Genomic DNA, 144,179 nt, shown 5'->3' with positions numbered 1-144,179 from the left:
ATTCAACTTTTCATCGTTATTATGTAGTCAGCCATGTTGATTCTCAAGCAAAGGATTATGGGTAAAGTATGACATAGAATCTGTTGTCAGAAATTGAGAAAATTATTTCATCTATAACATGAGAAATACTGATGCGAATTAGTTAAAATTTTCGTTGTGCATATTACTCATGTATATAATTATAGTAATGGAAATTGGATTTTTACAAATACACATAAAGTGAAGATATTGTTAAAAACGTTAAAAAAATAAAAATCAATATTTTAGTTGTGAAATATAGAATGTCACTTTTTTGTCCCCTTTTTGTGCTCAACATGTGATATATCACCTATGTAACCTACTCACGTTGGTAAATTGTATACAATATAAGGACATTTTAGCATTTGGTAGAAAAACATAAAAATAAATATTTTTAGTTCTGTTTCCATGACAACTATTTTATAAGCATGGATGGCACCAGTACATGTATGCTACCAATTTCTAAACTTTCAGCCAATTTAAAGTTCAACTTTTGAAGTTATAGATGAAATCATTTTCTCAATTTCTGACAACAGATTCTATGATGTCATACTTTACATAATCCTTTTCTTGAAAATCAAGATGGCTGACTACGTAATACTGATGAAAAGTGGAATATCTAGAGAATGAACAGTGATACAACAAAACTGTAAATTGCATTCTCCTACATTTGTGGAGCTTTTTCTTTAGGGGTCATTATGTTGTTTGGATTGAGGTTCCCTTTAACTTTAATGAAAAAACATATGTTCCAACACTATGTCATGTAAAATAACAAATTAATATCTTTATTACCATGGCAATGATGGCTAGATTAGGAAATGCTATGGTTATCCAGCTTGCTGTTAATGATGATGGTTTGTTCAAACCTCCCTTCTAAAATACTGTTGACTCCTTCTGTAATACATAGTTTATAAAAAAGTTGCACAAAAAAAGTTGCACAAAATATAAAAGTTGTTTATATTTGGAGAACATTACAATAATCACTATTTCTTCTTTCAGAAATCCTGTCAACTAGCAGTAACGTGATATCTGTATCTATGTTTGATATTAAACTTGCTGCTAGGCCAAAACAAAAAGTGTCAGTTGGAGAAAATCATGATAAGGTGAGATATACATACACAATAGTCTAGAGCGCCTTCTATTGTTCACAATTAAAAAAAATGCATCTTTTGGATATATTCCATTCTATTCTAACAGGACAATTTAACATTAACTATATTAACCTTTCAGTTCCGTGTTGAACACTATTTGCAACCACAATTTCCGTTGTTTTCTTTCTATTAGAACGCTGGTGTAACAAACACAATCAGTTCAGTATTGAACACTGTATCTGATGCTATTCTGAACCAAACTGAATCCGATGCTGATCCAATCGAGATTAAATCAGATGCATTTGCTGTCAAGTTACAACGATCTAACCCTTCCAATATGACATCACAGTTGAAAGCGGCAACCGGTGGTGGGAATTTCAAGCTACCCATGGGGGAACTCTTCGGTGATGCTGAGGAGCCTGTTGCAACACAAGTAATATTACAATGACATATATTATTTTTTTCACCAATAAGATGTGAATGTTATACGCATAAACATACAATATTATATTTACACTTTATAAATCTTAAAATTTTATTGTTCCATAGAAAGCCGTATCTACATTTGTTCTAAAACGTGTCCACAATTGTCCAAACGTTCATATTTTCTCTGGTATAGAGAACTACGTCATCGGCACTGAATGTATTTTAGATTATTGACACCACATTCGAACATTTTCTTTTGTTTTGATTGAACACAGAAGCACTATATCATGCGTTGGAAATAAAATTCAGTCACTAAACGCGAACATTCACACAGCAAAAATGTATTTATTGACATCTTTGGTTGTTATCTCTCAATGAAATATTACTACAAGAAATAATGTATATATGAATAATTTATATGTATAATAAGTATAAGGTTATCATAAAAAATACAAAAAAAGATTAACTCGGACAGAATGAGATCGCATCGACCCCATTGCAACTCCGTGTCATTCGATACTTATATACATACCATCTTTTTGCATACTTATACTGTGCTGCTCAATGAATTATGACTGCAGGCACTAGACGATTGGTTCCGTCTATCAGGCAGACATACCTCGACTATTTAATTAAATTTTACATCAATTTATTGCTCATAGTTGAACCTGGGTGAATGGTGGCCATTTTGGTGCTAAAAATGCACCAAAATTAAGCATTTCAACTTTTCTAGAGTATGATCTTGCATGTGTATGCATGTTTAACTTTATGGGACCTGTATGCACATGAATCTTGACCTAATTTAGAACGGCCAATTGATGGCCATTTTGTTTCCAAGTTGTTGTTCAGAGCCACCCCAGACTAATTAACTGCAAACTTAAATTCACACATATAAACACTGATGAAAGAACAGATATTCAATCCAGTTATAGATAATGAGTACAGGATACTGTTCCTCCGTAAATGATATATATGTTAATAACTTTACTTGACAGGAGAAGTTTACACCCGTTATAACCCTTCCATTGTGACTTATGTATAAGATTCTCCTAAATTAGTTATTTTACTATAATTATGTTTTGCCGCCACAGTTGACTTCATTCGAAGGTAATCCTTACAATTTTGATTCGAAGACCGCTTCATCAATAAGTGGACCTACGATAGCATTATCGCTGAAAAAGAATGACGGAGAAGAGATGCAAGGTAGATGATTTTTAGATCTGAAAGTTTTTGTATTTTTCGAGAAATTTCGAACTTTATAAGTGAAAAAATGTTCAGTGACTACACAATGTTGTTTGGCTATATTCTGTATCTTACTGGTATGTTCAATTCAATCATATATACTTTTCAATTTTGTTTGAACATATGTTTTGTGAGAATCTAAATTTAAGGGATACCGGGATCGATGTCCATGCTCTCCTCCATGTGCCATGTGTGGCAACCATAGACGTCGTGCGCGTGGGGAAACTTAAATCACTTGTAATGATACTGGATGAACCAACTTTCTCACAACTAGTTAAAGCGGGGGAGTCGTCACCTACGCATGCTTCAGGTGGCCACAGCGTGTCATTGTTTACAAACAGGCGTTTACCCATGAGCCATTGCGTTCTTAGCGTATGTTGTTATAATCGCTTGCGCGTGCGCAGGTGACGACCCTCCCGCTTTAACGGAATTACAAAGTATTTGAGTTCTGTGACATCGTGGTGCTGCAGAGTAAACATGTTATCTGCCAATAGTCACAGCCAGTATGACATAATCACGTGATTACTTGATTTCAAAATTCATGGGCAGGTCTTGCGATACATAATACAACTAATATATTTATAAACATAAAATATGTTTGTGTGGTATTTATAAAATATGTATTTACAATACGGCAAAATATACGCCTCAAACAATTGGGTTGTTGGCAATGAGTGACCTTATTACATTGTGTAAATACAACACGCGTGTATTGCTCCTCTCCAGATACATGATAACAGGACCCTGAAGTATGGCACATTGGTTGATAATCGTCTAGATCGCAAATACAGCCACTAAGCATTACTTAAAGCGGGAGGGTCGTCACCTATGCACGCGCAGGAATTGAGTCCCGAGCGACGATAACAGCGCACGCTAAAGCGCAAAGGCTCATGGGTAGACGCTTGTTTGTAAACAATGACACGCTATGGCCATCTGACGCATGCGCAGGTGACGACTCCCTGCTTTAATCTAATTAATTATTCATGACAATGTTTGATTCTGACGAACAAATAAGTGAATAAAACGTAAAAGAGTATTTATAATCGTTAATTTTATGACTTGGTACATTATTCATAGTCATTGACTGTTTCACAGAAACGTTCAACAACCAGTTATACTAGATAATCATGTTTTCACTTGTTTCATTTTCTCCCTCTTTAAGTTTCTGGTTTAAATGAAGGTATAGTAATCTCAATGCCAAGCTCATTAAGCGAAGTACCGGAACCTACCTTTGTTACAATCAATGAAGAAAACGCAACAGATATCTTTTATTTCAAAGTCAGAGTAAGTGTTCAAGCACTCAATCACACTGACATCAATTATAACCATGCTAACTGGGCATACAATACTGTTAAACTTCTTTAGTTTAACAAGAGATAAAGTGTAACTATGGTCCTCGACCTTTAATGCACCTTCCCAGTGACGAAGTGATTTTGTGGCGTCATAATGATGTAGATGAGTGTTAGCGATGACGTTCAAAGCTATGTAGTCATTCAAAATGTCAACATTAACTTGCTTTAAATGTTACGTCGTCATAGGACGCGACTTTACGAACGGTATATTACCTTATCTAGTCTACGAATTACGTTATTAGTCCATGTTCAAACGAAGTCGTCCATAGGTGACTGGATACATCGGACAGTATGGGAATTGATGCACGTCAATTTACTTTCCGATCGACCGTTTTGACCCCAGTCTTCATCCACGAACCGTTTGGCCCAAATTTTAAGATTATCGAGCAAAAAACGACTTCAACGTCAATCTGCTAACCACTCCAACCCACAATCCAGCCGAGTATCTCGAATTCGAATGGAACGAATGAGGTTCTCGAGCTAAATGTTTAAAATGGAACGCATTAATCATTGCTGCCGTCCCTGAACTTTGGTCGTGCATGGACAGAATTTGTTCGAACCTGGTTCATACATACATACACTATATAGGACATTGATGCATGTCATTTTAAACGGACTGAATTCAAAATGGCCGACTGGTGGGCGTTTTGTCTTGACTTAGAAAGTGAGCTTAATAATTAACGAAGATTACTTTATGCAATTACTAGTTTCATTTAATATGCACGTCATGGTAATTTGAACGACATCATTTTGCATATGTTTATGTATTATAAAATTTGAACCGACTAAGCCTACCTTTTGAAAACAATTTGCGGAAAAAATATGGAAAATTGTGTGAACAAAAATTACCGTTCAAGGAATTTAACCACCTATTAATTTTTAATTTGTTTTACTATGTTTCTTTAGGTCAATTACCCAAACACTGCTATTCGAATCGATGTGACTCTACTTCCAGAGGGTGACTCAAACTTCACCTACACTGTATTCAATGTATCGCTCTATTATGAAAATATAACCAATAATTTGACCTTTGACATCGAATATATTACCAACACTACTTTCTTTGTGCCTGATCAAGAGATTATTTTACCTGGGGAATATCTCATAGCAATCAATGAATGTGGACCAGGTAAGTAACATTACTACTGTCCTGGGGTTCTAATTGGTTAATACAGTTTAGAATTTATTAACTGTTTCTCTCATCGAATACTCGCCATTAATATATATCTGTCCCTACTTTTTTTTCTAATGACTATGTATCTAAACAAATCGCACCAGGAATAATGTTTCATTTTCACCATCCTGGTCTGCAATATATAAATCGGTTGAATGATGAAAACGTACAATAAGTTTATCACAACGATACCACACAATATGCATATTTTGTCAGATTTTTTTCTCGCAAAATTAGTTACGCTATTAGTTAATTTGATTGCTCAATATTGGCCGTAGTGTACCAGTCTGGACGTTAGGTCAATCGGTAGTACTATAGCATATTTTGGTCACCAATTCAAATCAAAATAGCGTAAATTTTCGAAACGAAAATGGCAGAAGATTCACGATTACACGATTCTATAATTTTTCAGTAACATCCATTCTTCATTCAATTTCTGTTTTCCACGACATGAATTTCTCTAACACCTATAAACATATTTGAAAATTCTGGATTTCTAAACAAATACTTAAAGTATTGAAAAATCCAGAAAAGTGGAACGCAGTTAATGACAGAAAAAATTATCTTTTCAGACTTTGCTAATTTTACGATTGATATCTTGACATTCACCTGTCGTTACTGGGACGAGGAAGAAATGAATTGGTCATCAGAGGGCTGCTCTGTAAGTCACAACTTATTTCTACTCACAGTCGACTTTATGTTTATTCACTGTTCAGAAGAAATCCGAAAAATTAAACTTGTAAATTCATCTTTGTGCATGCGTGTCGATCTTTACTTGTATCTCATGATCCAATTAAAGGTGGCTGTCTGGCGATCATTTCAGTCAAGTATATCTACCAATGTGGAAGGAACAATTTCTGAACACTGAGGGGTTGAAATTCCGTACAATTCATTACTATTTGTTTTATATAATTACATTTATAAATGGAAGACGCCGGCATAAAATATAAATGTAATTCCTATCCCTGCTGAAAGTTCAGAAAACACGTTTTCAGTATCACATATAACCATTCGACCACTCATAGGCGTTAAGTGTAAATTTGAAAATTATCGCGCTCTCTAATTGGTAGATGAATGTTTGTACACCTTGAATAATTATATCTTAGTAGGTGCTTTCATTCATACTTAGTGCGTGATTCAACGTTTATATTGTGTTACTGCATCCAAACGCAAATATCGATGTAACAACCCAGTGATCGTATAACTATATAATACTTCTCATATACTACGCTATTATCTACTAAGTTACAGGTTAACTATGTGATCCATTATGCCGCGACACATGTAAAAAAGCGTACGAATATCAACGCTGTTCTGATACGAACTAGAATATGGTACAATTCTAACCTTGTACTTTAATTGGCTTAGCCAATAACAACTCATTAACAGATAATTCTATCGTGATTTTAATATATCACATTCCGACATCCCGAAATGCCTGATAATTTGTTTTCGTTGTTATCTAAATTCAAACAACCCTTTTGACAGGTAATGTAGCATAGTGTTGGTCCTCGCTATCTAGCGTGCTGTGTCAACAACATTTTCAGCATTCTCACACATTGGCATAATAACCAACTAGAACCAGCACTAGCACAGATTCTTGCGCTATTTTGACATATGTCTTTGATAGATTGAAAAAAATAAAGTTGTATACGTTTTCATGCATTTGTGTGTTTGAATAAGATAAACATAAATCATTCACGGTGCAAATGTTCTATTCTAAACTATGAATACATATACAAGTAGCAGATAGAAAACTTTACTCTTATTAGATACAGTAAATGGTTGTTGTCAAATTTGACCAGCTGTATTTGGCTGCATGGATTTTGTAACCGTTCATAATGCGTGCAAAAAAATCAGCGACAAAATCTTTCCTTCGTATCTTCTGTCCAGTCTCTAACTGAAATTGTTACGTATTTAAGGTGTTGGATTCATCAGATTGGACCGGTGTTGTGTGTAGCTGTTCACATCTGAGTACGTTTGGTAGTGGGTTTAAGATGATACCACCCAACCCTATTGATTTTAGCACTGTGTTCAGCAAATTTAAAGATCTAAACGAGAATGCAAGTGTATTCTCCGCAGTGTTTGTCATATTTGGCATCTATTTGATTGTTATTATCTGGGCAAGAAGAGCTGACAAGAAAGATGATAACCAGGTACGTAGTTTCAGTAGTTACCATGTTATAATGGCCGACTAGTGGACATTATTGTTCCATGTTGTTTTCTCTCGAATGAGATTTTGAATAATTCTGTTGAAAGACGACACATATACTTTATCAACGCCTTGAACGGGCTTCTTTCACCATTTACAATACGAGGGCGCCCGAACCTCAAGTTCAATAAAGGTTGATCACGGATCAGTTATCATCATAGCGTTTAGTAAGTTTTAACTCTACATTAATCTGTATTCAACTTTATTTTATAAATCATGCAATGGGTGTCACGTTACATGCGCATATGTTTCAAATACAACTTTCCAATAACGCATTGGACACAGCGAAATTGGTTCATTTACACTGCTATTTAAACCAATATGTTGCGTCTTTTTGTTTGTACATGTGGTCTACATTTATTGTCGATTTATCAACAGGGAGTGATGCCATTGACTGACAATAATGAACACGATGAATTTTTATACAAAATAGAAGTGTTCACAGACGTCCGTAAAGAAGCCCATACAAAATCGAATGTGTTTATTACTGTAATTGGGGATAATAGTCGTACGTGTGAAAGGCAATTGAAATACGATGGAATGAGGGTAAGAAACGTGAATGCATAATCATCTGTTTAATGTAAAGGAATTCGGTATTAGCTGGATTTTATTTTCGCTTGTTTGGTATTTGAAACCGAAATTGTCATCTAAGCGTTAGGCCGTCGCTGGTTTGCTGCTGAGCTGGAATGCCAATTTTTAGTTTTAAATACCCCAGGAAAGTGTTCTAGGTTCTTCGTGTAATTAGGTGTTCGTGTGCAAGGGATTTTTCCACACAAAAACGACGAATTAGGTCGAATTTTGTTATCGGTTTGCTTAATATAACCCCAACGGACCGTATTTTTGTGCAGATTGGTATTTTTTTCCTGATTTGTAGGAATCTGAAAAACGCGTTTCACAACTTGTTTCTTATTTAGTTTTATGCGTCATTCATTATGGCGGCCCCATATAATAAATATCGGATTTATTTTATTATCTCGTGTGCGCCAGCTGACTGTGGCTTGGGACTCAATTCCCGCGCGTGCACAGGTAACGACCCTCTCGCTTTAAAACTCACTGGGTACGCGTAGCTAAAGCATGCAATACATGTAGTCTCTCCTAAACAAACCAGTGAATGTGGAAACTAAGTGAACTCAAATTTAATCGTCAATACTTATCAATACTAACAAGTCCTTTTGAAATGAAAGCCAATATACGACATTGACAGTTAATTTGTTTTCGCTATTGTTTGCAGGGTTTCAGAAGAGGTGGCATTGTGCGATTTGTGATGGCTGCATCTGAGTCTTTGGGCACTATTCAAGGAATTAAAATATGGCATGATAACACTGGTAAACAGAAGAGTGCATCCTGGTGTCTGGGAAAGATGAAAATCGAAGATGTACAAACAAATGATTTGTAAGTTTTATAATACATGTAACTGTAGCTATAATATTCCGGAAATACAATAGGTTATCATCAAGATTCAAAGCTATAAGCCATAATTCGCACTTAACGTTAATTGTAATTATCAATAGTTTATAGGTGTTCCTTATATGCCATAAACTAGATATATATTGCTGCAGCATAATTACCACTATTGGTGGCAACTGGGACACTAATGTTGGAAACACTTTTTTCAATATTATTTAACCAATATCGGTGAAGATTTTATATTCTGAATTCAAATTCTCACTGCTTTATTGTGAGAATATAAATTTTATCAGGTCCTGAGGGGGAACTAGCATGTAAATGAAATGCTAGGATTCTGGTTCTAACTACACATGTAATACTGAATAATATTTTCAATTTCTCTTTTTTGTACATGTAGGTACTTCTTCACCTGTAATAGATGGTTTGCTGTTGACAAAGATGACGGTAAAATAGAACGCTTTCTCAAGGCGTCTGATACTGAAACTCTTGGCAGTGCTAGAGGGGCTTTTGTCAGCAAAGCCAATCAAGATCTACTTGATGGCCATCTGTGGTTCTCTGTTATCGGGCGACCAGCTAGCAGTCATTTCACGCGAGTTCAGAGAGCGTCTTGTTGTCTCTCTCTGCTTTACACCTCCATGATTGCCAATGCTATGTTTTATAAAACAGAAGAAACCAATGAAAATGATTTTGTTATTCATTTGGGTGAGAATTTAACAGCCATTTCAAAACCATCATATTTCCTGCCTAATAGTTGGTGCACCAGTTTGCTATGGTTCATGTATTTAAAGAGTGGCGGTCGTCGCGCTGCGCCTGTGCGACATTTGTGTTGATAAACATTGATTTTCCCACAATCCGATGCGCTCTTCTAATGGAAATCACAAGTATGAGGTTCGACCTGGGCGCGACTTACACTAATTATCGCCGGTGACTTTTTCGATATCTCCCAATTACCGAAAAAATACCTAATTAAAGCTTGGGAACAGTTTTTACTCAGTGATATACGCAACAGTCATTGTTTATATGCGACCCATATATCTCGCGCATGCGTGGCACGACGACTACCGCCCTAATTATACATTTTAAATGAACACCATTTCCTATTAGCTACAGAACTTGATTAATTTGCTTGAAAAATATAGAAAAAACGTATGACATTTTATTTTGTGACTTTGAGAACTGGTAAAATAATTTGCCCACATTTGTCAATTTCAGATATCCTTATTCGGTAGTCACCATTACTGCATCTACTGTCTATTTATCTGAACAAAACAGTGACAATTTTATGAATAATTAATATGATGACGCCATTTTAACCAATGGTTTTGAATATTTGTCATCACTGCCATCGATACCTGTTGTCACCAAGCGTTTACATAGTTTAGTAGTAATTTTCATTCACCGATTTCCATCTATATGGATCAACATACTAAAAAATGTAGACCAAATTCATTAAAAATGGGGTCGAATTATGTCCATTTGTGATTAATTGTGAAATGTGAAATAATCGTAAAATTGTTAATTTAAGCTTTGACATCTTTGTTAAATAGGTCCTCTTTCCATCAGTTGGCATCAGCTGTATGTTGGTTTCATGAGTAGCATGGTTGTGTTTCCTGTAAACTTAGCCATTGTACAACTATTCAGAAAAAGCCGACCTACGAATGTAAAATTCGATTTCAAGCGGAAGAAGAAAAACAAGAAGAAGAGAAAAAATAAAAATAAAGTGACAAATATTACAACTAACAAGACGACTAAGTTAGATCATCTGAATCATAATGGAAGTGAACCTGAATGGGACCCTGGTGTGGCAAAAGATGAAGGGAACAATGGTAATTATCTGCAGTTGGCAGGTACCATCAACACGATCAACAACAAGGAACAACAGGACAGCCTTAGTAAAGCACTTGATCCATTGAAATGGGGGAAGACGGAGAACACAGATACACATATAATGGATGGAATACCAACTCAAGTAGATCATGGATCTGCTTCTTCTGCTGATGATTTACGAGCCCTGCTTGATGGCACACCAGATTCAGCCGTTGATGAGGAGGAGCATCAATTAGATGACAAGAAGGATAAAAAGAAAAATAAGGACGAAGAGGAATTCTGGTTACCACATTGGTGCTTATACATCGGATGGTTACTGGTGTTCCTGTCTTCATCTGGTTCCGCTTTCTTTACGATTCTGTACAGTTTAGAGTGGGGACACAAGAAAGCCTCATCGTGGTTGGTGTCGTTATTGGTCTCGTTTTTACAGGATGTTATTTTCATGCAACCAATTAAGGTAACTTTTACATATATCTTTTCAAAAGAATTTTCATGGTGGCGTCTCCTTTTTCAAAGCTGTAGTTTTTACTACATTTCAATATCTTATTGATATTAAACCAGATTAAGGATGTTTCTTAAATTCTTGCTTCTGCCCAGAAAAACGCTTTGAAGCATTTCTATATCTTGCAATATGCAAATCCGCAGACCAAATTAAATGTGTATTTTAGACAAAAGTGTATAACATTTCGATTGTCTGCAAGCTTAAACAATAACAATATTTTATGATGTGATTCCATCTGCTTTTACTCTGTTTACCCGGTGATTTTATGCCAGATTGAAAGCAATTCTTAATACAACACCGGTAAAAAGAAATGAAAATTACAATTTCAGATAATCTCTTTTCATTGTCAGGTTATCATTTTAGCTATTATTATCACAGTAATTATGAAAATGATCAGAAAAAGGAAAGGAGAAGATAACAACGCTGATGAGTATCTACAAGACACAGAGAATGAAGGTGGGAATTACAAATTGTTTTTGATTAATATTTCTTATTTTTTAATTTGTTATTATTATAATTTGTACGTAGATTTATATACCATGCCATATAATTTGACATTATTAGTAATATTATTTAACAATACTCTTTCCCTGTAGTCACGTATTTGAGTGCTGTGCATTAGCACAACAAATTTGTTCCAATGAATTGATACGTGACAGTAACTCATGGAATTAAATGTCTGAGTATTTAATAAGAAATGGTCTGCATACTCATTGTCTACTTTGCATATTTAGCTGAATTAAGTAATAAGAATAAGACTGCATAGTACTGCGCATAGTTATTTCGAAAAATAATAATCATGATGATCAAGACTACAACGAAATATTTTTGTGTTTAACATGTACTTTTGACTTGTGTTAATGAATGTGACATTTCCATTACAGATGGCTTTAATGTTAACGACAAGGATCTGATGAAAGCCAAGGAACTGAAGAAGCGTGAGGAGACGATGTGGTCATTCTTCAAAGAGATTTTTGTTTATTGCATATTTGTCATAACAGTGCTATTAATTGCATACGGACAGAGAGATCTCAGATCATTCTATATGCATAAGAGTGTCAAGGATATATTTATAGATAATGGTCAGTTTGCATCGGTGAGTTTAATAACAACATTGCTAATGACGTCACTAATCAATACACAATATGATCAACTATACATTGTGGTGTCTGATTTGCACAAGCACAAACACAAACACAAACACAAACACAAACACAAACAAACAGATATATGTATAGGTGTTGAGACATTGAATTAATTTTACTATGTCGTTGTTCAGGCAATAACTCTGAGATTAACATATATATAATTATACTAAAACGCCATAGAATAGTAATATGCACTTAGGGCTGGAAATATCGTCTGCAAACGTTGACTTTATATGATCCGTTTTAAGATGCTGTATACAAACGTTCTATTGTTATGTCAGTTATGTATTTATTGGGATTTCTTAATGAACAGTTATAATTGAATTCTTCTTTGCTTTTACATTTGATACCGGGGTTTTAGTATGGTATCTTCAAATCTCAAGTTTTCATAATTATGTTCGTATTTTTGAGCAAAGAGTCATCTTTTTTTTGGAAACAATTATTGTCGACTCAATAGTTGGATTAGTCATTTGTACTAAAACCACTTTGTCTGCGCGACTTCTTATTACAATTACATCATCATTTGCACCACATAATCACCTTTCCCCAATCACTTCATACCATATAGTCACTTCAACGCAAATTAATCACTTCGTATGACCCATACTGATCACTAATTACACGTGACCAAATTTCAACAAAATGGCGACTACTCGCACCATAGACAAAATATTTCGGTAAGATTTGGTCATTTGTATGTGGTAATATATCGCTGCAGAACATATAATCACCATTTTTTTAAACAAAATGGCCACACTTTTGAACCAAAAACAAACTTGGTTGAAAATGTTAAACAAAAAATTGGGGAGTTGTTACATCCAATGTACCAGAGTTAAATGAATTATATTGTTGTGAAAATAATTGTGGGTGGGATTTATTTATAGTCAGAATGTTCTCTCTGCAGCTGTCATCAGGAATTGCTGATTTCTACATCTGGGTTGACGAAGTCCTCCTGCCCGGACTTTATCCAACGGAAGCTTATAATGGTGAAAAAATTGTCAACATAAATAAGAATTTAAAGAAGTTTATTGATGATGGTGGTCTTTCCTACAGAATAGGACCTCCGAGGTTTAGACAACTCCGAGTTAAACCAGGTAAATATGTGTCATAGTTCATGAAATCCAAGTTCAAAAATAATAATGAGTTTTGATGTTTCATATCATTGTATAACGTTTTATGTAAACTGTTCAGTGTCTATATTGTAAGCCGTCTGATTTTGGCCCTTAGGAATCGTTGTTTTCGCGATACCAATGCTACGAGAAAGGCTTTGACAGAGTATTTATTACTATCACTATGGTCATTGTTGTCATCATTGACATGCGCTTTCACTCTTTCCATTGCGTGTACACTTCCACTAACAAATTATTTCTAATTCCGTGAATGTTATATTTATGGAAAAGGTAGCTGTCATTATTGATGTTATCATTCACATGATTTTCTCACTCTTTTAGATGCAGTCACTAACAGAAACATCATTCATTTGTGAATGTTCTATTTGAGAGGGTGATCAGTGTTATTATGACCATTAACATATTCGACTTTTCGGGTGTATGTATCCAATAACAGCAACATCATTCCTAATCCATTAACATGATCTTTCACTTTTTTCAGATGCATGTACTCCACCAAAAGAAACATCATTTCTATTCCATGAATGCAATGGGGGCTATATGATGACGGAGCAGGATGAAGCAGATTATGGATATAAGTGGTCAGAACATAATCCCAATGATACATCTAGAAGAAGATTTCGGGATCAAGTGTGGAAGTATAATACCATGACTGAATTGGAAGGCGTTCCATTATACGGAATTGAAAACCTTTACAGTGGTGGTGGATATGTTGCTGTCTTGGGTGAGAAAATCATGATATAGAGCTTTTGAAATGAGGTATTCACTACATAGGTCATGGAGTTATATTGATGGCACAAAGACCACTTGATAGATATAGATACATCTCTAATACATAATATAAACAACACATAATGTGAACAATTCAAGTTCAATAGACAAACCATCTAAGAACTGTTTACGTCTGAAACTTCTCAACAACTGAAATTCCAAATCGTAGATAATACCCATTTTAAAACATAGACAGCCATGTATAGTATTTTAATATTTTCAGATCACTTTTTAATATGGGCCGCCATTTTAATTAACAGTGTGTAACCAACACAGCCTAGGTGTAGTATTATCATTTGCTAATCCATGACTGTTTTCCGCCAAAATTGTCCAATCCAGTCCAGATGGTCACCAACAATCAATAAATGCTTCGTGTAGTCAATGACAATGAATGTTCACATGCATTAAATTAGCCATAGTGCTCTCTCAGCCCATGTTAAACATGATAAAAATGATGAATTTTGAATGACGCAGCCTGGTCACATAACGTATGTGTCAGATCAGTAACTCTCACATAGTTTGATATGTTATTGACTTTATAGACGTTGTCCAAAATTGAACTCATGTTTTTGATACTGTTCATCTATGCAAGGTTATTTCTCGGAGATAATAACAATTATGAAAATGTATTTTGCGAAAGGTGACTAAAAATAAATGTTCAGGTTGTTCTTTTTTGAAGGTAATACTTTATGGGATGCAACTAACAGAGTAAAGTATTTATTTGATAATAGATGGTTAGATGAACGTACTCGAGGATTGTTTGTAGAGTTTACACTCTACAACCCACATGTCAACCTTTTTAGGTAAGTGATAAATGCAATTAAATATGGTTTTGAAAAGCGTGCGCCATTTTAAATGAAATTCACTTTACTGATAAAAACATGTAGCTCTCGGAGTGATAAAACAAAATGATTACACACTCTGTATGTATTCGCTTACATGAAACGCATTTGTAAAAAGTTCACTAACTTAATATTACCAGTAGATCGACAGGAACACGCGGGATTCTTGACGAAATATAGAAATATTATTCAGCCAAATGCATATGGATATCATTGGTGATATATATTATATATAGGTGGATATTTCCTTTACACCCGAGAAAATGCCAATAGCAGCGCTCAGAAAACTACTAATTACATCTATGCAAACATCCAGATGACTGTAGTATATGTGCCTAGACGTCTCGGTGATATGTCATGAATTTGTTTTCGCGTATCTGTTGGTCGACTTAATTAGCTGATTATTAGCGAATTGCTGTGTTATGTCTGTCATCGTTTAGGCCTATTTGAAGTTTTGGACGGAATTTGGCTCAGTGATTTGGAACTAATTACCAGATAACCGTCGCGATTCTGACAGTTTATATTCATAGTTGTTAATGTAGTGAACGATTAATCAAAAGATATGACGTATTCAGTGCTTAGTGTGATTGGCTTTATGATTGAAGGTTACGCCCTAGTCTTTTTACTGCTTTGTAATTGGTTAGAGTTTTGAAAATGAATAAAGAGAGTTTGAGTTGGTCTTGGGGAGCAGAGCACGATAGACGCAGTCTGAGAGTCGAGGGCAGTCCTGGAGAGACTTGGGGCGAGTGTTGACGCAGTCTAGAGCAGTCCTGGAGAGCCTTGGAGGGAGCCTTGACTCAGTCTAAAAGAGTCTTGGGTCAGCCTTGCGATCGTCTTGAGGACTTTTCCCCAGGTCGCTGTGCCTTATAGAGTGCTCCACAGATCGACTAAGACGAGAGTTGAAACGTATTTCGTTGTGTGTGTCTTATTTGACTGTAAAGCTTAAGTGACTTTCCCGATCCTGTACCTCAAGGGGACGCGATAGAGAGACGAGACGAGATTCCCCCCTGACAAGTGTGGAGAACCCCGTGGAGAAGAATTTACCCCTGACAGATAGTTGAATAATGGGCCAGCAACCTGAGAATTGTCTGCATTTTATGTTCGTTCGTTCAAACATAATAATGTCATGCTGAAGCAAAACGTATTGATAAAGCCTCTTTTATAGTTTCAGACAGTTCATTGCCGTAAAACTAAGGATCCCTAATTATTAGTTCTTGACGAAGTCCGAAAAAAGGGGGCTAATATTTTGGGTTCCATCCGATTATCTGCATGTCCTGTCGTACATTCAATGTCCTAGATATGCCTGGATATTTATTGTTAGTAAACAGACAAGTCTGGCGGTCATGTTTGTTCAAATAATTGTTGACATCACACAAGTGGATTACTGATGACCATAACCTTGTGGCAGCGGATGTTATCGTTTTACTGGTATGGACATCAATCAATGATGGGTCACCAATGCATGTTGGTTGGTTTAAGATTTGATTTGATGATTTTATTTATTGCAATTTCTCTGATACTATTTGGTGATTTTGTTTTTAGATTCAATGAATTTTTAAATTTGTTTGACATACTTAAACATTTTTGTTTAAATTTGACACAAAAGCAGAGGTGAATGTGAACAATAACATTCCAGACTTTAGTGTGTGATTATTTTTCTCTCACCACCACCTAATGACTTAATTGCTAAAATTAAATTATTGAAGATTTTCCCAATTCATTTTCCAGTATGTTCACGCTTCTTTTGGAATACCCAACCACTGGAGGGGCTCTGATCTACGCAAAAATCGACGTACTCCGTCTCTATAACTACGTAGGCAGCATGACTGTAGTGGTGGCTGCATGTGAGGTACTATTCATCATTATGTTAATTTATTATATGGTTAAAGCTCTCATGGATATCAGAAAACAGAAGAAGAAGTATTTTATGAAATTCTGGAACTTGATTGAGGTAAGTCTCTGCTATTACCAAATCATGACGTAAATCATAAACCACTTAAGTAGAAATAGTCTAACCAACTGCTGCTGAAGGTTGTATAGTTGTATACAAGTCGGCTGACAACACTAAAAACAATCCACATAACAACTAAAAAGTACACCACATAACGCAGTTACGTTTAGATGTTATTCAGTGAGGGGAAAATATGAATCACTATATTTAAATCAAGCATTAACCATCATTACCTGCTTACCCAAAATGTGATAAATATACTTTTCAAATTGTATAACTATATTCTTGTCAAAAGTTTTAATTGAATTAGGTAACCTCATATACAAAATTTGAATTATAATGGGTTTTATGTGAATGTGAAATTGGTAATTACTATTTTCACTGGTTGCATGTATACGAATATACACTGATTGTGTTTTCTCTGAATTCATTTGACTGATATAATATGCATGTTGTTTTTATTTCAATTTTAATTTGAGATGAATATTCATAGTCGAACACTTTTTGAATGTTTTAATGTTTCTGTTAGAAGCCAGAAATGTCTTCCTACAAAGTTATTTTTTTTGAAAAATAAAAATACAATCTTGTATTCTTAACAAATATGTATAACCTGCGATAAAGTGTAAGATAAGTTGGAAAACAATTACCGTATTTGCTATATTGAGAGACATACACTTAATAAGAGTGATGTGTCGATAGTTAATATAAGCCATATTTTAATCTATTAGACGCTTATGCTGTTAGAATTTTATTTAAAAAATGGGGGTAGATCAATCAATCTGATTTATCTGAACTTGCATTTTAGGTATTCAAGATTAGTATGTGTATACTGGCTTTATCGATGAGAGGTTACAAAGCACTATTTTTTGATCTAGCATTGGAAGAACTGTCCGCTGATGATGGTAAGTACAGTATGTCTTAATATAATAAGTACTTACTAAAAGTCGACTGGCAGTTCTAGAAACCTACAGCCAGAACGTGTTCTACAAGGGCACAATTGGTTGTGTGCCAGTTAATTCCTACCAATTCAAGTGAGAGTTTGGTTTATGTGGGGTCTGACAAAACTTCTTAGCCCACTGGTCCATGTCATGACCCTCTACCCAGGTTTGATGGGTAGGGGTTAGACGATGGGTACTCCATTTTTGAGGTGGCTGGGAACATCCGATTCGCTGAGATAGTCTCGTCTCTGCAGAGTGATTGAAGAATCATTGTTTTCTCTAATACACTGTTGTGGTTAGGAGAGACTTCTTAATCAGTCTGATTCGACGGAGAGTACAGCCACAATATCACGAGCACTTGTAGTGATGTACTTCTTTTGGCCTTGAACAATTTCCATAACTACGACAGCTTCTCAGCATTCTGGATGTAGACGTATTAGACTCACTGCTGTGTCCAGCTTGATCCTTAAACACATCAAGGTCTGTATCCATGTGCTGAAACACCTAATCGTCGGAATACTAGTATTTTTGGGGTACAATGCTGCTAAATATTCTTGGGTCACCATTGTAATAACGGACTTTGGTTATGTATGGATTTAATTTCACAGGATTTCGGATCATTCAAAAACTGTCATTTGTCCTGTCTTTGTTAACACTGGCTAATCATGTATAGTCTAGAGTTCTTCCCGAAAAACTAGTATGTGTGGCACGGCCCTAGACTATGTTAGACTTACCTGGGTTGACATTAACCTAGTGCTTGTCGTCATCGTATGCGGTAAACTGAACCACAACTTTTTTCAACAACAATCATTTATTTCAATATTCAACTCGCTTTCTGTGATTGTCATTCATTTCATTGAACTTCATTGCACAAACATGTATGGTATCCATATTGCTATGTTACATAGGGAACTTGCTTAAAATGTCAATTAGTAAATAGCAACATGTATATGCGTTAATTCATTACAGTAATTATACATTGAACTACAAAAGCTTTTTGCAACATGGTCAATTTTATTTCATTTTAATTGTTTTAAGATATGCCTATGATTCTGTGAATAAAAAAATGTTCACTGTTCTTAAAGCGGGGGAGTCGTCACCTGCGCATGCGTCAGATGGCCATAGCGTGTCATTGTTTACAAACTAGCGTCTACCCAAGAAACTTTGCATTTTTAGCGTGTGTTGTTATCGTCACTCGGGACTCAATTCCCGCGCCCCCGCGCATGCGCAGGTGACGACACCTTCGCTTTAACTTTATTTGACTCAACTGCATGTAATATTATTATTATTATATTGTCTTCAAAAATACACCTAGATTAGAGATTTATGAGAGAATTAGACATGGTGGAAATTAGAAATACTGTCATCTATATGACAAAGTAAATAGCGACAATCAATATTTAGAAATTAAACATTACTCTTACAGGTGCTACAACTTTCATCAATTTACAACAAATGGCTGCATATGACGAAGCGTATGGTTACGTAATTGCTTCGATTGTCTTCTTTGGAACTCTTCAGTTTATCAATTTAATGAGGTTCAACGCACGTATGGCTCTACTATCAACAACATTGAAGGGTGCGGTCAAAGTGTTAGCCAATTACGCTATCATTTTTTATATCGTGTTTTTCGCCTACGGCCAGCTCCTCTTCCTGACAGTCGGGCGGGTTCTTGAATCTTATCATACGTTCTTCACGACTATCAAGACTCTCTACCTCATGTGGCTCGGTCATTTCGATTACGCCGCGTTGGAGTTTGCGAATCCAATACTTGCGCCATTGGTGTTCTTCACGTTAATGTTGTTCGTGTACGCAATCTTAACAACGTTGTTCGTCACAGTCATCGTATGGCAATACGAATGGGCCAAGGAACTGACTGATCAACAGAGCAATGACATTGTGGACTTTATGTACTGGAAGTTTATGACATTGGTTGGAATGAATAAACATGCCAAGAAGTATGATCCATGGATTGAGAAGGAAGAAGATAACGATGACGTAGAAGAAGAATGTGACGGCACAAAGGAGAAGGAAAATGGTACGTAATGTCTGAAAATAATGTGTACATACATTTCGGTCGGTAGAATGTACACCACGACCAGTTTAGTGTTATTTGTTTGTTACACGTGGCTGTGAGTGTTGCAATAACGCATGCTGTGTGACACTGGGTAATCAGAAATACACACCACGTTGATACCGGTACAGGCAAAATAAATATGTTATAGCTTTCTAAAGATGTATTCATTATTAGCTCCACTGTCGACTTTGTCGGGCGGAGCTTATCATATGAGTGATTGTCCGTCGTCGTCCGTCGTCGTCCGTGTCAATGTTTTACTTTTTCTGAAAACTACAAGTCTGAATGCTTTGATACTTGGTGTATATGTACCTTGGGTAGACCTCTCTTAGATTTGTTCATTTCATGATGATATCTTCAATTCTCTAATTTTGGTGAATATTTTTGTCATTTTTGGTAAAAAGTGATATTTTCGACTTCTTGCTAAAAACCGCAAGTCCAATTGCTTTGATATTACCTATATAGATACTACATGTAGACTTTTTTCAGATTTATTAATTTCGTCGTGATATCTTCAACTATCTGATTTTAATGATTATTTTTGTATTTTTTGGTGAAAAGTGATATTTTTGAATTCTTTTGAAGTCCGGTTGTTTTGATACTATACATATTGTTCTCATTTTCTAATGATATCTTCAGTTCTTAATTGAAATGTGCATTCCTAACAGCGGAGCTATCTCAGCCGACAGACTGCTTGTTTTTTGTATACAAATACTAAACAAACGATAAAATACTTATTGGAATTATATAAGAAACCATGTGCGTGCATTTTCTTTTTAGCTTTCATTTGCATACAAAATTCGTATAAAAATATGTTAAGGTTTGTATTAGATTTGCATGAGAATATGATAAGAACCTTGTAGGAGTTTTATTAATCTTATAAGACACTCATGTGATTTCGTAATTGTCGGCGAGCTGTGCTGATTTTTGCTGTATATATTGTCCCAGTATTTTCTACAATATCAAGTCTAGCTTAAACGCTTTTTATTTTTATCTCAGAAACCAAAGATGAAAAACCAAAGGAAACAACACAGTTGGCACCAAAGCCTAAAACTCGTCGCCGCAGACGTCTTTATAGACGCAAGGAGTTGCATGTTGCTTTCAAACTGCCGGCTGACACAGATCTAGACAATGGAGGTGTTAATAAGTATGGGTACGGAGAATTAGACGCCTTACAGGGGAGACTGGACTACATATTTGATAAGCTGCAAGGTGAGGACTCCGATGACGTCAAGAAAACCAATATGGGTCTACAAATCGCTATGATGCAGTTTGGTGACAAGCAACCCCGAAATCGGCGACCACCCCCAGCACGTAGTGGCAGACAAAGACAGTTCAACCCACGTGCTGAGAGCAAGATATAATTCAATAGCGCCCTCAAGTGACACCACATAGCCTTTATTCCGCCATTAGATTTACTTTTATTTCAATACTCAAGATATATGTACATTGCATTCATTATTTGTATTAGAGTCCCACAAGCCTGTATAAAAGACTCAATTACCGACAATACACTCAGATCTATATGTACGAGTGTAATTTAATTTTTGGGTTCAATCAATATTTCAAAATGTTTTTATATGACACTTACTTGTTGAACGCTCCCCAACGCATATTTATCTGTCATGAACGGAAAGTCATCTATAATCCTTCCATAGACACTACCACACCTGCGTAATTCTGAAGACTGAGCTTTTTGGTCCGAGAAAAAAAAACTAGCTCTTTCATTTGTGTTGTTTTTCACTGTCTGAAAACCTTCTGAATATTAATTACATATGTAAAGTTTTGTTATATCATTCGTATAATAGAAAATAATAGAAAAATTATTATCTTTAGATGGATAAAAATAATTTCAACATTTTTGACAAAACACAGTGTGTTGCTTTTAATTTTAATTCGTTTAATAAATAATCCAAACTCTCATTTAATTGTCTGTGATGGGATTTATGGCATTCCCAATTTCACTGTATATAGTGCACTGCGCTGCCATGGGCTCTTGTCAGAATTCTGACTGAAAACGCCTGAGATTTGAAGAACCAAATCAGGTAATTGGGCCATGGTGATGTGGATGATATTGCGTCAAAGACAGTACTACCCACACTGTCAATTTCGTCGCTTAAATAATGACCTCGACTACATCTCGCTTATTGTTGCGCACATCCTCGTCCATGCCCCGTTATCATGCAATAATGGGCGGCGTGTCGTCCTTCATTCTACAAATAAAGCCGAATTAAAGTGCATTCCTATACATACAAATACGCGCAGGTGCATGTTTGTACAAAGGGGACAACACTATTTGCTCCTGAAATCTAACAATACACAGTTGTATTTTCACTACCAAAAACCAACACAGTGAGTAAGCACGTGGGTTCGTGAGTGTGGACAACTAATACTCCTGCAAAAAGGACAACACTTCTTATTTGAAGTGTGTCGACCTAATCACAGAACAAAAAAACCCTTATTACGATTTACGTAGTATTTATTTGCCTCTAATCACGTTCATAAAAACATTGACACTTTACTATTTGTACACATTTTTTCTCGAAATTTGTTGGTTAATATCGGGTTTCATTATGTAATCTAATTTCTAATTATGTGATATCTTATAACGTTCATATATTGTATTGTATTTGTGACAGCGTTGATATCATACCTTATTCACAAAAGATTAAGAACGAGAGTGTCATGTTTCTTATCTCACCAAATAGTGTTCCATTTTCGACTGTTCGACATACAATGGTTATCATTGGTCAGTTGAACATTGAGCTCAGTTAGTCACGTGACTTGTGGAAATTTGAACACTATAGGGAGGGAATATGTACTCATGTGACTAATCATTATTAGTTGATTGTTTGTTTAAATGACCATTTCTGCCATATTTCATAAATCTTCGAGTCATCGACATGCTCTCTGATGTTGTAGTATTCTGCGGGTCTTGGATGAACTAGAACCTCGAATTTCAAATCACTGGAAATGGAAATGTACTGTTTTTCAACGAGTTTTTCAACGGTAGCACCGTAATAAACACGCTCTATTCTGAAACAAAAACACAAAAACAGGGATATAGTATAGTCATTGTAATCATGAAGTATAAATATCTCCAATATGTTTTCACAAAATAAACCATTTGTTACTGACATATTAGCATATTGACCATTTCGTTTCTTCTGCCGTGGCGTCATCTTGAATAAGTGCCCCCCCCCCCCCCGTATAGCGGCTGTACCCCTTCCAGCCGCAAGCCAGAAAGCATATGATGATACGGGGAGTCATGAGTCCAAGATTACTTCACACTCGCACAATATGATTTGTCAAAACTCGGACAAATTGAAATGAATACAAATGCCTCCTACATGTTGTATTGCCCACTAAGTGACAGTACACACTACTACACAGTGCCAACAACTTGCCGTATTTAACTTACCCTGCTAACAAGATGGCAGCAGTACACATGTTACATGGTTCACAACTGGTGTATATATCACATCCCGATAATATCGATGTTTTCAGGGAATCACATGTATTTCTGATAGCAACAACTTCGGCATGAGCAGTCGGATCACAGTCACAATATACTTTGTTGTATCCCTCACCTAAAATCAGAAAATTCTATTTACAGGACAAGCATGTTTAAAGCGGGAGGGTCGTCACCTGCGCACGCGCGAGAATTGAGTCCCAAGCGATGATAATAACACACGCTAAACACGCAAAGGCTCATGGGTAGACGCTTGTTTGTAAACAATGACACGCTATGGCCATCTGACGCATGCGCAAGCGACGACTCCCCCGCTTTAAATGCTCTTTGTTCTAGGGAGGAAATGACAAATTTGAAACTCAATAATGATTATGAATTTGTTTAAAAAAAGATTATTGCTGATAAATGAACAGATACAGCTATGGGTGATGACCAGATACCGAAATGATCGTACTCGCAGGAGGGCGCTAGATAATTTTGGACAAGAATAATTCATTGGATAAAAATTATATTATGAGATGAGATTAGTGCCAAACAAACGAATTTTATCAAAATGTTGTCATGTTCATATCATTATGACATTATCGTTGTTTATTTCATTAATATGTCATTCTTTGGTCATATTCATTATTTTATTTCATTAATATGATTTGATGATACATTTTCTAATTTTAACAGTGTTATTTCACCACGTTTACATTATTTACAGATTATAATGTCATTATTCGGATATTTTACTTTTTCAGCATGGTGCACGTTAATATTTGGTCATTTTACACTGCTTTTAAATGTTATTATTTGATAATTCTTACGTTGTTACAGCTTTATATGATCATTTTAACGCTGTTCTATCATTTATATGTTATTCTTTAATATGTTATTCTTTTATAGCATGTTTATGTCATTATTGCAACATGTCTTAAAGCGAGAGGGTCGTCACTTGCGCATGCGCGGAATTGAGTCCCAAGCGACGATAACAGCACACGATAAAAACGCAAAGGCTCATGGGTAGACGCTTGTTTGTAAACAATGACACGCTATGGCCATCTGACGCATGCGCAGGTGACGACTCCCCCGCTTTAAGTACTCTCCAGCACAACGCGTACTTTAGTAGATTACCACCCGGTTTCGAGAGATAATGTTATAAATGTGATTAAAATAAACATATTTATAATATAAGGTTATTATGAAGATACCTCAAAGTATGCACGAAGACAGTACAGCGGCAGTATCGACCGACGCGCAGCGGAGGTCGATGCGACAGCGTACTGTCTGAGTGCATACTTTGAGGTATCTTCGTAATAACCTTATTATTATACATCGTTTCCTACCAAGGATACATCATGGGAATGCCGAAATCCAAAATATTTAGAACAGAATCAGCGAACTTCTTTGTATGGAGTCCGGCAAAACCCTGGTGGCAGCCATGTTTGTTTACTCGGCTGAAGCTAGCAGACACTCCCAGCAGACAGTGGAAGCTAGCAGACACACTAGCAGCCACAGTCTATCAGGCATAATAATGCTTTGAATCAAAGTTTATCACATCTTTTTGCATCACGTAATCATAGTTTGACATCAATATATTAATGTAAATGGCTAATATTCATTTAAACAGAGAAATTCTAACAAATGTACTCACTCCCCCTGAAAGTGTATCTCTATGTGCTTGTATATAAACACTATTCCCAATATTTTTTGGGAAATATTGAGTGTGCACATTATCCACTTATATGGCATGAAACATACATGTATTGATTGCAATTTGTGATAGGTGATATTTAATAGTTAGCAGACATTTTTAAAATATAGAAATCATAATTATGGTAGAACTGCTCTTTTTGCTAACAGACACTAATTAAGTCACAAATTACAGTAAAAATATCGAGTGTGCACCTTAACCACTTATGTGGTATGAAACTTACATGTATTGACTACAATTTGTGATAGGTGACATTTAATAATTAGCAGACAATTTTAAAATATGGAAATCATAATTGTGGTAGAACTGCTCTATCAATTTGCTAGCAGACACTAATTAAGTCACTAATTACAGTAAAAAATATTGAGTGTGCACCTTAACCACCTATGTGGTATGAAACATACATGCATTGACTACAATTTGTGATAGGTGACATTTAATAATTAGCAGACAATTTTAAAATATGGAAATCATACACACATGCGATATAGAAGTTCATATGATGAAACAATAATGTAAACTATAGCGTGCTAATTACCAAAATAATGATAATATAATGTCGTAATAATGGAATGAAAAATATAAATATGATAAAAGTTCGAAATTAAAATAAAAATAAAAACTTAAACAAATATTGATTTGAGTTTTTGGCACTAATCTCACCCAATGTGATCTCGTCATCATTTAGTATGTACATTGTACCTGCCCGTTGTGACAAGGATGCTTTCAAATTTTACGTGTTCTGAAAATATAAACAACAGTTTTATGATTCATCCGATTTGACCTATTTTCCAAATCCTTCCTGCCACGAGACTGGCAAAAGCGAATCGTGTACATACTTCCCTTGTTGTTGGATGTTTAACCAAACACTGTCACTCACGTACCTATGATCTTGCCCGCTTTGACTATGATCGCTGCAAATGGCCATGTTGTGCCAGGTTTCTCCTCAAATGCTCCAATATAACTAAGGTCCACTGCTCTTCTCATAAAACGTCGTTTTTCGTCATCCGTAGGGAGTTGTCTGGCAGTAGTCATTAGTGTGCGTAATGTGTATGCGAATTAAAACAAAAATCGTGTCCAATGGAAAAGCATATAAGATACGGAAATGATTACCGGACCAACCACTCCATCTTCGTCACTCAACAACATGGGAAACGTAGGAATGCCAGCTGTGGATTGCAGTACCCGGGAAAGTCCGTTAATCTATATATTACTATAAAAACATCGGCTTATCGCGTTCTACTGTACTTTGTCACAGTATATATATATCATATTTGATGCATGTCAAAATATTAATATACTAGTGGTGTTATTACAATATCGTATACTGATAATTAAAATATTTGAAATCTACAGATCGTTCAGTATATACACTAAATACAACATAGAAACGGTATAACAGATGTATATAGCCACATTCCCTCCATACTGTGGTATAGCCTAGTATGTACGATATTTCTCCCACCCATATTTTCTACCCAGTTTAGTGTTGCATTTTCCCATTTTGATAACAGAAAACAAATAAAACAAAACTCACGCAAATTTCTAAAATATTTTACCGTTTGATTAACGATACATATGCTGCTGAATGTATCGGTGAAGGTGAAAACTGGATCCAAAAAAACTCGGCGTTGAGGGCGCTTTTGGCTAAAAAATGGCGTTTTCTCAAAAATGGCCATAAATTAGCTGAAATTAGTTAAAATCTAAATTAGGGGTCAAAAAGATCCGCCCGACTGTGAAAATGGGAGTCAAGACATGTGAAGCTCACTATCCAAGACAAACATAAACGATCGCCACCATCTTGCTTCATAATAACGGTTTTTTTACAACTGTGGCAACGGTGAATATAAGCCCCATTGAGCGGAACAATATCTCGTAAGGTTATACAACGTATGCAATTTGTGTGAAAATGTAGGCATACAATTACATGACGTTGTATTCATGCTACAATTAATACATCATTTTTTTAAATTCAATTTGTCTATGTGAACTTTTGATTTGACTATTTTTATTTTTAATTTTCTAATCCGCTTGTTCGAACCTGCAAATCCCCACTTGCTATGGAAATACGATTTGCAACAATACCAATACGAGATGAAATTAAACGAAATGTATTAACGTGAACAGGAAATGAAATTATGTGAATGTGAGATGAAATAATCCGAACGTGCAATGAAATAGTGCGGAAATGCAAGGCAAATCCGTGATGAAACATGTAATTGCGAACAAGCGAACGCGTATTTGTCGAACCAATCTCAACTCAGCTAGAGGGTACCATAGACGCTCCCACATTACTTCGCGCATGGACAATAAAGCAATTCTATTTCTGCACGGCATGTGTACCCAGTATGTACTGGACCTAAAACTTGGTAGAGGGAAGCCACTGAGCCTTCAAAAGTTTGAGCATTTTTATACACATGTATTGAATAAATCAATACTCATAATTACACCAATATACAATTTTGCAACCCACATTTATATTAAATAAAGACAAGCATTCTATGTACCTACAGTGGGTTAAATTTAATTTAGTTTAATTAATTTAATAGAAGCATATTTATTCAAAACAGCTACCCGGACAGATATTTATACTCCTAGAATCTTGAAAAACAAGACCCATTTCAGTGGTAAGTCCCCAATTTCTAATTAGTACCGCCGGGCGAATGCAATTTCTTGTGGCGAGTGAGGTTTCTCCGCGATATGTGTAATTCCTGTGGCAAGTGAGGTTTCTCCGCGATATGTGTAATTTCTGTGGCAAGTGAGGTTTCTCCGCGATGTGTGTAATTTCTGTGGCAAGTGAGGTTTCTCCGCAATGTGTGTAATTTCTGTGGCAAGTGAGGTTTCTCCGCGATGTGTGTAATTTCTGTGGCAAGTGAGGTTTCTCCGCAATGTGTGTAATTTCTGTGGCAAGTGAGGTTTCTCCGTGATGTGTGTAATTTCTGTGGCAAGTGAAGTTTCTCCGCGATGGGTGTAATTTCTGTGGCAAGTGAGGTTTCTCCGTGATGTGTGTAATTTCTGTGGCAAGTGAGGTTTCTCCGCAATGTATAATTTCTGTGGCAAGTGAGGTTTCTCCGTGATGTGTGTAATTTCTGTGGCGAGTGAGGTTTCTCTGCGATATGTGTAATTTCTGTGGCAAGTGAGGTTTCTCCACGATGTGTGTAATTTCTGTGGCAAGTGAGGTTTCTCCGCAATGTATAATTTCTGTGGCAAGTGAGGTTTCTCTGCAATGTGTGTAATTTCTGTGGCGAGTGAGGTTTCTCCATGATGTGTGTAATTTCTGTGGCGAGTGAGGTTTCTCCGTGATGTGTGTAATTTCCGTGGCGAGTGAGGTTTCTCCGCGATGTGTGTAATTTCTGTGGCGAGTGAGGTTTCTCTGTGATGTGTATAATTTCTGTGGCGAGTGAGGTCTCTCTGTGATGTGTATAATTTCTGTAGCAAGTGAGGTTTCTCCGTGATGTGTGTAATTTCTGTGGCGAGTGAGGTTTCTCCGTGATGTGTGTAATTTCTGTGGCGAGTGAGGTTTCTCCGTGATGTGTGTAATTTCCGTGGCGAGTGAGGTTTCTCCATGATGTGTGTAATTTCTGTGGCGAGTGAGGTTTCTCTGTGATGTGTGTAATTTCTGTAGCAAGTGAGGTTTCTCCGTGATGTGTGTAATTTCTGTGGCGAGTGAGGTTTCTCCGCGATATGTGTAATTTCTGTGGCGAGTGAGGTTTCTCCGTGATATGTGTAATTTCCGTGGCGAGTGAGGTTTCTCCGTGATGTGTGTAATTTCTGTGGCGAGTGAGGTTTCTCCGCGATGTGTGTAATTTCTGTGGCGAGTGAGGTTTCTCCGTGATGTGTGTAATTTCTGTGGCAAGTGAGGTTTCTCCGTGATGTGTGTAATTTCTGTGGCGAGTGAGGTTTCTCTGCGATGTGTGTAATTTCTGTGGCGAGTGAGGTTTCTCCGCGATGTGTGTAATTTCTGTGGCGAGTGAGGTTTCTCTGCGATGTGTGTAATTTCTGTGGCGAGTGAGGTTTCTCCGCGATGTGTGTAATTTCTGTGGCAAGTGAGGTTTCTCTGCTATGTGTGTAATTTCTGTGGCGAGTGAGGTTTCTCCGTGATGTGTGTAATGTCTGTGGCGAGTGAGGTTTCTCCGTGATGTGTGTAATTTCTGTGGCGAGTGAGGTTTCTCCGTGATGTGTGTAATTTCTGTGGCGAGTGAGGTTTCTCCGTGATGTGTGTAATTTCTGTGGCGAGTGAGGTTTCTCCATGATGTGTGTAATTTCTGTGGCGAGTGAGGTTTCTCCACGATGTGTGTAATTTCTGTGGCAAGTGAGGTTTCTCCGTGATGTGTGTAATTTCTGTGGCAAGTGAGGTTTCTCCGTGATGTGTGTAATTTCTGTGGCGAGTGAGGTTTCTCCGTGATGTGTGTAATTTCTGTGGAGAGTGAGGTTTCTCCGTGATGTGTGTAATTTCTGTGGCGAGTGTCCAGTGTTTTTAATTTTATCTGAGGCGATATAATATTTGGTATATTTACTAATAAATAATTTGTTATAAACGAATTTAATCTAAATTTAAATCAAAACTATAAAATTGTCATGGCTTGACCAATCTACACGTTACCATGTGCTCGTGATGTTTGCTATATACCAGTAGAGGGCGTAATTTCACGTTGGTGCCATCACGATGCAAATGTCATTACATGAATATTCTAGAAAACTCGCCGAAAAAAAACGAAAAACGATGCGTGAATCAAGGACTTGTCAATTTAATAACGTTTCAAAAATGGTACATAAAGTAATACACACTAATGACATACTAGTATTTTGTATTTTGTTTCTTGGTCAGAGGGAAACCAACCGCGTCATGCTCCCCTTTTGACCAGCCACCTGTTTTTTCATTTTTTTTTTTTTTAGTTTTAGGGCATATGGATATCATAATTTAATGTTTTTAAAATAATAATATAAAAATTGCGATTCCCCACACTGGCAAACCGACACCAATGTTCGAGGTCACATTATCAAACATATATTTCACAAATAAGATGGAATTTTACTAAACACATGATATATTTATGCTCTTCTAATTTCACGGTGAGTTTCATTTAAATTCATTTTTTTCGTGGGTTTATACTTGTTTTGTTTGAAATAGCATTTTTTTTTTCTTTTTACAGCATTTCTGAACGATTTAGAATGTATAACGCAATATTTCACTCGAAATAAGACTGAAAACAGTGTTAAAGCGGGGGGGGTCGTCACCTACGCACGCGCGGGAATTGAGTCCCAAGCGATGATAACAACATACGCTAAAAATGCAAAGGCTCATGGGTAGACGCTTGTTTGTAAACAATGACACGCTAGTACGCTCATTGACGCTGCAGGTCGGCGTCTTCTACACCGATCTGTGCTGGAACAGCGCTTCCTGTGACGACACAACGCGATGACACGCTATGGCTATCTGACGCATGCGCAGGTGACGACTCCCCCGCTTCAACAGAGAAACTTCGCCCACAAAATCGATCCGTCCACGTCCATCATCTGCAATGTTGTTCATAACAGGGCTAGTCAGGAGATGTAATTTGAATTTGGACGTCAATGCCTGATGATATTCAACCATATTTACAACCATAATATGAATTATCATCATTACGTGGGTGAAACGAAAAAAACAACAACACAGCTATGAAGTACTAGTATGTTCCGGAGGATATTGAAACACTCCAGGGGAAATTGATAGGGAGATAGTGGTTTTTCATGACCAGTTTATTTCGGTGCTAACTTTTATCCATGTGTGCATTTGTTTTCTTGTGATTGGAGTGGTAATTTAGCGTGAACGCTTACCACGGCCTAAGAAATGCTAAGCACGGGCTAACGAAGTGTGCGTTCCTTAGCTGCTGCTAACCACAGTTTTGTCCCGTGTGTAAACGCAATTGGGTCTATCCGACATGCTACTAACTTCAGCATGTATGAGTACTAATAAATGAGAAAACACGGGTGGGGCTACTTTCTAATTTAATCACAAATGTGAACGCAGAATCGGATAATTGCCCCTCCTCCCCTCTGGCTACAAAAGGGAAGAAAAACAAATACCCACTGTCGTTAATTTCCAACAATAATTCCGGCTCTGATTGATATAAGAGTTATATTTGCTGAACGAATATTGGATTGAAATGGAATTTCAAAAACACACTCGATCCAACTGATGGATGAAAAAATAAATTACCCACTTCCAAAATGTGCAGTCTAAAACGGGTCTAAAACTCAATTTGTACTTTCCATCTGCGTTAGGACTATCATCTGATGAACACATCGCGACAGGAACATGATCGATTGCACACCAATGTATAGTATAATATCGAGTATGCCTTCGAAGATGTGTTCAATGTGACAGGTGGACGCTTATTTTTGTTTATTTTTCGACTAAAATGATTTAATCAATACCGCAATGCGTTTGCGAAATGCCGAAGGCTGTAATGCATGTTTGTATTTCGTGTTCCCATTATTTCATTGCATGTTCGCATTTCGTGTTCCCATTATTTCATTGCATGTTCGTATTTCGTGTTCCCATTATTTCATTGCATGTTCGTATTTCATGTTCCCATTATTTCATTGCATGTTCGTATTACGTGTTCCCATTATTTCATTGCATGTTCGTATTCCGTGTTCCCATTATTTCATTGCATGTTCGTATTTCGTGTTCCCATTATTTCATTGCATGTTCGCATTTCGTGTTCCCATTATTTCATTGCATGTTCGTATTTCATGTTCCCATTATTTCATTGCATGTTCGTATTACGTGTTCCCATTATTTCATTGCATGTTCGTATTCCGTGTTCCCATTATTTCATTGCATGTTCGTATTTCGTGTTCCCATTATTTCATTGCATGTTCGCATTTCGTGTTCCCATTATTTCATTGCATGTTCGGAGTTCGTGTTCCCATTATTTCATTGCATGTTCGTATTTCGTGTTCCCATTATTTCATTGCATGTTCGTAGTTCGTGTTCCCATTATTTCATTGCATGTTCGTATTTCGTGTTCCCATTATTTCATTGCATGTTCGTAGTTCGTGTTCCCATTATTTCATTGCATGTTCGTATTTCGTGTTCCCATTATTTCACTGCATGTTCGTATTTCGTGTTCTCATTATTTCATTGCATGTTCGTATTTCGTGTTCCCATTATTTCATTGCATGTTCGCATTTCGTGTTCCCATTATTTCATTGCATGTTCGCATTTCGTGTTCCCATTATTTCATTGCATGTTCGTAGTTCGTGTTCCCATTATTTCATTGCATGTTCGTAGTTCGTGTTCCCATTATTTCATTGCATGTTCGTAGTTCGTGTTCCCATTATTTCATTGCATGTTCGTATTTCGTGTTCCCATTATTTCATTGCATGTTCGTAGTTCGTGTTCCCATTATTTCATTGCATGTTCGTATTTCGTGTTCGCATTATTTCATTGCATGTTCGTATTTCGTGTTCGCATTATTTCATTGCATGTTTTCATCAGGAAATTGACTTGAGAATTCGCACCGTTTCATTACACATTTGTATTTCATCTCGTATTATTTCATCTCATAGTTGCATTGTTGTATATCGTAATTTCATCGCAGTGCGGATTACAGGTACGAATACACAGATTGAAACCATTAATAGGAGATGGATTTGTAAACAAAATTATGATTTAGTGCTTTTACACGAGAATTGGACATTGGGCACTCATATTAAATCGAATCACAAAAATAATGTTGGTGCGCATGTATCCCTTGGTACACTATCTTTGTACAAAATTTAAAGAGAAACGTTCATTGCATTCAAGAGAAAGTAGCATGGGTACCATGAACAACAAGATGGCCGCTAGTCGGCCATATTTGTTCGAATCACGAAAAAAAAATCCAATATGTATGATCATCATACCAACTTTAATCTTATCGGCCCAGTCATCTTCGAGAAACTGCCGTGGTCACGTTTAGGTATCAGAAATAGCAAATTTTACATCACAAATGGCCGCCAGTCGGCCATTTTTATCCGATCATAAAGTAACTTGACGCGCATATGCAAGACATTATGTATTGTATCGTCTTCATGTAAAGTTTGAATGAAATCCGTCAATGGGTGTCCGAGATATAGCTCCGGACGTACATACGGACGGAACGAACCCAAATTAATAGTCCCCGTTTTCGGACTTCGTCCGAACGGGGACTAATAATCAGTGTACCAAGCCGTTGTCATACGGTACAGCACAGGCAAATAGAATTCGGACAAACTTAAACACTTCAACGAAGCTTTTTTGACAGGCGGAAGTATTTCGATTTGTAAATGCAAATTTTGATTAACCTTTTTTAAAGCCCAGAAGAACAATTAGACAGGTACGAACGTTTCATGAACTTGGTGGAAGAGTTACCTGTGCATAAAACTCCATTTTTAATCATTTAATATTATGCTTTTTCAATAATTATTGATTGATTGATTTCTTTAAACCAAGTATTTTTAATTTACCCAACATTTAGATTCCAAAGTTATGCAGAAAAGCTCTGCTTTTGATGTGATAGAATAGTTTTCTTTCAGCTTAGTTTTGTTTTTACTTCAATACTAACAATTCTAAAATATCTACTGCATCCTTAAAGTGTTTATATAGTCTTGCACATTTTTAAGTGTTCTTAGCAGAGGCACTAAACACATTTTGAAACAAGCAGCCTATCGGCTGAGATAGCTCAGCTGTTAGCAATGCACATTTCAATTAAAGAACTGAAGACATCATTAGAAAATGAACAATATGAATAGTATCAAAGCAATCGGATTTACAGTTTTTAACAAGGAGTCGAAAATATCACTTTTTACCAAAAATGACAAAAATATTCACCAAAATTAGAGAACTGAATATATCATCACAAAATGAACAAATCTGAGAAAGGTCTACATGTAGTATCTATATACGTAATATCAAAGCAATTGAACTATTGGTTTTTAACAAGAAGTCGAAAATATCACTTTTTACCAAAAATTACAAAAATATTCACCAAAATTAGAGAATTGAAGATATCATTACGAAATGAACAAATCTGAGAGAGGTCCACATGTAGTACCTATATACATGTATGTAGTATCAAAGCAATTGGACTTGCGGTTTTTAACAAGAAGTCGAAAATATCACTTTTTACCAAAAATATTCACCAAAATTAGAGAATTAAAGATATCATTACAAAATGAACAAATCTGAGAGAGGTCCACATGTAGTACCTATATATGTAATATCAAAGCATTTACACTTGCGGTTTTTAACAAGAAGTCGAAAATATCACTTTTTACCAAAAATGACAAAAATATTCACCAAAATTAGAGAATTGAAGATATCAACATGAAATGAACAAACCTAAGAGAGGTCTACCCAAGGTACATATACACCAAGTATATCAAAGCATTCAGGCTTGTAGTTTTCAAGAAGAAGTCGAAAAAGTAAAACATTGACACGGACGCCGGACGACGCCGGACAATCACTCATATGATAAGCTCCACTCGACAAAGTCGACAGCGGAGCTAAAAAGCTCTCCTCCAAGTCCTATGTTAAATGTAATCTTAAATTTAGAATTAATTTTAATCATTTTTTCTTCATATGGCTCCAATATTCTAAGCTTTCGTTGTTTATTAATTTGAGTAAATGACAGTTTGCTATACATATACTGTAAAATACTTTATTTACGCTTGAATTTTATATTCACTATTTTGGTTAAAGGATGATACAGTGAAAATAAAATCCAATGAATATATGAAAATAAATTCCATACATAACACGTAAAAACGTCAGCAAAAATTAATTTTAGCTAAAATAAAGTATTTGCATTAATATTTCAAAATTTAAGCTGCTAATGTACAATTGCTGCTTGTCTAATACACATTGGCCAATAAACTTGTGACCTTTTTCAAAATAATATTCAGGGATTTTTTGTCTCCCTAAATGTAGGCACATATATTGACACAAATAACACACATAATGATCAAAAAAGTTTATTTATTCACCCAAAAGGGATCTCAAATACAGAAATAATTAATGTAACCAAAAACATACAAAAATTTTACTCAAAAATATCAACGACATTAAAAGCTTTCTCTACAAATTAGTACATCTATCACGCTATCAGTCATTTCTACCGGTTATTTTCAGAAATCTACATACACAATTACATTGTTTATATTCCAGTTTGTGCGATATAGTAATTACACAAAATTTGTTTAAAAAACTGACAGTTGGCATTCACAATGGTGTTATTACAGCAATTCTCAGAACAAATTCCCTCTACAATTTAGAGTACTGTGCTCAGAAGTATTGGGGCAGCAAGTTAGCAAACTTGCACACTAATTCACCAACTATTTTGGTTTTGACTTAAAGCTAATGAATTGATTAAAATTAGAATATTACCCTTAATTCTGTCACATTCAAATGCTTATCATCTCTAAAAACATTTTAAATTAGTTTGAGGTTTCACAGATTGAAAAGTTTGCAAAATAATTAGTGATGGTCAAATCTAGTTTTTGCCAACTTGCTGCCCTAATACTTCTGAGACAAGCTGTAAGAGTAGTAAAAATGCCAGTATAAGTGCTGCTTCTATGATCATCTATGTACATGAAGAGCTTGAAATTCCGCATTAAATGGGCACCCAGTTAATGCAAAATTTGATAAAATTTCTTCACAGTAAAATAATATAGGAAATATCTGTATTTTGTGAAAGACTCACTGTGCACTTAATGGACATTGAAAGCAATTACCTTTGATGTCTCTAAAGTTCAAGCTCAGAAAATACTGAAAAAAGCAATACATGTGTAGTGCCATTCCTTCATCCTTTTTTTTTCTTTTAAGTGAAAATAAACAATGGGTTTTGCATCATGTGATGCTGAGCTTTGACCAACTGTAAGCAGACTGATATAAATGAGCCTGTACAAGTTTGACATCTGTCCACATGTGAATAGCCACTCTAAAGATATTTACACAATGACACCAGGAGAGCTCCAACCTGTGAAGTTCCACATGTTAGGTCTTAAAAAAATCACCAGGACGTTCGCCATATCATAAAAATGACTTTTCAAATGCAAAGCAAAGCAAAGCAAAAGGTCTACTGTAAAATAACTAATTTTCACTGGGTTTAAATTTCATTGATTAAGCATTTCAGACATATTCAGTGGGTTTTAAATTCACGATTTTATCATTTAAATAATGTGTTCTATGCTAAATTTTACACTAGGTTTTAATTTAGCGCATTTTCCAGTCAGCGAAATAAACAAAATTAAAACCCAGTGAATAATAAACCCAATTACAGTATATAGCAGGTTATTCCCATGTGTATGCATTTGTATGACTCAGCTCAGTATTACATGGATTAACAAAAAAACATTTGTTATAAAGCAGATCTATATTATATTACAAACAACGTAATACAAAACATTTTTACTCCACAAAAATCTTTAGTGAACAGAGGATTACATTTTTCTCTTCTTCAAATAACACGCATGTTTAGTTATAGTTTTAAATAACCATGTATTCTTGAAGCTATTCATGTGCAGACATGGTTACTATGCTTGGATTCGGTTCAGCCAAAGAATAAATAAACATCTATATGCAAATAAAACACACAACTTTCCGAAGAGAGAAATAGATCTGGATTTAAACATGAATAAAACAACAATCCTTGCACACAATAAATTAATGAAAAATGTAAACCATACAATTAAATTAGAATAAGAAGTACAGCCCATTGCAAGTATGTATATACTGAATTCCTTTTACAAACTTTTTTTTTGATAATTTGTTGAACTACCTCAAAACAATTGATATTAGCCTGTTATTAATATTAGTCTGTTGACAGAGTTACCGATACAAGCAATATAAAAAAAAGCCCAGACACACCTTTAGACATTATAAAAAGCCAGACAAGTTTTTGCTCCCAGCAAATGATTGATTTGTTTCTACATAAATAGTAAACAGAGTTTGTTCCTGAGCTATAAGGAACATGAATTACAATGAATAATATGTGCAAGAAAAACCCTATGACAAGGCAGTTAGGTCATGATGCATTGCCACTGTGCAATCAATTTGAGAATTCATCAACATTAGGTAAAACACCAAGGATAATTTTCAATTTAAATACATAGTCACTTCAGTCATAAATCACTTCCTAAATATTAAAACTATTCTTAAAGTTCAATAAATTTAATCCACATAATAATAAGAAAAAAAAGTGTTTTTATCATAGCTGCATAAGACAGAAAAAGCAGGCAATAAAGTAATTTACAAGAGTTTCTATTTTTTTTTTTTTTGAGATACAAGTCATATTTACAGATTGAGATTAACTGTACAAATCTAAATAAATGTATGCATAGATGAAATGCCACACACTGGTCATCGAAGCTGAAGAATGGTGGGAAAATATATATTTGAGAAACTGTTTAAAAAGACTAATAAATGATAGCACCGTATTAGTTAATAATGTATATAAGCAGGAAAAACCAGAGACAGAGTCATCAGGAAGATAATGAAGAGGACTCCCATAGCAGAATTTGGAAAACTATTTTCAAAAAAGAGCATTCATAAAATTCACATGTTTTTGGTATGTTATTAAGTTCAATGATAGTGCCACCTTAGTAGGCACACAACTCCACAAGATACTACTATAGTCGTAACATTTATTAAATTCAAGTCAAGCACCACTTTTCAAATGCTAGGCCTAGAGTGTCTGCATGAGATAGTAAGCTTGGCATTCACGTAATAGTTGTGTCAAATACTGAAAAGGTTTTGGCAACAACAAAAAAATGCATTGAATGAGAACATACCGGTACTAAATGTTCAAAAAACGCAAAAATGAATCTGAAATAAATTTGGCATTTCACAGCTGTCATACAATTTGTAGAAATAAATGCTTATTAACGACATCCAAACTGTTTTTGTACCTTTGGGTAATTAAAAATATTTCTTCAAATTTGTTATGAGTAGACAGTTAAAAATACAATAGCAAGAAATGGTACTTAAAAGACATTAGCGTCAATTAGCTTATTATATACAGGTAATTGCTTAAATTCACTACTAATTCAGTCAATCAATATAACAAGAGGAGAACAAGGGTTAAGTGTTTATAGTACTACAGAAGGAATGTATTCCATCATGTTTGAACCGCCTTCAAAATAAGCCATCGTTGTTTGTTACCGGTAATTACGAATGAAACATTAATAAATGAAATATTTTAGAACATGGATCCTCGTAGCTGGCAGAGTCTGTTCTAAAAACTAGTGATATTTAAAAATAGATCATCACCAGTCATCACAGCTTATCTTTCTCATCCAGAAAGCTGCAAGAAAGCTTGCCTAGCTTTCATACATCAGCAAAAAAAAAGCTGTCTTCATTACAAAAGCTTTAACTTATCAAATAACATTAATATGAAAGCCTAATATGAGAGAAGATTTTGTGTAAACTGTACATACTGGTACAATATGTAATCAAAATATCACGCACGCAAAATACACATTTTTGCTTCATGACAATTGGAGACTGCTCTTTTAATCAATAAAATATGGTAGTTTCACAAGCTAGTCAATAACCATCCAGACTTCATGAGCAAATGAAACAAAACTCACAATAAAATAAACAGCAGGACCGATAAACGACCTGTTTGAGGTAGAGAAAATCCACATTTTTCCTTTCATAAGGACAATAATTCTACTTTACTCATGCATCAGACTAAAATGACTAATGATATGCTAAATTTTGTTCATTATTTCAAAGTCTCATAAGAAAATTTCACTAGGGAACACTCAATTAGAGCATCACACTGACATGTAAGAAATGTAATCCTTGGCAATGAATACCCCTTAAATACAGCACAGTGTAAGTGGATATGTAACTTAACATTTGACTAGCTTCAAGTCTGCTTTTAAAACTGTCGCACATCTAATTCATGTAATCTGCCTAAATATGTCTCATATTAGTAACATAGGTAAATACTACTAAGAATATGTTGAAATTATTGATGAAAATGATGCTCAAAATCAATAGTTTTTATGAAACGTCAAAGCCAGCTGGAAAGTTAAGTTATGCCTGGATTGTACTGTTTCAATTTAATGGTTGGATATTAGTACAAAATGAATGTGGTGTTCAAGCACAATATCAAAAGTTTTGAAACAAGAGAAACAAAGCCACTTGGGGAAGAAAAATTAGTAAAACAGTTGTGACTTTAGCAAAAATTCACATTCAGTTATTTGAGTTTTCAAAAAAAAAAGGTTTTTAATCTAACAAGGAAAATTAGAAAATGTTAAAAGTGTATAAACTGTAACGATATTACAATACAAATTATTTCAGATTTGGTCCATGAGTCATAGAAAATTTCCCTGATATTACCATATTAAAATATCAAAATGAACAGTATGGATATTATTAATTTTATTACCACCTTCATTTTTATACAAAATTTATACATGGTTCATTAGAATAGGAACAGCCAGGGTATTTTGTGGTCCAGTGACAGGGGTAAGTGTTGCCACTTGTACGGATGGACCTTTGCTAAGCATGTGATTGTTTTGAAGAGTAACATTCATGTATATCATCTGAGAGGTATGTCCACATATGATTTTAGATTGAAATGATGTTAAAAGCAGATAAACTAACATGACTCAAGGCTTTACTGGAAGTGGAGAATATTTTTATACTACATCTCGGAGGCATTTAGAATGCAGTTTTCTGGAAAATCTAAGTATTATTCTGACAAGATCACAAAAAGGTATGGAGATTTTTGAAGTATGTATAGAACCCATTATGGAATGATAACTTATAAATCATTGTATGTGAACTCAAAGACTAGCAAACACACTGCCCTCAACCAACCAACCTAAATTACATTGTACTGAAACATAGGAAAAATTCTTATAAAAATCCACGAGGCAAGTTACAGAAGGCAAATCATTCCTGTTTGACAATTTACATATTTCAGTTTGAAGCATTATGATGGATTTGCTAACTTAAATAACGTCAATAACCTCACGGTAAATCATTTACAATGTGAAACTATTAGTAACGAGCCTACAATTTGACGATGAAATCACACATAATCTGCAAATGTTGAATTACTACTTAAAATCAACTGTAATATTATTTTTGCCAGGGAGCCCTTGCCAATTAATGTGGAAATGTTACCTAATTTCTGTGATATAAGCTCTATTAAGTAATAGTTATACTTAGAGTATTCACAGGATGCAGGATGACCTGAATCGTGTTTGAGATGCAGAATGCATGTTCTTGATCTTAGCAAGACTTCTTGATGCAAGTTTGTTGACTACTTCTGGTCAGGAAGATGCAGTGACACACTCAATGTTCGCTGTATGCTTTAACTTTAGCTTCCATTTCCTATAGAAAAAAATAAATTAAAATCAACATCCTGGATGAAAAAAATAAATAAATAAACTGCTGCAGCATTGACTAATTGTATATCTACCCACAATAAACTTAATAAAAACAATTTCTTTATTTGCTATCGTACTAAGCCAGTCCCTGCAGCATAAATGAGGAAGGGATTTTCATGACTTGATGTCCATGAGCATGTTTGCCTATAAGTTGAATAAAACTTATCGCTAAGGATATCTTACAAAAAATCTTGTTATTTTTGAGAAAACAATCAGTCATGCAAATACCCATATTATGAAATCCATTCCCCCCAAGCAACAAATGATTGTTTTTAATCAATCTCTGCTACATATGGATATGCAAACACAGACAAACAAATCATTATGACCTCATTGTGGGAGTTATATTCAGAACATTTATTATTACCTTCATAATTGCATTAACACATTTTCTCAAATCAATATTCCAAGTAACATGTCTGTAAACACCTTCATATCAATGTACCATTTTCTCGTTTGCACACATTTCCATGTCTATTTTTCACATTCGTTGGGTTTTTACATCATCTAATTTTTTACTATAACTAACTAAATAATATACGACATATCTGAATTTGAAATTGGATGTAAAATTCTACCTGTAAAAAAGACTGACCTAAGACAACTTAAGTGTACCGGTATTACATCAAAAAATGTATAAGATCATGACAATATACAGTACTGTAAAATCTGTATTAGAAACCGCGGCTTCTATTAAAATGGTACAATGCAATAGAGGGGATGAGGCTTCTATTAGAGCATCTACACATATGAGAAATGACGAACTTTTGGTTCTCAATTATTCAAAAAGAATGGGTGCGACTTCTATTAGGGATGCGGCTTCTAATACAGATTTTACGGTAATCAGCTTTATTTCCTTACCTGAATTAGCTGTGTCTTATTATAGTCGTTGCGATGACAGTATATACATTGACTTAATGTGGAATGCAATTTTTCTAAAGTTTCTATATTGAAATGCTCGGACACTTCCACTGTGTAATCTAAAAGATTCTAGAGAAAGGTAAAAATAAAAACAGTTCAATTTATACTTTTTGCTGAACACCTAAAAGGTCGACCCCTACCCTGGGTGAGTGTGCCACTGACTCAATGGGAAGGCAAATTCCACTGGCCCAGATTCATTCACTAACGAATGCAGCGTTAGGGGAACCTTGTTTAAGGTACGCAGGTGCTTGTGTTTGACTGTACCTGGTTGACGCCGGATAGCTCATAAAAATTGCCATTTGATAGTGAGATGTCCGCATAGTCCTGTCATGCAATTCCAAACATTAATATGGCTTCTGTGGCACTATGTGTCAGCACTTGCAATTTGCAAGATGTTGATAATTAACTTTATGGACTAAATGCAGATTTTGCAGGTCATATGGCAAAAACACTTCTGCTATTTATTAGGAGTGGATTGTTATAGTATGTGCCAGCACACAATAAAATGTGTACCAGCAATAAGTCACGCCCCCTCTCACTTTTTCAAACTAGAGTTAGGTCTTTTTGTATCCAACAGTTACAGCCGTTCTGAGAATTATTCGGACAGTCAGTTAGCAATATATGTTGGAACTTTGCAAAACACTTGGGTCTTTTCCAATCTAGACTTGATGGCGCCATTGTATTGGCACGCCCACAATTGGAATCATTCCATTATCTTGCAAGATGCGGGTAAAACGCTGTTTTCAAAACGACACGCGTTGGTCATCATATACTCGACAGGTTATATGTTGTATGTGCATTCAAAGTGTTATTTTAAATTGTTATAACCATCTGAGTCCACCTGACATAGCGCAATTTACAAAACAACTCCCGAGTGTTGAGTAACCCAAGGTATTAATGAACTCGTCGTTAGCGGGAAGGCTCAAAGTAAAGTTTCTTAGCGGAACGCGCTGCAGTTTCGCGACAGTTTTGGGCCAAACTAAAAGTTGTTTTTACATTACTGGTGCTGTGAGTATGTCAGGGATACACAGACGGAAAAATTGATTATAATGGTTTGATGGATTTTGTCAAATCAAAAGTCTGTGCCTTCCTTGATCGAATCACTTTTTCAACTGCAGTTTGAAAATGACGGGGTATAACGACCGTTATTATGTCTAGTCCATTTTTGTAACAGGTACAACTGACTAAAATGAGCGAGGAGTTGACATTTTTTGACAGATTTAAGCAACATCCAACTTGTGATTTTCAAAATTACTGAAAATAATTACAATATAATTATAAAAAATAAAGAATGGTTGCTGTGAACGCACGCTAGATAATACTTACAATTCACCAAGCAGACAACCCCTATGAAATAGTAATCCCAAACCACGCGCCTGTCACTCAAGTGTCAAGTGGCGCCGACAAGTCTAGATTGGGCAAAGACCAAAGTGTTTTGCAAAGTTGCAAGTCATTTTGCTAACTGACTGTCCGAATAATTCTCAGAATGGCTGTAGTTGTAGGTACATGATCAAGTCTCACAACATAAACACAAAATTGTGTACTGTCAAGATCAAAACAAATTAACTACTAATTTCAGCTGTGAGAGAGCAATACACCAGTAATGAGGAAGGAGGGTTCCAAGTGTATGCCTTAAATCTATGAATTGAATATACATGTAGGACCATAGGTGTTATTTTTTATGGACTGTATATGGATTTGCAGCAGCTAGTACAACAGAAGTGCCCAAGCTTGCATGTGTTTCATTTATCTAGGTTATTAATCTTATTTCAAACATTTATTTAAACGTTTACAGTGCAGATTAATAATCCTGTGCTTGATGTCACAACATCAACATCATAAAAGGAATACGTTTGTCAAACAGGTGGGCGTGATATTTAAATACCGTACTTCCCCCGAGTATAAGCCCAGGGGCCTGAACATGTAAAATCGGAAAAATTAGGGGGTGGGCGTATACACGAGAACCACCTAAGAAAAGATAATTTTTTGGGGGGTTTGAAATTGTAACCCTCTTCCCAACCTCGAAAAATCATCACATTTTTCGTTCACAGCGCGGGTCTCGGAGAAATATGTCTTTTTGATTTCCACGACACTTTTTACAATGAAGAAACAAATATGTTCATAAAAATACACATGTTTTATTACAATACGGTTTACATACCATCTGAATTTACGGTGCAAAAATGGGTAGTGTCTGTGGGAAAACTGTCGAAGGCAAGATCTTTATCATTATCTTCATTGTGGAATGTGTTTGATCGCTCGCAAACTCTCGATACAAAGCAATTTCCGCCATGGTGTTTTTCATCATGATTTGACCTGAACAACTTCCTTTGACCTAACAGGTCATGTCTTTCGTTAACCAATCAAAATGCTGTGTCGTACAGAGGAAGGTTTCCGATTATTGACGAAGTAATTTTTTCAACGCAATGCAGAAGTGAATTACTGCGATGTTAAAATGTGATCTGATTTTGCCAAAAAACGGTGATTCGCAATTTTCGAAAATTAAACTACGGGTGGAGGAAGTATTTAAACGTTTCATGGTTGCCAACAAGTCATGTCGAAGAATAGTTTGCTCGTTCACATCCCATTCACGAAGGTCTCAATGGACACGATTATTCGGAATAGTAAAACGATGTTCAATGACCATTTTTGGCGTTTCTAAAACCACTACTCAAAAGGAATATGGATTAATTACTTCAGTATTGCAACATCGGGACTCATTGTGAGTAAATAACAGAATAGAAAAGGTGCGAACCATGTTCCGTACGTTCGCCAGCCATCCACTCTGAAATTAATGGAGTTGTCTCGTAAAAGCAGGAACCAAACGACCGTACCGATCACGATTTTTATGCAATGAAATACACTTTTTACTTGCATATTTTAATAAATGTCGTTGGGGATGCCCTCAACTTGTTAAATGTCAAAAAACAGAGGTGGGCTTATACTCGGGGAGGGGCTTATACTCTGGAAAGTATGATAATAACACATGTTTGTGAAGGCAATATCATGATATGTTGCCTGCCCAAGGAATGGTGGTCATGACCATAATACTGATGAAGCCAAAGCAGTTATTATGCGCAGTAGTTTCAGTGACGTCATTCATGTGATATACCCATGTAATATCCACTTTGCAGGCAATATACCATGTAATAACCATTTTTATTCAATGTCATGTGACTGTTCTCAACCAATCACAGCATGCATAACAACAGTGATAATGACAATTATTGCATAGCTCAATCATCTGGTTTCTCATAAATTTACAAGGCTGGACAATATGAGGTATTTGATGAGGAAAACAATTGCAAGCTCATTGAAAGTGTTATGAGGCTGGGCAATACATGAAAAAATACAGTCAGAGCCCTGTTTTATTGTTGCTGAAGTCTTCTTCCTCATTTGGTACTGAAAAATACTTTATTTTTCTTTGGAATTAATTTTCGCTGGAATGATTCAGTGAAAATAAAATCCAACTCGTCAAAAATCAGTAAAAACAAATTCATTACAAATCACCAATTCCAGCTATTAAAAGTAAAGTATTTTACAGTAGTTGACTAAAACAAAATAATGGGTGGATTTGTACAGTACATATAAGTGAGTCAGATTTTATCAGCATACTGAGTGTACAGATATTAGTGAAACAAAAATTATTATATTTTAGTAGAAGACAAACCTTCAGTCTCCCTTTGTCCACTATAAGTGGTGGTTCAGGTTCTTGTAGTATTTCTATTGCTTTTTGTGTTTGTGTGTCAGCAGCTTTACGCCTGGTAAGCCTTCTAATAGGTAAAGTTTCCTCTGTGGAAAGATACAAGTTTGGTTTTAAATACTGTAAACTATACAATTTTCACTGCTAGAAATGTCTGCAATTTCAAAATTAAATGACATTCGTGAATACAAAATTTCACACAAGTCACTGACACAATGCCATTGGACCCAAGAAGAAATTTTCACTCCTATAAAATTTCAAAATTTTCACTGACTTATGAAATTCCTAAAAAAAATGCCTCCTGCAAAGTTGTTTACAATGGTATGCATAAAGCAACTCAGTGACCTAATTAGCATAATTTTGCATATCATTTGCATACAATATTATAGCAATTATATTAGCAAAAATGTTTTATGTCATGAATTGCAATACACACACACTCACATGTATTCACTATAATTTTTTTCATTTCAATTGAAACATGTCAAAATAAAACCAAAAACATTTTTTTGGCATCAGGACAGTACATCACTACATCGCATGTACAGTCATCTGTGGACCTTCAAATAATATTCAGGAGATATCTCTACGTCATAACCTCATGCTTCCGTCCCTTTTCCGTATTTCACAACCAATGCGTCATCCCCTGTCAATTGCAATTTACGTTTTGTGTAAGTCAATTAAAACTCATTGATGGTGCTGAACGTTGTGTTTGTATATTCGAAGCCCACACATAAGCGGTTCTACTAGATATATACCCAAGCTAACAAGTCACACCAACCTAGCGACTGCTCGGATAGCAAAAGATTTGTACACACTCACACCATGTCATACTTTGTAATATGAAATGACAATTATGGTTCCCAAAGAACTCTGGATGGCAGTCAAAGGGTTAATGATGCAATAACTTACTTCCTCAAGCAAGAAAAAGAAAAAAAATTAAATCTGTTTACTTTACAGAAAGTATGAAAAGAACATACGTTTTTTATTTGTCTCTTTGTCACTGTAATTCTCTTCTCCATTGTGGCTCTCATTTTCGTCATCAATGTCTTTAGTTAGACTCAGTACTATAGTGGAAGACTGCAAAAGCATAGACTGAATTAGGTGACATGTGACAAAATAAATTGAAATATGCAATATTAATCAGATAACTACTCAACAATAATAGATCAGACGATCCTCAGTAGCTAGTATTGCGGGTTGATAATATGCAAATAACACAAGGATTGTCACGACAATACACCTGGTCAGTTCCGTGATGTTTATTCAAAGTTTTCTTGAAGAAGCCCTATTTCTAGGGCGAAACAATGGAATAAATATCACAGAACTGACCAGGTCCTGGTGTATTGTCGTGACAATCATTGTGTTATTTGCAAATCAATTAACTACATGTAAGAATTAATAAATTATTTTTTTGAAGTATTACATGTACATGTATGTGATTTTCTTATACATCCATTATTATCATTGATATTAAGATATAGACAATTTTCCAGTTGTTTTTAGAATTAAGTCTGAAAAATTGCAAAACATTTTAAAGGGCGGCAGTCGTTGCTACACGTCCTGTTCGATATGGGACTCATAGCAACGTATACAAAGCGAGTAAAATACATTGTTTATTTACATGAAATTCGAACATGTGCTGCGCGACGACCACCACCCTTTAACTTTGTTCTTGCATCGGTTTATCAGGTGGATATTTGTGAGCTATGTTTTTGCATGCCATTTTGATTGTAAGTGTAATCAACTCATGGTGTATTTACCACACAATTGACTTTTTTCTCCAATTTGTTACTGTAAACTGGGATGAACGATTAAGATACCGGTAATAGTATTGACAGGAATTCAAATATTATTAAAATGTCAACAAAATTTATCGAGTTTCAAGTGTGATAATCTTTTGTTATTCAATGTAAAGTTCTCTCCCATATGCACTCAATATCAGCTCAGTAGCACAAAATATGAATTCGGTGCCAGTTTTCTCTAATATAAAACACACTTACCAAAATGTAAAACACAGCAGTAAGAAGCTTATCAAACTTACGTTTCGACTCTTATGTGCCTCCTGTTTATCTTTCAAAGGCGACTTTTCTTCAGCGTGTGATGTTTCACTTTCCTCTATCATAGGTCGATGCTGAATCCTTACTTTCCTCTGACTTGAAGGAGTACTCTTACAAAATGGAGTATCAATGTTAGAATCACAACTATTCTCGGCTCTATCTTCGCTACTCTCAACTTCCACAGGCATATCATTTTCTGAAAGTTCAGAGCGTAAAACCGGCCCACTTTCGCAGTCACTAACCCTAACATCCTCATTGGTTGAATTATCCTTCTCACTACTTTTCTCAACACAGTCAGTTTTATCTTGGAGAGACACTTTTGGTTTTGTCCTTGGTTTTGAAAGTAAACCTTTTGACCATCTACAACCACGCCGCTTGCGTTTACGGCGTTTAGGAGTAGAGTCAGAAAACAAATTTGCAGTAGAATCTCCCTCGGTATTCTCAGGATTGGATTCTATACTTCGTGCTCTTTTTGATGACGATGCATTTGAGGTAGAAGCAGTTACAGGTTTTTCTAGAGGCTTGACATGATAGAATTGTGGAGCACTCCTTGACTGTGTTTCACCTAACAAGCAAAGACAAAGACAAAGAATGAATCAACTATTGGTGGGTTTCAGGCGAGTACGATTGTTCTGTTGAATTCCTGATTCCCATATTGACAGCGTTTGCACATATTTCATGACCTAGGATCAACAAACCCGGAAGGTAGGACAGGTTTTGAATGTTCAAACAGGACGCGGTACACTTCTCCCCATGTTTTCAACTGTTTTGAATATACCACTGACTTCTTTCGGGGTTGTACGGCTATTCTTTTTTATATTTTTGTCCTACCCTTGCCAGTACACTGGCGACAGTACACTGTCGCATCAACCTTCTCTGCATGTCGTTCGATACTTCCGCTGCACTGTCTTCATGCATACTTTGAAGTATACTCGTAATATTAACCTCATAGTATCGGTAAGCATTATGATAGTAAGCTCAAACTGATAAATAGATTAAGTAGATTTGAAAAAATAAGTGCATTTTCTACAAGATTATAATTATAATATTATCTTTCATTTTTCTGATAAATTCAAATATAAACAGGTAAAATTGATGTTCAAGTAGTCGTATATCTGTGTACAATACATGTTTTGCAGACACAACATGTTCAAGACTGTGAAATGAGTTCCATACACATCAACACTGTAGATTACAGCATGTAATGTACTATATCAGATCTAAGTAGTTCATTGATGTATAAAATAATTGAACATACCTCTTCTCTTTCTAGACTCTTCGATATCAAGACACAACTTGCCAAACTCTGGATTGAAATCACTGTCAACAATAGCGTGGGCAATATCTTTCATTTCACAGGCACGGTGACGAATCACTTTGTCTGAGATTTAATTAAACAGAATAAAACATAATTTGAAAACCGTAATTAAAAGTAAACACTTTGAATGTAGATTTAAATTGTCCATAGTGGCAGTTTAAATAAAGTTATGTGCATCAGTAAAAATACACTATGTATGGTCTTCAACCGATTAAAATTGGATTTAGCTTAGAAAAAATTATTATTACAGAAAGACTGCATTCACAAGTCCAATATGTACTGATAATTTAAAAGACTATTTAGTATATCTCAAATATATGAGACTATGGTCGCTGAGGATGGCAGGCACTCTTTTTAGGGAATCAAAAATTCAACTTTTCAATCCCAGGATAGGAAGTTATGGGAGATCTAAACTTGCTAGTCTATCCCAGATTGTGTTGTGTTGTCTACCATACACATATACTTGAACACTTTATACCCCATATTAAGTTCACTTGAAGTCTGTGGCATAGCATGGTGTCACCCAACTATGTATTAATTGATTTGCCATCTGGTTGTAGCGTGAGGAAACCAGGTCAACTCAAGTAAACTTATGTGGAAATGTCTCTGTAGGTCCCTGCAGTACAAAGGACTAATTATCAGAGCAAATGAGACATGTTGTGCATATGTAAATCCATTGTCTTTACACCAATTATAAACAAGATAAAAACACATTTTGCTTATTTTTAGGTAGTTTTTGGTACATTTATTGAAAATTTTGGACAAATTTGACATAAATTCCTACTGGGCATGATCAATATTTTTTTTGGGGGGGGGGGGGGTCAGGTTTTAATCTGTGATGATGACAAAAGTTAACATTGGCACACATAGAGAGTACAAAATCCCTAACAGGAAGTAAAAATCCACAATAGAAAACTTCCACTAATAATGGCTTTTAAAATCATTGTACTAAAGATAGGTACAAGCACATTGAGTAAAACTTCATCACATTCAATGTCAGAACTGTGAGCCCTGTGTTTTACCTGAAGGATCTCTATCTGGATTGTATTCTAGTGCATTAGCACAAATCAAGTCTATATCAGCAAGGAATTCTTTGATATTGCAATATTGGTGTAAATCTATCTTCTTCATCATTGTTGACATATCCATTGGATTGGAAATGACATCCAGGTAATCTGGCACCTGTAGAAATAAATCAGGATACTATTGTATTTAACTGAAACATCACTGCATGGTTCTCAACAGAATATATATAAATGGGGCAGAATAGATGATTTCACTGCAGGATCATGGGTGGATTGGACATCCGCATCAAAAATTGAATTAATTGATGTTATAGTTTAATGTCAAAATGCATATCTTTCAGAGAGGAATATGGTGTTACGATATTCTTATTTCATCAAAATTGACCATCAACAAATGTGCATAGAAAAAAATAGTTTCACTATAGTCGATTCTGACACAATGTGATGCCACTACGATGTTATGGCCCTTCTTTGTTCTGTTTTCACATTTTGTTCCATGCATAACGCAAGATCTCAGTGAGAGAAAATTATGTACCATCAGTTTAGAATTTATGAGCTGTGTTCCCAGATTCTGTTTTCTCAGATTCAATTGTAGTTTCTCAGTGAAATTTTGTCTTTTGAGAAACTTTTCATGCATTTTGTATGCAGAAAAAACATTTCAAAGGGAAAATGGGCATTTTTTCACAGTATTTTCAAGATTCAAACAAATTAAAAGGAACAGTGTTCATGAGACAATTACCCATCAATGTACTTTGTTCTCCTTGTAGTAGAGATAGTGTCTTGAGATGAATAATCATGAACTGTGTTTTAAAATAATGGTGATAGCAAACTCAACACAGAAGTAATATGTTGAAGTATGATTTTTTGGCATTAATTTTGTTGAAAAAGAGGCATGATTTTTTTTGAAAGACGAACTGAGCATTTAATAACTCACTGTTAAAACACAGTTTACCCATTCACGCTAATAACAAGAAACATAGGCGTCAGTGGCTACAACAACCCTAAATTACACTTTGATGTTAGGAAATATTTAAACGTTCCCAAAATGATGTCAAAACTATGGTTACATAGGTCAGGGAATAATTGATGAAATAACAGAAGCAAATGAAATATTATTTGAGAAGCAAAAAAACAAGTCTTGAAATCTGGTGACTATTTGTATCTACCGGTACGTTCTATTCACATAACCATACATGTATGTCGCTGATAGCTACCCACAACCTGATGTAATAAAATAAGAGGGCACTCTACAAAACAAAAACTATTAAAGATGACAAACCTCTTCCAAATCAACAGGTCTGATAAATAACTTAAACTTCTTATCAGATGCAAGTCTTGTTAGAATACTTCTCAGGAAGAGTCTCAATTCTCTCATTGTCACTTCCTCTTGTTGTTCAAGTTTTTTGATTTCTTCTTCCGTTAACTGTCTTGGTTCCGGCGCCTGTGCCACAGGAAGCTCTTCTAATAATCTGGCAGCTGTGTCGAACAACAAAATGAATGCCAATCTGATTAAAATCTATAGAAAAAATTACCTCTAGTGCCCAGAATGAGAGATGGGAGACATTCTCTCCTAACTCTCAAGAAACAATTTTCTGGGAGGTACATGCCCCTGCCACTGTTAGCCAACTAAACGGCATTATTAACAACTACAACTTTAGAAAAACAGAGTTGCCAACCTGCATGTTTCCTTCTTCGTGGAGCTTTGGATGCTTGATGTATTATCAAATCTTCAAAAAATTCCTGTCTTTCTTCAGTTGTCGGAGATCTTATATGAAGCACTTCACCTCCGACCGGATTAAATAACTGCTGTAACTACAATGACAAAATATACACAGTGATTCTTCTCTTAGCGGCCGCCTTTATAACATCTCCCAATAGCAAATTCTCAATATCGTCTAAGATGACCAATGTCTGCCACACATCAAACTATTTTATACATGATACAGAGTAACATAGTCATCTTGTACATTTTGAAAGTTTAATACAATATTTAAAACCTGTCTATCTTTCTCTCACTGATTTGACTATGTAGTGTAATGTACTGTACTTGTCTGCTGTTTTGTTTTGTTCTTGTGAATTGTATTACATTTTGTACTAGTAATCTCAAGCAATATTTTAAACATGTTTATGAGGTTTTTCAGAATATCATAAACCCTGGCCTTTTTGTGAAACCTGATGGTTACTGAAAAAAAAGCCATGACAAAATACGCTTGCATTGATGTATCCAGTAGGTTGCAAATGTACCAATCATCATGCCTCCCTTCCATTACACTGCCCTCATTTTAAAACAAGAGCTGATTGGTTATTTGATTCTAAAACAAGAGCTGATTGGTTTATATTTGATTCTAGAACAAGAGCTGATTGGTTATTTGATTCTAAAACAAGAGCTGATTGGTTATTTGATTCTAAAACAAGAGCTGATTGGTTATTTGATTCTAAAACAAGAGCTGATTGGTTATTTGATTCTAAAACAAGAGCTGATTGGTTATTTGATTCTAAAACAAGAGCTGATTGGTTATTTGATTCTAAAACAAGAGCTGATTGGTTATTTGATTCTAAAACAAGAGCTGATTGGTTATTTGATTCTAAAACAAGAGCTGATTGGTTATTTGATTCTAAAACAAGAGCTGATTGGTTATTTGATTCTAAAACAAGAGCTGATTGGTTATTTGATTCTAAAACAAGAGCTGATTGGTTATTTGATTCTAAAACAAGAGCTGATTGGTTATTTGCTTTAATGATGTTGATTCATGAATGTTCAAATTAGCTCCCAAATACAGACAGTGCGACAAAGCCTGACTCGGTTGCGTGATTTGTGCCCTCCGTGGGGCTCCAAACCCAACACATTCCTGACAGAACGATGTAGTTTTTTACTTCCGACAATTTTTTGTTTATACCATTCAAATTGCAGGAACCATCAAAGAGTAACCATTCACGACAGAGTTTATTAGCGCCAAATATTTATCATCTTGTTGAAAACATTATGTGATGGAATTTGCAGTATTGATCTTGCCGACAAGACATTCATACATCACACCTACCGGTACAGAATCTAGTGAAAAAATACTCTGGCAAGTGAGAATGACCTGCTTAGTCAAATCCAAAACTTTCAGCAAATTAGTCAGCAAGTATGATATACTGTAGAACATGTTGGAACAGCAGCATGCAATTCTAGCGGATTTGACTCTTGGCATGAATTAACAGAATCTTAATTTAGCTAAAGTGTCAATTAACTCCCTGTGAAAATTAGCTACATCTTGAATTAGCGAAAAAACAGATTAGCTAAATTAGCTAAAATGACATGCTAGCTAAAAAGACATGTTTTACAGTATTGCAGCACCAATACTTCCAAGACTTTCTGCAAGAACCACATTGAAATACGCACTGCTACAAACTTTTACTATATTCATACAACTCAAAATTAAAGTGGATAAAAGTAATAAAATAAGCCTACCTGAGTGTCAAGATGCATATGTAGTTGTTCACTTGTAGCTAATAGTAGTATTGACAATGAAGGAGGTAGGTCTTGTAATAACGTTAAGAAAGTAGCCCTGAGTGTATCACTTACAATATTCCACCACTGCCCGATATGAGGCATGTATATAATAGACGGTGTAGCACCTCTTGCTTCACGGAACACCTAGTAAAGATATGATAGCTATATGAATCAGACATCACAGTTTGATCTTTTCTTGAGCTTTATTTGGATATTGAGGACCAGTACACTGTAAATGCATTCATTATTGACTGGTTTTTAATTTTGCTATTGATGGTGTAGCACCTCTGGCTTCACAAATTACTTAGTATATATACACGTTCACAAATACATACCAGTAGTAGCTATGTGAATAAGATGTCAGTTTGATCATTTCTTAAGGTTTATTTTGGTATTTGGGACCAGTGTAAATGCATTACCGTACTTGACCACGTAAGCGCCCGGGCCTCAACTCATAAAATCATGATTTTTTAGGGGTGGGCAAGGCACCCTCCCGACGCAAAAGAGTGCAAATGAAAACTTTGATTCATCATGTGACAGATTGAGGGGGATTTTACGTCTTTGAGGTAAAATCAAATTAGGAAACTACTTGCATCTTCATTGATTTTACAATGAAGAAACAGAAATGATCACAAAAAATGTGCACATTTTCGTACCATCAGAATTTACGAAATTAGAAAATTTTAAAGTCTGTTGGAACACATTATCATTATCTCCACTGACAAATGTGTTGAATCGTACGCAAACTCTTGATGAAAATCATTTTCCGCAATGATGCTTGTGCATGAATTGACCTGCAACAGTGTCATTTGACCTAATGGATAAAGTCTGTTATTAACCAATCAGAATGCTGTGGTCTATGCATTCAAAACATATTCACATAAAAATGACTACCAAGATTCGTTAAGCAATTATCAAAGACCAAGTTTTAAATTAGTTGCATTTTGAAGGGGTGGGCGCTTTGCCGAATGTGACCCTGAATATAAATATTGCACAAAAGTTGGGCGCTTGACCAGGCATGGCCGCTAATGCCGTTGAGTATGGTAATTAACATGTTTTTTAATTTTGCAAAATTGTTCAATGTTTTTTTTTTTGACAGTCACATTCAAATTCCTGGCTAATTCCCTATTAGGGACTGCTGTATGAAATATTTGCAAGAATTGTGAGGAACGTGTACAAACTGTTCAGTCTCAATCATTCTCAAGATTACACAATAGTCAGTGGAGGAGTTCAGTATATAAATACAAAATAGGAATGAAACTAAGGTTTTTCGTGGGATTTCGTGATAAAGACAGTGATTCTTACTTGAACACATGATTCTTCTGGAGAGGTAACATTCACAGAGTACAGCGCCGGCAAATCTAAACAATGCACATGGAACCTTTCCAGGTGATGTAGTATAGCTGGTGCTAGATGTGAACTTTGACCCAGACCAGGCTCCCCAGCTATCAGTAATCGAGGTCGATGCATTGAAGAAAACTGGCATGCAGAGCTGGTGGGGGAAAAAAGATGTAAGTAAGCGTAAGGGACGACGTCAAAAGATTGATGTCGGATAAAAAACTTAATTCCTTTAGTTTTTTTCCAAACCCTCTACCCCCCCACTGAAACTTAATTGATAAATATTGGTCATGGCGTCAGACTATATTCACCATTAAGTACAAATTGATAATCGGACAGTAGTATGGCATAGCAGTTGGTTGTCGGGTGGGTGTAAAAAGATTTTACAAATGCACCTCATTTGACGCACAGATTTACACTCGAGGGGGCTACATGCCATGTTAGAACCAGTAAAAAACAATCTGCTTAATTTATTTTCCATACTAAAGCATGGGAATTTATTTTTAGTTTTAAAAAATTATTAAAATCCTATGAACATTTGTTTTGAATTTTGGGGGGAAATTCTAACAACCAGAAATATGAATATTTCTCTGGGCCTTATTGTAACTTATTAATTTATTTTCCTGAACCTCATACGAAAGCTTAACCTGACAATTTTGTTTAAAACACTCAAACTAAACATTTTTTTCATACATGTATACTAGTTTGTGCATAATTTGAAAGTGGCTCTTACTTCGCAAAATTGAGGAATGTGCTACGTGGTATGGCCACTGTAGAGTCTTGAGTAAACAGACTGCGCTTTCTCGGTTTTACTCTAGAATTCTCATAGATACAATGGCCATCTTCTTCATCACTGTAACAGTCATCATTCAATAAATTAACTGCACCACTGGAAGAGCCTATCAACAAACATACACAACCAATTAATTACATGGGCAGTGTCATTGGAAAGCAAGACATTGCATAGAACTGTGTGAGGTTTGAAGAGCTGGTTGATACAAGTGATGTCATTGGAAAGCAAGACATTGCATAGAACTGTGTGAGGTTTGAAGAGCTGGTTGATACAAGTGATGTCATATGCTAATACTTAGCTGATTAGTTAGCATATTAATAATGTTTATAAATAATATATTTAGAAACACATCACATTCAAAATCAGAAAATAATAAAGTTTGTATCTGCATGTTCAATACCAGATTCTGTAGAACAGGAAATTTTCGTGTAAAGTTATTTTTCATGGATGAGTCAATAGTAGCTAAAAAGCCTTTCCAAGCTATTTGTATGTCTAAACGAAAGTATCAGAAATTGTTGTTTTTGTAAACAATGAGAAAAGGCTTCATTTACATGGTTATAACAATAAAACAACAGACTCCATAGTACTATGTAGATATATGCAAATGATCAAGAGCTTCCAGCATCAAAATCTTAGCATCAACCAACAGTTTGCATATACAAATCGGTGATTTTGAAAATTCGCTGCATTCTTTAGAATTGTTCATCCAACAACTTATACCGGTAATGTTACACAGCAATTCATACGAACAAAAAACATAATATTGCCAGATAACTGAATAATTTGCATTCTAAATCAAACTGCATACATCGTGTTATCATCATGTTTTTCCTTGGTTTACAACAAGATCTTCGCTACAGAGATCATGCCAGGTCAGCTCCGGATGCATCTCATGGTTGAATATGATCTCAGCATATATCACTCCGTTGTGAGTACATGCAATCAAGGATGACACTGATCGAAATTTCAATAAGCAAAACTAATAATAATTTCATGAAGCATAAACGCGATGCGAGACAAATGGTCTTAAATATTATATTTACTGTTAGCATTCCAATAGACAGCGTCAGTGTAGCTGCAATCGCAATGAGCATGGTGTGCAACAATACAGCGCCCTCAACATCAAAACAAGGAAATTTGCTAGTCATACAAAATATTCCAGTATTCTTATTTTCATGCTAATTGTTTGACAGCAAAAATGAAACTTGGCAAATAATTTCTACAATACTATTATTTTATAGTAACAGTAATTTTTACAAACCTTTTTCATCACAGTTTGAATTTGAAGCTGGAAACAACTTGGTTAATGTCTCCAATGCCATTTTATACGTGTACTGAAGAAGTGGTTGAATGACCAAGGACAAGGCACGCCCTGGTGAAGTCACAGACCTCTGCGATGAAGGAACAATGTTCTGCATAGCTTGATAAAAATCTCTGGCTATGAGTTGAATAGAGTCTAAGTCGAGCTGCAGTTTTTGAGTTGATGTATATATCTGTGGATATCGTCGCCTGAGAGCCAACAAGGCAGCCTCTGTGCATAACGCTTTAATGTCAGCACCAGCATATCCTGGATAAAATGAATTAAAGAAAGCTTAGAAAGAACTTATGCATGAAATACCCATGCAGGAAAATAATTCCATCAATATAGCAATGTATCATTTAATCAGTGTATAACCCATGGTCATCCGTACTGTATTATAAGCAAATTGCCTCACAATATGTTTAGTAAAGTACAGACAGTTTACAATAAACTTTTATGGACCATTACTTACGAAAAGTATCTTTGACATGCTGAGACAGTTACCCGGTACTACCATAAAATTAGAATTAGAAACCGCATCCCTAATAGAAGTCGCGCCCATTTTTTTTTTGAGTAATTGAGTATCAAAAATTCACCATTTCTCATATGTGTAGATACTCTAATAGAAGCTGCATCCCCCCGTGTTGCATTGTATCATTGTACCCCGTAATAAAAGCCACAGCTTCTAATACAGATTTTACAGTAAATTATTTTGAGGAAACTTTTATAGGCTTGTGTCGCAACAATGGTACAGGACTCTTAAGTTTTAGTCTATACTAAATAAAACAATTTGTTAAAATTAAACTACAACGTTCCATTCTCATTGTGAATATGGATTGATTATTGTACAGTACTTGAACAGAAACCTCAAGGGGAAAGTCGAGGCGTGATGTTTCGTTTTATTTGTTTCAATCCATAGTGATTGTTGTGATCATGAATGTGTCGCCACATTTTTGTAATGTATTATTTTAATACGAGTTGTGAAATAAATAAATAATAATATTAACAAAAACATTGAGATTAGTGTCTTAAACAAGCAGCCTCTCGGCTGAGATAGCTCCGTTGTTAGCAATGCACATTTTAATTAAGAACAGAAGATATCATTAGAAAATGAACAATATGCATAGTATCAATGCAATGGGACTTGCTGTTTTCAACAAGAATTCAAAAATATAATTTTTAACCATAAATGATTGTGGTTTTTAACAAGAAGAAAATATCACTTTTTACCAAAAATGACAAAAATATTTACCAAAATTAGAGAATTAAAGATATCATCATGAAATGAATAAATTTGAGAGTGGTTCATATGTAGTATCTATATATGTAATATTAAAGCAATTGGACTTGCGGCTTTTAACAAGAAGTCGAAAATATTACTTTTTACCAAATATGACAAAAATATTCACCAAAATTAGAGAATTGAAGATATCATTAAAAAATGAACAAATCTGAGAGAGATACACATGTAGTACCTATATATGTAATATCAAAGCAATTGGACTTGCGGTTTTTAACAAGAAGTCGAAAATATCACTTTTTACCAAAAATGACAATAATATTCACCAAAATTAGAGAATTGAAGATATGATCATGAAATGAACAAATCTGAGAGAGGTCTACCCAAGGTACATATTCACCAAGTATCAAAGCATTCAGGCTTCTAGTTTTCAAGAAGAAGTCGAAAAAGTAAAACATTGACACGGACGCCGCACACCGGACGACGCCGGACAATCACTCACATGATAAGCTCCACTCGACAAAGTCGACAGCGGAGCTAAAAAGAAGCCTATTGGCTGATAAAGTTCAGCTCTTAGAGATGCACAATGTGATTCAAAGAATTGAAGTGGATAACGACAGGAAACTCGGAATAAATTTGTTATGTCTAGTTAAAAGACATGACAGAACAAGATTTACAATTTGGCAGGCATTGCATTGTTTTCTAAAAAATACATGCATCATTCAAGTTAATGTAAATGCATTAATTATTCATTGGGTTTTAATCCGTATTTTTGCTGATAAGTATAATCCGCTAATTTAAATCCATGTGAACATGTTGAATAACAATAAAACTCATCGTTTCTCTGACAAATTCTTAATTAATATGCTCAAAACATCAAAATAGGGAAATTAAATGTCAGTGAAAATAAATGGTTTTACAGTACAAGTGAGACAGACAAATTGACAAAGGACTTACCCACACACATCTCAGCAACCTCTTGTAGGAATGATTCTGACAATTTAGGTTCCCAGTCTTTTGTATGAATCTTCAAAATACTATACCTTGCCTGTAAAGTGTAGTGATACATGAAGACAATGTTAATGGAATTAGGGGAAATATTGTTCATGCCAAAAATAAAGTTACCGACCAAAATCATAGTTAGTAATTGAGAGTATATGGTCAGAATCATCATGGACATGTTTGTATCAAATTTAAACAAAAACCGACAAATTCTGTCCAAGAAACCACATTTTCCAAAAAACAAGATGGATGCCAGTCAAACAAACTGAACATGTATTCCTATATTTAGGATGCATGTGCCAAATATGAATGAAAATGGACCCTAAGCCTTGGAGATATAATAGTAGTATTGGCAAAAAGCAAGATGGCCGCCAGCCTGCAGAAGTTTCATTAAAATGTGATTAGAACCAAAAAATTATGAATTATTATGCAAATTAGTTGATTAATATGCACACATTTTTACCCAAAATTAATTAGGTCTCTGCATTGTTCTAGAGCATCTATAGTACTTGAAATATCAAAAGCTAAAAATTGATTAACTATGCAAATTAGGTAATTAATATTTCACATATCTGTCTGTGCATGGTCCTATGTATCTATCCAAGTTTCATTGAAATGTGATGATTAGTACCTAGGATATCAGTGGAAAAGCCCAAAATTGGCTAATCATTATGCAAATTAAGTTCATTATATGCATGGATTTTTATCCAAAACCTAATCAAATCTGTGTATCAGCTCAGAGCATCTATGCACTAAGTTTCATTAAAAACCAACATACAGTTCTTGAGATATCAGTGGAACAGACAGACACACACATACATACATAATACATACAAACAGACAGGCTCTTATTGTGTGCAAAGCACACAGGGGGTAAAAAGGCTGATATTTTATTTGCACCTAACTCAGGCCTATAGCTTTACCAATAATGTACTGATTAATGAAGATATACATGTTGGGAGTCGGAGTAATAATACAACAACTACAAGAAGGTCTATGTACAACTGGCATGTCATTGAAGCTGCACATATGGCTATGACAAAGCACGAGATAATAATGATGGTATAAACACAACTGATTCTCTCATTGATATTAAACATGCCTGGGTAAATATTAGATAATTAAAAAACTCACCTCAGCAGAAGGCAAAGGGAATAAGAACTCCCTGTCAAATCTACCTGGTCGTCTTAAGGCAGGATCAATAGAGTCTATCCTATTTGTGGCACCAATAACCACAATCTCACCTCGGTTATCCAAACCGTCCATTAAAGCTAACAACGTGGACACAATAGAACTATGAATCTGGTCTTGACGACTAGACCGCACAGGTGCTAGTCCATCAATCTCATCAAAGAATATGATAGCAGGACGCATTGTGTAGGCCTGTTTATAGGAATAAAGAATAAGTATCTTATTACATATCATATATGGTTACATGTATGTTCCTCTAGGTTGTTACAATTATTATTACTACTTAACATATACATTTGTAATACCACTATATTTTCACATATCAGTAATAAATATGGGTATCTAGTTACAAAGCATTACTACATGACCATGTCAGGAAGAGGGTATGGTGGGTGTTTGTACCCTGAAAATTGAGTTCAGAGAAAAAATGAAAAATTTGTAACCATCACAAAAATCTCCAGCCACTAAATTCTGCCATTTACAAGTAAGAAAAGTCAAACACAACTAGGAGGTTTCATTCACTTACACAGATTACGAGCCGTGAAGGAAATATTATGTAAGTAATTTTGTGAAAGGTGATAAAGTTAACTGGTGTTTAACAAATATTTGACCTACCTGATCAAAGAGTAATCTTAGCTGTCTTTCGGATTCTCCAACCCATTTACTAAGGCAATCTGCACCTTTTCTCATGAAGAAGGCAACTCTCTTTTCACCTTGACTGCATTCATTAGCTAAAGCTCTTGCCACTAGGGTCTTTCCTGTTCCAGGAGGCCCATGAAAAAGAACACCTCTCGGTGGCGCTATTTTGAATTTTTCAAACACTTCTGGATAAAGCAACGGAAACACAACCATCTCTTTTAGTGCCAGGATGTGCCTAACCAGACCTCCGACACCCTCAAAGGTGACCTGCAAGAAAGAAAGTGTGTTTAGTGTTTAAGTTTCGGATGAAATCACTTGTAGTAGAGTGATTGATTAATTATGTTCAGTAAAAAACTATTATCATATTTATGTTCACAGCTAAGATTTCAAATGAAAAAATTGCTGCTTTTGGAAGTTCCAGGAACACTGTGCCACATTGATTGAAGTTGTAGAGAAGTGGAGGGAACGTTGAAGAAAAGTGGACGGAACATTGAAGAAGAGTGGAGGGAACATTGAAGAAGAGTGGGGATAAGGTTGAAAAAGAGTGGAAATAAAGGTTGAAAAAGAGTGGGGATAAAGGTTGAAAAAGAGTGGGGATAAAGGTTGAAAAAGAGTGGGGATAAGATTGAAAAAGAGTGGAGATAAGATTGAAAAAGAGTGGGGATAAGGTTGAAAAAGAGTGGGGATAAGGTTGAAAAAGAGTGGGGATAAGGTTGAAAAAGAGTGGGGATAAGGTTGAAAAAGAGTGGGGATAAGGTTGAAAAAGAGTGGAGATAAGGTTGAAAAAGAGTGGAGATAAGGTTGAAAAAGAGTGGGGATAAGGTTGAAAAAGAGTGGAGATAAGGTTGAAAAAGAGTGGGGATAAGGTTGAAAAAGAGTGGAGATAAGGTTGAAAAAGAGTGGGGATAAGGTTGAAAAAGAGTGGGGATAAGGTTGAAAAAGAGTGGGGATAAGGTTGAAAAAGAGTGGGGATAAGGTTGAAAAAGAGTGGGGATAAGGTTGAAAAAGAGTGGGGATAAGGTTGAAAAAGAGTGGGGATAAGGTTGAAAAAGAGTGGGGATAAGGTTGAAAAAGAGTGGGGATAAGGTTGAAAAAGAGTGGGGATAAGGTTGAAAAAGAGTGGGGATAAGGTTGAAGAAGAGTGGGGATAGGGTTGAAAAAGAGTGGAGATAAGGTTGAAAAAGAGTGGAGATAAGGTTGAAAAAGAGTGGGGATAAGGTTGAAAAAGAGTGGAGATAAGGTTGAAAAAGAGTGGGGATAAGGTTGAAAAGGAGTGGGGATAAGGTTGAAAAGGAGTGGGGATAAGGTTGAAAAGGAGTGGGGATAAGGTTGAAAAAGAGTGGAGATAAGGTTGAAAAAGAGTGGGGATAAAGTTGAAAAAGAGTGGGGATAAAGTTGAAAAAGAGTGGGGATAAGGTTGAAAAAGAAGGGGGTTAAGGTTGAAAAAGAAGGGGGTTAAGGTTGAAAGGGAGTAAGGAAAAAGTTGAAAGGGAGTGGGGAGAAAGTTGAAAGGGAGTGGGGAGAAAGTTGAAAGGGAGTGGGGAGAAAGTTGAAAGGGGAGAAAGTTGAAAGGGAGAGGGGAGAAAGTTGAAAGGGAGTGGGGAGAAGGTTGAAGGAAGTAGAGAGAAGGTTGAAGGAAGTAGAGAGAAAGTTGAAGGAAGTAGAGAGAAAGTTGAAGGAAGTAGAGAGAAAGTTGAAGAAAGTAGAGAGAAAGTTGAAGGAAGTGAAGAGAAAGTTGAAGGAAGTGAAGAGAAAGTTGAAGGAAGTGAAGAGAAAGTTGAAGGGAGCGGGGAGAAAGTTGGAAGGGAGCGGGGAGAAAGTTGAAAGGGAGTGGGGAGAAGGTTGAAGGGAGTAGAGAGAAAGTTGAAGGGAGCGGGGAGAAAGTTGTATATGAACGTCACAGCTGTGGTCATGTGATACTTAAAGAAAAGAAAGAGAATGGTGAAAGAAACTACATGGAGGTGGAGGTCAGTAAAAGTCTATAATGTTTCTGAATGTTGTGTCATGTTGAAGTAAGTAGAGTGGATATCGGAGAAATGCAATGTGATGTAGAAGGAACATTGTGCCATGTTGAAGGAACGCTACGACATTTTGAAAAATAGTAGTTGAAATTGAAGGAATGCAATGTAATATTGATAGAAAATGAAGTGAAGGTGATAGAACACTCCGTGAAGATGTATGACATGTAACAGAAGAAATAGTTTTTTTTTTTGTAACTTACTGATCTATCAATATTCATAGGATCTATGTCTGCTAGACTTGTTCCAATTCTAGTACGGTCTTTCAGTGGCCCACTTGCTGCAATATCTTCTGGTAATAGGTTCATAGGCAGACATCTGATTGCAACAAATATTAAACAAATTATTACAATATTAGCGGATGCACGTTTTACAAAGGATCATAAAGTTGTTTGCCAGGTTGGGAAAACAAATACTGAAGGAACGTGAGCAACTTTTTCTGAAGAAACCATTTCTAGCCATTTTCATAATATTATATTATAATATGACCAGTGTGAATCTAGCCATCTGATTGGCTGAAGCCATAGTTTACAAATGTATATCTGACAATATACGACTTGGGCCCTGTTTAATGAACAATTAATAAAACAAAAACTGGAATAAACTGGATTGAAATATGATAAATATTGTTGTCTGCAAGTCACTAGTGGCATTTTCAGAACATAGTAATTATGTCAGACGACAAGCCTCAGATCAATTTTGATCTCAATTTCAAATGGGACCAGCTGGATGAAATTGACGCTACTGATGAAGAACTTCTTTAAGCTACACAATTAAATGGGAGCAGCAGAACGCCAGGGGTAATAACAAGCCAAATCAACAGATGCCGGTGTCTGCCGAAGGGCAAAGATTCCCAGAATTTTCTGAAGAAATGGTCGAAAACTTGGCAGCCTCCACAAAATGGGGTGTCAAATTACTTAAATATAAGTGTGATAAAAGTCAAAATTAAAAAAATAACATATCGTAACTATAGTTTGTACCAGCGAACGCCGCCATTTACGTTGTTTTTTAACAATGCGTTGAACGTTTGACCCAATGATGACCCAATTTCCGTACTAAAATTATGGTTTTTTTTTTTTATAGTGTGGTGTTTTGAACGGAAAATCGACCCAGCCTTCGAAATGGTGGAAGTGCAAGAGCTGGCAAAAATATTGAAGCATTTTTATGCCGAGGTCAGGGTTAGAGACGGGAAAGAATACAGCATAAGAAGCTACGCTGGAATTCAAGCAGCAATCCATCGCCACATAACCAATGTTCCATTCAATCACCCCATTAACAATATCAAAGATCAGGAATTCCAAACTGCCAATAATGTATTTATAGGGAAAGTAAAAAGTTTGAAGAGGGAGGGGAAAGATAAAATCCAACACAAAACGGTTATCAGTGTGGGAGACACTGTCTGACCATGACCCGGTGTCTCTTTTACGTTTGGTGTGGTTTTATATGAGTTTTTCTTTTGCCGAAGGGAACGGGAGGGTCTTCGGGATTTACACAAAGAGAGTTTTGTTTTAATGAAAGATGACAGGGGACAGGATTATATCACTTTGGCCTTTTTGGAAGCAACCAAAAACCACCCCAGGGATTTGAAGGATGACTTTGAATCAGAGAAACGGATGTACAAAACAGACTTCCCACTTTGTTCTGTTACGGCCATTCTAAATTATACAAATAAGCTTCACCCAAGCAATAATGCTTTTTTCCAGCGGCCTATTAGTAACTTTACAGGTAGGAAAACAACTTGGTATACAAATGCTCCTTTGGGTCACAATACTTTGGGGGAAATGATGAAAAAAATATCAGTGGCCGCTGAGTTGAGCATGCTGTACACTCACCACTGTGTGAGAGCAACCACTATAAAATAATTGAACGACGCTGGAATACCAACACGGGTAATCATGAATTTAAGTGGCCATCGGAAGGGAGTATCAGGAGTTACTGTTGCGACAGTTCTAGTGAACAAAAACGTCAGTGTAGTGACATTTTAATGTCAAAAGTTAGTGTTCCTACCGTTGATGAGTGTGGTAACAAAGACCTTCTGATGGCCCCCAGTTCCAGCGTCGTTCGGCCGTTAACATTGAGCATAGCTAAAGTACAGTGTCAGAGAAATATCTCCACAAGTGAAATGGTATGCTCAAGCTCAGTTGCCACAGAAAACCTGTTCAAAAACTGCAATTTCGGAGGCTCTGTATATGTGTATACTAGCAATTACATTTCTCCAAAACCAAACTAAAATCCTCGAAAACGACAACTTGAAAAATTTCAAACCACCATGTTCAAATTTACCACTATTAACATTTGTTAATGTATTAATCGCGATATTTATAATGTTGATTCATGTGTATATTTTTTTCTGTTTTATATTTGTATATATATATATTATATATATTGACGATGTATTTTAAGTAATAAACTTGAACATTTGCAATTTTATAATAATCTGTTTTATCATTTTATCTTGGAATTACATGCCTGTGCAAACATGTCTCGGAGTGATCTCTATTTCACGGGGGCGGACATCCAGGCATTTTCACCGCATGGCAACCATCACAGTGAAAACAAAGGCTGAAAACTCTCAGAAAACGGTACTTTGGAATAGTTGTTGAGACTCCCTTGAACAGTGTAACAAGATTACCCCTACGTGTGTAACGCATATAAATTTGATAGTTTGGGATTACTTCAAAGTTTGAGTTTCTGTTGTTTTCTCAAATTTTCACCGGCTCTTCCCTCGGCGTTCAGTGTTCCTCAGCAGCGCGCGCAGAGCCCATAGCCCAATACGTGGTACAGTGGTGCGCGTCTTAGCAAAGTGGAACGTCTTGTGACATAGCTCCACCCCCGAGGATTGAAAGAGTGTATGACGAGGCCCCAGAACGTGGTTATTCATCGCTCCCCACACTTTGTTTCGGAAAGATGCCGTATTTCCATTAAATATTTAACGTTGTCATATTATAATGAGGTTATAAACGGTACGCTCGGGTATTTGGTAGCGGATATAAGACCTCTCAGGGGAAAATTTGCATTTCCCTCCAAATATGCTAATTTTCCTCTGAGAGGTCTTATATCCGCTACCAAATACCCTTGCATGCAGTTTATAACTTCTAAATAAGATATGACTTGACATATACCCTTTGCTTTCCCAATCAATAACACAAAGGTCATTTTAGATCCCTATTATATGTGATATAAATATGCTAATGCAGAACATGTCTTTTTTATAATTGAAATTATTAAACTTATAAATGCCCTTTAAGAATTTTAGTGACGCATACATACTTACCTCAGCCTGTTCCTCGACATACTCTTAGATTTTCTACGTTCAAATCTTCGTTCGTCATCACCGGAATCTGATGAGCTTGTTGACGAGCTGTTATGTGTTGCATGACGTCTTCTAGAATTGTTAAAACAAAAATAAACATATCACTTACATAGGGTACATCAACAAAGCAAACACCTGTATCATCATTACAAATAAAGGTGTTATAACTCATGACATTAGATACAGCTACAGAAACATAATAAGAGGTGTTCACACAGTGAAAGATTCAAATGTACTGAAATAAGGAGAGTTCAGAAACAAAAATTATCTCCCAAGTTCCGAGCTTCACTTTGCTTCCTACATGCTTGTAGAATTTCCCCAAGGCTTCTAGATTCACATTCACAAGCTCCTAGTCGTAGCTTTACTTGTTAAGGAAACCACTTGGCTCCTAACACGCTTTTAATATTTTCCCCATACTCCTATTCCTTGATTTATTTGCCAAAAAGCCATATTGGCTCCCAACATTGGCATCATACAGTACTTGCTTTAAGATTTTTCCTAAGGCACCAGTTCACACTTGTTAATGAGCTCAATTGATGCCCTACATGTTTCTAGTCTTTACTTGTCAATGAGCCAACTTGCTTCCCTATATGCCTCAAAATTTGTTCAAGGTTTCAGTCTTCACTTGTCAATGAGCTCACTTGGTTCCCTACATGCTTCAAAAAATGTCTAAGACTCCAGTCTTAACTCGCCAATGAGCTGATTAGGCTCCCTGTCCTGCCAGAAATTTATTTCGGAATGTTCATCTTCATAGTATGATGCTTGAAAAGTTTATTGTGCATCATTGCAGTTGAATAGCTCTGCTGTCCTACAAGAACATTGTGGTAGCCAAGTCAACTAATGCACACCCACAATGTTTGGTTTTGACTGTTGAGAAGATGTCAACTTAACTTCAAACAAATTGTTCCTAAAAATAACTGGCAGTGTACAAGAAGAATTTGAAAATATAATTTTTTACCAGAAATTACAAAATGGTATCTGCACAAAATCAACAAATCTGATTGAGGTCCACCAAATGTACCTAAATATAATATAGCAAAGCAATTGAGCAGGTAATTTTCAAGAAATATTTAGAAAAATGTCAAACAATATTTGCCAAAAAGAGAAAATTGAAGATACCATCACGAAATGAACAAATCTGACAGAGGTCCAACTGAAGGTACATGTACCTACATACCAAGAATCAAATCAATTGAGCTGGTAGTTTTTAAGGAAGTCAAAAATAGAATTCTTTACGGAAAATGAAAAAAATATAAACTTTTTAAGATAATGCAACAAAATGAACAAATCAGACGAAGGTATCAAGTATCAAATCAATTGAGCTGGTAGTTTTCAAGAAGTCGAAAATGCAATTGCTGACAGACGATGATGGACAATCACTGCTCTGTAATCTATAATGACAGTGGAACTAACAAAAATGGCCATACAACTTGTATTAACAGATATTGGTTGGTTTTTGACAATTATGTATATAATTGTTGGGATATATAAAGAGTAAAATTAATATACAAGGTAATATGTACACAACTTCAATAATTCTGGTGTGGACCATGAAAATAGTTTAGCAGAACTAGTCTAGTTCATGGCCCTATCACTTAAAATTGAATGAAAAGAAAGTGGTATGGTAACATAAATGAGTAAGTACATAATCAGAAAAATACATGAGTAAATTAAATATCTACCGTACTCAGCCGCGTTAGCGCCCATGCCCGGGCAAGCGCCCACCCCCCACTTTTGCGCAATTTTTATATTTGGGGTTACATTCGGCAAAGCGCCCACCCCTTCAGAATGTAACTAATTTAAAACTTGGTCTTGCGTAACGAATCTTGGTAATCGTTTTTATATGATACAGCGTGGATATCAACCGCTGTGAACATGTTGTTTTTATTGTGAATGCGTAGAACAAGGTAACCGTGTGTAAACTACGCTTCGACAATGACCTGCTAATACAAGTAAATATTTCATGCCATATTCAGTTTACCTATCAAAAATGGCGAGTTACTAGTTTTTTGAAAAAAACCATGGCATTTATTCGCTAAAATCAATTTGTACAGATCGTACTTCGACATCGATAATTCACTTCCGCATTGTGTTACCGGAAAGTCTTCGTGAATTTCCGAAGAATTGCGTCAGTACAACACAGCATTCTGATTGGTTAATAACCAACTTGACCCATTAGGTCAAAGGACACTGCTGCAGGTAAAATCTGCAAATGCATCATGGCGAAAAGCGATTTTCATCGAGAGTTTGCGTACGATCCAACACCTTCATCAGTGGAGATAATATGACAATTTTGACTTCGACTGTGTTCCAACAGACTCAAATGTTTTTAATTTCGTAAATTCTGGTGGTACGTAATCAATATTGTAATAAAATGTGCATATTTTTTTTGATCATTTCTGTTTCTTTGTGAAAATCAATGACGACTTAACTAATTTTGTAATTTGATTTTTCCTCAAAGACGTAATTTGTCACTTGATGAATAACATTTTTCATTTGCACTATTTTTCGAGGGAGGTGCTCGGGTAAGCGCCCACCCCTAAAAAATCATGATTTTCTGAGTTGAGGCCCCTGGGCGCTAACGCGGTCGAGTACGGTAAGTAAAAACTAAATAGCAGTAAGTGGTATGTAATAAAAGGCAACTGGCAGATTGCTAACCAAGTAATAATAAATAAATAACTATTATTGCTATAACTTTGATTTCCTATTTTTCCTTTTTAGAAAGTAATTGTCATACAATATAATATGATAAAATTTGCACGTGTGGCTTGATGTCTCACCAGGACCACCACCGCGACGCCCGATGTGTGGAGATGGTCGAGTACAACATGGCCGATTTTTTTTTCTCCCCCCTCCCCATAGGACGTCAGTTAGCAACGTCCTTCATGTTTGTAGTCAACCACCTTCCGAGAGCTGGACATCGCCACGGGAACCGCGGCAATGGTGCAGGCGAAACATCATGTTGCCAACACAGTGCACTGCATCATTTAGACAACAGAATGCTCACTGTGATACAAGCAAGTTTTTCAGTTGTGTTTTAAATTGGTTTCTATTGCGTAAGCCTTTTACTTAAACAGTAAAGGAATTCCAATATTTGACCGCTGAATATGTGAAGTTATGTTGGGAACGTGGTAAAATTCATTTTACGGGACTGACAAGTTTCCACTGGAAATGGCCGTTGTTGGGTAACGATGGGAATGCTGATCAATATAATAACTGATATCATGGGCAAAGCGATTATTCTTAAGGTCAAATATGAACAAACAAGTGTGAAGTTTGCAGAGTTTGTGAATGTCAAGGACGCCAAGCTGTCGAAAGAGAGGTGCAGAGTGCGTATATAAATCGGAGAAGGTGATATGTCGTACAAGCTTTTTTTGTAAACGTAGAATTAGTTCAAGTTTAAGTGAGGTAAGTATGACCCATATTTCAATACAATAAGTTAGGTGTGAGAGAATAAATACGTGATATAATACCCACTTTAGAACTGATAATTTTACTTATTTTCTCAATACGAGATTTCTATGTCAGGAATGGGTCGATGGTTACACCCAAATATGTTGTAACCAAAGCACCCTCTACCCATGTACCATCTATACCTAACCTATTTTACTTTCCACATTAATACGGCGTTGGGTGGTTTCAAAATCATATAATTTAATGGTAAAAGTATGGTATTAATAATGACAGTAGTACACAGTTATCTGTAGATAAGCTTCAAGCATTCTGAGAACATACATTATTTTAATGTTTTTATCTTTTCTCCGAATTGCTGAATTGTTTTGATGGTTTTGTAGTAGTATCATTTTTTTGGTCAACAGTAAGCCAAACTTAGTTTACAACAATGCTAAAAAAATTCATTGAAGACTAAGGAAATCCCCAGCACCTGGTAATTCCACAAAGACTGACAGCAATTTCTAGCATCTCTGTAAATTGTTTTTCATCAGTATTTCAGCTGAATATGAAATTCCGATATCATATTGCAAAGACAAACAAATAACAGCAGACTCCTTTAAATAGGGTACAAACTAGTATGCACAAATCATAGAGAGTAATAAGAAAATATCAATGTGTAAAAGTCCTGCCTAGATATAAATACTACAAAAATACTACCCACCTTCTGAAAGGGCTCCTGATAGGCGTGAGAGATCCTTGATAATGATTTCTATGGCGCCGTGACGGTGAATCAAACAAAGTACACTTTTTTGGCTTCCTAATGGGACCTAACATGATAAAAGACAATGTCAAACGTAAATTAAAACAAGTTATTCATACATACATGTATTTTCTCTGAATGGTTTGATTACAAGCCATCTTGAGAATCACTGCTTACACAACAAATCAGTTCAAAACTGGCAAAAATTGGATGTTTTCTACAAACTTAGGGATGCTTTAGTGTGATGTGCAGTCGATTTACTAGTAGGAGTGATTTCTCTGTTAATTTTATACAACTTATAGAGAAAAATATACAAAATGACAATAATTGTACTTTTAGGTAGTCCAAAATATGTTATGCCCCCAAAATATGTTATGACATAGGAGGTGGCGGAAATGAGCAAATAAAAAAAATTATCCTAGAGCAAAATGATACTGGCAGAAGATTAAATTACAGAAACAGGATATTGTTTTTATCTTTAACACAATTAGTAAAGTTAGTAAATGATACACAGCAATATTACAATATGCATCCTCACAAAAAAATATTGAAATACTGAAACTATACTGCATTGAAGGTTGAGATGTTTAATCACCAAATTAAACATACTTTTCATTGTTGTAACCAATCAAGGCCACAAATTAAATATCACATCTATACATGATTTCAAGATTCTGTTGGATGAAATTTCTCGCGAAACATAGTACAATGTATATTCAAAGCATATATAGAGTACTGTAAAATCTGTATTAGAAGCCGCAGCTTCTATTAAAATGGTACAATGCAACAGAGGGAATGTGGCTTCTATTAGAGAAATGATGAATTTTTGGTTCTCAATTATTCAAAAAAAATGGGTGCGACTTCTATTAGAGATGTGGCTTCTAATACAGATTTTACGGTACTACTAATTAACACGCAAGCACACGTGGGTGTGTCTGGACACGTGCAGGGAAACGGCAGGAGATAAGTGACGCATGGTTCAGCGGCAACATTCCTTGTACTGTATAATGTTTGTTTATGCTTAAAATTTGAAATAAAGTCACGAATTCTATTCTACTTTTTATGACCAACGCTCAGACCACCGGGTCCACCATGTTGTTTACTAATGGAACTATCGTTTCAAATGAAACATCTTTGAAATTCAAATTACTATGCACTGCTTTTTTCTAAACCTTAAAAAGTTTCTCAGTGACATTTTGGCCATCTTAGATTCATTTCACATTCAAATACACTAGATTAAAGGTATTATTTTGATGTGAATTAACATGTAAGATAATATTATGATCATTTCCAGAATGAGCACTGCAATGATGATTACAATAATGCAACAATGTATCAGTTTATATAAAAATAAGTGTTCGAACCCAATGGTTACTGGCTTGAGAATTACCTTCACCTACATCAGCCTGGCATAGGGGCTGAACATGTTAAGTCTGAGGTTCAGTATACACTTAAAGTTTTGGTTTAAAAAAAAAAACCTCTCCACCAAAGCAGTATTTTTTTTTTTTTTTTAGAGTAAATGCGAGTTTATTTTCAATGAGCTTCTTTGGTCTCATCATTTTTCTTTTTCAGATGTACCATTTTTGATGCAACATTACCAAATTTGTTAGCACTGTAATGGTACCTAGAAAATTTTAATTATTGGAGATGTGCTGCACCACTTGACCCCCAGCACTCACCTTTTCACTGATGCCATTCACTAGGGTAGAACCAAGGTCGGCACTTTGCCAGATAAATATTCTCCTCTAAACTGATTTACATGTATATCTACGATTGGTTATATAGTTTGCACTGATTCTGCAGAAAATTACTATGCGAGTTGCAGGTAATGCTCGCACCAATTACCGCTGAGTTTCAACACTAGTTTTTTATATAAACATTCACGCAGTGCTCAGTGGAAAAACAATCATATAATTACATGTATTATTTTATACTCAATGTAACCCCCATTTTTGACTGTGAATCGGGTAGTCATTTTGCTCGGCTTAGGTGATACTGGCAGTTAAGCAGGGTAAAATATAATTTATTGGTATCCATACACATAAAATATCTCTAAGGCACAACAGTCAAGGATGTATATTCAATTTGCGAAAATATTGGTAAAATTGGTTCACAGATGACTGGAAATTATACACTTGTCTATTGCAAGACTAAATCTGCTAAAAGATCCTGGAAGTAAGGTACTATAATAACATACAGAATATCCACAAAATGATTTAAAGTAGTCTGTCTTTTATCACGCATGTTTTGGCACTCGGCATCATGCATTGTTGTTTGAAAGACTATTTTATAATAGTTTAAATATTACCTTCATGCTCCACAGCAAATCTCTGAGGAGCTCGCTTTTTCTCACGTAAAAAATATGTTCGTCTCCTCTGGTTTCCTAAACCTATTTCCACAAAAAAAAAAAAAAAAAAAAAAATTTTAATTGTGACAATGTCTGATAAACTGCCAGGGTTAAAGTTATCTTACTACTAGTTGTATCGCAATTATTAGTCATGAGAATGAATCAAATGAATTTGATATTCCAAGGTACTTGCATATGAAATATCAAATCAATATCTGACTAGGTGTTTAAAAAGAAGTCAAACATGAACAAACATTCAACAAAATTAGAGAATTTAAAGTTACCATCACAAAATAAAATCTAAAAGATTATCAAAATAATCATTTTTCAAGCAGATGTCGAAATATATACAGGTCTCAAAATAAACATTTCGCTTGACGAGGTCAACAGCAAAGCTAAAAATGCAAAATAGAAATGAAATTGTGCAGTCACAAATAATTCCCAAATTCTGAGACAGTATGAGTGTTTTGTAAATTATTCTGACTGCGGTGCAGCATAGGATATTATTTTTTCAACTTAATTATTATTATACAGGTCTCAAAATAAACATTTTTTTCGTGGGAGGCTGAGTGGGCTACTAATTACAAAAGATGGGAGCTGGACGCTGGACATGATTAGTTATTTAACATAACAGTGAATAGACATTTTTAATTATTTGAAAAATTGTAAGTAGTCCAGTGAGTAGTCCATTTTCAACAATAGTAGCCCTGGCAAAGGAATTAGTAGTGTCTATGCTTTGGGCTACTGCTAATTTTTAGCCCTTCTACATGTATAAATGTTTATTAAAACCGTATTAAATACTAAATACAAAAACCATACAGTACCATCAGTGTCAGATGAAGACGTTTCATCTTCAGAGTCTGATTCCGAATCGGAATCAGAATCAGAATCATCTCTAGTCTTAATTGGAACACCATACTCGTTTCTTTCTTTGGGAGGTGGACGGGGTCTCTTTACCCTGGTATACAGGTCTAATCCAAGATATTCCTATTTAAAAAAAAAAAACAGTTCTTAATTATTTGAATACTGTAGAAAGAGAAACTAATCACTGGGTTTAATTTTTATTCCAGGTTTTCACTGGGTTTTAAATTAGCATCTATACTATCACTGAAATGAGCTGTAATGAAATAGCTAACAATTAAGCCCTATGTAGTAAACACTAGACACTTTCATGGAGTTAACAACAGGAAAAAAGTGTAGTGTAAAAGGTAACACTACTTAGCATTGAGTATACATAGATTAACGATTGTTTAAAGCGCGTCGTCGCGCTGCGCATGTGCCACATTTGTGTTGATAAACATTTTCCCATAATGCAATGCACTCTTCAAATGGAAATCACAAGTATGAGGTTTGATCTGGGCACGATTTGCACTGATTACTGCCGGTGACTCCTTCGATACCTTGAACATGAAAATTACTTATTTAAAGCTTGGAAAGGTCTCAGTTCGTACTCGTTGATTTGCGCAACAGTCAAAGTCACCATCTTTGTTTATATGAGACCCATATATCCATACGACTTCCGCGCTTTAAATACTGTAATTAATTTTCACTGAAAAAGTAGGTTTTTTGTATGAGATTTATTTTCACTGGTTTTTAATGAGTTTAATATTATTAATCTCTAGTCAAGTCTTATAGCATTGTATAAGTGTATAAATGTTTCTAAAAAATAATAATACAGCAGCATACATGTACAGTATCTAAGCAAAATTTGAAAAGCAAAATATTAGCTGTGTTCCTCAATAAATACTACAATACTGTATTAATCTCTCTTATAGAATAATATAACATGAATTGCATAAAAGTTCCCAAATAGAGCAGTATAAGCAAAACAAGCCATGCATGGCACAGTCCCTGTTAGTTATCAAAATTTATAATATATAGTTTTGTTTATAGTAATATAGTTGGAGCATAAACATGTCAGAAGTATGAATCCAGAAGATGATGCTTGATTATGATGACTTTTTAAAATTAAAATGATTGACATCTTGTATCTGATCGTCAAACGAGTACTTGTCCATATTGAGGAAACGGCATTAATTAAAGCAAAATGCCCACCAGTCGGCCATTTTGAATACATCTATATATCTATAACATGATTGTAAAACGAATATATAAATTTTGAACATAATCAGTCAAAGCATGTCAGAGATATGGCACTAAAACTGCATTCATTAAAACAAAATAGCCGCCAGCCGGTCATTTTAAATCGGATCTGAAAAATAAAATGACGAGCATCAAGGTCCCATAATATCCAACGTATGCACTAAGTTTAAACAAAATACATCCATAAATGCTTGATTTTGATGATTTTTTAGCATAAAGTTTAAATTTAATCAGCCTAGGCAAGTCAGAGAAACAGAATTAAGTGAGAACAATCATAATCACATTTACCTGCTCCTCTTCCCTTCGCCTCTTTTCCTGTTCTCGTGTTTTGAGTTCAAACTCACTCAATGAGCTGTCTCCCGAGTCTGTATCTCCATTCTCAACATCATTATTATCCTCTCCACCAACATCCTCCTCCTCCTCCTCCTCCTCCTCCGTATCCTTGTGTTGTTCGCGAGACTCATCCTCTCGATCAGAGTTCCTGAAGTTCATATCCAGATCACCACTTATGACATTACCTATCAAACAAAACACAGTAAAACCTATTTAACTACAATTTGTTGTAAACCAAACCCCGACATGAATTAAATACAAACAAAAAATCAAAGAAAGCTTAGAAAGAACTCCCATGTGCCGAGAGTATTGGAGACACATTAAATATAATTCGAAATTACTTAGCTGAAAACTAATTATGCAAATCAGAAAATTAATATGAACAGATTTGAGTGTAAAACTAATGAGGTCTGCGCAATGTAACAGAAAATCTATGTTTCCAAGTTTAATTGAAATGTGATTAGAACCAAAAAATTATGAATTATTATGCTTATTATGGAATTAATATGAACAGATTTTTACCCCAAACTAATTAGGTTTGTACATTGTCCTAGAGCATCTTTGTACTAAGTTTGATTGAAATGGAATAATTAGTAGTATAGATATCAGTGTGAAAGCTTAAAATTGGTTAATTATGCAAATTAGGTAATTAACAAGTACAGATTTTAACCCACAATTATCCAGGTCTGTCTATTGTCCTACAGTATCCATGTACAAACATTCATTGATATGTGATGATTAGGACCTGAGATATCAGTGTGAAAGTTGGTTAATTATGCAAATTAATTAATGTGATTAATATGCACAATTATTTATCCTAAAACTAATCAGGTCTCTGCATAGTCCTAAAGGATCTATGTACCAAGTTTCATTGAAATGCGATGATTAGTACTTGAGATACCCGTGGAAAAGCTGAAAATTAACTAATTATGCAAATTAGGTGATTAATATGCACAAATATTTATCAGAAACAATTAATCTCTGCATAGACCTTGAGTATGTAAGTACCAAGTTTCATTGAAATGTAATGCTCACTACTTATATCAAATGCTGAAAATTAATTAATTATGCAAATTAGGTAATTAATATGTACTGATATCACCATAAAAACTATTAGGTCTGAGCAGTGTCATATGACATCTATGTACCAAGTTTCATTGAAATGTGATGATTAGTACTTATATAAAATGCTGAAAATTAATTAATTATGCAAATTAGGTAATTAATATGTACTGATATTACCATGAAAACTATCAGGTCTGTGCAGTGTCATATGACATCTATGTACCAAGTTTCATTGAAATGTGATGATAATAGTACTTGAGATATCAGTGGGAAAACCGTAAATTGACTAATCATTATGCAAATTAGGTAATTAGTATCCACGGATTATTACTAAAAACTAATCAAAACCTAGCATTAGTTCAGACATAGACCCTCTTTTAGAGGGTCTATGGTTCAGAGCATGTATGTACAAAGTTTCATCAAAATCCAATGAGTGGTTGTTTAGATATCAGTGGAACAATCATGGAACAGCTAAAAATCAGCTAATTATCATGCAAATTAGGTAATTAATATGCACGGATTTTTACCAAAAACTAATCAAATCTGCGCATATGTTCAGAGCATCTATGTACCAAATTTCATCAAAATCCAATGAGTGGTTGTTTAGATATCAGTGGAACAATCATGGAACAGCTAAAAATCAGCTAATTATCATGCAAATTAGGTAATTAATATGCACGGATTTTTACCAAAAACTAATCAAATCTGCGCATATGTTCAGAGCATCTATGTACCAAGTTTCATCAAAATCCAATGAGTGGTTCTTTAGATATCAGTGGAACAGTCATAGAACAGCTAAAAATTAGCTAATTATCATGCAAATTAGGTAATTAACAAGCATGGATTTTTACCAAAACCTAATCAAATCTGCGCATTGGCCCAGAGCATCTATGCACCAAGTTTCATCAAAAACCGATGTATGGTTCTTGAGATAGCAGTGGAACAGTCGGACACACATACATACACACACACAGACACACACAGACACACTAACTGCAAAGACTCCCATTATGTGCTTCGCACATGGGAGTCAAAAACTACTTCCTGTTTAGAAGAAACCCAAAATGGCGACCAAACCACATGACCAATCATAATAAATTTCTCAAACCTAAATCGGCTTCATATGTCGAAGCTAAGTACAAAATATGAGAGCATTTTACTTGGCGGTTCTGAAGAAATGACAAAAACAATCATCAAAATTAGATAATTGAAGATATTACCATGAAATTAACAATCTGAAATAGGTCAACATGTAGTCCCTATATATGTAATATAAAAGCAATTGGAAATATCGAAAGTCGAAAATATCACTTTTTACTAAAAATGACGAAAATTGAAGATATCATCATGAAATGAACAAATCTAATAGAGGTCTACCCAGGGTACATATACAAAACATATCTTGGCATTCAGGCTTGTAGTTTTCAAGAAGTCAAAAAAGTAAAACATTGACACGAACGACGCCTGACAATCACTCAGCGGAGCTAAAAATACATCGTATAATATATACAAATGTTGTTTTTATTGAAAGTATTTTCCAAATACAATATACAGTACCTAGTAAACTAGTATTGTATGTACTGTATATAGCCTTTCTCCGTCGACTACTTCGTCTCACACAGTCAGCATCACCATTCATGTACAGATGTCCTTCTGTCTTTCCTGTTTTTTGACGCGAACTGCACCTAGAATGAAGAACAATATGAACACACTGTTAAGGAGAAGTTTTTATTCTAATCTGTGTAGTCTGAAATAAGTCTGGGCCATAAACTGACCAGAGGGTAAAACCCATTAAACAAGCAACTTTTGTTATCTGGCTGAAACATTAAAAGATAGGTTTCAAGCTATTAAGAAGCTGAAGTTACCAAATTGAGATATTAAAAACGTCAGAGAAAATGTTGCTTGCAAGTATAGGCGAGATGAGATGACTGTGGATTTATATATTCAAAATGTTAGCTATGCATGTACATGTATGTCAGGAGTCAACACAAACCAAACAAACACACACATAGTCCTGAAGTGTTGACTATGATAATCTAGTTTTATCTGGTTTTGCAACCCAAGTAGTTACTACATGCAGGTATGATATGTTTGAGAGCCAAGAGGTAAGAAAATTTATTTTCCGGATTAATGATGACAGGATATCAATCTTGAAATAAAAGGATATCAGGCGTTGAAATAAACTGATTGTGAAAACCACCATCTCCCTATCAATTTTCAATGGTGTTTGTTATGAGTTTGCTTTTAACTTAAAGTCCCCCTCAAATTTGTGATCAAATAATTCATTGTGTTAAAGTATAGAATGCTCATATTGGATTAAAAAAAATTATCATTTTAATATTTCACATATTTTCTTCACACAAAATCTGATTGAAATTGGTTTTTAAAGAAAAACATTGCCCACAAAATCAACCATCAATATAAAAAGCAACGAGTATTGAGAGATATTGCTCTGGAACAGCATTAATTAAAACAAAATCAGCCATTTTGAATACATGTATAATGAATATATAAAATTTGAACATATATTGTAGTCAGTCAAAGCATGTCAGAGATATGGCTCTAGAAGCCCATTAATTAAAACAAAATGGCCACTAGTCAGCCATTCTGATCTAAAAAATAATAACGGGCATCAGGAACCTGTAATGTCTAATGTACAATGTATGTACCAAGTTTGAACAAAATCTATCCAGAAATTCCAGAAATGATTGATATTTGATGATTTTTTTAGCACAATAATGGCCACCATTTGGCCATTATTAATTGGATCGTCAAACCAATATATCTGTATATCTATGACATGATGTGTAATGAATATTATAAATTTGTACATAATCAGTCACAGCAAGTCAGAGATATGGCACTAGAACCACATTTATTAAAACAAAATAGCTGCCAGTCGGCCATTTTGAATCTTATCTGAAAACAAAATGATGTGCATCAAGATCCTATTTATTGTCCAACGTATATACCAAGTTTGAACAAAATCCATCTGTAAACAGTTGAGAAATGCTTGATTTTGATAATTTTTAGAACAAAAATGGCTTCCATTTGGCCATCTTGAATCAGATCGTGTAACAAATTGACGTGCACATGTATAATATCATGTATAATGCATTTCTAAGATACAGGTGTTTGAAGGACACATAGACGGAAGAACAGAGGTCAAAACATAAGTCCCTGTTTTCGGACTGCGTTCGACCGGGGACTAATTAACCAAAAATACTTCACTTCTTATTCAAATCCCTCCTTTTCCAAGTGAATTATGAGTTACTTTTAACCCTTTCCCGGTCAAGTCTGTGAAAAATCGCGTGATTTCACCGTCTGAACTAGCATATGCAATTCTATGTGGAAGCAAATTGTAACCAATCTATTTACATAACAATAAATATTCAAATTGTGGGGAGATGCAGTCTTGTGGACATCTGTTCGTTCAGTATAAATATAGCCTAAGAAAGTGAGATAAAGCCCAGACTCGCTGGGTGCCTCCTTTCCGACACGTACGTAAATATGCCGTCTTTTACAGATAGTAAGTGTTTTATGAAGGCAAGAAGAAAACTGAAGAAAATGCGTCAATAAGTGTTAAGTTTGACATTGACACGACAGATTTTTCACCAGCAAAGCGTGAGAAAAGAAAGAAATCCCAGTGTTCTCCCCAGGCCTCTAAAGCGACACGGTACCGTGACGCTTGGACACTCGCCGTGATGCTTGCCCTTTGTCCGTGACGCTTGGTCACTTGCCCGTGATGCTTATTGCTTTGTTTACAAGTGTCAGTCTCGTCTTGCACGAATTTAAAACAATAACATGTATTGATCGAAAGGTAATCCAGCTTTTGTTAGCCATACAAAGACAGTGATAAAAACAGAAGTCTGCAAGAAGTTGCAAAGTCTTTCAAGGTTGCAGAGCCTCCAAATCCAAAAAAATACTAGAGTAGCAATGATTTGCCCATTGCATGCAACAGCAACAATGTGACAAAACAAGTCACGGCGTACGTCGGGAAGATCAACCCCGATTTGCTGCACTCCGATTTTTTATCACTCAATCGCCGGTGACATTAATTACCCCAAAATTTAAAAAAAAAACAAGTCGCATTGGAAAGAAAACTGTAAATAATTCAACAGCAGACTAGGTTAAGAAAAAACGAACCCTGACCTCTGGAAATACCCCATTCATAGGGTGCCTTAGTACCAAAGAACGCCGCCCTAAGGCGACATAATGCACATTGCAACATTGTGACCGATGCATGCTGGGTTACAGGGATTCTGATCGAGGTAACAAAGATGGCGGCGTAGAGTGCAGAGTTTTTTCGCGATGTTTAATTTAAAAACATCTCGTTGGCGATTTTGACGTAATGCCTATGATAATCGTCAATGAATTGTTTTAATAAACAATTTGTGTATTTTACACCAAAAAGTCAGATACCGATGATCGCAATAGCAGCAGTGAATACCCGTCCAACGCAATGCCGTCAGCTGACAATGTTACGGTGATCGTAGCGTTACTCACAAGGTATATTGCAGTGTTTCAGCCAGAGCGCGGGCTTGCGTCATTTGACGCAAAAAAATAAACATTGTCCCTCAAAAATAAAGGTTTGGGTTCACAGGGACGCACTGATACCATTATCCGGAAGCCTGGTTGTGAAGCGTTAGTTTTTTTTTATATATATATAAACATCAGGTTGCATGTGGGAATGTTTTGATTCTGACTTCATTATTGTTTATATTGCCGCACGAGTAAGTGATTTTTATGACAGTTTCGCATTATGCCTTGTCTATTTCGTCTGCTACTATGGCAACGTGGCGACAATCAATTAGGTCTAAAATAAATTGTTGCTATTTTTTCTTTGAGGCCGCGTGCCGAACTGATTGATACAAAGTTTCATTTCCATGGTGCCTCTGTGGCAGTTCAACATAGTTGGAAGTCGAAACACATGAACACAGGGGAATTTACATTAACCGTCACTACGTCCATCGTGTCAATCGTCATAAGAATGTCAAGCCAAAAACGAATCACAAGTTTTTTTGGAGGACATGGTACGGCAGCTACTACGAGTACGGCAGACACTGGTGAAGATGTCAACATCACCGAAACACAAGCTGAATCAAACCAGAGCATACAACACGATGATACGAACGAACCGGTCCACAAGAAACAGAAAGTCCGAAACTTCAGTAATGGGTGGCTACAAAAACCACAATATTCACAGTGGTTGATCCGTCACAATGAGAAAGGAATGATTTGTAAATGGTGTCAAGACACCGGGAAATCAAATCCGTTTACAGACGCGCGTAGCGGAGGATGCTTCAATTTTCGGACGTCCACTCTGGAGAGACATTTGCAGTGCTCTGATCACAAAAAAGTCATTCAAGAAATTGTTTTACGCCGTAATTTTCAAAAAGCCACGTCACGTGTTCTGAGCGACAAAGAAGAATCAATTATATCGGCAATGCGTAGTGTATATTGGCTTGCAAAGGAAGACATACTGCGTAAGTCAAGCAAGTGTTCAAAACGTAATAAAAAAGACGCCGCCACCGGTGCGCGTGGCCCAATCAATTGACTAGCTGTCAGCTAACTTGTCAAACGAAAACATCGACGCGCCAAACTGAAAAGGTTGACGCGCCAAAATAAAAATGATAAACCACGCCCACTGCTTCTGAGCACATCAAACTCGTCAGCTGACTACTAAACATGGCCGGTAACGTGAGTAACACGGGCAGAAAATTTAAACAAGGTGTTGAAACATCGGGGCATTCGTAAAATATGGCAGCGATCCGTTCATTGTAGATCAAGCAAGGGCAACAGAGGTTTTTACCATCAGCTAGGTGATGGTGACTTGGAGCTGATCGAAACTTTGAAAAGATTACAACCATCTATAACGTATCGTGCTATTGCAGACCATATCAATGAGCATGGTGAAGTTGTAAAAAATGTTTCGATCACTACTATTTCGCGGACAGTTCGAACCCGATTGTCGGGCGGCCGAGGGACTTACAAAACACTAACACCGGTAGCCTTGGAGAAATTCACGGACGCTAACATAGCATATTGCGATGAATATGTAAACTTAAGAAAACACTGAATATAACGCGCTAGCCAGAATTGATCTTCCCTTGCGATACTGGAAGCATTACGAGAAATCAAACCATCCGATGTGCTGGGATATTACCGAGCTGTTGGGTTCTTAAATATCAAAGCTGACGCTTATGAACTAAAAAAATGTTCCTGGTCACAATGTATAGATGACAAAAATAATTAATGTCAGCAATGTATTTTTCACAAAACGGCTGCAATCCAAACTGCCACATATGGGGACTAAATAACAATATATTGAAATATTTTGAACTAATAACTTTATTGATCTTGGTGTAAAAATGCACTGTTGTACAACACTTTACAATGTATTTTGTTTATGCTTTGTCATATTTGTAAGTTTATTGTGTTATTGCTCTGCCAGCAAACAATTCTCTTTGGGTTTCAAATTGACAATTTTAGTTTCAACTGAAAACATACTTATTCATTTTTTTCAAAACGCTCTTATCATAACTATTTGCCATCAGCACAAATATGTTACCCCTAAAGTTACAAAATAATAGCAAATAACACGAACTCTCAATTATGTTAACTTTATGCAAACAAAATGTCCATTCCCTGCCAACAATTTTAGTAACAAACTCACCAATTACTGTAACTATGAGATACAACTACGTATACGTAAAGTTGTGTCCAAAATTTAGAAAAAATATATTTTCTTGTGTCAGCTCAATTTATTTGGTTTTTTTTTCATCAATTTAGATGAATCAACGAGAAAAACTCAAAAATAATAAACATAATGATACTATATTTTACCATGAAAACAAAATATAGTCAGTATTCACAAGTCACCTAACATCCGAGCGGATTCATATAATTTTAATAAATTATTAGTTTCATCTCCTGGATCATCTTGTATCCCAGTGTGCTGGTTATTGTCAACTCAATGCCAGTAGTGGTACTGTTTTCCGACGCTTGTTTAGTTTCCTTATTTACAGTATTTGAACTGCCAAATTTCCTATGGTTGTCAATATTTGTAGGCTGAAAGGGGACGATAAGTCATTCTCGTCGTCTCATCATGAATAAAACTTTGGTTGTGCGACACTTGATAATTATCTGACACAGTTCTACGAGTTGTTACACTATTATTTCCAAATAACTGAGGATTATATACAGGAGGCACGCTTTCCTGGTTCATGCCTGGGTAAACAGTTACATCTGGAGGTGGTTGTATACCAAAATAATATGGCATACTAGGATAATATCTAGGCGGGACATTGAATAGATGGATGCCGATAAATATTTCCTTGTGTTCATCTAACTGTTTACTGCTCCCTGATGTTGGCAATGATAATAACGCGTCGACACTGAAACTACTCTGTTTCGATAAATGTTTGTTTTTAACCGCATTTCCTGCATCTGGCAGTGGAGGTGAATGTTTCACTGTCAGTTTGGTTGCTGTCATTGTGGCGTTCTGGTTGGGTGGGTCACTATTACTGGCGCGCTGTTTGGCAATCACTGAAATTTGCTGTTGCATATTTGACAGTACATCAAACATCGGTGTAGAAATTAGTCGAAAAGACTCTCCCAAACAGCTCAATTCTTTTTCAAGTTTAGACACAGTCAATGAAAGATTTCTGATTTCCAGTTCTTTATCGATTGTCATTTTTTCCACTGGGCTTAAGTATTTAAACTGGCACGAGTCGTGGTCCCTATCATCGTTTTGCTGCTCGTCGTGACGTGGTCGTTTTTTCTTACGTTTACCGCGTGTCGATGCTTGATTCGCGGTGTTCCCGAAATTTCCATATTCAAGGCAAACATCCGACGTAACTTGCCTGCAAACACCTTCATTTTCATCTTCAGCGAAACACACTTTGATCGGAGTACGCAGTTTGGACGATTCGTAAAGTAACAGTCTTTTATGTCCTGTAGGGATTCCCGGTAAAAAAGTCCTTTAGGTCTTCCGCTGTTAAGCGTGCAATTGCCCGTAAACTGGTATATCCAGCCCTTCGTAAGGCAGAAACATACTTTAAAAGTTCAGAGTCAATATTTTGGGGCCATGATTCCAGTTGATTTTCTCTGGTTGGCGTTTGAAACGGCCGTAAATCTCTGCTAGACTTCATTTTGTCTGGCACCGCACGTGAACAGGTTGTTTTGAAGCAGTGGGCGTGGTTTATCATTTTTATTTTGGCGCGTCAACCTTTTCAGTTTGGCGCGTCGATGTTTTCGTTTGACAAGCTAGCTGACAGCTAGTCAATTGATTGGGCCACGCGCACCGATGGCGGCGTCTTTTTTATTACGTTTTGAACACTTGCTTGACTTCCGCAGTATCCACTCGAAAATATTCATCATTATTACAATTATTACAACTTCAAGGAATAAACACGCTGGGAAAATTGAAATCTGGTGAATATGCGACATACACTACCCAACAAACTGCAGACGAAATGCAGGATGCCATGGCCACTGTAATTCGTAAAAATATTGAAGATCAGTTGCATGGTAGTGAGTTTGTCAGCGTGTTGACGGACGAAAGTACGGACATATCAGTAACCAAAAAACTGGTTGTATACGTGAGACTTATGGATTCGGACTTTCTGCCAAGAACTCGTTATTTGGGAAATGTTTCAGTAAAGGATGGAACTGCATTGGTAATCACTGAAACGCTGAAACAGATGTTACTAGATCAGGAAAAAATAGAAGCAAGACAACTACTTGGTTTCGGCAGTGATGGGGCGAGTGTCATGCATGGACGGCTTAACGGAGTTGCAGCGAGATTGCGACGTGAAGTAAATCCTTTTTTGTTGAGCGTTCATTGTGTGGCGCACCGCCTCGCTCTCTGTACAAGTCAGGCAGCCAACTCAGTAAACTATATGAAGAAATATCAACAAGTGTTGATGGACATTTACTATTATTTTAAACGTTCATCCGTACGTGTCGAAGCTGTGAAGGATATACAAAAGGTGTTAGATGACCCACAATTGAAATATAAAAAGTCCACGAAGTGAGATGTTTTTCGTTCTATAGTGCATTAGAAACAATTTATAGAACGTATGGCTCTCTCATTACTTACTTCGAATCAGTATCACGACAAAACCCGATAGCAAAGGGAATAATGAACAAAATGACCGACTTTCAGTTCGTTGCAACAATGCACTTGTTGATGGATGTGATGCCCGTTATGACACAATTGAGTTTGGTTTTTCAAAAGGCTGACATCGACATCGCAATGGTTCAAGTGTCCGTTAACAGTGCCATTGCGAAAATTAAATCGATCGCATCGGAAGGTGGACAATTTGTAAACCAGTTGAATGCACTACGTGACAAAGGATCGAAGTTCAAGTATTTCGACCATTCGATCAACGCATCACCCCAAGCTGTGAAGCAATTCGAAAACACGACAAAGAGCTTTAACGATAATATTTTGATGAATTTAAATGAAAGATTTCCGACGGAGACTAGTGATGTTATAACCTCATTCGCTATTCTAGCTATGCGACCACTAAGTTTCTTATCAAGTGACGATCTCAGTGAATACTGAAATCAATGAAATGGACACGTTAATTAATCACTTTGGTACAGATCGCGAGTCAGATGATGGTACGGTGTTTACGGCTATAATTGACGGCGATGAGACCAAGCATGAATGGTCAGTTGTAAAGCCATTAGTAGTGCAACAGAAATATCCACGTGATAAGATGTCAACCTTATGGAAGATAATATACGAATATCATAAAGAACAATTTACAAATCTACTTAAATTGGCGGGTTTAGCACTTATACTTCCAGTTCAAACAGCAGATTGCGAACGTGGGTTCTCGATTCAGAATCGTATAAAAACCAAAACGCGTAATAGACTGCAACCTCATAGAGTGGACACGCTGTCTCTGATCTCTGGCGAGGGGCCCAGTATTGAAGATTTTCAATTCAATGAAGCCCTTGCTTTATGGAAATCAAGTAAACCAAGGAGAGCATTTCATACGAAATGAATGTTATTATCTATACCCGTATATCTCATTAATGAATATTGATATTGATTGGCTTTGCTGATGTGTATTATGTACATTGTCAATCATGGAAATAAAAATTAAAGGTAAACATACTTTTTTGAGTGAAATGCAATTTATTATGAAAATTTAACAATGGGTGTCCCTAAAAAAAATCGTGTGTCCCCACTTTTTGGCTGACATGGGTCACTGTGTCCCACGTTTCGAAATCCTGGCTGAAACACTGATATTGCAATGAAAAATCGCCGACTATTAGTGCCAAACTGCCATTGTAGAATTTTTTTCTAATTATTGATTTATTAATTTCAACATATTTCGATATCTCGCCGACTTTATAAATTTAACCAAAAAATGTTTTCCCAGACGTTTATATGAACCGACAGTGACATGGGCACTAAAACTTGTACACAATGATGAACCAGTTACATCCATGGAAAACATATTCACTGACTGGCTATAAAAGAAGTCTTTCAATTTTCTTTCCTTTTTATGCTGTTCTATTTCAAACTTTATTTGACTTGATACAAAAACATGAAATACAATGCAGTAAAATGATATAAAATTTATCAGATATAAAAATATCTTGTCTTTAATTAATTGTAGATTGACAATATTTGTTGGGAAAAACTGCTTATTATGCAAATACAATTATGCAAATTAGATGTATTGTTATGCAAATTGGCCGTGATGCTTGACATAAAGTCTGGGGAGAACACTGAATCCAAAGCAAAGGAAACATTTGACGTCGGTGAGTTACCAGCCAAACGTACCACGGACACCAGTGATAATAGTCCACTCAAGAAAAGGCGTAAAAATAAAAAGAACAAACACAAGTCGAAGACTGACTCCTCTGTCAATGAACATGCGATTACAGAAGAAAGCCGTTCAAAGGACTGCAGGGGCAAACCAGGGGGCAAACCAGGAGGCAAACGTAAATCTAAGACGAACCGTAAAGTGGTTGAATCACCAGTTGCCGACGAAGCAAATGCCGAAGAAACGGGAGTTGGTCACGCCATCGAAGATGTGATACAATTTTTGCAAGACAATGTTTGCGAATCGAAACCGTCGACATCCGCCACAACTGCCAACACAGAAAAGCAGGGGCCTGAACATATCGGCCCAGCAAGTACGAAAACAAAACGTCGATGTCGCCAAAGAAACGGTACAAGAAAATGTATGCGATACAGAACAATCAACACTTGCGAGTTTCCCCACAAGACAAACTATTAAAAAACGTGTTGTGTATAGACAATATATTTACTATTCCAGTTTTTGAACACGAATCTGGACCAACTTTCGAACTGCCTTCATATGCTCGCAAGGTGGAATATTTCTACAAATTTATCCCACCAGAACTGATAGAACTGGCTTCCATCGAGACTAATAAATACGCCAAATATCAGCAAAAATACATTGCAAAAAAATTAAACACCCGCTGGCGTAATACAAATTTCAGTGAAATGCAAGCATTCTTTGGTGTGATGATATGTATGGGGGTGTTGATCACAAATCAGCAATCGACGATTATTTGTCGAGTGACCCCTTACTGCAGAATATGGGAATTGCATCAGTAATGACTCAGGCCAGATTTCAAATGCTAATGCGTTGTTTTCATTTAGCGGCGGGATCCTGACACTGAACGTCGTCATCAACGATCAGAGGCTGACCCGTTGTATAAAATCAACTTGTGGCTGAAACCCATACTCGAAAATTGTCGGCGATACTACCAGATAGGACAGGAAATTTCGATTGATGAGGGTATGATTAGATTCAAGGGACGGTCCAAGTTTAAGCAGAGATTGCCCCACAAACCCGATCGTGATGGCTTCAAAATATGGCAGGTGTGCGACTCGACAATGTCTTACATTGCAAACTTTGAACTGTATTTGGGGGTGAAATATAAAACTACAAATGAGAGAAGAAAGAAAGAAACTGGGACAATCAAGAAGACAACACACCGGTTGCTACAGCCCTTCACAGAAAAAAACCATATTCTTTTCTGTGATTCGCTTTTTACACAGCCCTTGAAAGTGTACATGGTCGGTAGTTTTAGCAGACGAAATCAGAAAATCTTGCCGCCGCAATTAATTCCTGAGGGGAAAAGCAAGAAGCTGAAATTGAAAATTGGTGAAATGAAAGCAGCAACTAGACCGAACGACACTATCAATATTACTGCATACCAGGATGACAGCGCACAAATATTCATTTTAAATAGTCTATCCCCCACTGGCTACGGCGGCAGAAGCAGTAGATTACGAGAGACACGTGCCTGTATCGTTACAATGTTACAGACATCACATGGGTGGCGTGGATCGTTCTAACCAAAGGCGAAAATACGGGCAGAAATAATTACAAAGTTTTTATTACAAAGTGTTTTACAGTAGTTGATTTTTCGGCAGATTTTATTTAATATTCGTTATTTAAATATTTTGGCGTCATTTTTCGGGCATTTCAATCATTCCTGACGCCTAAAATAGAATTTAAGTTTTTATTCAAGAGTACGTTTTTTGTGACTAGCGTGAGTGCGCAAACTTCGTTTCAGTTCGAGTTGTTGTCACTGTAAATAATGTTAAATTAGTCTTCAAATGCTCAGTTTATCTTTTGAAAACAGCTATTTTTGATTTGAAAAAAAAAATCATGCCGTTTTCCCGTAAAAACCCAAGCCAAATGATCGTACTACAATATCGGCAAATCTCTTCCACGTTGCGTTAAATAACATTAACATATTTGAATGAGCTATGGTAATTTGAACACGTTGGCGTCATCCAGCATTTTTATTGGTTAATTAGAGATTTGACCTATTAGGTCAACCATGCAAGACAAGGAACATGGCGGTTACTCGACAGCATCAAGCGTTAATTTGCGACCGGAATTATTTGCTTACAACGAAACGAAGTTGAATTCTATTTGCATTTCATTACAATTCAACAAATTTGTTTTTTTGAACGTTATTATAATCACTACTGAGTAATAATCAACAATTGTGAAACGCAGCATGACTGCATTGCGCAACCGTGATCATTTGTTGCTTGGCAGTTGTGATCGTTTATACTTTGTTTAGAATATAATTTCGTCACCAATAAAATTAGGAAAACAAAGTGTATTTCACGTACCAGGTTCGTTAAAGTGATTTTTTGGAGAAAAATTACCTTGGGTGACATTGTAAGTTTTAGGCGGTTAAATTAGCAGGTCACAGTGCATTTTACTTGTCTCAGTATTGACTGTCTCGCCGTACTTCAGACGGGACTTCACACTTTCCATTGTGAAATATAGATGCTAATAGGTGTTTTTGAAGACAATGGCACAGTATTGTAGGTGAATTTACAAGCTCTATGAATTTTGTATGCGAGACAATGGCATCGTAAACACACACAATGCCTTTAGACCTACCATAATACGACCGAGACGTATGCTCACCGGATGCGTCCCCGGGACTCACCAGTTGAAAGATTCATGCACCCCACAGAAAAACTATACTTCCCGGACGCGGAATTCCGCGTTAACGCAATCCCTGATAGAGTATTCAATTGGATTCAGTCTCGTTTGCAAACAACTTATTTTATATTGATACATGTATAGTTTTTATATGGACGACGCCTGACATGAACCCCTAGGTACACCTGAAACTGCATCGGGTACAGGTTTCCAAACACTTCTCTCCTCTTCACAAGATTTCATATCTGGTTTTTATGCTTGTATAATTTGTTAAGTGACTTATAGATGCAGGGCACTTGAAAGTAACACCAAACAATCTTAAAAATAAGGTCAACAATTAACAAAATTACTCTCACCATTAATAGTGATGCAAGTCAAATTTGGAATGATAGCAATCATTATTACCTTATATTCTGTGATGGTCTAGTGTCATCATCATTATGTTTTTTTGGCCTTCCTCTTCCTCTGATGCTCAGATCTTTGGAAGGTCTCTCCTGAAAATGTGCAAGACAACAAAAGAGGTGAAACTAAAGAATTAAACACATAATATTGAACAACTTGACAATTTAAAAAGAGAACAGGTCATGACATGACAGTCCCAGTCCTTTTTAATCTAAGAGTATATTTGTGATATCAAGGCTTGAAATTAACAACCGGAATTGGTCGTCTATCTGATAAAGGAGTTATCACTCAATTCAAAATTGTGTATAAAATCATAGCCCGAAAGCTTTTGCAAACACAGCATGATCAGGACCAATATGGCAAATAGCGCCCTCACTGCTTAATGGTGAAAATACACGATTTTCATGTATTTTGGCCTTAAAGTACATGTACATTCAACAATCTTGAACAAGGTCATGAAACAAATGCATACGCATGAAGTTTTAATTTCATTATTTTTTTACTGATACAACCCCTATAAGTTGTTTTAAATAAATTATAGAGTCATTATATTTTGAAGTTAGCATTTTGTCGATGCCAGCAACTGGGACTAAAGTCTGGGAAATGGTGTCATCAGAATAAATCAGTAGTTTTGGAAGGGACAGTCAACTCTGCAATAATCACCAAACCAAGATACCAAACATAACCCAGGTTAATAAGTGCTACTGCTGTGGCTTCAAGATGTACACCAGGTAAGGAATGCACTGTATGCATGGATAGCTACTGAGTGACTCATAAAAACAGAAATAATAATAATGAAATAATTAACAGCCACCCAAATAAAAACACAAGATAATTTCACATTATGTAAGAGCCCATCCTAATGTGTGAAGGCTAATAGAAGCAAAACTCTTTAACAAAATGTCTGGTAAGAGGTGTAAAAATCATTCAGATCAATGAAAAAATACACATAAATGAAATTCATGGAAAACAATGGCTGTACCAGGTCACTTTATTTGGATAATTCAACCAAATATGCACCGATAAGATATCGGAAATTGTCAGCAGTAAAATAATTTTATCTTCCGTGAATAATCAGAAACCCCCTTAAAAATAATACATGACATAATGACATTGTTATAAAGCCATGTTGAATATGGTCAGATGCTATGATCCTAATTTGGTTAGACTATTAGTTGATACTAAGAAGAGGGGAACCCAGGAAAATATGGTTTCACAATTTATTACAGGTTCTAATCATATATTTGGTCCCAACGGGAATTTACGACATACTGGACAGAAAATCTTATTTATTTTATTTTTTTGATAAAAAAAAAACATGCCGTTTTTGTTGGACTACACATGTACACTTTTCAACTGTTAGTGTGATGCTTAATTTAGAACCACATGAAGGCATTTTACCCTTGCCCGACATCTAAATTAGAATAACATTTAAAGCTTGAACTTCACAGAGGCATTGCAGGAAAAAGCCCTGGTTCTACTGAGTTTGCCTTAATGCCTTCAATACAGATCTATATATTAATACATGTTTCAGGCTTCTGCCCAGTTCATTTGAGTGCTGGTCACTAATTAATATTCATGAGCTTATTTATTAAGACATGAGGCAATTAATAGTCAATTTTTCTCCCTAGTACATATGTAGCTACAATTTAACTACTTTAATTTAACTTTTATTTTTAATATTTCAATGTATAAATTAATCTGCTTTAATGAAAATGAAGAATAGATAAACTGTATTTCCACAATCACATTCAAAATATGTATCTTGAGATATTGACCTCTGACCTGGCAGCCACTTTTTTTTCTAAGCATGTCGTTCATTTGTTACTGTTCTGTTTTTGTTTTTTACAACGGAATGTTGGTAAATCACAATTATAGTGAAAAATAATTATACCTTGGATCGCTGACTCAACATAGGTTCTGGATTGAATTTTATGAACAAGTCATGAGGCCAAAAACTTAACAAAGCTTACTACAATTGAGTACAAGTGTAAATTAAACACTTTGTGCATCCCTGTTGGCAATGTGAATAAGTTTTTTGTTCAACTCAACAAATCCTACACAGAATTAAATTGCAACGGTAAACTTTTCTTTTGTTTATTTATCACAGTCTTCCCTTCTAAAATCTTCATGTATGACTTATTCCAATCCGGTTTGTTTGTTAAAACTAACAGAATGTCAATCGAAAGAGACCAAAACAAAAACACATTAGGCCATCGTTACATGTAAACATTGTATTTGAAAAGTGGTGCCTGTTTCATTTAAGTTCTATTCTGAATTAATTTTCAATATGTTATTGTTTTCTAAAACCAACCACGACAATAGAATGATGGTCCAGTGACCAACATCTTGTGTGTATCATAAACAAATAGAATATTACCAGTTGGCAACTTTTGGAGAGGGGCTGGATTTGTTTGGTCCAGAAATGCCAAACACGTGTACTGATCCAACTTATAATCAGTGCAAGTTTTTAGAAGAGAAACGTATATGCACCCATTTAAATATGTGCTATGCTGAAATAAAGAACACCAACACAATCTGAGGACAAAAACTGTGACATCTAAGGTGTTTGGCAAGCTGATACAGTGCCTATCAATTGCACTCAAAAATGTCGTCAAGGTCATCACAGTTGAAGTGATGAAAATTCTTTTTGTTTGCTAACAATGTTGCAAAATGTCCAACTGAGCAACAAATTCATATTATCGCACGTGAGGGATATTTTTTTAACAATGATATAGTTACCTAAACCCGTCGTCGTTTATTTGGAGTGCCTTGGCAGCGGAAATTGCGCCATCACTGGGCACAAACATAGAACCAATCAAGTTCCGAAAGCTAAATTCACAAAACATGTAATTGTGATAATACAACAAAAAAGTAACAAATCGTACTTATATGTGAATTTTAAATGGACAGACTTTGAACCTTGACCAAAATACGCTCGCCGAACACTTTATCGGCCGAACATGGTAACTTACAGGAGGCACTGGGAACAATAACAATGAAATTTAGTTCCCTATAATATACACTTACATTGATTGGATTTGAATATTGGTCAGATCTGCGAGTTCGTCTCTGTCTAAGAGACAGGAATTCAACTTCATCTTCCGGCTCGAGGCCACCACTGTGTCGAGTTTTGACCATTTTCGATACTTTCTAATCAGAACTGCCCTCAATGGTAGCCACCATATTGGATTTGCGGAACCACTTGACACAGTATTATTGTGCACGATCAAACATACTCCCGCGTACTCATAGCAATAGGAAACCTCTTCTAATAACAACGTAATCAGAAGTTACTTAATGATATGAATAAAAAATTATAGTTCGTAGTCATGCACAAAATTTAATATTGTCAACACGTGCCACAATACTATTTTTAACTTTTTTGCGCGTATTAATTTTAAACGACAGATAACAGTGAGAAGGTTATGAAACCCATGGCGCGAAATATGTTTTAGAATGTTGCATTGATAAAAGAAAAAAAGCTTGGAAGATACCATTATTTATGAAAAATAGCATATGTAACTCGCGCTTTAGTCAAGATTATTTGACCCTACAGCTCGATAATTCATTTTCTCTCAAATTCGTTCTACTCACAATAAATTTTATCTCCAGACAAATAAATCGAATGTGACCTCTGACACGTATCCTCTATCCCAAACAAATTACTCTGATAGTGTTTTTCACCATATTTGAAGTCAGAAATAGCATATTTCAATAGACTACATCAAATTTCATTATAATTTAATTTTATACAATAATATAGTTTAAATAATAATAAACAACAACAATGAAATATATAATCGCGGACGTGGTTAACCCGCTGACCCGGGGAATACCGCAAGGTCGCTCCGATGCGATGTGTAGCAGTCGATTGAATCACCAGAGCGGACAAGACCAATAATGACTGAAATATGCCCTATTCCACCGGTGTAAGTAAACAAAACGAGTATTAGTTTGATTGTTTGTTTAAGGCCCTATTTGTCTGCTCACCCACTAACACAGCAACTTTCTGCTTTGTTTTGTTTATATAGAGAATTATTATCAACGTTTTTACTTGTCTGCTGTTTTTCTACTGTGCATTTTATTTCACGGCGACCGTAGTGTTCGGCGCATTCAGGTACGTAATATTCGGTCAGCAAATCGATTAAGAAGTGTGCATATTTGCAGTAAATTAAAGACAAGCATACTGTTTGTTTATCTCGCTTTAGATTCTTTTAGGCGTTCCGCTTATACCTTGTGTCACGGAAATCATGCCTAACAACTCAATTTGACCTCATTGTTTACAAACAAAGGTATTGACAGGCAAGATTTCAGGGATCTGGATTATTGTCATATTAACACTCTTCATCGTTATATTCTAATGCCTGTCTACAATTAGGGAATTCAGTGCTGAATTGTATATTTTACTTAATCATAATAATTGTTTATGCAACACAAGAAATAGCCATAATAATAATATTTATTAGACACATAAAATTCTTAGGAAAGGAAAAAAAAAAGGTCTTACAAGAAGAAATTTAAAAACTATAATCTAAAAAAAAAAGCATATTCTAAAAATGTAAAACAAATCAAAAACAAATATGAATAAACAATAAAGACAATTTGCAACCAATGGTGAATATAGAACATAGAATGAACACAAATTGTAACCTAATACACTGATAGTTGTTGCTGTTTTGTTTCATAGCTGTTTTTTAAGGAGACAGCTAAGGCTGGTGCTAGAGTATGGTTTCCCATAATCAATATGTACATGTGGCATTTTAGCTAGATGTGTACAGATTTGATTTCGCCAGTCAAAGTTTGTTTATCCATGGACATACTAACATGTGTTAATACGTCCATGGTTTATCTGACCACTGACTCACTATTATACCACTAGAAACCTGTATTTCCTATTGATAAAGCGTTATGACTTTGGGAAATCAAATGCAAAGTTTTTTGTCTGTTAAGCTATGTCATGATATAAGAAGGCAAAATCTATTGTTTTAAATTTGAAATTGATGCAAGTTGTTGTTACACAAACACAGATTGCTGGATCCAGCATCTTGGCATGCTGATTCAAATCATTCAATTCAACAGAGGTCAAATACAGGTTTTTCTATCACGATCACGCTGGGTTCAATGGGATGGCCATGGAAGGCTGGCGTCATTGACAATCATTGAATAGACTATTTTCATTCCGAAATCTGGCGTTATGTCGGAAATCAAACGTAAAAAAGGGACAAACAAAGGTCAACGCAACAAACATGAAAATATTTGTTTTAATATTTCCACGCTCAATAATGTGCTATACACATTTGATGGTGGTTAATTTTGATGAAGTGAGGGTATTTTAGCGACTTATTCCCTTCTGAAATATCAGCATTGAAGTATGAAAATAATTCAGTTTTTGCCACACCCATTCAGTCTGCATCTTTTATGCAGTATGCATGATATTTTAGCAGTGAAAATTAGTTCCTTAAAAAATTTAGATAACATTACCGGACTATTGAGGAGAGCACCTATGAACCCATGCACAATCACCAACAAACAATGAAATTTCTTTTTGAAGGGTTATGTATTAACTACGTAATATAAACTTATGATTTTCTCATTAAGAAGATCACTGACGGTCTTACTAAAATAATGTGTGACACTGTACTGTATATGATATTGGTTTATAATTTGAAACAGAGTCACGAATTCTAGCAGCTATCCACACTTTTCATGATCGGCGCCCTGGCTTTTGTATATTTTGACTTCTTCTTAAAATTTTTTAGCTGTATTGGTTTTATACTAACTACAAACGTTAATGTTAAAGGTGGTTCTCTGTCAGTTTTTGTTCATTTTGTGAGGATACCTTCAGTTTTTTGTAAAAATTGCTATTTTCAATTTTTTTTTTGAAAAAGCAAGCCTAACTGCTTTCATACTTTGTATGTAGACCCCTTGGGTGGACCTTAGTCAGATTTGTTCATGTTGTAACATACTTCCTATTCTCTAATTTTTGTCAATTTTTTTCATTTTTAGCGAAAAAAAAAACTTTCTTACATTTTTTTTTTTAAACAACACAAGTCTGATATTGTACATCATTGTCTGAATTATTTTTTATCAGTTTTTACAAACAAATCAAAAAACATCTTTAACTCTTTTTTTTTACAGGCTTCAAAAATTTGATGGCACCATTCCATTTCATTATGAAAGTTTTGATGACAAGTTTTATCAGTTAGTACCATTTAATCAATCTGCGTGGACCAGTCAGCCTTTTCTCAGTAAGTTATTTTATTTCCTATAATTACATTTGCAGAGATATTTTACATTAGTGCCAATAGGGTGAGTATGAAAACAGCTACCGTATTTATCCGGGTAAGAGCCCAGGGTCCTGAACATGGAAAATTATCCCCTGCAAAAAAAGCGAAAATTCACTTTTAACTTCGGCAGGGAATAGAACGGCAAATAAAAACATGCAACAGAAATAAATGAACAATATGCAACATTAGAAGTAAAACAAAAATAATTTATTGCTTATAATGTGACAAATAAACCAGAAATAATAAAAATCGACAGTGAGGAATCATTTGAATTAGGATTTTCCTGCTGACAAACACGCCTGATACGCGTGAACTCAAAATGAACTAAAATGTCAATGGGTTAACTGCGTAAAATTATTTTCGGTCTCGACAAATTACGGATCAACTGTCATACAAGATCAATAATAATTCACAAATTTACACAGTAAAAATTATAAAAATTCATAGCTGTTTGAAAAAAATTCTCTTTATTTGTACATTCATTGCCATCTTCGTCGACCATAAAGTCCAAGTCTGTGTCACTGTAGCCGTCAAACAAAATCCCTACAGCTGCGTCCTGAAGTTTGTCAATATCGTCCCACACAATTTGGACTTAGCACTTTTAATCGACGGATTTTGCAGTCAGCTTAGCACTTTTCATTCATGTCTAATCACAATAAAGAGACAAGAAAAATTGGGTCGCTCTGCTGCGATGGCACACAATGCTTTTGTTTACAGTCTGGCAATCATCTTTGAACTTTATGCATCTGCTTTACTGATTGGCTAAGTATGACATCACTACTAGTGTTTCATCATAAAGTTCAAATCGTGACATTGCTTTCTTATCAGACTCAACTCTCTTCAATCATGTTGAAAGTTATCATTCAGCAAGTTCCGGCGGTTGGAATGTCTCACTATATGGATATCGCGGTGGACTTGAAATAGGAAGTTTTTTTTTTATCCAACGACAGAAGAATAATTTTCATGACAGAAATGCAATAGCGGTGATGAAAGATGGTTAAAAAAGTTGGCAGTCTTCGGCGTGACATTGAGTGCGACACTTGCTTCGCGGATCTCTTTATACAAGTTGCTTGAATCATTTCTAAGGAAGCACAAACCACACGACCGGCCGTCCCTTTTTAGGGCCATGACATATTTCAAAAAAAGAACTATCGTTTCTGCTTTAATATACATTTTTATAGACTTGCTGACTGTTATGATTCTGAAAAAAGTCTTGAAAAATAAATGTAAATCATCGGTGAACACGCTGCCCTGAAGGCAGAAAGCGAGATTATCTGTTTTGCTGTCACAGCTATTTCGTGTTCACCCCTTGTTTTATGCAATTAACAATTATTTTTAAAGAATGTTTATAAACATCACAAGAACTGTAAGAAAGTCAACTGTTAATACAACCACAGTCAACAAATAGAAAATAGGTTTTTGTTATATTTTGTGTAAAAAAAGACTCCCTGGGCGTATACGTGGATATGACCTCAACTTCTTTATTGTGTTCACAAGTGGGGGGGGTGTGTTTGCCTGGGCATAGGCTCTTACTCGGATGAATGTTATTACTGTAAGTTTTCCGTTTTTGCAATTTGATGTTAATGGTGTTCCTGAAGACAAAATTTCGTGGATGTTGCTCACTTGCTGAGACCCAACATCTTTTAGGACCCCAGGATTATTTTCGCTGCTACATAATTGCATGATTATTACTGACTTTTTCTCTGCTGTGCTTTCACATAAAGGGTCATTGTTCTCATGCACTACATGTTCAAATTGTATTTTACATTTTGTGTCACCAATAGCAAACATGATGTGTTGCTATGACTACTGATCCTTAATGAACATAATATGTACTTCATGTATCTTACAGGCGACATAATAGCGCTGGAATCTACATACTTTATCAGCACATGGGTGTATATTGCATACTTAGATAGTTGGTTGTGGGACTACGCTTTGACCGTGACAGTCATTCATTGTGCCATAGTTTGTGCTGGTAAGTAAAGAGGTAATATTTTTACTGACACGAATATACAGCCATGGGCAGAATAGCATGTACTTTGCAAGTCTGGAGATATGTGTAACATACAAGTTAACAATACTGGGACTGTTTTTTTGTTTTGTTATTTTGTTATTTACTGCCACATCTCATTTAGGTGGCAGCACTTCCTGAGGTAACTGCTCGGTCGCCAACCTCTGTGTGTGTATATTAGACAAGCCTTGACCGATACATTCAAACTTCACACATACATCATACATAATATTATACATATGCAGAATGATTTGTTTTATGATCTGATTCAAGATAGACTAATGACTGCCATTTTTGTGCTGAAAAATTATTGAAACCCAATCTTGGCTGTTTACAGATGGATTTTGTTCAAACTAGCTACATACATTGGAAATTGTGGGACCTTGATGCACATCCTTATATTTTTCAGATTTTTATATTTTAGAGCCATATCTCTGACATGCTTTGACTGATTGTGTTCAAATTTTATATATTCATTTTAGATCATGTCATAGATATACAGATATATTGGTTTGACTGATCTGATTCAAATTTACTGAGTGGTGGTCATTTTGTTTTAATTAATGCGGTTCCAATGTCTCTCAATATGGATGATCAGATACAAGATGACTGAATTTTAATAATTTTAATGTTAAAAAAAATCATCATAAGCATCAGCTTCTGGATCCATATCTCTGACATGTTTAAGTTCAAACTATATTAGCATAAACAAAACTGCCATGCATGCTTCATAGAAATTACTGTGTTGAGCACCATAGTTGATGCAGACACAACAAACAATTGGTACGCGTACATGACAAGTTTTTTTTATTTATACTACAAACATTCACATCATTCCGATTCCAGTTGAATCTTTACTGTAATCCCTTGATTATTAACATGTGCACCTTTTAAATGTTATCTCTTTTCATAAAAAGGCACTTACATTAAACAAAAATATGATTTATTTTACCTAGAATTAATTTTTGCTGAACAGACATTTTGGCTGTTTTATTATTAGTAGTTTATTTTCACTGATTTTTGATGAGTTGTGTAAAATATAGGAAAACAGGTATTTTCACTGAATTTTATTTTCACTGATTGAGAGAGACGAACATATTTGCTCTCTTTGTGACATAGATGAAATTGAAAATGAGTTTCACTTTCTCCTTGTTTGCCCATATTACCATGAATTGCGAACATACCGGTAATACTTACCCAATACATTTTATAATACCTTGTCTTTTGATAAATTTATAGAACTTGTTACTTCTCAAAACTCTGACATTTTACAACCACTAGCTGCATACATCTTTCATGCATTGAAACTTAGGAACGAGATATGTGATTTTATTTAAATATTCTGTAAAGTATTTTTATTTTTCGAATATTCTTCTTGTATGTGTTAATACTTGAATTTGTAAATAAAGACCATATATACACAATTTTCACTGATTTATCTTTTCAGGGTAAATAAATTACTTCACAGTAGTTAAATACAGAGAAGCTTCACATTTCTCCAATAATTTGTTATGTCTAGCGAAAAACATTCAAATGGTTTACAAAATCTTATGTTTCTAAGTTATGTCATATGTTTGTTTTTTTATATTGCAGTAAATGTAACCTTTCCATTGATATGGGAATGGTGGGTGTGTGTTTGTATTGGACTCATATTTATGATGGTGGTGGGAGAGTCTATCAAAGCGTGTGTCAGACAACGGAAGAAGGGCAAGTTTGACCTAAAGAAGAATGAATCTAAGGCTTGAAGACTTAAAGGTTGTTATATACTCTTAATTATGTGATTGGCATAATTAGACCATGATGCATTGCATGGACCATGATGCATTGCATTATTTTGACAAACAGTGCTGCTGTGCAATTGAAGTACTTCTTTAATTAAGATTTATGTAAGCCATCAAAATAATTTCTTGATGGCTGTGAGATTTTTAGTACTTATATACCAAATTGACACGATTTATTTAAACTAGAATTTTTAACTAGTAATTTATTTGCCTATACTGTGCATATACTGCAAACAGAATGAACACAATTTATAATAGTCAGACTTTTTTTAATTAAAAAACAAGTAAAATTTAAAAATAACTTATGATTTCTCCCATACACAAAAATTAGACTAGTTGGCAAGAGTCTCTATAATCTGATCCTTAATTTATGCAAATTTCACTAGTCTTCAATCCTCTGTCAGTCATTAATAAATACATGTATGCCTAAATTTGCTAATTTTCAAAAAATTTAATCCGGCAAACTGCAATAACAAACTTCCAAAGACAATGAGGCTGAATACAATAATAATTTGAATTCACTGACTTTCAAAGACAATGAGGTGGACTACTATAATAATTTGAATTCACTAGCTTTCAAAGACAATAATGCTGACTACAATAATAATTCAAATTCACTGACTTTCAAAGACAATGAGGCTGATTACAATAATAACTTGAATTCACTAACTTTCAAAGACAATGAGGTGGACTACAGTAATTTGAATTTACTAACTTTCAAAGACAATTAGGCTAACTACAATAATTTGAATTTACTGACTTTCAAAGACAATAATGCTGAATAGAATAATAATTTGAATTCACTAACTTTCAAAGACAATGATGCTGAATACAATAATAATTTGAATTTATTGACTTTCAAAGACAATGAGGCTGACTATAATAATAATTTGAATTTATTAACTTTCAAAGACAATGAGGTGGACTACAGTAACTTGAATTTACTAACTTTCAAAGACAATTAGGCTAACTACAATAATTTGAATTTACTGACTTTCAAAGACAATAATGCTGAATAGAATAATAATTTGAATTCACTAACTTTCAAAGACAATGATGCTGAATACAATAATAATTTGAATTCACTAACTTTCAAAGACAATGAGGCTGACTACAATAATAATTTGAATTTACTAACTTTCAAAGACAATAATGCTGACTACAATAATAATTCGAATTCACTGACTTTCAAAGACAATGAGGTGGACTACAGTAATAATTTGAATTTACTAACTTTCAAAGACATAATTTGAATTCACTGACTTTCAAAGACAATAATGCTGAATGCAATAATAATTTTAATTTACTGACTTTCAAAGACAATAATGCTGACTACAATAATTGAATTCACTAACTTTCAAAGACAATGAGGTGGACTACAGTAATAATTTGAATTTACTAATTTTCAAAGACAATGATGCTGAATACAATAATAATTTGAATTTACTGACTTTCAAAGACAATGAGGCTGACTACAATAATAACTTGAATTCACTGACTTTCAAAGACAATAATGCTGACTACAATAATAATTTGAATTCACTAACTTTCAAAGACAATGATGCTGAATACAATAATAATTTGAATTCACTAACTTTCAAAGACAATGAGGCTGACTACAATAATAATTTGAATTTACTAACTTTCAAAGACAATAATGCTGACTACAATAATAATTCGAATTCACTGACTTTCAAAGACAATGAGGTGGACTACAGTAATAATTTGAATTTACTAACTTTCAAAGACATAATTTGAATTCACTGACTTTCAAAGACAATAATGCTGAATGCAATAATAATTTTAATTTACTGACTTTCAAAGACAATAATGCTGACTACAATAATTGAATTCACTAACTTTCAAAGACAATGAGGTGGACTACAGTAATAATTTGAATTTACTAATTTTCAAAGACAATGATGCTGAATACAATAATAATTTGAATTTACTGACTTTCAAAGACAATGAGGCTGACTACAATAATAACTTGAATTCACTGACTTTCAAAGACAATAATGCTGACTACAATAATAATTTGAATTTACTGACTTTCAAAGACAATGATGCTGACTACAATAATAACTTTAATTCACTGACTTTCAAAGACAATGATGCTGAATACAATAATAATTTGAATTCACTAACTTTCAAAGACATCGAGGCTGACTACAGTAATAACTTAAATTCACTGACTTTCAATGACAATGATGCTGAATACAATAATAATTTGAATTCACTAACTTTCAAAGACAATAATGCTGACTACAATAATAATTCGAATTCACTGACTTTCAAAGACAATGAGGTGGACTACAGTAATAATTTGAATTTACTAACTTTCAAAGACATAATTTGAATTCACTGACTTTCAAAGACAATAATGCTGAATGCAATAATAATTTTAATTTACTGACTTTCAAAGACAATAATGCTGACTACAATAATTGAATTCACTAACTTTCAAAGACAATGAGGTGGACTACAGTAATAATTTGAATTTACTAATTTTCAAAGACAATGATGCTGAATACAATAATAATTTGAATTTACTGACTTTCAAAGACAATGAGGCTGACTACAATAATAACTTTAATTCACTGACTTTCAAAGACAATGATGCTGAATACAATAATAATTTGAATTCACTAACTTTCAAAGACATCGAGGCTGACTACAGTAATAACTTAAATTCACTGACTTTCAATGACAATGATGCTGAATACAATAATAATTTGAATTCACTAACTTTCAAAGACAATAATGCTGACTACAATAATAATTCGAATTCACTGACTTTCAAAGACAATGAGGTGGACTACAGTAATAATTTGAATTTACTAACTTTCAAAGACATAATTTGAATTCACTGACTTTCAAAGACAATAATGCTGAATGCAATAATAATTTTAATTTACTGACTTTCAAAGACAATAATGCTGACTACAATAATTGAATTCACTAACTTTCAAAGACAATGAGGTGGACTACAGTAATAATTTGAATTTACTAATTTTCAAAGACAATGATGCTGAATACAATAATAATTTGAATTTACTGACTTTCAAAGACAATGAGGCTGACTACAATAATAACTTGAATTCACTGACTTTCAAAGACAATAATGCTGACTACAATAATAATTTGAATTTACTGACTTTCAAAGACAATGATGCTGACTACAATAATAACTTTAATTCACTGACTTTCAAAGACAATGATGCTGAATACAATAATAATTTGAATTCACTAACTTTCAAAGACATCGAGGCTGACTACAGTAATAACTTAAATTCACTGACTTTCAATGACAATGATGCTGAATACAATAATAATTTGAATTCACTAACTTTCAAAGACATCGAGGCTGACTACAATAATAACTTGAATTCACTGACTTTCAAAGACAATGATGCTGAATACAATAATAATTTGAATTCACTGACTTTCAAAGACAATGGTGCAAGAATAACTTGAATTCACTGACTTTCAAAGACAATGAGGTGGACTACTATAATAATTTGAATTCACTAGCTTTCAAAGACAATAATGCTGACTACAATAATAATTCAAATTCACTGACTTTCAAAGACAATGAGGCTGATTACAATAATAACTTGAATTCACTAACTTTCAAAGACAATGAGGTGGACTACAGTAATTTGAATTTACTAACTTTCAAAGACAATTAGGCTAACTACAATAATTTGAATTTACTGACTTTCAAAGACAATAATGCTGAATAGAATAATAATTTGAATTCACTAACTTTCAAAGACAATGATGCTGAATACAATAATAATTTGAATTTATTGACTTTCAAAGACAATGAGGCTGACTATAATAATAATTTGAATTTATTAACTTTCAAAGACAATGAGGTGGACTACAGTAACTTGAATTTACTAACTTTCAAAGACAATTAGGCTAACTACAATAATTTGAATTTACTGACTTTCAAAGACAATAATGCTGAATAGAATAATAATTTGAATTCACTAACTTTCAAAGACAATGATGCTGAATACAATAATAATTTGAATTCACTAACTTTCAAAGACAATGAGGCTGACTACAATAATAATTTGAATTTACTAACTTTCAAAGACAATAATGCTGACTACAATAATAATTCGAATTCACTGACTTTCAAAGACAATGAGGTGGACTACAGTAATAATTTGAATTTACTAACTTTCAAAGACATAATTTGAATTCACTGACTTTCAAAGACAATGATGCTGAATACAATAATAATTTGAATTTACTGACTTTCAAAGACAATGAGGCTGACTACAATAATAACTTGAATTCACTGACTTTCAAAGACAATAATGCTGACTACAATAATAATTTGAATTTACTGACTTTCAAAGACAATGATGCTGACTACAATAATAACTTTAATTCACTGACTTTCAAAGACAATGATGCTGAATACAATAATAATTTGAATTCAAAGACAATAATGCTGACTACAATAATTGAATTCACTAACTTTCAAAGACAATGAGGTGGACTACAGTAATAATTTGAATTTACTAATTTTCAAAGACAATGATGCTGAATACAATAATAATTTGAATTTACTGACTTTCAAAGACAATGAGGCTGACTACAATAATAACTTGAATTCACTGACTTTCAAAGACAATAATGCTGACTACAATAATAATTTGAATTTACTGACTTTCAAAGACAATGATGCTGACTACAATAATAACTTTAATTCACTGACTTTCAAAGACAATGATGCTGAATACAATAATAATTTGAATTCACTAACTTTCAAAGACATCGAGGCTGACTACAGTAATAACTTAAATTCACTGACTTTCAATGACAATGATGCTGAATACAATAATAATTTGAATTCACTAACTTTCAAAGACAATAATGCTGACTACAATAATAATTCGAATTCACTGACTTTCAAAGACAATGAGGTGGACTACAGTAATAATTTGAATTTACTAACTTTCAAAGACATAATTTGAATTCACTGACTTTCAAAGACAATAATGCTGAATGCAATAATAATTTTAATTTACTGACTTTCAAAGACAATAATGCTGACTACAATAATTGAATTCACTAACTTTCAAAGACAATGAGGTGGACTACAGTAATAATTTGAATTTACTAATTTTCAAAGACAATGATGCTGAATACAATAATAATTTGAATTTACTGACTTTCAAAGACAATGAGGCTGACTACAATAATAACTTGAATTCACTGACTTTCAAAGACAATAATGCTGACTACAATAATAATTTGAATTTACTGACTTTCAAAGACAATGATGCTGACTACAATAATAACTTTAATTCACTGACTTTCAAAGACAATGATGCTGAATACAATAATAATTTGAATTCACTAACTTTCAAAGACATCGAGGCTGACTACAGTAATAACTTAAATTCACTGACTTTCAATGACAATGATGCTGAATACAATAATAATTTGAATTCACTAACTTTCAAAGACATCGAGGCTGACTACAATAATAACTTGAATTCACTGACTTTCAAAGACAATGATGCTGAATACAATAATAATTTGAATTCACTGACTTTCACTGACAATGAGGCTGACTACAATAATAATTTGAATTTACTGACTTTCAAAGACAATGAAGCTGACTACAATAATAATTTGAATTTACTGACTTTCAAAGACAATGATGCTGAATACAATAATAATTTGAATTCACTGACTTTCAAAGACAATGATGCTGAATACAATAATAACTTGAATTCACTGACTTTCAAAGACAATGAGGCTGACTACAATAATAATTTGAATTTACTGACTTTCAAAGACAATGATGCTGACTACAATAATAATTTGAATTTACTGACTTCCAAAGACAATGAGGCTGACTACAATAATAATTTGAACTCACTGACTTTCAAAGACAATGATGCTGAATACAATAATAATTTGAATTCACTAACTTTCAAAGACAATACGGTTGTCTACAACAATAACTTGAATTTACTAATTTTCAAATTCCAATGAAAAGAGGAACAGATTAATTGTTTGTTCATTTTTTCGTATTTTTCAATTTATGTATTAGCAGGACAAATGGTTATTTTTGTGACACTGAATAAAATACAAGTAAAAATGTTTGGTATACAGGATATCCAGTCACACATCAACACACATGCAGTTGGACAATTTAATGTGTATTGGGAAAAAAAATGTCTATCAATACTGTAAAGGGGGTAATTATTCACTGGGTTTTAATTTAGCTTATTTCGCTGACTGGAAAAATGCGTTAAATTAAAACACAGTGAATATGTAAAATTTAGCATAGAACACATTATCTAAATGACGAAACCGTGAATTTAAAACCCACTGAATATGCCTGAAATGGTAAATCAGTGAAATTTAAACCCAGTGAAAATTAATCATTTACATATTCAAGTTTCTGATCACTGTGAACAGTGCGTGAAACTTGTGCCACAAAAGTCAGCTGATTTGATTTTGAACTTGAATTTGTTTATTTTCATTGCTCAGTGCCGAAAAAGCTGATCTTTTAGAGGGAATTTAGCATTGAAATATTCTTACTTCATCAAAATTTACTATCATCAAGTGTGTATAGCACATAATTGAAGTGGGAAAATACACCGCATACTTTGGCAGTTGTCAAATCCCATACAGTGTGTCAACGCTATTACGATGCTATGATCTTTGTTTGTTTTTTCATTCAACTTGACCAATAATGCAGGATTTTGCAGCAAATGGAAAGTGATGTATTTGCACACCATTATCTCAAGTATAAGCTATATACTGTATGTGACATATTACAGTAGCATGTTTTCATTTTATACGATCATGTTCTCAAAGGCTCAGTGTTGCATGTTTTGAAAATACCCCAAAATTGTCATAAACGCTACTTGTATTTCTATGAACATACTATGAATGTCATTACAAATTTAGGTGTAAAATTTTGCACATTTTTGATTATTTTTTAATAATTTCATTATTAATTTTTTGAGTAGATGTACAATATTTCACATTAGCTACATGTATTGTTCAAAAAAAATATAGAAAAATTGCACAGGTTTATTTTCTGAAAGAGCAAAAGTTGAAATTAGAAAAATTACAGAATGTTTGTTTTATCAGATTTGTCATGCATTAGTACCTACACAACAGTCTGGTATCAGATGCTCGTAATTCAAAATATATTGCAACATATAATATAGCTCATTGTTTTTTATTGTAGAACTAAAAAAAAAATGCTACCTTATTAAGGTTCCATTAAAACTGATTTATTTCTTGAATTTTACAATATGGTTTTATTTCACGCTCTGTTTACAAAACCTGGATAAAAAATCTATGCTCCCTAAACTAGTTTTGTACAAAACAAGTTGTGATTTATTTCGGGTTTCTATTTTCTATTTCTTGTATCTGGAAATTGAATTTTCTTACTTACAGTTACATATGTTCAGTAGTTATAAGATGGATACTGATGGTTGTCACAAATTATTAAGACATGAGGTTGATAATGAATACTGTGAAAACCTAAAATGAGCATAGCTTCTATTCAAATGATACAATGCAGCTGATAGAATGTGGCTTCTAACAGCGCATCTACACTTATGAGAAATGAGAAATTTTGGGTTCTAAATTTTCCCCCAAAAATACAGATTTTACAGTACCATATGTTTTTTCCAAAATAATGCTTTAACTCCTATGGAAATTGTTTACATTTTTGGCAGTTATTCTTCAAAAAAATATTTCATACTTGGAAAATTCAAGAAAAGTTGATCAATAAGTATGTGATTTTTGAAACAGAAAATTGTTCGCTCTATTGATGTTTTAAAACATGTCTGAAATCAAACACCAAATGTACTGAGAACAAAATTAATTGGTCAAATTGAGGCAGTCTAATTTTCAAGTTTTTCATCTACTAAATGTGAACAGTGCATTATGGGAAATGTCGGAAAATATTTCACCATTGGGAAAGCAATTGCAAACACTAAGATAAAACGAAAATGTTGTCATTTTTGATAACAATATTTTTATTATTTCTATATAAAAGGAATAGACACTTAATTTCAAACATGGTCCAGACTTCCTTAAATAAATAGATTTAAAAATAGTTCTCCAGTGGTTATTTAAAAGTAATGTATTTGTGCTTTTGTAAAATATTTTTCTAAATTTATCACACAAGTAGTATTTTATTTAAAAAAATATTTCAGAATGTCCTGATGAGACATTTGTAGACACTGGATGCAAGATGTCAGGCTAGGGGTGATAATGTCACTTTTTTTTTAATCAAACTATTAGTAACTTTGTAAAATTTATAAATTTAATTTTTTTACCTATGTGTGAGAGTTATTTGAAACTGTTATTGTGATTGAGTATGTATCAATAAGCGTCACTTTCGAATGTTTGGATTTTATTAACAGAAAATACTGTAAATGAATTTTATTTTGCAGTATTTGTGAAAATTGGAAAATATCTCTATTTTCTTGAAGAAAGACACGGTGTCACACCAACTTCGCAAAATGTTGTGCGCAGGAACGCCATTAAATCATTGGATTGCCAAAACGGAAATTCTTAATAGTGACAATTATACAGTTTAAATTACATTAAACCATACATCCTTTGTGGAAATAATCCGAACATCCGAAAATTTTAAATACTTGGGTTTGTTTTTAGAATAATTTTGCCATGAAGTATGCTATTTAAACTGTACAGTCAATGCCATAGTTATAATGTTGTCTATAATTAGTGCCAAATAGATCTGTATTGTCAAAAAATAACTGCAGTCGGATAAGCAATTTATGGTTTCCAATGACTGAGCAAGATTTACTTAATATATGAATGACATTTTCTATATTTGTAACCTATTTATATATAATGTTGTGTCTAGTTATTGTCAGTGTTATGGTAATTGTCTTACATGTCTGGGCAGGGTAACCTTCAGCAACTTCATGAGACAAGGGGAAAGTGATGAAAATTGTGGTTCCTTAATAATGGAGTCAGACATTTTATCCCTGTCAGATTGAAGTCATTAAACAGTGAATGTTTTTATTGGCAGTTACGCTGATAAGTAGTGTGTTCAAATTTTATATAAATTCACCAGAAAAACTTATGTGTTGTACAGTAAATGTTATTTAGTAAAGCCAAATAAAATAAATCCTGTTTTACATACCCCTATTTTTTAGAATTATGTAAAAGTTTAGTTTATGCAAGAATGAGCTCAACATTATGTTAATTAGCTGTGGGCATTCCACAAATGTTATAGTTTTGGGTTTCATGTATTTCCTTTGATGTAGTAAATGACCAGCTGTTTGAAGGAAATCATGGAAACTAATGATTTCTAACTAAATTTTCACACCTCTACTTATAAACTATGAATACATTGGCTCATTGGGAAACAAATAATTTAAAATGTTACCAGAAACAACAAATTTTTATTGTTTTTTGGGTTAAACTTTTTAAAGGGGAACTTTCCTAGCCCAGGGATTGCACCAAAGAATCATGGGACACTTTTGTTTATGTTATTTACAAAGTTAATCTATCTTATGTTATCCATTGTAATTTTAATCCAGATAGTAAATTTGTTGTGAGATTAGGCTTAACTGGAAGTGCCTGTTAATGACAATGGAAAGGGGTACATGCAATCTCCACATGTGATATTTCAAGTGTAAAGTCCACATACAGATTTCTGGGTTACAATACAAAAAGATAGATTGAATCAAAGACACAAAAACACTTTGTTGCAATATATGGTTTGTTAAAATCACTTTTTTTCAGACTGCATCCCATTTCCTATAGTGCTTGTAAAGTTAGATCTTTTTTATTCAGTCTGTTTTGTAATTTACATGTATACGTCACTTGCAATGATACAATATTTAATTTAAAAATCAACTTTTTCATAATTTAAAATTTTGATCAAGAATGTGATATCATAAATATGATATACAGAAAGATATGAAGGGTAATTCTGCATAAGGATATCTTAAATAAAGTATATTTATGTGTAGAAAGTACAGTAGTCAGTTTGTCTGATTTGTACATGTGTGGGATTTCAGTTGTAAGATGTGTATAACATTAATTTTTATCTGTATATAAATATCACCAGCTGCAATATTTCACACTAAACGTGATGATATGCACAATAAACAACATGCGTCTGTGTGTGTGTTTCTGAACAGTATGCAGAACATAAATTACCAATTGTGTTACTACTTATGACAAGGGTCTATTTCAAGTTACTAACATCAGCAACCAAGTTACTGTCAGTAAATACAGAAATTACCAATTGTGTTACTACTTATGACAAGGGTCTATTTCAAGCTACTAACATCAGCAACCAAGTTACTGTCAGTAAATACAGAAATTACCAATTGTGTTACTACTTATGACAAGGGTCTATTTCAAGTTACTAACATCAGCAACCAAGTTACTGTCAGTAAATACAGAAATTACCAATTGTGTTACTACTTATGACAAGGGTCTATTTCAAGCTACTAACATCAGCAACCAAGTTACTGTCAGTATATAGAAAAAATATCAATCAAGTTACTACCAATGACAAAGGTCTATTTCAAGTTACTGACATCAGCAACCAAGTTACTCTCAGTATATACAAAAATTACCAACCAAAGTTATTACTACTGACAAGGGTGTATTTCAAGTTACCAACATAAGCAACCAGTGTATACAGAAATTACCAATCAAGTTACTACCGATGACAAGGGTCTATTTCAAGTTACTGACATAAGCAACCAAGTTACTCTCAGTTTATACAGACATTACCAATCAAGTTACTACCGATGACAAGAGTGTCATGATTTACTTTTATTTGTCTAAAGATCAGTCACTGGTTCTAGTGGACAGCTGGTTTATATCATTTAATACATTTCCATAATCTGTCAACGTTTAAGCTTGTGCGAGGTCTTGGACGGAATTTGACTCAGTGATTTGTCACTAAATAAGATATAACCGTCGCCATCCGGACCGCTATTTCTGACAGTTTGTATTTGTAGTTTATTAATATAGCGGACGATTAATCAAACTATATGACGGGTCCAGTACCGGGGTCCAGTATTTCGTATGATTGAAGGCTACGCCTTATAGACTTTATACTCCCCTGTAATTGGTTAAAGGGGAACCGCTCAATCCCATGCATTGCACCAAAGAATCATGGGACACTATTGTTTATGTTGTTTACAAAGTTAATCTATCTTTTGTTATCCATTGTAATTTTAATCTAGAAAGTAAATTTGTTGTGAGATTAGGCTTAACTGGAAGTGCCCCTTTAAGGTTTTGAAAGTGAATAAAGGAGTTTAGTTGGTCTTGGCGAGAACACCACGAGAGACGCAGTTTTGGGTCAGCCTTGAGATAGTCTTGAGGACTTTTCCCCAGGGCTCTGTGTCTTATAGAGTACTGGACTGGCCGACTATAGACGAGAGTTCAAACGTATTTCGTTGTGTGTGTCTATTTGACTGTAAAGTTTAAGTGACTTTTCCGATCCCGTACCTCAAGCAGACGTGATAGAGACACAACGATAAATTCCCCCGTGACAAGAGTATATTTCAAGTTACCAACATAAGCAACCAAGTGTGTCAATGTATACATGAATTAACAATCGAGTTATACGATTTACCAAACGAAGTCGCAATTACGTTCATTGTTACTAAAATACGCAGCACATCAAGCACCTTCCATAGTGAAAATAACTGGCGATTTTTGTTACTTTTGTCACGTCTTGCCCATTATGTTGAAACTTTGATTTTATGGAGTGTAGATAGGCCGAACATGTAAATTTTCTTTACATCTGCATTCTTTACAAGAGAAGGGAATAAAGGCTATGTCCAAAGAAACGTTGGTGTATTCATAAAGGATGTATAAACAAGGTATATCCAAAGAAACGTTGGTGTATTCATAAAGGATGTATAAACAAGGTATATCCAAAGAAACGTTGATGTATTCATAAAGGGTGTATAAACAAGGTATATCCAAAGAAACGTTGGTGTATTCATAAAAGGTGTATAAACAAGGTATTATCATGATTTATATTTCAGTCAGTTTGACAGTGGTTGCCATGACATATACTGATAAAGGTTAATGACAAGACCAGATGGCGAGCTGGTCGAAATCAACCAAAAACATCTTATGACTCTGCAGTTTTTAAGATACAATACAGTAGCTGTAATTCTAAACCAGTGTTGTTTGCGATTTTAACTAAGGTGGTATCTTTGTGGAATGTTAGTGCGAGACTATTACCCCATCAATATTAGTTAGTGTTGACAATATATAGTAGTGTTTTTCTAGACAGCTTGACGAGTAATTAATTGATTATGATGTGTAAAACTTTCATGTGATTGGTTGTTTGTTTAAAGGCAAGGCCTTGGAGCCTCTTATACTGATTGTAATTGGTTAAGGAGTGACAAGAAATAAAGATTGATTTAATGCTGTCTCGGGTGTAAACCAGGGACTTGGCAGAGAATCGTTTGGGAACATGAACGAAGCTTGTGTGTGTTTTTGTCAGCCTAGCGTGGAAACGACCGAATCCCGGTTACCTAAGTGAAAGGTTTTTAACCATCAAAAATACCTATCACACGTGGTGGAGAATCCGGGCATTGTGTTCAACACAAAAATCATCCTGTGAAGAAAAGTGAAATGACGAAGAGGTGTCTTTCTTGTGAACCGAACTAACTGGCTCGATGGCAGAGACGAAACCGCGCTTGACGACTAACGGTTTTACCCGAACGACACCGATGAACAACGCTGAAGAGATGAAGATTTCAGAACCCCTTCGGAAGGACCAGTATCGTATAGGACTGAATAATTAAGAATTGAGCGACATTAAAGACAAGAAGAAGATGAAAGAACGACCCGGACTAACGCGACGACAAGAGAAGAGACGCTTATAGACTTTGATTAGAACTTTAGCTATCTGTGTATTGCTTAGAGAACTGCTCGCTGGACACTGTAACTGACACTGTGTAACTCAAGGACGTTGAACTCTTTTCCAGAACCCTAACCCTATTGCTCAGTAATGTAATGTATTGCTTGCTTTTCTATCTTTTTTCTTACCGTTTTTTTTTTTTTTTGTGGTATTGAATTGTATGTATGCCCAGAGACACAGAGATGAATAGTAAGAATAGCGGATATTTTGGTATCGAAAAGATTATTAAGGGGAGACTGAGGAACGGTAGAAAAGAGTATCTTATTAAATGGGTGGGGTACCCGAAAGATCAAAATTCTTGGGAATGTTATGAGAATTTAAACGAACAGGCGAGATTATTTTTAGAAGACCATCCGATACCCCTTATGGGGTCGACAAAAGCGAATAAAAGAAGGCGGGAAAAGTTGATTAATGGTTTAGAAGTATATTAAAAAGAGATTAGTGTGTGACAAGACGAGTGTTATTTAGGCCCTGGGACGCACATCATTCATTACTAACGATAATACTTAACGAATTCATTCATACGAGATCATTTCTCAAAGAGCGTGGAAAGAATCCATGATAAAGCCTAAGTTTAAATTACATGGAGGTGTGATGTCCGCACTATAGCTACGTACGGGTTTGGTGTTGGGGGTCACACTTTCATGAAGACGCCGGGCGGTGACGCCGTGGACAATTTGATGAGAACATAGGAAACGCTTTAGGTGGGTACTTAATTCTACCATTCGACCACGCAAATTGAGAATTGGCCACGGATTTTTCATTTATCATATGTCATACCCCTTTCTTTTCATTTCATTACTAATTTATAGTGCGTCTCCCGAGAAATTGATGTCAAGATGAGAATAGCGTTGATATTTATTAGTGTATTACTGGTCGTACGATGGAAACCGTCTGTGCAGATGAGAGATTATGTTCTGCGCCCCAATTATGGAGTATTGTTTGAACGGGTAGCAAACATCGATAACAGCTTAACGTACTGGCATCATACGTTCGCAATACCTTATTTAGATATTCCTATGATGAGTGTGAATGGGTCATTATGTTCGAACGAAACAGTTCACCTCATTCCGAAGTTTTGTGAGGAATACGGGGAAACCTTGAAGTTAGTCGAGCAACAAAATAAGTTCTATATGTATCATATTTCGAGAGATGAGCGAGCGATCCGTGTGTTATTTCCAAAGATAGAGAAAAAGAATTTGGGAAATGAACGACAGAAAAGGGGATTATTAGACTTTGTAGGGAAGGTATCGAAATCTTTATTCGGAACGGCCACGTCGAACGACGTAAATATTTTGAGACGACATGTAGCGGCATTGGAAAGTTCCGACGAGGTTATGACAGATCAAATTGTTGCATACGAAGATGATTTAAATTCATATGTTTTCACAACGAATAAAAGAATAGAGAATGCTCTGAATGGGATTAAGGAAAATCATGAGGCCATTTATTCGATCGTATCTGATTTATCGCAATGGAGAAAGCGCTTGAACAGAATGGAACTAAATCAAGAGGCGTTAGAAAAAGAATTAAATTATGAACTGCGATCCACACATTTAATGTTTCGATATGCTATCCAACGGCTGCAAGCGTTACAGTTACTTGAAAGGGGGACACAACGTAGGGTGAGTTCGATTGACATGTTATTACAAGAAAGGTTACCTTTGCAGTTGGTAGGACCGAGAGTGTTAGGGGATGCTTTAAGGGCAGTGCGAAAGAAACTACGAAAGAAATATCCTAATTTTGATATAGCATACACGAATTTGAATTATTATTACCATAATGCGAGAGTGACATTTCGGCGTACAGACAATAATGTGTACATAAAGGTTGGAATCCCCATTACTATAAAAAACGACATATTCGAAGTGTATAAAGTGATAGTCATGCCTATGCCCCTCCCTTATGATTTAGGTGATAAACCTCAGCATTTCGACAATAATACAGCAAAGAACGGGCGCACGAAGGTAACGTCAGTTGCAGAGTATTTTGGGGTTAATGAAGATGAAACTTACTACGTTGAAATGAGTACAGACCAAATTTCGTCTTGTACTGGTCTGACAGTAAAAGATTGTCCCTCTGTAATTACCATGATAAATATGCGTAAGTCGTCGTGTACGAAGGCCTTGTTCTATGATAATAAAGAGGAAATTCATAACACATGTAAAATAGATTTAATACTTAACCCAGTATACGACCCTAAGATTCTCGAAATCGGACAGGGGAATATTTTGGTGAATAGCAATGATACAAAATGGTTAATAGCATGCGGGGATAAAAGCCCTGAGCCTATTGAAGGTTGTACAATGTGTATAATTAAATTGCCATGTGGATGAGCTATAAAATCCGACAATTACTATATATCGCCATTGTTAACTAGTTGCACAGAAGACGAGGCCCCCACGTTTCTGCATCCGGTAAATTTGCCATTTTTAATACCCTTTTATGACCCAGATGATTTGACAGAAATTACGGGGGAATCGATGTATGAAAACCCGTGGCGAGTACAACTCCCTAACATCACCATTAACAGAGGGAATTTCGAGGAAATTGTACGTTCTGACGCACGTTTGGTGGTAGATTTAAACAGAACGGCAGATTTATTAAGGAAAAATAAACCAATTTATTATTCTAAAGCAGACAAATTATTTAGCGACACTATGGATGAAACCCCTGCCTTACCGTTTTTGGAAGTCAAAACTATTACTATAATTGAAACCATTCTGGCTATTATATGCACAGGGTCACTGATTTTGTCAGTATATACAGTTTGTAAGGTGAGAACTTTGAGCATATTGATTGCAACCCTTCCCAGGGCCCGGGCTAAAACGTTATACTTGCCAGTAGACGAGTTAATCACGGACCATCCCTTGCGAGATTTGAAGAGTTCCATGATCCAACTTCGAAATGAAACGTTAATTCTGATTTTAATGTGTTCAGGATTCTTATTGATATTGGCGGTTATTCGATTGTGCAAGTGTTATCGTAATCGCTCTATAATGTATCGTGCACCTAAATTGCCCCGTACTAAGTTAATTTTAGAGATATCCAATGACAAGCTGTATGTCTTGGTAAATGTTATGACCCTGTACGTGTCTCCGAGTCATTTGGCCTTTGCAAAGCGACCCGTGATCGAGAATTTAACAGTTGAACGTGGTATAATTTCGTCTGTGTTGAATATCGAATGGGGTGATTTAAAATACAAATTTCATGGTGTAGAACGTGTAATTCCTTTGCCCAAAGCCGTTAAGATACCAAAGTGGAAAGATAGTAAGTGCATGGCTGTGGAAGGGGTAGGGAATCATTATAGATTATTGGTAGGTCTATCTGAAGTATATACCGAGATTCCCAGGGATATTACTAGTATGCAGTAGATAGGGAACCCAATACTGAATAATTGGGATAGCAAGTGAAGTGCTGGCACTTCTCCTTGATAGAGTAGGATATTCGAAAATATAACCAATGTATTTAACCTCATAATCTTTTTATTTAAATATATATAACTATTGTATTTTAGAATCATAACAGTAGTGTTTAAATTTATAGCTTTTTATTTGAAATTATAATTACCATATGTAATCATTGTATTTACTCATTTGAAACTATGTATTTTGTTATATTAGAGTGTATTTTACTTGCATAACAATTGTTGATGTATTTGACGTGTGAAATATAAATGTGATGACATCCTTGGTATTGGAACGGTATGTTCGGAGAACATGCAGAATGTAAAACAGGGGGTTGTATCATGATTTATATTTCAGTCAGTTTGACAGTGGTTGCCATGACATATACTGATAAAGGTTAATGACAAGACCAGATGGCGAGCTGGTCGAAATCAACCAAAAACATCTTATGACTCTGCAGTTTTTAAGATACAATACAGTAGCTGTAATTCTAAACCAATGTTGTTTCCGATTTTAACTAAGGTGGTATCTTTGTGGAATGTTAGTGCGAGACTATTACCCCATCAATATTAGTTAGTGTTGACAATATATAGAAATGTTTTTTCTAGACAGCTTGACGAGTAATTAATTGATTATGATGTGTAAAACTTTCATGTGATTGGTTGTTTGTTTGAAGGCAAGGCCTTGGAGTCTCTTATACTGATTGTAATTGGTTAAGGAGTGACAAGAAATAAAGATTGATTTAATGCTGTCTCGGGTGAAAACCAGGGACTTGGCAGAGAATCGTTTGGGAACATGAACGAAGCTTGTGTGTGTTTTTTCAGCCTAGCGTGGAAACGACCGAATCCCGGTTACCTAAGTGAAAGGTTTTTAACCATCAAAAATACCTATCACAGTATATCCAAAGAAACGTTGGTGTATTCATAAAGGGTGTATAAACAAGGTATATTCAAAGAAACGTTGTTGTATTCATAAAGGATGTATAAACAAGATATATCCAAAGAGACGTTGTTGTATTCATAAAGGGTGTATAAACAAGGTATATCCAAAGAAACGTTGGTGTATTCATAAAGGATGTATAAACAAGGTATATCCAAAGAAACGTTGGTGTATTCATAAAGGATGTATAAACAAGGTATATCCAAAGAAACGTTGATGTATTCATAAAGGGTGTATAAACAAGGTATATCCAAATAAACGTTGGTGTATTCATAAAAGGTGTATAAACAAGGTATATCCAAAGAAACGTTGGTGTATTCATAAAAGGTGTATAAACAAGGTATATCCAAAGAAACGTTGGTGTATTCATAAAGGATGTATAAACAAGGTATATCCAAAGAAACGTTGTTGTATTCATAAAGGATGTATAAACAAGGTATATCCAAAGAAACGTTGGTGTATTCATAAAGGGTGTATAAACAAGGTATATCCAAAGAAACGTTGGTGTATTCATAAAGGGTGTATAAACAAGGTATATCCAAAGAAACATCGGTGTATTCATAAAGGGTGTATAAACAAGGTATATCCAAAGAAACATCGGTGTATTCATAAAGGATGTATAAACAAGGTATATCCAAAGAAACATCGGTGTATTCATAAAGGATGTATAAACAAGGTATATCCAAAGAAACGTTGGTGTATTCATAAAGGGTGTATAAACAAGGTATGTCCAAAGAAACGTCGGTGTATTCATAAAGGATGTATAAACAAGGTATATCCAAAGAAACGTTGGTGTATTCATAAAGGGTGTATAAACAAGGTATGTCCAAAGAAACGTTGATGTATTCATAAAGGGAGTATAAACAAGGTATGTCCAAAGAAACGTTGGTGTATTCATAAAGGATGTATAAACAAGGTATATCCAAAGAAACGTTGGTGTATTCATAAAGGGTGTATAAACAAGGTATTTCCAAAGAAACGTTGGTGTATTCATAAAGGGTGTATAAACAAGGTATGTCCAAAGAAACATCGGTGTATTCATAAAGGATGTATAAACAAGGTATATCCAAAGAAACGTTGGTGTATTCATAAAGGGTGTATAAACAAAGTATGTCCAAAGAAACGTCGGTGTATTCATAAAGGATGTATAAACAAGGTATATCCAAAGAAACGTTGGTGTATTCATAAAGGGTGTATAAACAAGGTATATCCAAAGAAACGTTGGTGTATTCATAAAGGGTGTATAAATAAGGTATATCCAAAGTAAGGTTGTTGTATTCATAAAGGGTGTATAAACAAGGTATATCCAAAGAAACGTTGGTGTATTCATAAAGGGTGTATAAATAAGGTATATCCAAAGTAAGGTTGTTGTATTCATAAAGGGTGTATAAACAAGGTATATCCAAAGAAACGTTGGTGTATTCATAAAGGGTGTATAAATAAGGTATATCCAAAGAAAGGTTGTTGTATTCATAAAGGGTGTATAAATAAGGTATATCCAAAGAAAGGTTGTTGTATTCATAAAGGGTGTATAAACAAGGTATATCCAAAGAAACGTTGGTGTATTCATAAAGGGTGTATAAATAAGGTATATCCAAAGAAAGGTTGTTGTATTCATAAAGGGTGTATAAATAAGGTATATCCAAAGAAAGGTTGTTGTATTCATAAAGGGTGTATAAACAAGGTCTTGACGACTTATATCTGGCTGTTGAGGTAAAAATAACTGTCATCTGCAGCTAACAGTGTCCCACCCCATCATTCACGCACGACCATGAAAGACTATGAAATTACGTGGCACCAACGTATCGTGACCACATAACAAATCAACTGCGAACGTATTCTCAATATGGTCTTGCTAGTTACATTAGTAGACCAGGTAATTTTTTGTTTTTCAAATTCACAAGTTTAGTCTAAAATATAGGTCTTAATAGTTCGTTAGATACATACTGGTTTGCAATTATCTATGCATGTATGAGTCTTGACTATTTACTATTATTTTACCTCCGTCGCCGTAACGCCATAAGTTACAACGTGCCGTAATTTCACGCGCGTAAGCGTCCTCTAAAAAAACATGGCTGCCACTAGACTTGCATACAGTCCCTTGTTTATTTGTTGTTGTTTTCTCAATAAAATAAAATGTTGTGGGAGTGTAAATGGCGAACGCCAAGTTACCGTGAAAGGGGTTACCGCGGTAACTTGGCTTTCGTCATTTACACTCCCACAACTTGAACATTTTTTCTTCCGAAGAAAACATATGCATGAAGTATTATGGTTCCATTATGGCGCCATTGCAGTACTAGTTACTTACGCCCACCACAATATGGTGCCATTGCGGTACTAGTTAGTTACGCCCACCATATTAAGGTGCCATTGCAGTACTAGTTAGTTACGCCCACCACAATATGGTGCCATTGCAGTACTAGTTAGTTACGTCTACCATATTAAGGTGCCATTGCAGTACATACTAGTTACTTACGCCCACCACAACATGGTGCCATTGCAGTACTAGTTAGTTACGCCCACCACATTAAGGTGCCATTGCAGTACTAATTAGTTACGCCCACCATATTAAGGTGCCATTGCAGTACTAGTTAGTTACGCCCACCATATCAAGGTGCCATTGCAGTACTAGTTAGTTACGCCCACCACATTAAGGTGCCATTGCAGTACTAGTTAGTTACGCCCACCATATTAAGGTGCCATTGCAGTACTAGTTAGTAACGCCCACCATATCAAGGTGCCATTGCAGTACTAGTTAGTTAAGTGCATCATATTACGGTGCGACTGTAGTACCGTTCACTTGCACGCGCCACATTATGATGCAATTGCAGTCATTATTACTTACGCGCGCCACAATATTGTGCCATTACAGTCCTTGTTACTTACGCGCACCACAATATGGTTCCATTGCAGTCCTTGATACTTACGCGCACCACATTATGGTGCCATTACAGTCCTTGTTGCTTACGAGCACCACATTATAGTTCCATTGCAGTCCTTGTTACTTACGCGCACCACATTATGGTTCCATTGCAGTCCTTGTTACTTACACGCACCACATTATGGTTCCATTGCAGTCCTTGTTACTTACACGCACCACATTATGGTGCCATTACAGTCCTTGTGACTTAGGCGCACCACAATATAGTGCCAATGCAGTCCTTGTTACTTACGCGCGCCACAATATAGTTCCACTGCAGTCCTTGTTACTTACACGCACCACATTATGGTTCCATTGCAGTCCTTGTTACTTATGCGCACCACATTATGGTGCCATTACAGTCTTTGTTACTTACACGCACCACATTATGGTGCCATTACAGTCCTTGTTACTTACACGCACCACATTATGGTTCCATTGCAGTCCTTGTTACTTACGCGTACCACATTATGGTTCCATTGCAGTCCTTGTTACTTACACGCACCACATTATGGTTCCATTGCAGTCCTTGTTACTTACGCGCACCACATTATGGTTCAATTGCAGTCCTTGTTACTTACGCGCACCACATTATGGTTCCATTGCAGTCCTTGTTACTTACGCGCACCACATTATGGTTTCATTACAGTCCTTGTTACTTACGCGTACCACATTATGGTTCCATTGCAGTCCTTGTTACTTACTCGCACCACAATATGGTTCCATTGCAGTCCTTGTTACTTACACGCACCACATTATGGTTCCATTGCAGTCCTTGTTACTTACACGCACCACATTATGGTTCCATTGCAGTCCTTCTTACTTACACGCACCACATTATGGTTCCATTGCAGTCCTTGTTACTTACGCGCACCACATTATGGTTCCATTGCAGTCCTTGTTACTTACGCGCATCACACTATGGTTCCATTGCAGTCCTTGTTACTTACGCGCACCACATTATGGTTCCATTGCAGTCCTTGTTACTTACACGCACCACATTATGGTTCCATTGCAGTCCTTGTTACTTACACGCACCACATTATGGTGCCATTACAGTCCTTGTTACTTACGCGCACCACAATATGGTGCCAATGCAGTCCTTGTTACTTACACGCACCACATTATGGTGCCAATGCAGTCCTTGTTACTTACGCGCACCACAATATGGTTCCATTGCAGTCCTTGTTACTTACGCGCACCACATTATGGTTCCATTGCAGTCCTTGTTGCTTACGAGCACCACATTATGGTTCCATTGCAGTCCTTGTTACTTACACGCACCACATTATGGTTCCATTGCAGTCCTTGTTACTTACGCGCACAACATTATGGTTCCATTGCAGTGCTTGTTACTTACACGAACCACATTATGGTTCCATTGCAGTCCTTGTTACTTACACGCACCACATTATGGTTCCATTGCAGTCCTTGTTACTTACGCGTACCACATTATGGTTCCATTGCAGTCCTTGTTACTTACACGCACCACATTATGGTTCCATTGCAGTCCTTGTTACTTACGCGCACCACATTATGGTTCCATTGCAGTCCTTGTTACTTACACGCACCACATTATGGTTCCATTGCAGTCCTTGTTACTTACGCGCACCACATTATGGTTCCATTGCAGTCCTTGTTACTTACTCGCACCACATTATGGTTCCATTGCAGTCCTTGTTACTTACGCGTACCACATTATGGTTCCATTGCAGTCCTTGTTACTTACACGCACCACATTATGGTTCCATTGCAGTCCTTGTTACTTACGCGCACCACATTATGGTTCCATTGCAGTCCTTGTTACTTACACGCACCACTTTATGGTTCCATTGCAGTCCTTGTTACTTACGTGCACCACATTATGGTTCAATTGCAGTCCTTGTTACTTGCGCGCACCACATTATGGTTCCATTGCAGTCCTTGTTACTTACGCGCACCACATTATGGTTCCATTGCAGTCCTTGTTACTTACACGCACCACATTATGGTTCCATTGCAGTCCTTGTTACTTACACGCACCACATTATGGTTCCATTGCAGTCCTTGTTACTTACACGCACCACATTATGGTTCCATTGCAGTCCTTGTTCCTTACGCGCACCACATTATGGTTCCATTGCAGTCCTTGTTACTTACGCGCATCACATTATGGTTCCATTGCAGTCCTTGTTACTTACTCGCACCACAATATGGTTCCATTGCAGTCCTTGTTACTTACGCGCACCACATTATGGTTCCATTGCAGTCCTTGTTACTTACACGCACCACAATATGGTTCCATTGCAGTCCTTGTTACTTACACGCACCACATTATGGTTCCATTGCAGTCCTTGTTACTTACGCGCACCACATTATGGTTCCATTGCAGTCCTTGTTACTTACACGCACCACAATATGGTTCCATTGCAGTCCTTGTTACTTACACGCACCACATTATGGTTCCATTGCAGTCTTTGTTACTTACGCGCACCACATTATGGTTCCATTGCAGTCCTTGTTACTTACGCGCACCACATTATGGTTCCATTGCAGTCCTTGTTACTTACACGCACCACATTATGGTTCCATTGCAGTCCTTGTTACTTACACGCACCGCATTATGGTTCCATTGCAGTCCTTGTTACTTACACGCACCACATTATGGTTCCATTGCAGTCCTTCTTACTTACACGCACCACATTATGGTTCCATTGCAGTCCTTGTTACTTACACGCACCACAATATGGTTCCATTGCAGTCCTTGTTACTTACGCGCACCACATTATGGTGCCATTACAGTCCTTGTTACTTACACGCACCACATTATGGTTCCATTGCAGTCCTTGTTACTTACACGCACCACATTATGGTTCCATTGCAGTCCTTGTTACTTACACGCACCACATTATGGTTCCATTGCAGTCCTTGTTACTTACGCGCACCACAATATGGTTCCATTGCAGTCCTTGTTACTTACGCGCACCACATTATGGCTCCATTGCAGTCCTTGTTACTTACACGCACCACAATATGGTTCCATTGCAGTCCTTGTTACTTACACGCACCGCATTATGGTTCCATTGCAGTCCTTGTTATTTACACGCACCACAATATGGTTCCATTGCAGTCCTTGTTACTTACACGCGCCGCATTATGGTTCCATTGCAGTCCTTGTTACTTACACGCACCACATTATGGTTACATTGCAGTCCTTGTTACTTACACGCACCACATTATGGTTCCATTGCAGTCCTTGTTACTTACTCGCACCACATTATGGTGCCATTACAGTCCTTGTTACTTACACGCACCACATTATGGTTCCATTGCAGTCCTTGTTACTTACACGCACCACATTATGGTTCCATTGCAGTCCTTGTTACTTACGCGCACCACATTATGGTTCCATTGCAGTTCTTTTTACTTACGCGCGCCACATTATGTAAACTCATAGTAGCTGTTGACATAGATAGGAAAGTAAATAACACCGAATGAACAGCATGATAAAGACTATTGTTTCATGTCTATGTTGATATAAGCCGTCAATTCAATTTAATGTTCACAATTTTCCAACCATTTCGGAGCAAAAATTGGTCAACACGTCACAATCAACATTTCTGGGGGAGGCAAGAAAACACAACTCGATGTTATTTTCTCATTGTCCGTGTTTTTGAATGGTGGTGTCTTTCAGCCGATGGAAATAAACCGTTGCCAAGTTACAAAGCAAATACGTCACCTGGCGTTGACATTGAATACACAGTGATTTACATCAAAACTAGGACGGTAGTTCAAGTTACATATTTGTAAACGCAAGTCGCGGTCATGGTGATCTATTTTGTGTCGTTATTTATGATAATATAGCCAAACGTTGGACAATAATGAAATCAAATACAGATTTTATTTATTTACATATAATTAAATTACCAAGACGAATGTCATAGTTGTTAATTCATTCTGATCACGGTGGCTTATATAGATGTTGGTCAAATAATTACTGAATCGAATGGCGTGTGGGGTGTCAGCAGTTAAGGATTATGACGTCACTGTTCGATTTAACCACCGGAGTGTTTTAGTGTCGTTTTTTTTATTGGCAGCACCAATAAAAAAAAATCATGGACTGATGCCAGACTACGTCCGTAGATAGGGGTGTCAACTTGGCAGTGAATCTATTGCGGTGGCGCAGCGAAGGAATTTAGTGGGTCAAAGACAGCGGCGAGGGCGCTTTCCAGTGTGGTCCATAAATTGATATTACGAGGTCGACGACAAGCGTACATCTGCTGCACCATACATTGTGTGAGTGCAATTCAACCATTTACAGACACGCCTCTTATTTTTAAACATGCCCATATTGAAGATAAATTATGTGAGTTGGCACTCCTGATTTAACTGACGATACGGCGGTGTACAGGTGTAATACTCAGTCTATTATTTTCTGTGACAGTCAAATCTTTACTGGTACTATAGCTAGGAATGAGCGAGGAACGTGTGCACGACAATTGATGGACACTGACACATGTACAGATTCGATAAGAGGAGCGTTGGTACTGGGAATTCTTATTACGATCCTAACTACCTGTTGGAGCGTCACATTTCCACTGTGTCCCGCGACCCATAGCTACATACGCCGGGAAGCCTATACATGACGTGCAATTTCTGATGTTTTGGTGATTACGCCGAGACCACCAACGAGGGTGCCCGTAGTGAGTCCTGACACATACACGTATCAGATTTGCTCTGATTTTATATTTAAAAGTATGTATTGTGAAACGTTTAATTTTTACACACGCACGCCATGAAAAGTATTGTTCCACACGTCAATTAAGGTGTATGGTGTATACCTTTTTTGCTGCCACATCTGACTGTGTAGTGACACAACAGCGGGGTTGGTGTTCGAATTCCTCTGTCGACGTCGGATTTAACTGCATACGTACGTAGCGGACATGAAATCTCACCGTCGACCAAACTGGCTCTCGCGTCGTGTGATGCCCAGGACTCGATCCGTAGTCAATCTGCCGCGGTTTTCACAACTCAAGAAAAATCGTTTTTTAACAATGTTCGTAGTGATTATTTTCTGGACGTTTTTCACGTATATCATGCTATCCAAGGTTTTACCTGCTGTTCCTGGTATGTTGTCTGAAGACGGAGAAGTTCATTTGCACGGTCGATCGCCCATGCATGCATCGCACGACATTGACCTTGACAAAGAAATACCCATTGGCATGTTTGCGCCATTAAACATGGAGAAAAGGGAGCCATCTAGCGGTCAAAAAGCCAGTGATAAGTATTTACTGCCAATATTACTAGGTAACCAAGGGCTGAACAATCAATTAATTGGTTTTAAGATGTCGATGGCGGTTTCCATGTATACAAACAGAACTTTGGTTTTAGCGCCATTTTTTGATGAACGCAAAAACACTGTACGCATGCGCAAATTGCAAGACGTGATTGACGTCACCCAATTTCGAGAGTTGCTTCCGACTGTCTCCATGGAACACTACAACAAAGTTTGCAACGGGCGTGTGGAGGCGCTGTTCAGCGGAATAAATATGTCCAACCACTTAACGCAAGAACAATACAACGGCTATTTAAAATCCATCAACTCAAAAGTCCGAGTTTTCAAAAACTTGACCGGTGCCATGATACCAGATTTCGAGAAAGATCGCAAAGTATTAATCGAACTTCCCCCTGATCTCAAGAGCGGACACCTCTCGCTTAAAACGTCAAAATTTAAGAATTTGTTCGAGTCTGACTCGAAATGTGTTGGTATCGCATACCCGTACGGTTTGATGGTACGTTTTTACTACTACGATTACGTACCGGTGTTCGCGCAGTACTTACGCCGACCAAACGAAATCAGACAGATGGCGGATTCCTTCATCTGGGAAGTCATTAATTCCCGCAACTTTCTTGGTATACATTGGAGATTCGATGACGAATGGAAAAGAACATGGTAAGATATTATGTAAATACTTTTCTCCACTCGCTTGTCGAGGCATGGGGTCTATATGGCCGCCGAGATCTCATTGAGAGCGAGGTAGCAACGAGACTTGTTTTTGCCTCTCAAATCGTATTCTATTTTCCCCAGTCTTCGCGCCCACTGTTACATTTATCATGTTTAGATAGAGCTGGGTAGCAGTGGATACGATGATGAAAGAGAATGAGAACACTATCTGAGGGGGAAAAGCCTCGCGCACTCGAGGTCGTTACGTTATTATTATAACGGCGATCGAAAATTTATAATGATTTGTTTCTGAGTAAAATGAGAGAAAAAATACTTTATTTTCCATGACAGGCTTTGGATTACCCCAGCCCATGAATACTTACCGGTGAAGTAGTGGAGGTTTATCAGTAATCTTCTAGAAGTTTTTTTTATTTGTTTTCATGCAACCCTTGACTATTTTTTTCTTGGTGTACGTTTCTTCATTGTACTTGTCTAATTGCTACAAAGCTCACATCTCGTTTACACACACAGTTATTATATAGAGTGTAAATTAAACCCACGTTAGTCGAAATGTGGAGTGGGTAGGGGTTCAAATACTAGAGTACGGGGTCTCCCCTACAATTTAAACCATGGGAGGTACGACTTTTACGTACTGAGCTATTGAGGAGTCGCTTAGACGAACAATGCTAACCAACGAATTGAAATATGCTTTCAATTTTAGGATTATGTATTGAATAATTAATGAACAATGAACTGTGTGTCATCTAACTGTTCATTCATTGTAATGTGTGTAGCTGATCAGTCACATTGTAGGATTGTCCCCGGATTGTCGTGAATTGTCTCCTCGGTTGTCTCCTCGGAGTCTCCGGTTCGTCGTGAATTGTCTTCTCGGTTGTCACGAGGAGTCTCCGGTTTGTCGTGGATTGTCTCCTCGGTTGTCACGAGGAGTCTCCGGTTTGTCGTGAATTGTCTCCTCGGTTGTCACGAGGAATCTCCGGTTTGTCGTGGATTGTCTCCTTGTTGCCGCGGGCTGTTTCGGGTAACCATGAACTGAACATATATTAGTATACAAACAGTAATTCACCATATATTAGTATACAGATAGTAATTCATCATATATTAGTATACAAATAGTAATTCATCATATATTAGTATACAAATAGTAATACACCATATATTAGTATACAAATAGTAATACACCATATATTAGTATACAAATAGTAATACACCATATATTAGTATACAAATAGTAATTCACCATATATTAGTATACAAATAGTAATACACCATATATTAGTATACAAATAGTAATTCATCATATATTAGTATACAAATAGTAATTCACCATATATTAGTATACAAATAGTAATTCACCATATATTAGTATACAAATAGTAATTCACCATATATTAGTATACAAATAGTAATTCATCATATATTAGTATACAAATAGTAATACACCATATATTAGTATACAAATAGTAATACACCATATATTAGTATACAAATAGTAATACACCATATATTAGTATACAAATAGTAATACACCATATATTAGTATACAAATAGTAATTCACCATATATTAGTATACAAATAGTAATTCACCATATATTAGTATACAAATAGTAATACACCATATATTAGTATACAAATAGTAATTCACCATATATTAGTATACAAATAGTAATACACCATATATTAGTATACAAATAGTAATTCACCATATATTAGTATACAAATAGTAATACACCATATATTAGTATACAAATAGTAATTCACCATATATTAGTATACAAATAGTAATACACCATATATTAGTATACGAATAGTAATACACCATATATTAGTAATTCACCATATATTAGTATACGAATAGTAATACACCATATATTAGTATACAAATAGTAATTCACCATATATTAGTATACAAATAGTAATACACCATATATTAGTATACAAATAGTAATACACCATATATTAGTATACAAATAGTAATACACCATATATTAGTATACAAATAGTAATTCACCATATATTAGTATACAAATAGTAATACACCATATATTAGTATACAAATAGTAATACACCATATATTAGTATACAAATAGTAATTCACCATATATTAGTATACAAATAGTAATTCACCATATATTAGTATACAAATAGTAATACACCATATATTAGTATACAAATAGTAATTCACCATATATTAGTATACAAATAGTAATTCACCATATATTAGTATACAAATAGTAATACACCATATATTAGTATACAAATAGTAATTCACCATATATTAGTATACAAATAGTAATTCACCATATATTAGTATACAAATAGTAATACACCATATATTAGTATACGAATAGTAATACACCATATATTAGTATACAAATAGTAATTCACCATATATTAGTATACAAATAGTAATACACCATATATTAGTATACAAATAGTAATACACCATATATTAGTATACAAATAGTAATACACCATATATTAGTATACAAATAGTAATTCACCATATATTAGTATACAAATAGTAATACACCATATATTAGTATACAAATAGTAATACACCATATATTAGTATACAAATAGTAATTCACCATATATTAGTATACAAATAGTAATACACCATATATTAGTATACAAATAGTAATACACCATATATTAGTATACAAATAGTAATTCACCATATATTAGTATACAAATAGTAATACACCACATATTAGTATACAAATAGTAATTCACCATATATTAGTATACAAATAGTAATTCACCATATATTAGTATACAAATAGTAATACACCATATATTAGTATACAAATAGTAATACACCATATATTAGTATACAAATAGTAATACACCATATATTAGTATACAAATAGTAATTCACCATATATTAGTATACAAATAGTAATACACCATATATTAGTATACAAATAGTAATACACCATATATTAGTATACAAATAGTAATTCACCATATATTAGTATACAAATAGTAATACACCATATATTAGTATACAAATAGTAATACACCATATATTAGTATACAAATAGTAATTCATCATATATTAGTATACAAATAGTAATACACCATATATTAGTATACAAATAGTAATACACCATATATTAGTATACAAATAGTAATTCATCATATATTAGTATACGAATAGTAATACACCATATATTAGTATACAAATAGTAATTCATCATATATTAGTATACAAATAGTAATACACCATATATTAGTATACAAATAGTAATACACCATATATTAGTATACAAATAGTAATTCATCATATATTAGTATACGAATAGTAATACACCATATATTAGTATACAAATAGTAATTCACCATATATTAGTATACAAATAGTAATACACCATATATTAGTATACGAATAGTAATACACCATATATTAGTATACAAATAGTAATACACCATATATTAGTATACAAATAGTAATACACCATATATTAGTATACAAATAGTAATTCACCATATATTAGTATACAAATAGTAATACACCATATATTAGTATACAAATAGTAATACACCATATATTAGTATACAAATAGTAATTCATCATATATTAGTATACAAATAGTAATTCATCATATATTAGTATACAAATAGTAATACACCACATATTAGTATACAAATAGTAATACACCATATATTAGTATACAAACAGTAATTCACCATATATTAGTATACAAATAGTAATTCACCATATATTAGTATACAAATAGTAATACACCATATATTAGTATACAAATAGTAATTCATCATATATTAGTATACAAATAGTAATTCACCATATATTAGTATACAAATAGTAATACACCATATATTAGTATACAAATAGTAATACACCATATATTAGTATACAAATAGTAATTCACCATATATTAGTATACAAATAGTAATACACCATATATTAGTATACACATAGTAATTCATCATATATTAGTATACAAATAGTAATACATCATATATTAGTATACAAATAGTAATTCACCATATATTAGTATACAAATAGTAATACACCATATATTAGTATACAAATAGTAATCCACCATATATTAGTATACGAATAGTAATACACCATATATTAGTATACAAATAGTAATTCACCATATATTAGTATACAAATAGTAATTCATCATATATTAGTATACAAATAGTAATTCACCATATATTAGTATACAAATAGTAATACACCATATATTAGTATACAAATAGTAATACACCATATATTAGTATACAAATAGTAATTCACCATATATTAGTATACAAATAGTAATACACCATATATTAGTATACAAATAGTAATCCACCATATATTAGTATACGAATAGTAATACACCATATATTAGTATACAAATAGTAATACACCATATATTAGTATACAAACAGTAATTCACCATATATTAGTATACAAATAGTAATTCACCATATATTAGTATACAAATAGTAATACACCATATATTAGTATACAAATAGTAATTCATCATATATTAGTATACAAATAGTAATTCACCATATATTAGTATACAAATATTAATTCACCATATATTAGTATACAAATAGTAATACACCATATATTAGTATACAAATAGTAATTCACCATATATTAGTATACAAATAGTAATACACCATATATTAGTATACAAATAGTAATCCACCATATATTAGTATACGAATAGTAATACACCATATATTAGTATACAAATAGTAATTCACCATATATTAGTATACAAATAGTAATTCACCATATATTAGTATACAAATAGTAATACACCATATATTAGTATACAAATAGTAATTCATCATATATTAGTATACAAATAGTAATCCACCATATATTAGTATACGAATAGTAATACACCATATATTAGTATACGAATAGTAATACACCATATATTAGTATACGAATAGTAATACACCATATATTAGTATACAAATAGTAATTCACCATATATTAGTATACTAATAGTAATACACCACATATTAGTATACAAATAGTAATACACCATATATAAGTATACAAACAGTAATACACCATATATAAGTATACAAACAGTAATTCACCATATATTAGTATACAAATAGTAATTCACCATATATTAGTATACAAATAGTAATACACCATATATTAGTATACAAATACTAATACACCATATATTAGTATACAAATAGTAATTCATCATATATTAGTATACAAATAGAAATTCACCATATATTAGTATACAAATAGTAATTCACCATATATTAGTATACAAATAGTAATTCATCATATATTAGTATACAAATAGTAATACACCATATATTAGTATACAAATAGTAATTCACCATATATTAGTATACAAATAGTAATACACCATATATTAGTATACAAATAGTAATCCACCATATATTAGTATACGAATAGTAATACACCATATATTAGTATACGAATAGTAATACACCATATATTAGTATACAAATAGTAATTCACCATATATTAGTATACAAATAGTAATACACCACATATTAGTATACAAATAGTAATACACCATATATTAGTATACAAATAGTAATACACCATATATAAGTATACAAACAGTAATTCACCATATATTAGTATACAAATAGTAATACACCATATATTAGTATACGAATAGTAATACACCATATATTAGTATACGAATAGTAATACACCATATATTAGTATACAAATAGTAATACATCATATATTAGTATACGAATAGTAATACATCATATATTAGTATACAAACAGTAATTCACCATATATTAGTATACAAATAGTAATACACCATATATTAGTATACAAATAGTAATACACCATATATTAGTATACAAATAGTAATACACCATATATTAGTATACAAACAGTAATTCACCATATATTAGTATACAAATAGTAATACACCATATATTAGTATACAAACAGTAATTCACCATATATTAGTATACAAATAGTAAATCACCATATATTAGTATACAAATAGTAATACACCATATATAGTAATTCAGTAATATACAAATAGTAATTCACCATATATTAGTATACAAATAGTAATACACCATATATTAGTATACAAATAGTAAATCATCATATATTAGTATACAAATAGTAATGCACCATATATTAGTATACAAATAGTAATACACCATATATTAGTATTCAAATATTAATACACCATATATTAGTATACAAATAGTAATACACCATATATTAGTATACAAATAGTAATACACATATATTAGTATACAAATAGTAATACACCATATATAGTAATTCAGTAATATACAAATAGTAATTCACCATATATTAGTATACAAATAGTAATACACCATATATTAGTATACAAATAGTAATTCACCATATATTAGTATACAAATAGTAATACACCATATATTAGTATACGAATAGTAAAACACCATATATTAGTATACAAATAGTAATTCACCATATATTAGTATACAAATAGTAATTCATCATACATTAGTATACAAATAGTAATTCACCATATATTAGTATACAAATAGTAATTCACCATATATTAGTATACAAATAGTAATACACCATATATTAGTATACGAATAGTAAAACACCATATATTAGTATACAAATAGTAATTCACCATATATTAGTATACAAATAGTAATTCATCATACATTAGTATACAAATAGTAATTCACCATATATTAGTACATAGATAGTAATTCACCATATATTAGTATACAAATAGTAATTCATCATATATTAGTAAACAAATATTAATACATCATATATTAGTATACAAATAGTAATTCATCATATATTAGTATACAAATAGTAATTCACCATATATTAGTATACAAATAGTAATACACCATATATTAGTATACAAATAGTAATTCACCATATATTAGTATACAAATAGTAATTCACCATATATTAGTATACAAATAGTAATCCACCATATATTAGTATACAAATAGTAATTCATCATATATTAGTATACAAATAGTAATTCATCATATATTAGTATACAAATAGTAATTCATCATATATTAGTATACAAATAGTAATCCACCATATATTAGTATACAAATAGTAATTCACCATATATTAGTATACAAATAGTAATTCATCATATATTAGTATACAAATAGTAATCCACCATATATTAGTATACAAATAGTAATCCACCATATATTAGTATACAAATAGTAATTCACCATATATTAGTATACAAATAGTAATTCATCATATATTAGTATACAAATAGTAATTCATCATATATTAGTATACAAATAGTAATTCACCATATATTAGTATACGAATAGTAATACACCATATATTAGTATACAAATAGTAATACACCATATATTAGTATACAAATAGTAATTCACCATATATTAGTATACAAATAGTAATTCATCATATATTAGTATACAAATAGTAATTCATCATATATTAGTATACAAATAGTAATTCACCATATATTAGTATACGAATAGTAATACACCATATATTAGTATACAAATAGTAATACACCATATATTAGTATACAAATAGTAATTCACCATATATTAGTATACAAATAGTAATTCATCATATATTAGTATACAAATAGTAATTCATCATATATTAGTATACAAATAGTAATTCACCATATATTAGTATACAAATAGTAATACACCATATATTAGTATACAAATAGTAATTCACCATATATTAGTATACAAATAGTAATTCATCATATATTAGTATACAAATAGTAATTCACCATATATTAGTATACAAATAGTAATCCACCATATATTAGTATACAAATAGTAATTCATCATATATTAGTATACAAATAGTAATTCATCATATATTAGTATACAAATAGTAATTCATCATATATTAGTATATAAATAGTAATTCATCATATATTAGTATACAAATAGTAATTCACCATATATTAGTATACAAATAGTAATACACCATATATTAGTATACAAATAGTAATTCATCATATATTAGTATACAAATAGTAATTCATCATATATTAGTATACAAATAGTAATTCACCATATATTAGTATACGAATAGTAATACACCATATATTAGTATACAAATAGTAATACACCATATATTAGTATACAAATAGTAATTCACCATATATTAGTATACAAATAGTAATTCATCATATATTAGTATACAAATAGTAATTCATCATATATTAGTATACAAATAGTAATTCACCATATATTAGTATACAAATAGTAATACACCATATATTAGTATACAAATAGTAATTCACCATATATTAGTATACAAATAGTAATTCATCATATATTAGTATACAAATAGTAATTCACCATATATTAGTATACAAATAGTAATCCACCATATATTAGTATACAAATAGTAATTCATCATATATTAGTATACAAATAGTAATTCATCATATATTAGTATACAAATAGTAATTCATCATATATTAGTATACAAATAGTAATTCACCATATATTAGTATACAAATAGTAATTCACCATATATTAGTATACAAATAGTAATCCACCATATATTAGTATACAAATAGTAATTCATCATATATTAGTATACAAATAGTAATTCATCATATATTAGTATACAAATAGTAATACACCATATATTAGTATACAAATAGTAATTCACCATATATTAGTATACGAATAGTAATACACCATATATTAGTATACAAATAGTAATACACCATATATTAGTATACAAATAGTAATTCACCATATATTAGTATACAAATAGTAATTCATCATATATTAGTATACAAATAGTAATTCATCATATATTAGTATACAAATAGTAATTCATCATATATTAGTATACAAATAGTAATTCATCATATATTAGTATACAAATAGTAATTCACCATATATTAGTATACAAATAGTAATTCACCATATATTAGTATACAAATAGTAATACACCATATATTAGTATACAAATAGTAATTCATCATATATTAGTATACAAATAGTAATTCATCATATATTAGTATACAAATAGTAATTCATCATATATTAGTATACGAATAGTAATACACCATATATTAGTATACAAATAGTAATACACCATATATTAGTATACAAATAGTAATTCATCATATATTAGTATACAAATAGTAATTCATCATATATTAGTATACGAATAGTAATACACCATATATTAGTATACAAATAGTAATACACCATATATTAGTATACAAATAGTAATTCACCATATATTAGTATACAAATAGTAATTCATCATATATTAGTATACGAATAGTAATACACCATATATTAGTATACAAATAGTAATACACCATATATTAGTATACAAATAGTAATTCACCATATATTAGTATACAAATAGTAATTCATCATATATTAGTATACAAATAGTAATCCACCATATATTAGTATACAAATAGTAATTCATCATATATTAGTATACAAATAGTAATTCACCATATATTAGTATACAAATAGTAATTCATCATATATTAGTATACAAATAGTAATTCATCATATATTAGTATACAAATAGTAATTCACCATATATTAGTATACAAATAGTAATTCATCATATATTAGTATACAAATAGTAATACACCATATATTAGTATACAAATAGTAATTCACCATATATTAGTATACAAATAGTAATTCACCATATATTAGTATACAAATAGTAATTCACCATATATTAGTATACAAATAGTAATTCACCATATATTAGTATACAAATAGTAATACACCATATATTAGTATACAAATAGTAATCCACCATATATTAGTATACAAATAGTAATTCATCATATATTAGTATACAAATAGTAATTCACCATATATTAGTATATAAATAGTAATACACCATATATTAGTATACAAATAGTAATACACCATATATTAGTATACAAATAGTAATACACCATATATTAGTATATAAATAGTAATTCACCAAATATTATTGTACTTCATGACCATGACAGCTAATCAGATTACCGTATTAGAGGTTGACATTTTTGTGTGTCTACCTCTTGCCATAATTGTATGTTAACCTCCATCCGGGTACCTTCCTCCTCAATTTACCTGATTTACGTCAATAACTTGTCAGGGGAACAAGATACGCAGCAATATTCGTGAACTGATTGGTTTGCCAGGTTACGTTTACTATTTGACTATCTTAATAGAGAGAAAAACTAGGATTTTGTAGCGATTTCGCGTGATTTTTAATCAAGCTTGTCGTGCGTTCGCCAGGGCGTCCAGCTACGCGCTTTGAGACATTCGATCTGCGATTGCGTAGTTCGTCGACCAAAAATAATCTGATAGTTGTGGGCTTTGCCGTGTGACGGCATCGTTTTGTTTGATTTTGTTACGTATTTTGTGTGTTTTGACAGTATATTGACGTACAGTACAGTGTACAGTGTATTTGTTGAAAGAGAATGGTGTTGACATAAACCTATACTCATGCAGTGTGCAGCTCTGTGTACGGCTCGTTTCAGTGTTTTACATGTAATACACCATATATTAGTATACAGATAGTAATTCACTGGGACGAAATGTAGCGTATAGCTGCGCACAGGATGGCGCCGGATGTTGTTGCAAAAATCAATTCTTCGTCAGGCTGAAGCTGTTGAAATTAAGTTAATCAAAACAACCATGAAAGTGAAAAGGCGTCCATGATAAAACTTAATAGAATTCAATCACTGCTCTTGAACTCTTACAACTTGTATATTTGTTTTCGAACATGCATTCAGATCTACAAGCGTGAACTGAAGTTTGCCATGATTGAATACCATAGTTTCTGTTTTAAGATTTATTCGGTATAATAGTACAAATGAGCACCCCCAACAGCGGTGGACATACAGTTTTAGAGACCCTCGGTTGACAATGAGCGCTTCGGTTCGTTAAAACTGTATGTCCATTTCTATTGGGGTGTTCATTTGTATAGTATAGAAATTGGCCATTGCTCCTAATTTGAAAAAAATGTCACAAATCAAGAAATACCACTCATTCAACACTTTCCAAGCAATATGAATTGTCATTCCCTAATCACCAGATAACGATAATTTTCTGCTTAACACTGGAAATGTTTCGTGTATCAAATCCCTGTGGCAAAATGGAGAGAAATGAATTACAAACGGGGTTAACGAAATCGTTTTACAAAGTATTAGAGCATTTCAAATACTTCGATATAGCGGAGTTATTCCTTTGTGAGATGCACCATGGGAATACCACAATGCACTTCATTTATTTAATATATTGGAGACTAGAAATCTATTTTTAATGGGTTTTTTTGAAAATACATACGAACATAAAAACTTTATTTTAAATTGGGGACCATGTCGGACATGTTGTTCAGCCTGCGCCAATGAAATAATTTCTAGATACAATGAAATACTGTCACCATGGAAATCAATAACAAACAAACAAAGATATAATAAATATTTTTCCGCGTGTAATTTTCTGTACTGGTTTAGATCCATAATATTGAAAATATAAACATTTACTTTTCATTTCGGGCTTGAACTCCTCATTCCTCTATAATACCAGTTTTTAAAAGAAAAGTTGATTGCAAAAATATATTGATTTAATATAAGAAGTTCAACATAAATTACGCATTGTATTTGTGTATTATCATTATGGCAAATTTAAAGTCTCCACTGCGACGTGTTGGACATCATTTACCCATAATACATCACGATCACGTTGATACTAACGATTACATCATCGTTTTGCCACGTCATGATGGTTGACAGATCGGGAGAGTGTCAGTATCAATAACCTACAATATTTAAACTTACACGTCCCATAACATTTAAATATTCCACTTTTCTTTTCATAAGTTTTATCACAAAAGCTAAAAATATTTGAATCGAATGATGTTAGCCTTAGCGTGGGAAGGGGATTTGTGCGCACAGTGCTGCTGCAGATTACGATGAATAAACAAGAAAACGATTCACCCACACACAATAGTTATATCACACGCAATAAGCAATCGCTCACAGGGAGTGTCACTGAAACGTGTACAATAAATAGACATAAAGTATTGTCTGAAATCATGTACCCATATAGATGCCTACAACAACGCAATCTGGTAACAGCCTATACCGTAAAAGCGTGACATGCACGAGGGTTAGTGAGAGGGTTAGTACATTCAATCGTTGACAAAGGTCATTTATACAAAATTGTGGTTCGCTTCGCAAAATGTAACAGCTCAAATGTAAGATTTTCTCTACAGCGTCAATGAAATTCTATTCTATTCTATTCTATTCTATTCTATTCTATTCTATTCTATTCTATTCTATTCTATTCTATTCTATTCTATTCCATTCCATTCCATTTCATTCCATTCCATTCCATTCTATTCTATTCTATTCTATTCTATTCTATTCTATTCTATTCTATTCTATTCTATTCAATCGGGAACAAAAATAGTTTTAAAAAATGTTGAGAAGTTTTAAACATGGAATGTATATACATGCAATTAATATGTCAATTCCATGCAGGTGTAATAGCGGTGTTCACGATGAAAATGTTCGACAGAATTGCAACAGTTTGATGATGTCCAGCGAGAAAGCAATGGTAGCTAAAATCATGAAGATAATGAGAAACCAGTCTATATCGTCCGCGTACCTAGCGACGCCCCCAACGACTCAGGTGAGAAATGAGTAATTTACTTCCGAAAGCGGCATGTAGATTCTATGACGTAACGTTGATACTGGAAGCGTATTTACATATGGGATGAATAATAGTTGACGCAGTTATTGTATTTTTTACGTACTATCCCCCCCTCCCACCACACACACATTTTGCTCCTAAACCACACTTGTTACATCACACAATTGTTTCTAGCGATGTTTATTTCACTTCCCCTACGGTGTTTGCCAGAGCCACATAGCCATTCTGACTGAATCTCCTAAGGCAGACATTTTCTGTTCAGACAAAAAGAAGCACTATTATTGAGGTGCTATCATGTTAAAGCGGGGGAGTCGTCACCTGCGCATGCGTCAGATGGCCATAGCGTGTAATTGTTTACAAACAAGCGTCTATCCATGAGCCTTTGCGATTTTAGCATGTGTTTTTATCATGTGTTTTAAACTTTAGAGTGCAACTTTCTCCTCAATGAAGGTGAAAGTGTGTGTTGACGAAGATGAGGCATTGGACATTGGCCGTGTGATTCGAGTTAGTTAACCGCCGCCTCCTCGGGGTTTTATTATTCACCTCGGTTGATTCAAATTCGAAAACACTTTGAAGTTGGCGGCTATCTATTGCATAATCAGATTCTATTGAAAATGTGTGATGTTTTCGGTTACTTTCATTTATTTCCATGTTGGGTGACTGTACTGGAAAACAATATCTTGTTACATTGTAAATACTAAATTATTGAACTAAATTTTTGATTATTTCGTGTTGTTTATTTATTACTGTAAAGGGGTTAATTATTCACTGGGTTTTAATTTTACTTATTTCGCTGACTGGAAAATGCGCTAAACCCAGTGAATATGTAAAATTTAGCATAGAACACATTATCTAAGTGATAAAACCGTGAATTTAAAACCCACTGAATGCCTGAAATGGCAAATCAGTGATATTTAAACCCAGTGAAAATTAGTCATTTTACAGTATGTGTGTTCATCGTTTAATTATTCGTTCGTTTGTTTTGTGTTTGTTTGTTTGTTTATTTGTTCGTTCATTTGGCTATACGTTCATTTGTTCTATCGTTTGTTTGTTTGTTTGTTTGTTTGTTTGTATCGTATTCATTCGATTAGCAATTTAGACAAATAATATGAAGACGCCGACATAATATACACACAATTGCGCCCCTTTCCAATTCCCACAAATATTAAACATGGAGTACTAATTTAATTTGATTTTGTTACTTATAGGATAGATTTGTAATCGAATTAAAACAAGAAGTCCCCAATGTATACAGTCGAGATGATCTCCTTGGAATATCCATATTGGGACTGGATTTCGATTTAGATGACAATTTTAAGCTTTCTTTGCTGGAACAGGAAATATGTGCCAGTAAGTTCCATTGCGAGCCGTCACTAGGCGATGTATGCAATGCCGATTCGCAAAGTACGGTCACGTGAATTGTTCATATTTAAATACGCAACTATCTCCCCTTGGTTGCGCCCTCTAGTGACTGGCATTTATGTGACGTCAAAATGGCGTATATGGTGAAACAAATGTAGTTAAAATCAACAACTGTGTTCGTTTGTGTAGTCGTTTGTCATCCAGAATATAGTGAAATTTCTTTAAAACTTAACCTTCGTTTGTGGACGAATACAGATCAAATCGATATCGATGCTTTGAACGATATTAGTTGTCATCGTTTACGTCGTAGAAGCGTTTCGACAATTGAGGGCGCTAATTACAGGACAGGTGTTGATCGTATGGTGCGTTTTAACAGAGACACTAGAAAAGACATTTTTTAGTGTCTTTGGTTTTAACTTATATTTTTTTTAATTGTTGGGTAAGGATGAAATGCACTTTTCAACCAACCTGTGCTACGTTTTGAGAAATGGTATTCAAGAGATATCATAGAAATTCCAAGGTCATTCAATTTGAGTATGTTATACTGAAAATAAACAAATTCATATATATGTGTGTGTGTGTGTGTGTGTGTTCCCCACAAATAGGAATAAAGGTGTTTGGATCTCATCTTGGCGCATGCATATCATGGTGGCGTCAAGCGACTTACTATTGTTGTCAACGAACGAACATTGTCAAGGAAATAATACTCAATTCAGTTTCTCCTCGTTGACTGTTGTCTGATATGTTTGTTCTAGCGTTGCTCCTAATATATTTATTTGTTTATTTGTGTTGTTATAGAGTCAGCTGTTTTCATCGGTAGCCGGATGTCAGCGTGGTCGGACATCGTAGCGGAAGACAGAAACTACAAGAATCGGCTGTACATGCCTGATATTTTCAAAGACTAAAGCTAAAACTGTGGTGGCACCCTCCGTTTGACAGTCACAACAGCGCCACCACGCTTACTCAAGAAACGTTTCGTTGAACGCAGATGTATTGCCAAGGTCAAACTGTTTTACCACATATACCTGAATATGACGAGAAAGCCTGAAGCACGCCCTCAATGACAATATACTTTAGAGGAGTTACTTATTTTCTGTTTAATTAATTTATGCGAAATGTGGTCGTGACTTTGGTGTCATTAAGTGTAAAGTATTTGAACAAGTGTATGCTAGATAATCAAGAACGGAGAGAGTAGTATAAAGGAGTGTCGTGATTGACTTGGTCCACGCGCTATGACGTCATTTGTTTACCAGCTAGCATGCGCATGTCAACAACCAATGCCGTGTACGGAACAACACAAATTTGCTACAGCGTTTGTTCTATTAATTATAATAATTAACAGCAGTAGCGAACAACGCCACTAAGATGCGAAGGACTGTTCTTGTTTGCCGGTCACTACATAGTACTCCTACAATACGTCCATACCGGGGAGGCGTCTTCAAACATAACTGCCGCGTGACCTGCTAAACTTATAGAGTACTATCGAAGGCATATGCATTTTAATGACACGCATGGAATATGCAAATAAGTAGAAATAAGAAGTATGGAGTGCAGCCCTTAGAAATCCCATAAAATTCCACGTTATATCCGTCAAAATAGGGCTACGGCCTAAAATGATGACCAATTTGATCATAAATTGGTAAACTTAGGGGGCTTCTTGTGAACTTGAACTTACAAAATATATTGCGGGTATTTTAAGATATAATAATGTCGGGTGAAGTGTATACTTGCTAAATTATTATAAATTGCGAAAAACGGTTCTTTGTCATTTTTATTGACATACGTCCATGTACACACTTCATTCAATACCATACACACAGATGGTAGGGCATTATGATATAGTTTAATATTCACTCTAACATTAAAATTAATTTATGTATTTATTCACTCATAAGCATATTTCACATTAATACTAAGTGTGTTAGTATGAATGTCTCGCAATACATTGGTTCAAAAACAATTTATCCTTAGTTCAAAGCGTGGTGGTCGTCGCGCTGCGCATGTGCGACATTTGTGTTGATAAACATTGATTTTCCCACAATCCAATGCGCTCTTCAAATGAATATCACAAGTATGAGGTTTAACGTGGGCGCGACTTGCACTGAATACCACCGGTGACTCTTTTGATACCTTCTAGTCACCTACAATTACCCAATTAAAGCAAAGACACTCTTTTTCTAGTGTCTTTGATTAAAGCTTGAAAACATCTCAGTTAGTACTCACTGATCTGCGCAACGGTCAAAGTCGCTACTTTGTTTATATGAGACACATATATCTCGCGCATGCGTGGCGCGACGACTACCGACCGCCCTTTAATGATTGTTTTGAAAGAAAATTCAAATAATGGAATATAATGCCTCGTAAAAGTAAATAATGGCATGTAATGCTTAATAACCCAATCAATGATATGTAACTTATCATAATAATATCATAACATGTACTGCGCATTATTGTAATATAATGTAATATCAAGTAATTTTATGTGATGTCAGATGTAATATAATATTATGTAATGTTATATAATGTGGTGTCATGTCAAGTAATGTATTTTAATATAATGTAATGTAACGTAATGTAATATAATGTAAAGTAATTTAATGTAATGTAGTATAAAGCTATATCATGTATATACTTTTAACGATTGCAGGAATAAGACGTAATGACTGCCCTCAGTAAATATCCACGCAATTCAACATACAACCCGTACGGTACGGAAGCCTAGTAAAGCCAAATTCAAAGCGTAAGAAATATCTGGAAATTTCGACTTAGCATCTCGATATTTCGATATGACATCTCGAATTTCCGTCTTAGTATCTCGAAATTTCGACTTAGTATCTCGATATTTCGACATGACATCTCGAAATATCTACAAGTTGGAATTTCGAGATACTAAGTCGAAATTTCGAGATGTCACGTGACGTTGTAAGTCGTACTGGCTGCACATCACACCTAAAAAGTAACAACTAATTCGTTTTCCAAGTCTAAAAATTATAAGACATATTTTAAAGGAAAGAAGCAAGTCACAGAGATTGTTGAATGAAATCACGAGACGCCATTGTCAACAGTGAGATTAATCGTATTTCAACATGATCCTTTAAAAGCGACGCGATATGGTTCCCACGTATACAACGCGTGTAAGATACATTGTTTTCACGAAACCACAACTGTGGCCTTTAAAGCGGAAGATTCGTAACCTGCGCATGCGTCAGATGGTTATAGCGTGTCATTGTTTACAAACAAACGTCTTCCTATGGGTCTTGACGTTTTTAGCGTGTATTGTTATCGTCGCTTGGGACTCAATTCCCGCGCCTGCGCAGGTGACAAACCTCCCGCTTTAAGAACATAATAATTCGTTTTGGTGATTGTACTACAACTAGAGATACCATTTCTGGCCCGCTTTTTCGGGCACACAACACAACACATATACGGAGTGTAACCGTGGTGTGGTATCTGAGGCATGGGCCGGGAGCATGGGCAGCGTTTGCCGAATTGTAATGAACAGGTTCCGATTCATAACGAACACATACGACCGAATATGTTGTTACATTTTACGTTTTAATTTATTCGAATAAATGATTTCTTCTACATTCATTGAATTATATTCTTTATGGGAGAATTCTTACTTGTAATAAAACGTGAAATTTTTCACATCTAACATTGTGGTTTCAAGGAGACTATACGAAATAGAACACATATCACGTCTTGATACAGCCCGAAATCACGAATCAAAATTAGAGGTTTTGATGACGTCATATTTTTAAATTATCACACGACAATGCACTCTCTCTTGCAGAGTCTTCTTGACCTAGGGAGCCACAGAGAGCTGCAACTAGACTCTGCCACAGGCGACATTTTACACCAAAATTGTTGGTATTCCGCGTTTTTTTTAATTCATTTGTTTCTGATATCCTAAGCTTCTGTTGAAAAAAATGTGTGTTATTTAAAATAAATATGTCAAAT

The 144,179-nt window shown here is 34.7% G+C and overlaps 5 protein-coding genes across 5 annotated transcripts; 3 read left to right on the top strand and 2 right to left on the bottom strand.

The window, feature by feature from the left end:
- Positions 1-811: 811 nt before the first annotated feature.
- Positions 812-22,028, top strand: LOC100367255 (polycystin-1-like protein 2). The gene is made up of 21 exons (XM_085493307.1): positions 812-872; positions 1,018-1,121; positions 1,303-1,542; positions 2,627-2,738; positions 3,940-4,061; positions 5,036-5,258; positions 5,876-5,964; positions 7,226-7,459; positions 7,894-8,061; positions 8,747-8,907; positions 9,320-9,624; positions 10,470-11,206; positions 11,602-11,707; positions 12,136-12,347; positions 13,304-13,493; positions 14,011-14,253; positions 14,980-15,103; positions 16,871-17,093; positions 17,899-17,995; positions 19,458-20,069; positions 21,105-22,028. Exons 1-21 carry the CDS (start codon positions 812-814, stop codon positions 21,467-21,469), a joined length of 4,728 nt encoding a protein of 1,575 aa, XP_085349433.1. The 3' UTR covers positions 21,470-22,028.
- Positions 22,029-22,563: 535 nt separating this feature from the next.
- Positions 22,564-26,421, bottom strand: LOC102804274 (uncharacterized). Its single transcript, XM_085492859.1, has 3 exons — positions 26,161-26,421; positions 23,527-23,695; positions 22,564-23,141 (listed from the first exon to the last, which is right to left on the bottom strand). Exons 1-3 carry the CDS (start codon positions 26,309-26,311, stop codon positions 22,946-22,948), a joined length of 516 nt encoding a protein of 171 aa, XP_085348985.1. The 5' UTR covers positions 26,312-26,421; the 3' UTR covers positions 22,564-22,945.
- Positions 26,422-40,555: 14,134 nt separating this feature from the next.
- Positions 40,556-93,572, bottom strand: LOC102804160 (ATPase family AAA domain-containing protein 2-like). The gene is made up of 26 exons (XM_085492778.1): positions 93,523-93,572; positions 92,956-93,196; positions 89,929-90,017; positions 77,609-77,736; positions 74,942-75,171; positions 73,375-73,537; positions 72,512-72,586; positions 70,165-70,270; positions 66,012-66,122; positions 62,941-63,055; positions 60,696-60,986; positions 60,024-60,272; positions 58,845-58,935; positions 56,609-56,914; positions 55,288-55,453; positions 54,522-54,708; positions 53,175-53,360; positions 51,397-51,532; positions 51,000-51,196; positions 49,718-49,877; positions 48,636-48,758; positions 47,362-47,942; positions 46,298-46,397; positions 45,285-45,406; positions 41,555-41,683; positions 40,556-40,637 (listed from the first exon to the last, which is right to left on the bottom strand). Exons 2-26 carry the CDS (start codon positions 93,064-93,066, stop codon positions 40,599-40,601), a joined length of 4,191 nt encoding a protein of 1,396 aa, XP_085348904.1. The 5' UTR covers positions 93,067-93,196; positions 93,523-93,572; the 3' UTR covers positions 40,556-40,598.
- A 196-nt stretch (positions 93,573-93,768) lies between these two features.
- LOC102804038 (putative transmembrane protein 244) lies at positions 93,769-100,063 on the top strand. Its single transcript, XM_006813743.3, has 5 exons — positions 93,769-93,857; positions 93,960-94,045; positions 96,067-96,176; positions 98,068-98,193; positions 99,823-100,063. Exons 1-5 carry the CDS (start codon positions 93,840-93,842, stop codon positions 99,972-99,974), a joined length of 492 nt encoding a protein of 163 aa, XP_006813806.1. The 5' UTR covers positions 93,769-93,839; the 3' UTR covers positions 99,975-100,063.
- A 24,993-nt stretch (positions 100,064-125,056) lies between these two features.
- LOC144351786 (uncharacterized) lies at positions 125,057-141,420 on the top strand. Its single transcript, XM_078009104.2, has 4 exons — positions 125,057-126,148; positions 138,686-138,836; positions 140,066-140,207; positions 141,018-141,420. Exons 1-4 carry the CDS (start codon positions 125,139-125,141, stop codon positions 141,122-141,124), a joined length of 1,410 nt encoding a protein of 469 aa, XP_077865230.1. The 5' UTR covers positions 125,057-125,138; the 3' UTR covers positions 141,125-141,420.
- The last annotated feature ends 2,759 nt before the right edge of the window (positions 141,421-144,179 follow it).

This window comes from Saccoglossus kowalevskii, chromosome 18 (genome assembly GCF_978046115.1).
Source record: "Saccoglossus kowalevskii chromosome 18, keSacKowa6.1, whole genome shotgun sequence".
NCBI lineage: Eukaryota > Metazoa > Hemichordata > Enteropneusta > Harrimaniidae > Saccoglossus > Saccoglossus kowalevskii.
This window is presented reverse-complemented; position numbering and strand designations above follow the sequence as displayed.

Excerpts from the sequence above, each read along its gene's own strand:
- LOC100367255 (XM_085493307.1), top strand. The coding sequence starts at position 812 with ATGGCAATGATGGCTAGATTAGGAAATGCTATGGTTATCCAGCTTGCT. Across the intron at positions 1,543-2,626 it reads AGGAGCCTGTTGCAACACAA|TTGACTTCATTCGAAGGTAA; the intron begins GTAATATTACAA and ends TTGCCGCCACAG. Across the intron at positions 2,739-3,939 it reads TGACGGAGAAGAGATGCAAG|TTTCTGGTTTAAATGAAGGT; the intron begins GTAGATGATTTT and ends TCCCTCTTTAAG.
- LOC102804274 (XM_085492859.1), bottom strand. The coding sequence starts at position 26,311 with ATGACTACTGCCAGACAACTCCCTACGGATGACGAAAAACGACGTTTT. Across the intron at positions 23,696-26,160 it reads CAAAGCGGGCAAGATCATAG|GTGAGGGATACAACAAAGTA; the intron begins GTACGTGAGTGA and ends TTCTGATTTTAG. Across the intron at positions 23,142-23,526 it reads GCTGCCATCTTGTTAGCAGG|AATAGAGCGTGTTTATTACG; the intron begins GTAAGTTAAATA and ends TTTTTGTTTCAG.
- LOC102804160 (XM_085492778.1), bottom strand. The coding sequence starts at position 93,066 with ATGGTCAAAACTCGACACAGTGGTGGCCTCGAGCCGGAAGATGAAGTT. Across the intron at positions 55,454-56,608 it reads TTCAAACTGTGATGAAAAAG|GCTCTTCCAGTGGTGCAGTT; the intron begins GTTTGTAAAAAT and ends GTTTGTTGATAG. Across the intron at positions 41,684-45,284 it reads TGGACAAAGGGAGACTGAAG|AATCTTTTAGATTACACAGT; the intron begins GTTTGTCTTCTA and ends ACCTTTCTCTAG.
- LOC102804038 (XM_006813743.3), top strand. Across the intron at positions 94,046-96,066 it reads GTAGTGTTCGGCGCATTCAG|GCTTCAAAAATTTGATGGCA; the intron begins GTACGTAATATT and ends TTTTTTTTACAG. Across the intron at positions 98,194-99,822 it reads TTGTGCCATAGTTTGTGCTG|TAAATGTAACCTTTCCATTG; the intron begins GTAAGTAAAGAG and ends TTTATATTGCAG.
- LOC144351786 (XM_078009104.2), top strand. The coding sequence starts at position 125,139 with ATGAAATCTCACCGTCGACCAAACTGGCTCTCGCGTCGTGTGATGCCC. Across the intron at positions 138,837-140,065 it reads CGACGCCCCCAACGACTCAG|GATAGATTTGTAATCGAATT; the intron begins GTGAGAAATGAG and ends TGTTACTTATAG. Across the intron at positions 140,208-141,017 it reads GGAACAGGAAATATGTGCCA|AGTCAGCTGTTTTCATCGGT; the intron begins GTAAGTTCCATT and ends GTGTTGTTATAG.